The sequence below is a fragment of the Rhopalosiphum padi genome, chromosome 3 (assembly GCF_020882245.1).
Source record: "Rhopalosiphum padi isolate XX-2018 chromosome 3, ASM2088224v1, whole genome shotgun sequence".
Lineage (NCBI taxonomy): Eukaryota > Metazoa > Arthropoda > Insecta > Hemiptera > Aphididae > Rhopalosiphum > Rhopalosiphum padi.
This window is the reverse complement of record NC_083599.1, coordinates 39987010-40131188: the sequence shown is the minus strand read 5'-3', so window position 1 is coordinate 40131188 and position 144179 is coordinate 39987010. Positions and strand designations below refer to the sequence as shown.

Sequence of the window (144179 nt, the reverse complement as noted above, 5' to 3'; positions counted from 1 at the left end):
TTTTCCTTGTTAGCTCAAATTCTGGTTGTCTGTCAGTGGGGTGTGTTATCAGTTTATACACATCGGGGTTTTCCGATATCCAATCTTCTTCCCATCTGTTATTTATATCAAATTTGTCTTGGATGAGCTTCCTTGCGGTATTCCATGGTGGTTTTCGGGACTTAAGCCGTTGAATTGTTTGGTATGGTTCCTTATGTAATGGGAGGTTTGGATTACTGGTGTATTTGTTCCACTAACGTAAGAGATTGTTCTCTCTTCGTAATATTGGGGGAGCAATATTACTGATGATACTATTAGCATATCACATGTATTGTAAGTTTTTTTAGGGTAAGAAAAATTGCCACTATAAAAAAACCGGTGAGAGGAAAAGCGCATTAAAAAAATGTGTACCCGGGGCAGTAAAATCCTAAATACGCCATTGTTAATGTATTAAATGTAAAATTATTACTACAAGTTAAAAATCATCATTCAGAATGAATACTTAAAAATTATCAATATATCATACTAACAAAACAAAAACAAATGAATTACTCTTATTTTAGAATAAAATTGCATAAGATGCCATATTTTAACGTATTACCATTTCTACAGATCCATTCGTATTATATTTTTATAAGTTTCGTCGATAGAGAGCGCCACATAACTTATAATTTCTGACAGAAATAATTAATTTTAACGGGGATTTTATATAACTATTTACAAGTAACTATCAATTAACACTATAGTACGTGTCACGAAAACATGCGCTATGTGGCAATTTCTTGTTAATTGTTCATTAACTGCTTAGAAAATAAAATAAGTAGCGATATTGTAGCAATTATTGGTGGCCCAGTATACAGCAAATCCCTAAGAATCACTGATTTATCGAGAAATTGCCACTTGGCGTGCTATAGTGCAATGTTGGCACGGTCCAGTATCCACAATCTATACATAGAATTATTTTTATTTATATCATATATTCATAAGTCCAAATAATTAATTTTAAGTTCTGATTGGCGTGAAGGCGTTGACTCTAGCTCTGTTAAATCACGTTTCCCATTTCGTATCCTCTGATTTAGGTCCTACCTGTCTACTCTCTACTGTTTGGAAAAAATACCCGATAATTAAACGTCGAGTTACAGCGTAACGTGCAATGATCTATATTTCCGATCGCCACTCTTGACACTGTATCGAATACGTCTAAGTATTATCAACCACATGTCTACACAACTTCAGCTGCGTTGTCTTGATAATTTTAATAGCGTCGTTGTTCACGTTTGTTTTAATGAGTTAACTACCTGTAAATAAATTATTTATAATGGCCGTTTACCAACTGCGCCTAAAATTACTTTTTTATATACCAATTGCGCTCTATACATTTTAGGATCGATACTCGATAGACCAGATACTATATAGATTGCAATCTATAGGTACATTTTATACATTTTAGGGTCGATCGACCGATTGCACTCAAAACATTTGACAATACCTAAGGAAAAATGATTAGTATTATATAGTAATTGATATACTTATCATAAAATAAAAGGAGCGCAATTGGTATACTGACTCCAAACGTAAATTTCATGTTAGGCGACATTGGTCCATGCCTCTTATGGCTTATAACACGTATATAAAATATATAGTCCTGTAGGTTGTAATGTACACTATTACCTACTGTTTAGGCGGATGTGTCACTCTGGCCCTCACTGTATTATTATAAGCCAACGTCGTAAGTTGTTAAAACTGAGAATATTTATCTGATTCAAAAATAATTGGGAATTAGCAGTTTGAGTTTGAAATAATTGATAATACCTAAGTACATATAAATCTTTGGTATCTGTATAGTCGGTACCACTGGTACTAGTGACGTTTCGAAAATATTTTTTTGGGGAAACCGCTCCAAATATTTTGACTGGGTGAATAAATAGTTAGAATGTATTAATATTTTTATACTTAATTATCATTAATAAATATTTAATAAATGTATTCTAATTCAGTTTAATAAATTAGCATTATGCAATATTTATATTTAACTGGTTTACTCTAAGAGTCAGCATATAGGTAACAAAACATATGCTGTATAGTTGTAGTACCTAAAGTACCTATGTATTATAGAAAATAATAATTATATAGGTAATATTATATTGTAAGTATATAATATGTAGGGTATTTATTATTGGAAGTTATATGTTAAGTAAAAAATATTTATTACAATAATACTAATTCATAGTTAATTCATAGTACAAACAAATATCAATATTAATTTTATAATAAAATAATGATATAATGATTAATGGTTCATTAAATGTTCGATCACTTAAACTATCGAGTTATATTTATTAATTAATAATTATAATGAACTATTTATCTTGGTGTCATTTTTTATGTCTCTCAAACGAAGACCAGTACTAAGCTTAGTAGTGATAATTATGTATATAATATTATTAATATTATGTATGTATTTATTCTAAACGTGTGTGCGTGTGCGTGTGTGTGCGTGTGTGTGTGCGTGTGTGCGTTTGTGTGTGTGTGCGAGTGTGCGTACGTGCGTGCATGTGTGTGTGTGTGTGTGTGTGTGTGTGTGTGTGTGTGTGTGTGTGTGTGCGTGTGTGTGTGTGTGTGTGTGTGTGTGTGTGTGTGTGTGTGTGATTATATGATATAAGCGAAACCAGTCACATGATTCTGATCTTACAAGATGACTGAACTATCATATACTTAGTAAAAACCCAGACAGAAAGTCATTGAAAATTGATATTTTTGGGTTTTAGATGTTTGAGCCAACGAAATTTTAAAGAGCTAGTAAAAATGTTGCCTCAGTTCTCCCCTACTGGCAATAAAAATAATTTATCCCAGTTCTATAAGTTCTATAGAATTCTAAATCAATGGTTAACAAAGAATACCCCTGAGAGCCCCGGAATATCATCTGGTTTAAAAATGATTTGTAGACCCAAAATACCCGGTTAGTCAACCCCCGGTGGAATATAATTATGGGCGTGTCGCCGTACCTTATTTAGGTTTAGATTAGGTATTATGCGCTTGTGTGTGGTACCCAGTCACCCAGACAACAAAGAACATTTTTTCTATACGACTGAACGCCACATTACAATCTGATGCAACATTGCCGGATTGTTATTATACATTTATAAATATATTTTTAATGGTAAATAAAATTTTACAATTATTTTTAATGTCATGTGTTTCTAACAAAAATATATCTACGGAGTGGTTATACTTCCTCTTTCCGGATGAATTACATTTTCCGTTTTAGAAAATAAATATAAAAATTAAGATTACAAAAAAAGTTCTTAATGATAAAAGGTTTGCCTAGTATCGGCAATAAAAAGTAGTAGATTATCTACTATAGTAACGTACCGTATACGGGTCTCCAGACTTAAAACTTAATATTAAATTATTCATTGGCACTATGGGATGCTTTTAAAAAAATATTCTCCAGTGCACTAAATCCAAAATAAATAGTCAGGTGAAGCAAAAGCACCATTTGCTGTATTCGTACGCATGCTTATGCGTTTAGTATGACAATATGGCCCAACACAAGTACTATTTAAACATTATCTAAACACAACTGGTTAATAGATATATTATATAATATACCTATAGGCTATAGGCTATAACACAAGTATAACATGTGTATATAAATAAATATAAATATTGGGTATTCCAATTTCAATTACTGCTACCAGATCAAAACGTTACGAGAAAAATCAAACACATTAAAATGTCGAACTCGAAGATAGAAATATTATGAAAAATATAGACAACTGATACAACCAAATTTTCATAGCTGAATCAGTGGTGTATCTATGAAATGTAATTATGAAAACAGATTTATAAAAAATATTATTCATCAATCAACATAACAATTGAACACGAACAAAACACAACAATGGTAATTATTGGTAATCATTCTTTTCTCTACTTTTAATGTTAAAATGTTTAATTCCAGTAAAAAAATTTGTTTTCTAAATGTTATTTAAATCAAATAATATATTAAAATAACTTAATAAGAATGTTAATAAGATTCATATAAATGTTGTAAATAATTTAACTGATATTACTTTTATGTCATTCGATTATCTATTGTAATATTACTAATATTTGTACTCCGTAGTATTGTCTTATAACTACATGAACTATACGTATATATTATGATTTATAAACTAAGTACTATAATGAAATAATATTTCTTGTAAGTTTGGTACCTAAATAATTAAATTTTTTATTCTTTAGGTAGGTATTCTAAACAAAGTGGATATCACAACATTTATAAATTATAGTACATATACTAATATTACTGATATTATTTTTAAAAAAATACGTGGCTGCAATTCATTAGAATTAATTTTTATTACTTATCAAATACTTCAAAAGGTTACGAAATTATTATTTATAGTCATATGAATATTAATATATTGAATAATTTAAAAGATATTTATGATAATATCTAGTATCCACCTACATATTTTTGCTTTATACCATTTTATATATCTTTTGTTGACATGACAATTATATTGGAGTACCTACTTGATATTTTAAAATCATGTAGCTATACACATTATATTTTTAATCATAAAATTTCCAACGTGTCATCGTGCATATTATTAAAATTAATTTCATAGATCATTTTAATCATTTTAGTTTAGTTATAAGTATAAAATAACGATAATATTATTATAGAAAACATAATGAATAATGATACATTATTAAACAATACTAAAATACTTATTATTTTTCTCATGTAAATAATAAATAAATAATAATTATATTTCAGCTGGTGTGATTTCCTACTTGACTGTATTCTAATAGTAATATGATGATATTTTAATTTATAAATATAATAATAATATGAACAAATTCATTAATAGCGCCTATAGGCTAAAGTCTATATTTTTCAAATACAAACTTAAAATTCTGAAAATAAATGTACTTTTTGTTTTGATTAACAATAAACATACATAAATTATATAGAACAAATAGTGAAGTTTTGATCTTAAATTAATAAAATATTATATTAAATATAAAAGTTAACTAAATGTATTAATAAAAAATACCCCGTAGTGTATACGATAATAGTCAATTAATTTTATCTAAAAACAATTTTTATGTTCAGCAGAACCAATTTTGTAGAATAAAAATTAATAACAGAGAAAATTGAAATATTAACAAACTTCAACGTAATGAATATTTTCTGTGTTTTCACGAAGATTTTTACAATATGTTAACTTTTAAACGAGTTAAAGAATTTCTAAATTGTAATATTTAACACACTCATAACTTATTTAAGAATTAAAACATCATAAAAAGTCATGTGCAAGCAAAGATAACATTATTACCTTTAAATTTGAAAATAGATAATTAAAGCTTACTTCACAAAATTAGATTTGCTGAGTATAGATTTGCCATGTTGTACGTTCATAAGACGAAGACAACAGAATTAAAATTATTTCTGAAATAGGTATATAATTTATTTCCTTTCTACATTACTTGTTTTTTATAATAATATAAATATTGATTAATGGTACATTTTAGTTTGTGTAAGTACGTAAAGTAATTTAATTTTAACAAATTAATAATTCCCATAAGTCTGCACGCCTTTTTACGCGAATGATCGTATTAGAATTGAGTTCTGACATCAGTAGTTTTTTAATTTTATAATGGAGGGTATATATAATTAATATTGTGTCATCGTTTAGAAAATGTTCAATACATTTTAATTACAATTTTCAAATATTTTATAAGTACGTCTTAGTCGTCTTACTTACATACAATTTTGTCAAATAATGCATTTAATTTTTTTACCTATCACAATACCTAGATAATTAATATTACATGAATTATGCATATATATATATATATATATATATATATGTGTACGTACATAAATAATAATGTTTTATATTTACTACTATGTTGTCTATGCTTTATTGTACTAGTAAAAAGAAAGTATTAAATATTATGAGCTATATATAAAACGTACCAAATGGAAAATTACGAAAATGTTTAATAGATTGTATATTATAAATTGCAGGGGTAGTTATTCCGGACACTAAGTACAATAATAACTAATATAATCGCGCCCGTGCTTATAACAACATAGCCAGATAGGTAGTAAAAAAAAAAAAACGAGGAAAAACAAAATGTGACATTCCGAGCGTGGTTTATTAAACCCAAAGAACAACCCATAATGAAACGTTAGCACGTTAAAATTGACAAATTTTTTTCGCTTAAAATGTAATGTATGTAAAAGACAATAATATTTGGCGGATTGGCTTTCCGCCAAACTGGCGCAGTGGCAATGCGCTACCGACGTAGATAATCACGTCGAGCGCGGCGACACATTATAATATTTACGATGTAAATGATATTATACCGTTTGCATAGTTCGTACGACCGATGTCGCCGGTGACGACGCATAATAAAACATTGTTCAAACACCACGTTTTGCGTGGCGGCCGGCGGGTGATTTCCCTGTTTCATTGGTGTAGCACCGCGGCAATAACGTTAATAATATTTTGGGGAGACATCGTATTATAAGTCGGAACAATATAATAATAGTCTGTTGATTTTCGTTTCCAAAGGGGAATCGTTATTCTCCGCACCGGCGTCGATTCAAGGTCAGACGTGCCAAGCGGCAACACACCATCGCCGCCTGTGTAATGATCGCGCGTTCTGCGTTCATTGTCGACGCGATCATTGACCGGCGGCGGCGGCGGCGGTGGTAACGGTGTCGGCGGCGATACAAATAAAATATATCCCGTCAACACGCGCGCAACGATTTTGAGAACCACTCGCACCGGATCCCCTCGGTATGTGCACGATATAATAACGGCGGTGCAGCTGGAGCACGGTGAGTGTCTTTCGTTTGTTGCGTTGGCGCGCTTGTCGGGTGTGCTCGTCACGCACAGGGCCCCAGCTGTTGAGCTGCTCCACCGCCGTCCGCCACCATCTGTCGTTGTCTGCGGCGGTCGATAATTTTCGTTTTTTTTTTGCGTTTCCCCTCTCACTCGCACACTCCGCGTAATATAATATTCTCGGCGTTTGTTCGACGAACGATATTTACCACTAATTTCTCTTGACATTTCAAACATTTTTTTTTTCTGTTACGCGTCACTGGCTCCGTCGTTCATTATTTTACTACTAACATTACCTACCTATATTATTATTATTACAACCGAAATATCCTTTCAACGATGAAAATATATTAATATAGTTATGTATTGATATTGTGCATTTGTGTTGATATAATATTATTCTCTTAGACAAACAATATATACAGCCTTATCCAAAACAACGAACAACAGAATTTGTTTAACACCCACCCTTTTAGAATACCAAATTATCGCTTTCGGTTTTAAATAACACGTCACACGGTCCTTCTACCTCATATCCGGCCTCTGTTTTGTTCATTTAAATTCATTTTTGTTTTGTTTTTGTTCAGTCTGAACTGGTAAAAAAACAATTTTTGTAAAAACTTGAAGCCCCCTTTTGTTGTTTAACTTGTACAAGAATAACACTGAACAGTTTTTGAAAATATACCTATTACACAATCATTGACCAAAACAAAACAATTAGCGTTAAGTGTATTATAAATTTATTATTTTGTACTATAGTCCACAATGTACTATAATATTAATATTTATTATGATATAAATTAAAATAAACCTATTATTTTGAACGTAATTACGACGTTCGTTGTCAATTGTTATCGATAAGTTTTACGATTAATTCAGACATTAAATTATTATATATGGGTAATCATTAAAATTTCATTACAGTAATGAATTTAATATTTTTATGTTAAGAAAGAAAAATTCCTGTTCACGACGAAACGTAGTAAAACAAATAACTCGATAAAATACGACACATGTATACACATACACACACACACACACATACTTAATGTAGTATAATAATTAATAGTACTTATATAGCGAAATAACTTACTATGAACGATATTGTGGTTTGATTAATCGTATTTTTTATATCATTATAATATACAAGCGCTGCAAACAGTTGAAATAAGCTGCTAACTATATTGTCTATATCACGTCATTTTTTTTTATAATTTACTAGCGTTATTAATTATTAAATTACAATTTATACGATTGTAATTCCTACATCTTGAATTTTAACTCTATTCAACGCGTAAAATTTATATTTTTAGAATATAGGTATAAATATCTACTTACCGTATATCTACTATATTATATTATAAAGATCGTGTATGACTTAATTTCTTAAGAACTATTCTCACGTGTTCTAGTTTTATACTTTTAGTTTTAATCCTTTAATAGTCTAACTTTAGTAGTAACTATTCCATTATAACTTTATTATTATTCATCACACTTTAAAAAAAACAAAATTTTTAATTTATTTTTTATCATTTCTAGATATAGACAAGCTAGGAACATCTTATTGTAAATAATAAAAAAAATATACGTATGTGTGTGTGTGTATAGTCGAAAATGACATACCTACACATGTAGAATAACTATATTTTTCAAAACATACATTATTTTAGATTTTATGTTTTATGAGAATTACCAAGCAAACAATATTTGTATCGAATGACTTAAAAATGTATAAATCAAATCAAATTTGCTATTAGAATAAATATTGCCGTAAGCAATCGTGAAAATATTTTTGTAAAATGACACATAACTTCATTTAATGTCAGAACATTAAAATAGTCCAGAGATTTCATTGGACTTTTAACTATCAATTTTACAATGCACACACAACAATATATTTTTCCATTGAATCATTAGAAAAAATACAGTCAAATGAATATTAAAATGTTTACCACAAATAAATATATAGATAATTAAAAAAATGAACCACGTAATACAGCAACTAATATATGAGTAATAAGACCAATTTAAAATATATGATAATATATTAAACATATTAAATTGTTTATCAGGGGCAGATTATAGATATCAAGGTTATAAGTCAACATTTTTACTTATATTGTACCTACCTAATATATTTATTATATATTTTTATAATATTTTGATTAACTATACTATTGACTAATTTAATAAATTTAATTATATACGTTCCTACAATATTTCAATTATACTAAATATATAAATTCAAATTAAGCTCTTGCGATTAATATTTATTATCACTTTTCACTTGACGGCTTATTAATAAATTAACTATGTCTATTTAAAAATATGAATTATTAAAAACTGTTATTATGAACATTTATATTTGAATATTAAAAAATATATTATATTTAATAGCACATGGTAGCAACTGTGTGTCTGTGTACTACTGTTTCATACACAATCTCGATGTTTATAAAGAGTCGGTTATAAAAATATATTTATATTATACCAGAGATTTCCAACCAATATGTCGTCGAACCCTAGAGCAGGGGTTTCCAACCTACTGCCCCCGGGCCGGATCCAACTCGCCAGCGTTTTTCAACCGATATGCCAAGCTAATTTATGTTTTGAAAATAATATACTAGTATTCATTGTTTATAATTTATTTAATATTTTAATTAGTCAAATAAAATTAATTTATCAATTCTTTCATTTGGTGTTATTCATAACAACTTATATACTAATACTATAGCTAATAATAGAAAAACTCGTCGATTATACACTTATCTGACTTTCAGTATATCTACCATCTACCACTCGCGCAGTTACGCGTTAGTCAGATAAGACTTATAGAACAACTCCGAAATAACAATAATGCTATGGAACTCGTGATCGACAGGGTTTTCTAACCACGAAAATACACTGTAATAGGTATTATAGGTACTGTAGTATGTATTACTTATAATATTGAATCTTATCTATTCTTCAATTTCATTACTTATTTATTGCTCAAAAAATGTTGACCGCGATGGAAAAAGGTTAGAAATCCCTGCCCTAGAGTACTGCGGTCTGCGAACGAAAATTAGGGGGTTCTATACTGCCGTGAAATTATTTCAAATACAATAAGTAATCATACACATTTTTATTTTATCATTACATATTTACATGATTTTATGAAAGATATAACGTGCGTGTTTGATGCATTAATTAATTAATTTTGTTATAGAATATAAAGGAACCGTATACAACCTATAGGGTGCATTGAAATTATTAATAAATACTTTTGGATGCCAACAAATTTTAGAAACCTCTTTATTGTACCAATGTCCCTATATACAATATTTTAAATATTATAAAATAAAATAAATATTTTCATATGCAAACATACAGAGATACTCAAGTCTGCTGCCAATAAGGATAATCGTACGTATAATTGTATATCACTGAACCCATAAATAGTATATAAGACATATATATTTGTGGGGGGCCTGTCATATAGGGGCAATAATAATAGTTGGGAACTGGGGTGCATATCGATATATAGCGAGACCAGTTAGGTACTTAGGTGTACACGTTTCGGAACACATTTTTTCAAATATCAAAAACGGACACACTGCTGAGTCAGGTTAGATTAGATTTTTTTAATATATATATAAATATTTTTAAATACCATTTTTGGACAACAATTTTTAAACAATTTTTTACAATAATACTTTTAAATTAGTAGCATTAACGAGGAGACACTACCATGAATTTTTTTTTAACGGTTTCTTCTCAAAGAGCATTATGATTGATTGTGGTTTTAAATTGTTAGGGCTATTTTTGTCTGTTATCTTATAATTATGTTCAAAACTGCGGACATTTTTACCTTCGTATTTATTTAGTTTAAAATCACTAAATTTAAAATTAACAATTATAATTTTTACAATGCATTATTTCCCAAAAGGTGTTTAAAGACTTCAAAAATATAAAAATGTAAAATTCGTACTACTTGTAGAAAATTGAATCAAACTGTGAGTGAATTAAGAAATTATATTAATTATATTTCAAAATGTTCTGTTCAATAATAAACATTATTCTAATGTTATAGTTCGTTAAATGTGTATTGTATAATGTGATAAAGAAATGTCAATAGCATAACATCTATTATAATAAGTATATATACGTAAATATATTATTTTATTTTAAAATACTTATTTTTAATTTTATTGTACCCAAATATGTCTTGACAAGTCATCTTGTATATTATGTACACTTAATTCTGTACCTGGGGTTCAAACCCCCTACCCTGAAGTTTTCTTACATAACGCAAACTTAGAAATTTAATATCAGTTTTTTTTTATTTATATAATATAGATTAAACACTTTAATCAGTTTTTGAAAAAGCTGAATTGCTTTAAAATTTAGTTTATAAAAATTCCAAGAACAATTATTATTGCTCGTCGACAAAAACGTGGTAACAAAATGCGTAAATTCGTCAATAAAGACAAGTGGTTTTAATTTGTACTCCGGTTTTTTTGAATTGGATTCACTATATTAACCGCGATAAATCTCGTCAGATAAATCCATACCAGAACGGCCTACCGAAATACTTGAAGCATATATTAACTGTAGCCATAAGTATTTGTATTAAAAGTTTTAATGACTTTTGCCACAAAGCTGGTCGCTGGAAAGTACATTTTTTCTTTAAAAAAAATTAAGAACTTCTATATTTGCGAAATGTTATTGCTGAAGATAGACAGCAGACTAATGACTGGTTTAGCAATACGTAATGTAAGTACACACAAATATTCATGTCGGTTCTTAGGGAGTAATTAACCGCTTTTTTAAAGAAAAAAGAATTTGTGCTGTAAAATTGAATTTTATTTTATATTATATGCTATGCGTATTTAAATAATTATTAACAAATCTTATTAATTTATGTATGTGTACCAGGAGCGGATCTAGACCAAGATAACAGGGGGGGCCGATTTTTAAAGGTCACACATTAATTTTAATAAAGTATTTATTTAGGTACATACAAATGTTACTTTCCACAGTCTCGTACAGAATAAAAAAACAATATTTTTTATAATAATAGTAATAAAAAAATATATCACTATAATTTTGTTATCCTTGAAGCATAATTACGACAGAAACTAAAATCAGGGACTTCAAACTATTCTTTTTTGAGAAAACGGAGGGAGGGCAATCGGGCCCCCTGGATGCTCCACTGATGTGTACTGAAAATATATATGTTGTTTTAAATGCATTTAAAAATTGTTCAATATTTTATATACCATTTACTAAGATTTGTACCCCCTCCCCACGATAAATTTGTTCTGAGTACCTTGTGTGTATTTAAATAGGGTATATTTCTCTAAGACTCTAATAAAGTTCAACATTATGAAATAAATACAGAACTATAGTCTACAACATAGAAAGAGTTGACTATTGTCATACATTTATTAATTAGTGACAGTCAATTTATCGGTAGCAATATTTGCAAATATCCAAATAAGAAAAAGTGAACAATTATATGTATCGCATTAGTGTACAATAGGTGTCGAGTGAGAAACTGTGATGGATCTATTACATTTGAATTCAATGATATATCATTGTATACCTATCCAAAAAACGATTCTGAGTGCACTCAGAAAATAAATAGAACATGAAGACGGTTTATCAGCCAATATCACCAAACATATTATTTCATATAATGTTTTTTGATATTTGGCTATTAGGCCTAGTAATTTATTTTATTATTAGTAATACATAGTATGTTAAATTTGAAAATTTCATCGTATGTACCTACCCAATAAATAAGTTTAAACGTAAAAGTTCCATGTCCCTCCACGAATAATGTTTTTGAATTATAAAATAAAAAATTAATACCATTGTATCCATGGTTCAAGTATATAATATACAACTTTTTCCCAACTTACAATGTCTATGGAAAAAATCATGTTTATATATTTTTTTTGATTTTTGGTTTTAGTATGAGTTACTTATAAGAAACTTTGTAATACATTTTCAAGCCTTACCTATAGGTATCAAAATCGAATTTAAACTGCAAAACAATCTGTAAATATTCGTAATTTTGACGAATGTTGTCACAATTAGAATTTTAAATAAAAAAATTGTATCTATATATTTTAAATATTTTTATGTAGCTATAATAAAAAAACGGATTGTGTGATTTTCTATTAAATGTACAAACTTGTGAAAAAACTTCTATCAATATTTATAGAAATTAAAATTTAATTTTTCAAAAAATCGTTTGGGAAGAAATATTTATTAAACGAGTAAATATCTATTGTCAGAAAAATGTTAACGTAAAAAGTTTATAAAAAATTAATTTGACTTTCTGGTAGACATTTTTTTAATATATGTAAAAAAACTTATGTTAAACCTTTTATTAAATATTCAAATCTTAGATATACAACAAATTGTATACAATCTAAACAAAATTCTAAATTTAACCGCTTATAATTTAATTAACCTTATATCAAAAAATGTCAAAGATTTTTATATCAAGCAAATAATTATTTATTGATACATATTTTTAAAAATAGAATTTTTCAAATGTCTATAAATAACTCAAAAAAATTCAAAATATTATGAAAATTATTTAATATATAGAAAATTATCATATAAATATTTTGTGAAAATTTTAAATATCTATGGTTATTTGTTACCTAATCAAAATTGAAGATCGAAATACTTAATCAATTACTTATCAACTATCGTGTATACTGTATACAGACAAAAAAAACATATCAATACAAAATTCTAAAATTTAATTGCAATGAAATACACGTTTACTTAATTAGTTATTAATAATAATGTTAATTTTTCAGCATTAATTGCTCTAATTATAATTTTTTGATATGTTGCATACTGGTTATATGTGTAAAATAGGATGGAAAATGTTTTATTAAAAAATTTTTTAAGTTAAAATATTATTTTTTGGACAAAATTAGCTGTAAATTTAGGTCAATGGAACTCAACTGTAATAACACAATTGGGCACTAAAAGGTATATATATCTTTGCTAAGAAGTATATGAACTATATAATTTGGCCTATACCTATATTATACTAGGTATTAATAATATTAATGATATTTAAGTATGTGAAAAATGTATATCGTAAAATACTAAAATGTATTAATTAATTAATAAAAGTGACACATTTACGACAAGCGACTGATTATAATGCAAGATACAAAAAAAAACATTAAAAAATAAAATAAAATTGAATGGTTATTATAGATGGATTTACGATATCACATTTTATTATAATCAACTATGATTATGTAAGTATAGTAGTAAGGTACTAGTAAGCCTCCTTTCGCGACCTTGCGCGTATGGGAGTTGCGCGGCGTTTATCGATTTATATTGTGAAAGTTTGTACGCGTTGGCATGACACGCTTACCGCTTACGGCTTCGTTTTCGTTAATACGGCTTTTTAGTTTTAATTCATGTTCAATAATTTATAATAATATGTGATTTCTAACTTTCAACTTATGTATAGGCAACTTATATAGAAAAAAAAATGAATACTTTACGTAAAGAAGTACTAAGTACACAAAATACCTATACACACGACACACTACCTATGTATTTATTATATACCAATTACCATAGAACCCAAAAGCGTGTCATGTTATCAGAAAAAATAGTTCCCAAACATGAAGTATAATCTATAGTAGATTAGTAGTAGTAGTAGTAGCCTATATTAGTTTTAGATTCTGAACGAAGTGATGAATGTATTGATTTTACAATGATGTGTGTTTTTTTTTTTTTTTTTTTTTTTTTTTTGTGTCTGTCATCACGTTTTGGAGTAGTAATAATGCTTCGATTTTTGACTTCAGCCCTTCTTTGAATAGGAAAATTCATCTAGTTGGTACTTTGGGGGTCAAAAGTAAAAATTTCCAGTAGTTTTCAAAAGCGTCGGGAAAAACCATAAAAAAATTACGGAAAAACGGAAACTTTTACGCATAACCACTTTTTGACAAAATCGATTTTTTGATTTTGCTGTAACTCAAAAAAGAATCATTGTAAATACTTGAAATTTTCACCAAATGTTTATATTATGGTTATCTATTTACGATTAAATTTTCAAAATATTTAGAATTTTTTTAAGCTACTTATAGACAATTAAAATTTTTGACTTTTTTAAGTTTTTTTTCTTAAAATGCCGATAAAAAAAATTTGGCTGTCCAAAAAATCTTTAAAATTGAATACAAGGTTTATTATAAGTTGAACTTATCGTAGTAAAATAAAATCAAAAATCGTTGGTCACAATTTTTGTTTATAAGCATTTAAAGTTCAAATATTTACGAAATATATCAAAATCGCGAAAATTTGCAAAGAATCTTGAAGTTGAAAATTCATAAAATTTTTATGATTAAGGTTCAAAAATCCAATACAAGGTTATCCATAAATTGTCCTATAAGTAACTGTAAAAAAAAATTCCAGCGTCAATATAGAAAACATTTTATGAGCGTATGAAATTTAATTTTTTACGAAATCGCGTAAAGTGACGATATATTACAATTTAAATATAAGTAATAATTATATAATACATCCTACTAATTATCATTGACTGCAAATCATCTCTGTTCAGCACCGTTTTTCGCATACAATGATACCCGTCGACCGTCATTGCATTCAAATTTAACACATCCACACGACCAGTGACCTACTCTCCATCTCTACTATACAGCAGAGTGATACCCACTTGCCCACTTTTTTTCTTTAATTATACATTTGTACACGTACAAAATATGGTTATGTAGTCAAAACATATTTTATTTGATGTATCCGAAAACCGAAAGTTTTGTTCATTAGAGTTAAGACTTTAAGAGTATTGTATTTTAAGTCACATCATATATACGAGTATTATGTGTTTAATATTTGTAGATATGGTTAAATAAACATTGAACACCAAATAACGTGTCTTATACAAAGGAATTTGGTATTTTATTAAGATAATTTACGTGTATCATTAGTTCGAAATTCGTCGAGATTAATCGTAAATCGTTTAGACAATCTGTATATTTAACGTAGATATATTTACTATACTTAAATTTATCACAAATATTAAGGCGTCACACTCGTATGTGTTGTCTCTATCTTACAAGTACGTAACATAGTAAATTTACGCTCAGTAGATCACGTTTAGCTCTGCCAGTTTAAAAATTAGAGTGAATCGACCTATTATGAAACTTAATGGTAAGAAAATTATCTGTGTTTGTGTGTTGGTTTTTTACGATAGTTCAATTTTTTAATAAGTTATGCGTATATAACTTAGCGTAAATTAAAAATGCCCATAACTCACTTAAAAACTTAATAATCGTAAAAAAAACCAACATACAAACACAGATAATGTTCTTACCAACAAGTTTCATAATAGCCAATAGGCCGATTCACTCTAATTTTTAAACTAACGGAGCTAAATGTGATCTGCTGAGCATAAATTTGCTATGTTACGTACTTGTAAGACGGAGACAACACATGCGGGTATTGCTGCCTCTTAATAATTAGCATATATTATCGACCAGAGAACATGACACAAAACTAGTTTATAATACCTACATTAACGCCTAACTGGTAAGTGTAAATTAATAAGCACATTTGTTTGTAAATGTTTACATCACTTATTATATGGCTATACATAAATAATATGTTTTACAATGATAATATAGAGTGTCCCATGAGGATTTACCCATTGCAATATCTCCTGAAGTAATGGAGATATCATAATTCTGGTTTTTTTTAATAAAATTCAAGGAATAAATACTATAAATATTTAATGTTTTAATAAAAAAGTTTTAAAAAAAACAAATTTTTTTATTTGATTATTTAAAAAAAAATTGAAAATAGCCATTTTGTAGAGTTCATTTTTTTTAAAAAATATTGACTTTCCAACATTTTAAACATATAATATTTGTAGTTCTTGTCCCTGCGAATCTTATTAAAAAAACCAGAATTATGATATTTCCATTATTTCAGGATATATGTATTGCATTGGGTAAATCCTTACAGGACACCCTGTATATATATATATATATATAATGATACAATTTAATTATGTGTGAAATGATCTCTAATACTACCTAATACAAACAATATAAATACATTAGTATATTAATAATCATTACTTAATTAAAATTTAAAAATCACTAAAAATATAGATTAATAAAAATTAAAATATTAAAAAATTAAAAATTACAATTAAGAGTGTTAACTACTCATTTTTTTTCTTATACGTCTTGTAATTTCTACAGTAATTTTTCTTTTATAATAGGTATTTTATAAAATCAGAATATTGTTGTTTTAGCCAGATATTCTTGTTCATAAATTAAATTTATAAAATAGGTCATTTATAATTGTATGTTTTGGAATAGTTCAAAATTAATATACAGATATATAGATCAAAATTTTAGTTATAAAATCATGTAGTAAAACATAGGTAATATTTTGCTCTTTACAGTATGAAATAAACTTAAAATATTTGATTATTAAAATCCTTATTGACTATGGTGTGTGATTTATAAAAACTATTTATTACCAATAATAATGGAAAACTTTAAATTTGCTAAATACATTTTTTTTATCTCCTTGTCTACCTTGAGGTCCTTGCGTGTTTAAATATGTTGCTAATCTATCATGTACTGTAATTTTCATTGACATATATGTTTATGTTGTAAGCTTAGCATCAAAAAATTTAAAATTGTATACTAAATAAACAACAATTTATTATTATGTTTAATTTAATAGATCATTTATTTACAATTTACTAAAGATTTTAATTTGTGGACACCTGCATCAATTCCTTTCAACTCATCCATAGTTTCTATAGGCATGTTTTAACTAGACCAGATGAAACATCTATAGTCTGTCTAATAGAAACTAAATTGATTAAATTTGTGTTTAAATTCATCAAAATTTCTTGATTTTTTATCACATCAATCTTAATTGAGTATCTTTAATTCTTTTTGAAATGTAGAGATCTTATGTACAACTTCATTAAGAAATGAATATCGTCTTAATATGAAGGTGAATATATAGGTGTAAAATAAGAAAAATGTATACCATCCATCCATAGCAGCATAGTCAATATTATTATTTATTTATCGTTTGTGTCAAATTTATATTTATATTTTTATACTATGGTTGATGCTCAATATTACGGATAATATCTTAAATGCTTTAAAAAAAACATTAATGTATTTCAAACTTCAAACGTTCATCGGCTCATCGCCTGCTAGAGGAAGAATAATTCGTACCATTGTAGTTGTAATTATCTAACAAATCAAACAACGATTAAAACTATTGTACATACCTAATTATAGTGATTATTTATTTATTTATTATATAAAATTATATGTTTTATTATAAAAAACTAAAAGCAAGGTTATAGGCGTCATGAAATACCTACTTAAAAGTGTTTGCTTTCCATTATTTTATTTAAATATTCTTATTGACAATTAAAACATTACTTTATTTTTTATACATGCTAATATACAATATATATATTTATATTAATTGACATGACATAAATTTAAAATAAACAAAATAATGTAATAATTTTAAACCAAATATAAAATTAAAATAACAAATTTAACAACTAGAAAATCAATTTTGTTTTTATAAAATAATTAAAATTACTATTAAAATAACTTATATAAATATAAATATAGATATAAATTTTAATCGTTGACATTTAAAATAGAACCTATTAATTCATTCCATGTATAATATATTATGCATGTATAAATAGTCAATTTCTTAAATACAATTTTAATATTTTGTAGGAGTAGTTTCAAACATTCCTACTTAATTAATCAAATATTTTTAAACATGAGACTTACATAAGTAAATATAACTATTTCCAAACAGTAAACAAATATATTTATAAAATTTATTAAATATTCCAATTATAAAGACAATTTTTAATAAATAATTTGTTACAACAAGCACTAAAAATATATAAAATATAATATGTTGTTTTAATAATAAATATTTTATGTAAGCTAGGATTGGACACTCAAGACTAACTCATAAATTAAGCACCATATTATAACAATTAAACATATTTTTAAAGAATGCAGAGAGTTCAATAAATTCAGAGTGGAACTCTAAATAAGTAAGTCTCAATTTAATGAATTTGAAACTAAATCCAGAAAATGAAAACAATATCATAAAATTCTTCCAGCAAATAAAAGTATTTGATTTACTATAATTAAAGAATTTATAAATTTAATTGTTTTTATATTATCACTTTTACAATTTCATCATGACCTAGTTGTCAAAGTCAAAACTTAGTTTCCATAGCCAATTATATACTATATGTATATATACATATATTACTGAACTAATTAATGTGGTATCTTGAGCAGAGGACAATAAAACAGAACAAAGAGTAAAAAGTAAGAGTGGTTAGGGCTAGTGTAGGAGTGGTACTAATTGTAAACAAAATGTGAGAGGATAGGTCAAGTTGGTTATAATCTAAGCATGTTATGAAGAGAGGTGAATCGGTGGCAGTGAGAGTTGCTACTAGCTATATAAATTAACGTAGAAGGAATGAGAGAGAGGGGAACACTGATTTAGAGATGGATAAACAGAATCAAAAATCTTAATACAAACACATAAATTGCTGGTGTAAGTAAAGAAGAGGGTAGACAGAGCCCTATAGAAGTATAGGACAAAAGTGTTTAACACTATATAAATTAGAGAAAAGGACAAAGGAAAAAAGAACAAGAAGTGAAAAAAAACTTAAAAATAAAACCATTGAAATATTGTGAATTACACTTTTATGTTTAATTTGATTTTTTTTTCTAAATTCCAGTCCATTATGTAGAAAATGTATAGTTTTGTATATTAATACAAAATAAGACTATATGTAAAATAAAATGAAACATAATATTTGATTTTTTAGTTTGTTATTGCTGTTTAAAATATTTTACAATTTTTCAAATACTACTCTATTATTATTCCCTAGTATACATTGAAGTACATAGCCTGAAAATAATCATGAATAAATTACTACAAAAACCTTAATTTCATAAATAATACATTTTTATGTAATCAGAAAAATTAAATTCTACTGCTCTACTACTGATTATACTTAAAATAAATCAACAAAAATTTTAATTTTGTTATGTGAGTATGTGACTTTTATAATACTTTCAGTCTATTATTAATTGATACTACTATATTATTTTATAGTATTTATATTTTTAATTAATAATTTAAGGTAATATAATATAATATATATATAGTTATAATTTTAAAAATATATCCTACTTTGATTTATGTAGTAGCATTTTTCTTTTGAAACAATTGTATCTGGATAAATTTTATTATTTTTACCATTTAATCTACTGATGATACATTTTTGAATAATTTGTTACCTACTGTTTTTTAAAAATTTTAAAAATAATATTCTATATTTTTGTTCGTTATATATAATATAACTTAAAATCTCATCATCACATTTATAATTCTATAATACCTTTTTTTTCCCCTTTAGAAACCGGGAACGGGTGGGAACTGTTTAGCCGGAATTCTATAATACCTATATAGTTTAAGTTTAACACATCCAAGATGGTAACACTAAAAATGATACAGTATTACAATTGTGTTATTGAAAAACTGTATATTAAATTACTGTTTAATAAATTATTGATAATTTTTAATTTATTGTAATAAAACTTGAAAATCTTTAATGTTATGTAATTATATGTTAAATTAACAACTTAATATTATATAAATACATTAATACATACATATGTCATAGGTCATATGGAAAATTATTTTTTTTTCAAAAAGACTAGGCTCTTTGCATTGGGGTAGCCCGTTTGTGAACTACTTATTATTTTTCCAAATAGCCTGCTGTTTTTCAGGATCATTGCATACAGACTATCAGCAGTTAGACCTTTTAAGAACTACAATCATTTTATGATAAAAACCATTTTAATTATTTTATTTTTAGTGTTATTGATAATAACATAGTACAATATATATGTAACATAAATATAAAATGTAACATTATTATTCATTACTTATTAATTTTATACAGTTATTGACTATTGAAATATTGAATTACTAGTTTTATTATATATTACTAACAAAAATAATAATAAGTATTATTATTATTTGGACGGATATTGTGAGAAATGTGTCAAGTCAAAAATGCTGATTTTTTCAGGAGAAGAAAAAAACGTTTCTATTCATTATTTTTTGTTTTTAATTTGTTTAAAAAGGTATTTCTATCTCATAGACATATTAATTTTCAGATTTTCATTGAACTTTAAATCTTAAATCATTTTAATTTTTGTAAGTGACTTGACATTAATGACATAAACAATATCTGACTTGAAACCTTTTGCACATATTACTTAGCTGTAATAACACCCACTAATTTGGTTTTATAAAAGTCAGCGCTATCAGCGACAGCTATCATACTATGTTGATCAATACATACTATTTTTTTAAACTAGTTAGATAGGTACCTAGTATCTACTTGATTTATTAACAATTTTGAAAAGAACAGTTTTATAAAATATTACCTATGCAAGAAAATCAATAAATAAATCTATATTAAATTAAAATCTGTAACTATTTCAATATATTTTAGTAATGGAGGTATTATAATAATAGTATAATACCTCAAAAATTATTATAACTTACTATGTGTAAGGAATACTAAGTCAAGTATTGATGTTTTAAAATTCAAATATGATTATTAATTATGACAGAATTATAATATGCTGCAATATTATACCTACTCCAATAAAAGCGATGATAACAATATAAATCCCTATTAACCCTACTATAAGTATATTAATATTCACTTACTCTTACATAATCTATATTTTAATAATCACATTTTTCATGATTTGAAGTTTTATGAAAGAATGTGTTCAAATTTCTACAACAGGATGGCTTAGTACTTGCTGCGCTAGTAGAGATGACATCTTATAAAAGTTTATACAAAAATATAATTTTATATAATGGTAATTGAATGTAATAACATTTATAATAAATTTTGCACATCAATATAATATGCATAGGCGCAAATAGGGGGGCGCTTAGAGGGTATTGCACCCCCAATTGTAAAAGTAGCACCCTCAAATACTTTTTTTATAATATTACAATTAGTAGTTATTCAACGCTATGCCCGGAAAATGAAGAGCTCAAGCACCCTCAGTTGTTTTATTGAAATTGCGCCTATGATAATATGATAACAATCAAACAACTAGTCAAATAGTCAACAACTGTAGAAAATTAATAAGTAATAAGTAATGAATAATAATGTTACATTTTACAATGTTACATAATACATATTATATTGTACTGTGTTATTATCAATAACCCTAAAAATAAAATAATTAAAATAGTTTTTACCATAAAATGATTGTAATTCTTAAAAGGCCTAACTACTGTTAGTCTGTATGCAATGAGCCTGAAAAACAGCAAGTTGTTTAGAAAAATAATAAGTAGTTCGCAAACGGGCTACCCCATTGCAAAGAGCCTAGTTATTTTGCAAAAAAACTAATTTTCCATATGGCCTACGACACATATATTATATATTATACATACACTTATTAAGAGGGATTCTTAAGCTGTATATATTTTGCTGATAATTAAAGTGTGAATGCAGAAAAACTTAGTTAGGTAATAATAATCATTAATTATATTATTTTACTTTTAATATTATTATACATGACGTTTGATTTGGTAAAATAAAATTATAGTTTAATTAAATGCTTTATTCTCACTATTCAATACAATTGATTAATACTATATGTGTAATTAATTACATTTTAAAAATGAACATGATTATAATAATTTAAAAAGTTTGATTATTACTTCAGAAAAAGTTGTGGACCCGGTAAAAAATACATTAATATAATTTAATTATTTTATTGAATTCCATCATTGATTAAAATATCAAGTTTGAACCTAATTTGAAGATGAAAGTACCTGCAGCTATTAATTTTAGTATAAACATTTTTAATTTTTTAATTGTGCAACTAATATTATATTAAAATACTCTTTATTAAACTTTTAAAAAAAGGTATAATTCTAAATTATATTTAAAAAAATATCTAATTTTTAACTGATTGAAGTTAAATTTTTTCTAATTAACATGTAACTTTTAAAAGTTAAAATAAAGAAAAGTAAATTTTAATTTTAAGCTTAACTTAAATTTTTGAATTTTTCTATATTAACTTAAAGAATTAAAACTTGCTCAGCCTTTAAATTACTTTAATATTAGAATTTATTTTTGAAGATAGTAAACCATGTTGTTGTGACCCATTAAATGATTTCAAATTGCAATAGCAAATGTTCATCTTTGGCTGATGGTTTATTTTATTAATAGTGGCTTACAATTCATATTTTTAATTTATTATATTTGATGAAATATCATTACATTTTGGTAGTTAAAATATGTGTAAATTACAACAAATCATTAAAGCATATATCTGAAACTTAAAAGTATAAATTACAATAATAAGATTTAATTATCTAAGAACATATTGCATTTAACAGTAATTTTTGACAGAAAAGCTCATTGTTACTATGTTTTAAAGTGAGGCTTGCTATTAAAATTTTAAATTTAATAAAATGTATATACTTATAAGTTAGTACTTAGTAAATATAAAAGATAAATGGAAGGAAGCATAAGTTTATAATAAAAAATATTTTTTAAATTAGAATTGAACAAAATTAATTATGAAGTAGGTATTAATAATATACCATATCATTATAAGGCTTCTTAAATTTAATACAATAAGGAAATAAATTAGATTTCATAAGTTTATTACTGCATTCAAGAAATTCTTGGTATTGATTAACGACTTGTTCTAAATGTTTTTGATGTTGACTAATCATTTTCTTTAGGGACTTTATACAATTTTCAAAAGGAAAACAAGATGAATCATCAAAAGGGCCGACTTTTTTGTTGTTGTCATCAATATGATACTTCAATTTCTTTTTAAAAAACTAATTTATGATTTTATTTTTAAATGCAATAATTCATTAAACATAATTGGATAAAAAAATAAATCGTTAGAATATATTGCAATAATTTTTTTTTAAGTTAATTTAAAGTTATACCTAACCTAACCACGGGATATTATTGTATAGCATAAAAAGGGGAAAAAAGGTTACAACATTTTTTATGTGATTCAAATCGGTGTGTCAAGTCGGTTATAATAACATCTAATTATTAAATATAACATCCTTCTTAAAAGAATCCTGTACTATAAATAATTCATTAGGTTAGTCTCTGATCGAACTTCGTCATGAAAAACGTTCATTTTATTCTTTACCCTCCTTCCTTCCTTTGGAATATGTGGTATAATGTTCAAATTATTTACCACTAAAATCATTGCAATTTTAAGCCATTCATTTCATTTTTTAATTCTTTAATTAAATCAATCTAAATTTCAAGAGATGTACCTCTAGATTGAATAATAACTAAATAGGTACTTCGTTAATTTATAAAAAAAAGTAAAAATTAGCCATGCCTATGCATTAAAATAAAGATAATTAATTGTTTAAAACTATTGTTTCACTATAAATTTTACCTGGTACGTTAATTTCAGTTAAACTTTATTTAATGATTATAAAATACCATTAAGATGCTTAACAGTTAACAATGGTATGCCTAAAACACAGCAGCTCCATCGTAATTATAGACCAACATTTTCTATTTCAAAACCTAACAAAGATTGATGTACATTTTTTCACAAACAATAACAAGTAGGTATGATGTGTTTCACTATTTTCATGTATCTAATGGAAGCTTATTATCAGGGCTCGGTACTTATAGCACTTAAAATCATTAAAATAAGCGCTTAAAAGCATCATTATCAGCACTCATATAAGCATTTTAAAAAACTTAAATTTGAGCAAAAATATTTAATCAATTTTAACATGTTAAAGTAGTAACTAGACATAATTTGTAGCTGTGCTAAAAATAATATAATGAAAGATTACAAAAAATATTGAAACAAAATGGTTAGGAAAAGTTTCTAACTAAAAAATCAAAAAAAATCAATAAATCCTTATATTATAAAAAAAATCAAACTTCATTTTCGAGACATTTTGCCTTATTGTTTATAGATTTCTCGAGAGATTTTCTTAAAAAAAAAACTATACGCTAAAGTTAACACTTAAAAAAAAGTTAGTTAAAAAAGTAGTTTTTTATTATTTTTATCAAGGATACCGCAATATTAAAAAAATCAATTGTTTCCCGGTTTTTTTGGTATAACTTCCATAATAAAAAAGCGACGATTTTTTTAAACACATTCAAATTAAGTGCCTTAAAACACACATTTTGAAAAAAAAAAATTGAAAAACGAGCTTGGGTCGTAAATTAGATTTGTTCCGTATTTATTACCTGACTATTTGAAACTGCTGTTTTTCTTTTTCCATTTCTCGGATCCAGATTTTTGCTTATAAAATTATATTTTCGTGTTTTAATTATATTTCAAGTTGACAGACAGAATAACAAATTTCGGAGAGCGAAAATAATTAGGTGTCACGTAAATTATTGATTAGTGGTTGTGTTAAAAACTTAATAGCATGCTATAGTGTAATAAACTAATAACATATTAATATGATCGCAGATTGTTTGGATCATGTTCGTTGATAAAGTAATTATTAGGTATCTTATATATATTAATATGATAAAATTTCAGATATCTGAACGACAAATAACAATTTTGTATTTAACATGGTCATTTTATCAGAATAGGAATACCCACTTGCAAATAAAATATATATAAACTAATAATTATCTCATTTTCGAGCGACAAAAATAGCACCATTAGATATTCAAATTTAATTTCTATGACTACCTACCTAATTGTTCTTATCGTACCGGATTTTTATACTTTTATTAGATGAAATGCTCGCGCATTAGAATGTAACACAAAATGATGTAGTAAGAAATCAAATTATTTGTATAGGTACCAATGTTACGAAGATAATATGGCGATTGGAGTGCAACTATAATTATTATTCCAATTTAAATGAATAATATGCATATATTATTGTTTTATTTTAGGGACCTCCGCTGCCCGCGACTGGTTCTCGTTGACTCCACCACTCCTCTTTGTACTTTGTGGGAGCCCTGAACATCACTCATCATATTATGAGAATTAAAATTATTAATAATAATTGATTATAATCACTAAATAAGGAATATCGACCATTGAGTAATATAGTTGGAAGTCAATAAGTAGCAGTGGCCAAAGGAATAAATATTATAACGATGTTAGTTAAAACCACGACGATTGGTAACGTGTAACGTGTTTGAAAATACTACCACCCCTTATACTTTACCATATACTAATTCTAAAAAATTACTTTTATATTATAAAAGTATAAACTATAATAGGGAGTCTCATAAACAAAATAGAAAAAGGGATTAGAATCTCTGCTTATACGTCAATACATCATATTTCTCATATTCATAGAAAATGTACTGCTGTCTTGATGTTCGTGTATTGCTGGCTGCTGCTACGTGAGATATTTTACCAAGTATTTTCGGCTTGTTATCTTCCGACGGCCGAAACGCCCGAAATCGGCGAAACCGACGATATTATTTTTAGATTACCAACAAATAACATTAAAATATAAATAGTACCATCCACATAATGTAATAATATTATGTAGTTTTACATTATTAAGACTGAATAATTACTTAAATTAAATTTTATTTTGGTCTTTTAAAAATATACCCATATCGTTTTACAACTGTAATGTAACTTGTAAGCAATACTTACACTGCTTATATGAAAGCCCAGCCACTGCTGCAGTTACGGATCCAGGGGGGCCTAGGGGCTTCGCCCCCCCCAAACCTCTTCGGCATTATTTTTACTTACAATAAATATTGTGATAATTTAATAATTATAATTGATTAGGTACATAATATCTATTTTGGAAACCACTGGGAATGTTATTGCCGTTATTATATTGAAAACAAATAAAATTAACATTAAAATAAACAACATAAATATCATTATAATGTATATATGGCTTAGAAGTAATTTTTTTAGGGGCTTCCCCCCAAAAAAAAAAATTCAACTGGATCCGTCACTGAACTGCTGTACGATAATTTTAACAATTCCCAATGCTAATTATTTAAGAAAACTGGAGGGAAATATTGTTAAAAATCACATTTAGTACTAGAATTTTCATTCTTAATTGGTGTGACGTGTGAATAATGTGAATGACTCAATGACCAACTATTTACAGCAATTTCTTTGGCCTGTTTTGTTTAAAAATGACATATTTGATAAATCAATCTTGTTAATTAATTACCTACTTATATCGACTTATCGTTTTGTTCGTTTTGTAATTAGATGCCGTTTAAATCAATTTTTGTATTTAAGTACAGAATGTACTATTGGCCAAGTTATTAATCCTTTATTTTTAATAGACTGCAGTTTAGTTCAAATATAATACAAAAGTTCAAATATGCCATAACAGTTTCTTTAATCTCGACTAACATATTAAGTAGTACTAGTAAGTAGTAGTTAAACGTAGTACTTACCTTCCCTACTTAGTTTTTAATCTAACTAATGATGTGTTATATTTTTTATGAAAATTATTGTACTATTTGTACTATAATCGTTAAAAAATTTAAGATTTTATTGTTAGGTATTTAGAAAGTTGTTAATTTATTTTTCTATCGTCAAGATGTTTGATCGAAATATTTAACAAATAATTAGTATTTAAAATTAATGTTTTGAATATTTAAGTAATTTTTATACTGAACAATTATTCAAGTCCATGAAATATGCATTTTTATGTATGACAAAAAAAATCAAAAAATCACCAATATATTTTGACACCTAAAAATGTTTCTTTTTTAATGTATTGACGAAATTTAAAAATGTTACTTTGTAAATTAATGTACACTAATTATATTATTCATAATATTGTACTCTACTTCACTAAAAAGTATCGTTCTTAAAATAATTGTAAATAAATCTTTTAATTCGTTTTTTTTTTACATAAAGATTTGCATCAAAGTTTCCATCTAAATAAGAGATAAATTAAAAACAAATAAATATAATTAGGTAAAAGCTTAATGTAATAACATATGAATATATGTATAAAAAGGTACTAAAAAAAAATTTGAACATTTTTGGAGCGTGTATGTGCAAAACAACTAGTATTTTTATAAATGGTAACACCTATTATTAGCATATAATTAAAATTGGACTGACAAAAAAAAATACATACCATATTTAAACTATTTTTAATTGATTCTCCAATAATACTAATAATATCAAAATAACAATACAATATAATATATTTAGTTCTTTTAGTTTGATAAGAAAAGCTGTGTAAATGTTACATTACTTAAGAAATGAATTCCACATTCCAATTGTGCTCCAAAAGTAATTACCTAAATGAAAAAAAAGTTCTAATCCTACCTACTATCGTTATTCGTTTTGTACCTAATAACGATAGGTCGACCATCATAATATATTGGTATATTTATATATATATATATATATATTGGTATAGTGGTACTAGTGGTAGAATGGCCACTGTTGGGTAGTATTGCCGTATTGGACAATGGACAAAAGGACGTAACCGAGTTGGATCCGAGATAACATTTATGATAAAGATAAACAACTAATTGGGTCCCATTATAAAAACTGTACCACCAGACTCCTACGTAAGGCGATTGGCCTAGGATGGCAAGCTAAGAAGTATATAATAATAAACTGTCGTACAAGGAGCGGGTGACCAATATTATAATGAATAAACCAATTAATTTATATGCACATTTTAACATTTTTTACTACATATATACCTAATGATGTTTTTTTAAATTTTACACTATACATATACCTACTAATATTAACATTTTAACATTTTTTACTAAACTTAAAAAAAATATACATAGAACCGCAAAAAAATATTTTTAATCATACCTCAGTTCTATTTATAGATCACTGATAGTCTGTAAACATGAGAAGGGAAATGTTTTTTTGCACGAACCCAACTAGTGTAGTACCCTAAAATATCCCGTACCCAATTAGTTTTGTATCTGAAAAACACCGGGACCTAACTAGATTAAATAAGGGTCTCCCGGACCCAACTTGTAAACGCCGGGACAAAGGTAGTAATGTAGGTAACGTAAGTAATGCGTTACGCGATTACGTTAAAATTTTCTCTGCATAATGAAATTGGAGTACTGTTTAAAATAATATAATTTCAGTGGCGTGTTCAGTACAAAGAATTGGGTAGGTCAGTTTTGTTTTGTAGTGTATAAGTGTGTTTATAACTATTAGCGAAGATTTTTCCTATCACATGGAACCAAACAGTCAAATAAAAATTGGGTAGGTCCGGGCCTTGTCGGCCGGGAGTGGTAAACTAAGTCCCAAATAATTGGGTGGATATTGGTGGTAGGTAAATATTGAGTCCAGAAAACTTTAACGTGCTAGGTAAACTAAGTCCCGAGTAATAATATTTTTCGAAAGAATAATTTATAAATAACGACAATGTACCTACTTTAAAATAAAAAGTCTCTTCAATGAGTACTGACAGTACTGTATAGTGAATTATCGATTACCGATTTGCTTACTTAAATACATTCAAATAGATATATATCTTATGTGTATATATATAAATACGTAGCAAAGAGGTAGGTTATTATAATGAAAATAATTACAATAGAAAACAATTTTTTTGAGACAAGAAATGTTGAAATATGAAAATAAAAATATTTCAAGATTTGAATTCGTTAAGAATATCTGAATATATTAAATAAATTTTTACCATGTACCTAAAAAACAATAAATAAAAAGTAATAAATAAAAAAAATAATTTGACTTGAATTTGTATATTCTATATTTAATTAGTTGTGATTTTTATGTACAACGTAGTGAATTAAATTAGATATTTTAAGCAAAAAAAAGCACATTTTTAACCACGTCAGTTATGTTAACAATAGATAGTACCAAGCCTGTAAAAGTGAGAAGGAAAATGTGCTGTTTTGGAAACTAAACCTATTATAACCAGGGACTCAGTTTACTTTATACCTTTTCAAATCCGGGACTCAGTTTACCACAAAAACGGTATTTCGAACTCAATAATTTATCTAGCCCCCTGGTCGGCCTACCCAGTCAACACGCCACTGAATTTATTTTTATGAGGATAAGAATAATAATTATAAATATTGTAGTATATTATAACGCGTTACCATTTCGATTTATTTTGACTATTGTGATTATGAATGTATAATAATAATAATAATAATAGGTACTACAACATAATATGTCTATAATGCGGACATCGGATAAACAAATAAATATACATATTACATATTTATATATAATTTTAACTCGTCATAGTTCAGTAAATAATTAATAGTTCATCCACGTAAATTACAAGAAAACTTAATTAAATAATTTATATTTTCAATAAATTTTACTCGAAATATATACGCTATAACATCTTTCTATAAACAGTTTATGTGGACTGATATTATAACGTGTTATGTTTTTATACATAATTGGACATTTTTTTAATTTTATCTGTATAATTTATAGTATTTCTACTTTTGTTGCTTATCAAATGAACACGTTCAAAGCAAATTTAAAAATAGGTACTTCCATAATATTATTGTTAACTTTTTTTCTTTTATAGTAGTATCCTTGTCTGCATTCCTGAAATGCGACGAAGGGGAGGCAAATGGTCAGTGGTAATTAACCAATAATTCAATCAATATCTATATTATTATTTTTGGGCACGCAACCCACAGCCCATGGGTTGTTCAAATATAAGTGTCCTGATATGTATATGTATTTTATTATCTATAGATTATATATTATATAGTATTCTGATAAACTAGTTTATATTAATTATTATAATTAATAATTAGGTACCTTATTTTATCGATTATTTATTGTACCTATAGGAAGTGATTATTGTTCTTATGCATTACTTGGAGAGATAAACATAGTCCTTAATTTGGGTACCTTTTTGTACTTGTATTCAAAAATAGATTTACTTGTATACTGAGTTTGCCGATACACAATAATTGTCGATCAAAAACCAGTTTTTATTGGTTTTATAAAGATTCCCAATAGGCCACAATATATTTTTAGGCGTAGTGAGAAAGTTTAAAATGTTGGTACAAGATCCAACATTGGTAGTTTTTATTTAAATTTAAAGATATCAACAAAAAATGTGGTCACGATTTTAATTACAAAGCTTTTGTATATCAAATTTAGACAAAATTCGTCAAAATCACGAAATTTTGCAAATTATTTTATAATCAAAATTTTATAAAATGTTCAACTTATATGGCTTACCTAATCTTAAAGGTTTTATGTAAGGTCCTTAATTTAATATAACTTATTGAAAACCGAAAATCTAAAAAAATATGCAACAAAAATTAAATTTTTATATTCATTTGAAGTTATAGTTTGTATAAGATATTTAGATGAAGAATAATGATTTTTACTATATTGTTATAATTGAATAGTTCAAAAATATTATTTAATGAGATCAGAAACTTTTATTTGACTATACATAACAAATTTTAGAAAAAAACCTATTCACTCTGTTTTATAGTAATTATTAATTAGTATTGATTCAAAAGTTAATAACAATTAATTAATATGAGTATATTAGGTAAAATATGTATACTATATAACTATTATAATCTATACTAATATTATAAAGTTGAATAGTTTGTATGTTTGAAAGCGCTTATTTAAGAAACTACTTGACTGATTTAAATGTAAGTTGTATTAATAATTTCGCTATAAGTTGGCATGGCATAGAATGACTTTTAATTTAAACAATTGAAAATTGAAAATCAAAAATCAATATGTTTTGTTTATACATAAAGTTTCCATTGGTTACAGAAATAATATAAAACAAAACATTGGTATAAAGCAGGGGTTGGCAACCTTTTTACCTACATGGGCCATAATTTTTTTCAGTTTTTCATTGAGAGTCGCATTCAAAATTAAAATATTAAAAATATAATTTATTGTTTATATATATGTATTACGATACATCATATACGATTAGATTACGTACTCGCTCATAGCTTATCTCATGAGATGTGCACATTGTTGTATAATAGCCATGATTACATTTAATTTATATCAATTTAAGATATAAAATTTAAATTTGAAATATCCTGAAATATATTTGGAGGGCCACAGAAAAAAGTTCCGAGGGCCGCTGGTTGTCGGTACCGGGTATATAGAGTATAAAATGGCCAAATCATCATGCATTGTTGTAGTATTTTTTTTTTTTAATAAAACCAAATAACATTTAATTGTTCTTGTATTTTTTGTTCATAGATTCAAAAAATACTGAAATTTATTTAATGAAAGTGTCAAAAATTATTCTTAGAGATATCAGAAGAATTTAAAGAATACTTTGAACTATATTAAAAATATACCAATTATTATAACATTTATAACTAATATGCAACAATCAGAAAAGCGTATATAGTATTTTCTTAAGGAAAGAGATATGAAATAATTTTTTATTGCTGTTGTAATCTGTTGACTTTAGTTACTCCATGTAAGGCATTTTATAACAATATAACTGTACCGCTTATACCTGTTTTAAAAAAAGGTGAGGGGGGGATATATTCTCCATATCCCCACTACCCCTTCCACCATAAATACGTCACTGGACACAATCGGATGGCTAATCATAGTCGAATTAGTTCACAAAGCGAGGTGCATATCCATATTAATTTATTTTTCTGTGGTAAAGTCAAGAGATAGCTATAGTAATTAATATTATGATAAATATGAAGTTTTCAGTATACATTTATTCAACCTACTTAATTACTAATATTTTAATAAATAACTATAATAGCAGTATACATATAAAATTAAATATACTAAGTAATATTGGTTGATAGAAGTCTTCGTTCAGAATTGTTTTTTAAAAAGTAATAATTTATCATTCAACACATTCGTTTTAATGTACAGTATCGCAGTCAACACATATAGTTACTGTACAGCAGAAACGTTACCTACTTCTTCATTTTTTATAATTAATATTTTATTCCTTATTTTAATTTAAATTTGAAATTAAATTAGGTGAACACTGATTGTCGGTAATCTGGGTACCAACAAATTGTATGTTAGTGAACATGAAAATTATCCTCGGAGAATTATACAAAAATAAAATATAGTCTGTAAATTATCCGGATAATTTGAATATTATCCGTATCATAAACTTATTATACTTAGGGTACATATCGACACCTCGTATATAGGTCTTAAGCAATGTCTCATGTTTTTTTTTAATCGTTCTTCATTTCACCTCCTATTTACAAACCGTTTAACAGTCATCAAATAAAATATAAATTATGATAGTTTGGAAATGTAATTCTACTTCTTGATTTTTATCATGTTTAGATTTCGCCGTCACTAACTGTGATATACTTGTGTCTAAATTTATTGTCATCACGTTAAATCAAATATATAAAAGATAAAGATTGAAATTAAAAAAAAATGAAACGTAACTTTGTTTTCTTCAAATAATCATGCCTGCTGCTCGGTGTACATTGAAATATAGGGAAGAAATTCATTGGTCTATACCGGCTATTAGACTATTAAAAAAAAAACACACCCTAATATAATGAAACATATTATCAGTGATATGGTGCAAGTCTCTAGGTGTCTTTTTTCTCAGCGGTTTCTGGAAAATAAATTTTTATTGATTAACAAGCAGTGATGCCGATAGGTCCTGATGTTTACCTCCGCGCCGACGAATTATCTTCATCGTATGCATTATCATTTGATATGAACTCCTCGGGTGGTTACCGACGTCCGAGCGGTTAAAACCTTGTACAAAGGCGTTAAACCAACCCCTCGCCGTAAAAAAAACTGAGACGAATGCGCAGACTGTGGTTGTCATGTATACACTAACACAACAACCACTGTGACACAACTTTTCTTTTTGCCGTTCGCATGATGCTAACGATCCGCAAATTTTCACAAACTTTTCCACCCGTTGACTGCACCCATCGATCGTCATGGATTTAGTCTAGAACACCGTCAATTATCACCACCATCGCTTGCCGATCAGCAGTGAAAAATATGGACACCTACGCACGATTAGGTATGTGAGATTATCACATACCTATATATGACTGGACTGTATAATATAGCGTATTAGCGTAGTAATAAATACATTTTGACCACGCTCATTTATATTTTTATAATGATACCGTAATAAGCCAGGTGCCCAGGTATTTAAGTGGGCACCGTTTGGCCATTGCTCAAAATGTCTGTCTGTTATCAACGTTGCCGTCGTCATGTTTGTTTCCAACTACAAGCATCCCGCAGAGGGTTGTGCGATAATTAGATTTTTTCATCCGGCTGGTTCGCGTCTGTGATTACTGGTCAGTGGGTCCCACATCTAATTTTTTCGAATGAGTCTGAACCCAATTTAGTTTAGCGGAATTCGCTGGTTGGGTGTCACTGTGTCAGCCTTTTTCACTCTAACACCAAATTAATATATTCCGTTTCCAATATGGCCGATTGTGAAGTACCTAGGTTTCATTATTGTTCGTCTACAATAATTGATATAAAAACCAATATATATAGGTGTACAGATAACTATTTAAAATGGGTTTATTTTATCATTTTCAGAGTAAATGTGATTCTATAATGATCATCAAAAATATCAGAACACTGAAGGCCAGATGATAGTATATGATGATGTATGATCTTCTGAATAGATGCGTAACCTAACTATTATTTCTGTAGTAGGTACCTGTGTCCGGCTTACTGATTACAATATGTTAAATGAAAGACCTAACTCGGATACACAACCAAACATCAATCTACGTAAGTTTATTTTTATATTTATTTATATCAAAAATCTAAATAAAAACTTAAAACCTATTAAAACTACATTTCATGTTAAATTTTCTACTTTATTATTAGGTACAATGTGATTGGATAGGAGTGTTCGCTTATATTTGATTCCCCACTCTCTATATTATATTAATACAAATTTAGAACGTACTCAATAATAATTCTCATAGGCCAATCTCTATTTTTATGACTTGACATTTACTAATTTCCAAAATCGAATTTATTAGTCTATTACTTTCATCCTGGTTAATTACTTAATTAAATTAATAAATTAGTCTACTTACACATAAATCATGTAAAATAAGTATAGAAACTATATCTTATGTATTAAATTTACTGAACATCACAAATACAACTATGATCAAGCAATATGCAAAATTACATTTTATTATAAACCAAAATATTGTGCCTTGTGCAGCACAATCCATGCATTCACAAATCACAAAATAAATATAAACTTAAAAAATAGAAAGATATAATAAAACATGTAATAATTATTTGCCTGACAATTGTCTATTATACTTTTAAATTTCAACTTATTTAAAGAACACTCTTTGATACCAACTCAAACAAGTAGTTAGTAAAATAAGTATAATATGAACAAACAATATATAAAAAGGAAACGGCTAACATAATTAACTTGCAAACATTATTATATTCTTCTTAAAAGCTACATGTTCATTTATTCCAAAAAATATTATAAAGGATATTTGTACATGCCTACACTAGAACACTAAATATACTGTATCATATAACAAAAATCAATTATCTTAAATATTTTATCATTTAAGTATCATTATACACAAATTTAGTAGATATAGATTTTTCAAATTTTCAAATTTTCAATCAGTACATGTGAAACTAAACGTTTGAGCAATGGAGTGCTAAAAATTGAATTTTTTTGTAACTGGTCATTGGACTTTTCTCTTTTTCCCACCATTATTAGACTATATTATGTAAACACAACTACTATAAAATTATATTATACTAAATATACTATTGAAACTGTTGATGACTTTTCATCATAATTATTTAAAGCAAGTCTCTGTAATATTAAGCACTTTCTTCCATCAGCTCTATTATTTTCTATTTCTTTTTTAATTTTAGCAATAATATCTATGATAACAGTTGATTTTGAAATCTTATGGCTATTATTCTGAGTAATTGATATTAAATATTGAACAGTTTTTTAATGTTTTAATAATTCATCTAAAATAATAAAATTAAAAATACTTATATATTTATATATTATACGTGGTACATTAGTTTTTATTGAATAACTTATTTTATTTTTGTCAACTATGTTATTGTTATGCCTATGATTTATAAACAATATACATATATAAAAATTATTTTTAATTTCTAAAAATAAATATTTAAAAAAAATGTGGGTCTGAGAGAAAACAATTATTACGCTGACGTCCTTTTACTTACAATATTTTTAAAAACGAAGTATAACATTAGGTGTCCAAGATAAAAAGCACATAAAAAGCAATATAATAATATATAATAATTAACATTAGAATATTTTTAATGAACACACTAAGACAGATTCACATACGATCTGTGAATTTCAGAATTTATTTAATATGGTATATCGTATATGTAGTGTGTTGTATCGCCCATAATATGCCAGTTGTTGTTATCGCGACAAAAATATCCGTCTCTCGGGGAAAACCAGATAACGTTACTGATTAAAACAATATATTAATATTGTAGTACAGAAAGTTTAAAATAATATGGACTAAGCGGCGGTGATTTCTTATTTCTAAATTAAACCAAACCCATTCAATTTAATGTAATAATGTCATATTATTATAAAATTGCTATTGTGTTATTGAAATTTCATAAATTATACAGTTTTCATTTTTACAATTTAAATTTTAAAATGATTTTTTTTTTGGTTTATTTTGATTTAAGTGGTTCAAAACGAAAATCCAAAGACAACATATCCTGTAGTATGGATACGGAGTCGATTTTCTTTAAAAAACGTAGAAACAAATCAAACTACTTGATAATTTCTTCACTGCAAGGAAAATTAAAAATATTTTTGGGGTTGTAGGATAAAAAACCAAAATAAAGCCGAAATCGTAATTTGTATATTAAATAAAAAAAGTGTAATGTAATGTAAAGTTAGTTAACATATTATTACTTTATTTATTTGTTAATGCTTGGTTGCCACTGAGCATTGTAACTGTAACTGTAATAATAATATACTACGTGATATTATTGTTAATAAAACAATTAATATAGCTTAATTTAATATCTAATATCAATTAATCGATGTAACTAACTATTACAATCGATATATTACATAATTGCAATATTGTTATAGATTAATTTCAATGCAATTGTATAATGGTCAGATTTTTTTTGTATATTAAACTAATTGACGTACATAATTTATATTTAATATATATTAATAAATATATTATTAACAGTATACGTCTGTGATCCAACGATTTCAGTCCAATAAGATAATATATATATGTTAAAAAAATAATTATAGTAAGCACACATAAAATAGTTTTATCATCGTTTGATTTATGAACTTTCAGATGCATTATAATGGAAAGTTTACAAAACCCGCGATACAAAATGCATCTACGCGCAAACGGATTACCCAGCGTTTATTTAAGCTATACAAATTGTACAACAATCAGTCAAAAATGAGAGGTAATTATTAATTATTATAATTTCCCAAAATGTATTCTTTTAATTTTCTAGTGATTGGACATCGCAGTAACTTGGCGACAGTACTAGTCATCATGGATTAAATTGGTCATTCAATAAGCTAAGGATGTGGTCGTTCACGAAGCAATGAAATAAAATATCATCCAACAATCTACTCCATAACGTTATACAGTTAAAAGGAGCAATGATTAACGGATACGTTTGTCGTACGCTAACAAAAACGATGTCTTCGTTGCTACCGCCATCCGTATGTGTTAGCTGTGGATGAATGTTCGACGACTTATTGTATCGTTCCATAGAAGTGACTGAATAAACTCTACCAACAGCGATGAGAATAAAACGACAGAAGCCATGGGAAATAGAAGTGGGGTTGCGAAGGGTGAACATCCCCCCAACGAGACACCCTCCCAAAAAAAGCCACCACCCTTTCCAAACCCTACATGAAAGACCCACCGAGCAATAGAAATGGCGAACGCTATAATGATACCTAATAATGAATACGACAATATTACGATAGTATAAATAATAACGGCGGCGACAAAGACGATTTTTAATAAAGTGTTATTTTGTTTTAATTATCCTATAAGTCGTGACGTCGTCTGGTCGTTGAACTTAATAATCGATTTCCGTTCATGGAATAGTGACTAACCCTTGAATGAGGATGGGCCCCTGACGGAGTTATGACGACCACAATTGCACCCGCTATCTCGGATGATAATACAAATAATTATTATTATTATAAAGGATTAAGGATTAATACTTCCTTTTGTATGACTACCGTCCTGGTGATAATGCGCAATTTGATAACGGCTGACTGACATGGATGCTATCATAAGCAAACCAGGACACTGCTACAAGTACCAAGGCCATAGTTCTGCCACCACCGAATTCTGACATACAATTACTACAGACCACGGTAGTTGCAGCCCACCACTGGCCTGGTTCGCTTGTGCTGTGTCGTTTTCGTCCGTTCCGCCTCTATCCGGTTGCCGTCAGTTCAACGTTCGTCGCTTGCACAGACGCTCAGTCGTTACTCGTCACTCGTGCGGAATCAACGGTGGTTGTTAACTACTCCGTCACCCCTATCATGACTCCGGTACCTTTAGAAATTATCGAGACCAAGATACTAAAGCCGTTTAAATACCCAAGACTTGTGCACGACGGGTACCTATACCATTTTCACAAAAAATGCAGTCGTCACCTTCGATGGAAATGCAATCGTGTTTATTCGTTAAAGTGCCCGGCGGTGCTCAGGACGAACCTGGATATGCTAAATCCGCAGTGTATCGCCGTCGATCACGAACACGTTCACGGAAACGACTTGGTCGCAGTCGAACAATTAAAATTAAAATTACGCGTACACCAAACTTCGACCTTATTCAAGTAAGATATTATAAAAAAATGCACATATACCTACGCACATCCTAGGATACGTATACGTATATTTTATTTAATAATTGTACCTCCATAGTAGTGTGTTGGGGGTTCCTTAAGACCATTAATTTCCCCATAATCTTGGTTTATAAGTTATCAATTAAAAATATTGATAATAACGTGCTATGTTATAGTAATTTTACGTACTGCTTCCAACATTAAAAGTATTTCACAAAATGCAGTATCTATATAATATTATTATATAATTATCCTTTATTTTTATATTAAATTATTTTTATTCATTTGTATTATTTATTCGATGATTGTTAAATGATTAACTGACAATGACTTTATTTTTACTTCATAAATAATTCATTTCATGATCTCAACTCAACTATTGGTTCTAATTTAGTTGCCTTTGGTTATTGGATTTAATTATTTTCAGTGGTGTATTGGAGGGTATACGGGGGTATACGGCGTATACTTACTTCTCAATTTTTTTGCTTAGCGTATACTCTCTAAATAAACGACGATACGCGGGTATACGGCCGTTAGCCCCGTATACCTGTTAGAATTTTCAAAAATGAATAAAATGCACTAAAAATACTACAAAAATGACCTTAAAGCATAAAATTCCCTAAAAATACAAAATAAAAACTGTACTATTAAATTCTATATTTGATGAATTAAATTTCTGTAAAGATGAGCCTCGAATGTAATGCTTAGAAAAAAAGATGCAAATGCATCAAGTTCCGGGCCCTAGCAATCACGATTAGTGCACAAATCACTAAGTTATTGGTAGTTAGTAACCATTCTAATTTCTTAGATTGTACTATTTTTTTAAAGTTAATCTTTGGTCAAAGTGATAGGTATTGTTAATTAGAATAAAGATTGTTAGTTAATTCGAGCGAAGGGAGAAACAAATTTTTTTGATTCAATGTTATAGGTATATCATTGACACCTAAGATCTAGAAGGTATACCCACGAATATTTTTAGCAATACACCACCATTTATTTTAAAACTAATTGTGTATTATAGTTACATATTGTAAATTATAATAAAATGATATGTTATCATTTTCAACTACAGTTTATATGTGGAATACCTACTCACTATAGTAGAGATGGACGTCACTACAAATTGTATTCATTATTATTTGAACAAGTCAAATATAAAATTGTGTATGATAATCGTTATATTATGTGGGTCTAGTAAGGATTTCCAATTGTTGGTGACTTCAAATAATATTTCACATACCTATTGTATTTTATATTTAAATTTTTAAACAAAGTCCAACTATATTTTTAGTTTGTATGACATCTCTTAAAAGTATTATTTCTTATTTGTTATACACTTTATTAAATTTATTAAACTAATAGGTATTTATTTAATACTGCGTTTTATCTTAATATTTTATTTATGTTATCATGCTTTTATATTATTTTAACATTTCATGTTTGATATTATACTTGCACATTATTTTTAATATTTTATGTATATTATTATTTTAACATATAGTACCCATCATATTAATTGCTTCTAGCTTGTATATTGTTTAGTTGTGCTCAAAACAATTGATAACATAATATTTTCTAAAATATTTGAAAATATATATTACTTTAATACCATTTTTTTTTCTTATAGGAGGTAGTTATATTTTTGCACGGTTTTCTGTTTTAGTTTGATTATTTCTCAATAATGAACTTGAATTTTTGATTTATGTATTATTGTTTAATATTGCTACTGAATTATTATACTAGTGTATTTTACTTTGTTTGTTAGCACAAACCATAATATGTGTAAATGTTATATTTTAATTAATTAATGAAAAGGCATAATAGGAATATGTGCCTTATCATTTATGATTCAGTGACCTATTATTATTTGTAATTGTTTTAGAATCAATTAATTATACAGGAATCAATAAATCATATAATAATATAGCATTATGGTAACACATTTTTAATAAAAATTACTGCAAAAAAAATTGTCATTTGGTAAATTATATGATTTATATTTTACTTAATAAATGCAATTCCTAAACTACTTATACTATCTAGGTATATTAGTATAATACAATATTATCTTCTTCCTTAGATGCAGGATCATTATATTCTTTCATGTTTGCCTAATGTATGCTACCTGTCAATAGATATTACATTATTACATATTGTTATAAATGTTATATTTATGTATTGTTTAAACAATTTAAATAACTTCGTACATTAAATATTATATATTTACATACGTATACCTAGATATACTCTTTAAGAAAATAATTATTTTTATAAAAGTATGAAATATGTTTATATCAAATGTGTTAAAAATGATTTCCTACTAATTTGTTCTGCCCTAGATTTGGAATTGCACGTATTTGTATTATATTTTTATATAATATACTAAACCATATATTAATATTTCATTAATTGGTTCATTGGTTCATTTAATTACAAATAACTGCTATTATTTATTTATATATGATGTTGAATTCTAACATTAACAATTAGGTTATTAAGTATTGAAACATTTAGTATACAACAAAGTTAAAATAATATATAATATTAAATTCAAAACCCTTAGAATCCTGTGGTTATTAAAACTTCACATCAGCAATTACATTCTGGTATGGTTCTGAAGCCCAATTAAATTAATTTTTTCATACCCTATGGCCTATACTCAATATCTGGCACTTTCAGTGAAACTTGTCATTTAAATGCCATGCATTGTATAAAAATAAAAGTATTAATTTTATTTAATCTGATATTTTTTGACATATTATATTAAAAAAATTTACTTATAATCACAATTCTATGCTGAAAACTACTTGAACTGTGATATAAATTAACAAATATATTTTGTATACTAAAAATTGCTATTTAATTTTAAATTGTATAAATTAACCTTATATTTATGAAAATATTTTAAATATTTTTCAATGACTTATAAATTATGCACTAACACTACATTTTAAAATTACTTAATAAATACAAGGATTAATTTAATTAAAAGTGTAAATATAATTCTAATATGCACTGATGAAACATTAAATTATTTTCTTAATAGAAAATTTAGGAAGAATTTAGGAATATTACTTTAACATTTTCTATTAAAAACCAATTAAAAATGCTTAAAAAATCTTTAAACTTAAACATATTCTATATCCACCTTTGTATGATAATAATTATTTAATTATATTTGCATTCTTATTTTGTAATATAATCTATATGGTAACTCGTAGTAGACCATGAATAATGGTTTTATAAAAATGACAAATATTATAAAAATTTAACTAATCATCTATATTATAAATTAATACATAATAACATATTTAGTTTAAAACACTGTTAAACATTATTATTATACTATTTGACTGTAGATACGTAAAATCCAAGTTTATATCATAGCTGACTGTTTACAACAAACGAATACTGAATATTTTGTATAATTGTATTATATTATACAAAATCCAAATTCAAGAAATTATCTAACATGATTATTTTTCAGAAAATCATGCATAATCATGAAGAAGAGTAAATGTTCTCATATCTTCAAAATATGTCCAAGTTTACTAAATAAATTGTTTTTACATATTCAGTTACTACGCTGACAAAATTTTCACCTTGTTTAAAATATTATATTATATTGTTTTTAAATAATTATTAAGGTATACTTAGCCGAATCTCTAACCTTATTATGATGATTAAGAACAAAATTCAATAAAATTAAAATTATGATGCATGTTTTAATAGTCAGAGGCGTGCTAGAAAATTTTTTTTTAGGAGGGGGGAGGGGGTTAATATTTTTACTATATTTCCTAATTTACTTTCCATTAAATGTAAACTACTTATATTTTTAACGCATTAATTTTAACTGCGTTGAATTTTTATATAATAATTTATGTTTTTTGACACAACATATAAAATACAATTCTAAACTTATATCCAATTATAATTACTATTTTATTTATTTGGTAATCTTGTATCAAATTTTTAATCCTTTTTTTTCACATTAAAAATAAAACAGTCAAAAATTTCAATTGTCAATAAATTATATTATTTTATGTAGGAAATGCTGAAGTGAACATTTGATAAAAATTCTATGTATCTACGATTATATGTTTTTGAATCACAATAAAATAATAAAGATCATTTCGCCTAATAGTTATTTTATGGGTGAATAATTTGTAATGTAAACATTTGAACATCTAACACACCTAAAAAATTTATTTGACTTCCTAGCACAATTTTTTTTTTAATGTAGGTTGAAAAACCTTAAAAGATCCATTTATAGACTTTGAACTATAAAAATTATAAAAATGTATGCAATTTTGGCAAAAATAATAACGATAAAAAAATTACTGTAGATTTACTCTTAATTTATTTTTTTATATTTTTTTTGATAATAACTTATGAAGAACCCTGTATTAAATGTTTAATCAAATGAAATATTTTTTTTTATTGGAATTTTGAACAAATTACTTTAAAAAAATGTATTTCATTATTACTTTCATAATTACTTTCTATAAATAGCTCAAAATATTTTAAATATAATAATACAAATAGAAAAAGAAAATTATGTAATAAACACTTGGTTAAAAGTTGTTAGAGTAATTTATTTTTAAGTTAGCTATGAAAAAATAAAGAAATTAATTTTGTAATAAACTAGGTTTTTTACTATTTTTTTTAGATTTTAGTGATTCTGATTGAATTAGATTGTATTGATTTCACAATGATGTTTATGTGTCTGTTTACACAATAAGTAGTCATAAAAATTTTTCAATTTGCATGGTGGTTTTGGATATCAAATAGGATTTATTTTTTGTACATTAGAGAAGTAAAAATCGGGAACAAACGGGAAAAAACAAAACTAAAATCAAGGAAAAATTAGGAATTTGTATGCAAATCCAATTTTCAACTAAATCAATTTGTTTTTTAATTGGAGAATAAATCACTATAGTTACTTGAAATTTTCACCAAATGTCTATATTATTATTTTCTAACGAAATATTTTGACTGTTTCGGACTATTTATAGATATTTTAAATTTTCCATTTCTTTAAAAATCGAAAATAAATTATTTGCTGAATAAAAATGCTTGAAAATGTATTTTAAAGTTTCTCATAAATCGCTTATTTACCTATTAAGAAATATTTAAAATGTATAGTTACAATATTTATTTACAAGTGTTTAAATTTAGAATGTTTACAAAAAAAAAATTTTCTTTTTACATCTAAAATTTGAAAAATTAACACAAGATTCCTCTAACGTTGTTGTGCTTATAAAAATAAATCAGTTTCCCGGAAAGTCATTTAATTTCATTAATAATTTTGAAAAGTAGTGCGAAAATTTGTTTTTGACACTCCCTCAAAGTAGAAACATATTGTTACTGCATCAAACGCTGAAGATAGACTAAAAAAACACACGCACATATTATTGTACAATCAATGTTCAGGATCAAAAAGCAGGAGATAGGAGACCACTTTGCTATGGATGTGTTAATTTTTAATTTATTTCACTAAATAATTTTTATTTTACATTTATATTGCTATTAGATATAGTTAATTTAAAATTGTCATTCAACTAGGTATTATTAGAACCTTTTGTACCACTTACTTAATTGTATACAAAAAATAAAAATACATAAAAGTTGTTATATTATAGTAATTTTTTAATATTAGGTAGTAGGTACCTAATTAGTAGGGTTCGGAATTGCATTTTTTTTTAGAATTTTTTAGACGATACTCTTCTGGCCACAAATGTGTTTTATTAGCATGTGAATCTGAACAACTAATTTTTATTTTGCATTTTTTGGTGTTTATTGCTTTTTAAGTCATTTTTTGACATTTTTAGGTCATTTTTACTGATTTCACATTAGTTCACTTCTTATCATTATGCCGATAACTTACTTAGAACTTTGAAATTACCACGGGCTAAGATTAGTACCTATCCGATTTTTATTAATTTAAAACAAATATTTGTAATTTTTTTAGGACATTTTTTAACGTTTTTAAGGTCATCAATTTCCTAGCCCTACTAATTAGTAATACAATATATTGAATTAATCTCTGAAAACATCTCATTTATTATATTATTAATTATAATAATAATATTTGTTGATATCATATGTTATTAAAAAAACTCATCATTGACATCATTGTAAAACAATACAGAATTAATGTAAATTTAAAACGATAAAGGTCAGAACAATTTATGCAAATCCTATTTTCAATAAGATTTTTGTGTAATTTATTATGTCCCATAAACGCATAACTACAGATAGGTACTTGATATGTTCATCTTAAATTTTTCGACTAAACTATTTACGGGCATGATCAATTTTTTATTTTTTAGTTTTACATTGTAACGCTAATTATCTGGAGTTTATTTACGTACGGATAATGCATTCTATATTGTATTTTCAATTATTATCGCTAATAATGTTTTCATTCTGTCAAAAAAACTTGAAATACCTACTGCAACGTTTCTTACAAGTTTTTATTAGGAAAATTAAAAAAGTTAAGCATATTTTTCAAATGTATACAACAATAGCGTCTGAAATATAAATATTGACCAATTTATTCTTTGAAAAACAAAAAAAAAATTCTAATTTCAATTATTTTTTTACAATAATTTGTAAATTATTTTACAGTTAAAAATTCATAAAATGTTTAATATTTATAACTAAGGTTTAAAAATGTAATACAAGTTTCTTTGTGTTTTCAACCTATAGGTATTAATAAAAATATCTACTGTAAAGTTAAATTTTTGGTGAGCATTTGACGTAATAAATTTTACGAAATTTTTCACGCGTAAAATAAAAACTTCTAATAAAACGATTTTTTTTTTGTGATATAAGATACTTAAAAACGAATAGCCACAGATAGGCATTCGAAATTTTCACAAAACATATTTGTTAGCATTTACTTCACATTATAATCTTTTTGGAACTCAAATTAATTTGTTTCAAATTTTCACGATATTGGCTATTCGACTGTAAAATTAATATTCTTTCTCTAAAGATTCTTGATATTTTGTTGTAAGACAAATTAATTGGATTCTGCTGAAACTACTTTCAAATTTGGACGAAATTACTTAAGTATTTAATCAATAACTAGCAATGTTAATTATTTTGTTATGATTTAAAAAAATTGTTTGCGGTAACTTACAACTTTTACGTATTTTGTAGTACTATACTATACGCAATGACATTTTAATTTATTTTTAGATATTATCTGTTTATATATATATATATATATATATATATGTTGAACTACCAAACCCACCTATTTACGTGCCTGCTACTAATTATCCTAGACTGACAAACAATCTTTGTTCAGAATCGTTTTTCGTATACAATGATACCTGTCATTGTATTCAAATTAAACACATTCATTATAGTGACTTACTCTCCATCTCTATTATACAGCAGAGCGATACCCACTTGCCCACCCTTTTTTCGTAATTATTCGGTATAAAGTGCTAGGAAGTTTTTAATAAAAACAGTAAACATAAAAAGTTGTATTAATTATTAATTACTTTTTTTTTTTAGGAAAAATACCTGTTTTAAATCAAAAGATTTGGACAAATTTGATGAAGAAATTCACTCACCTGATAATATGTTAGATAATAAGCTAGCCAAATTTTGTGCTTCTATGAATAAAGTTTATTTTATTGATCCACTTGATCCCGAACATGAATATGGAAATGCTAAATGTAAAGAAATAATCAAAATTAATAATTCAAAAGATACAAGTTTTAATTTTGAAAATTGTCCATCCACTAGATTACAACAACAAAATAACCAAAAACAAGTAAGATATTTAAATTTAAATTTAATCATTTACTTTTTAAATTGCATGTAATAAATGTATTTTTAATTTTTAAATATGTAAAAATAAATTTTAAAAACTTATTCTTGCATTGTTACTATTACATAAATATATTATTGTTATGTATTGTATGTATCTAAATAATTACATCTATTGTATCTGCTTCTTATATATATATATATAATAAAACGTGAAAAATAGTTCGTTTACTATATAAAGAATGCGCAGTGGTCGCATAGAAAAAAGCTCTATGTCGTAAGGTCTATTGTGTAAGGTGTATTGTGCGCCGTGCGGTCGATTATATTAATTATTAATTATTTCTATTAGCATGATTTTTCGAATATTTTCCACTTTTCACAGGATTTTAAGTAGACTTTTCCAGAGTTTTTCCAATCCGTTTTTTTTTCATATTTGCGTTATGTGTACATGCAGTTTTTTCGCCATTTGCGTTTGTAGTGATCGCGATCGCTGTAACAAGTACGACTGCCGACAACGGTCCTCCGGACGTTTTTCTTCGCTTTTTATTTTCTCACGTAGGATCACAAACGCCGATCGATATACGAGATATTAATTCTATTTCTTTGCTTAAATTTACACATATATTATATTACGTAGAGCAGGGGTGGCCAACCAGTCGATCGCGAGATGATTTTGAGTCGATCGCGACTCCCTTTCGTATTTTCTTGAATTTTTGAATTTTTTTCTGTAAATTTGTTTATCTTTATATCAACGAATATAAAAATTATACTTAGAAAATGTAATAAATAACTATGAAAAACGAGATTATACACAGATATCAAATAAAAGAAGAGAAGTGTAACACGCATGTACATATTATATAATATACATATTTTTTTTTTATTGACAACCTTTTTTTTTTTTTGGTCGATCGCGACGAACTAGAAAATCTCGGATTGCCTATCTGGGAGGTTTAGTTTCGTTTAAATGGATTTTCCCTGATGATATCTGACAACTTAATTTAAGTTTTAATATGTAATTCAACTAACTTTTTCTCCTACAAAACAGCACCAGACTTTCGACATCAGGAGGTATAACAATCCGACTTAGGTGGATTGCCCAGCACAGGTGTTGACTTACATCTGTTAAGGACTGATATCTAGACACTTAATTACCATTTTTAGTATTTATTTATTTATTTTTTTATTCATTAAAAAAAGAACCGGGTATGCGACATAATAAATAATAGAAATACAATTTCATCCGTGCACCTCCCACATCGTCCACGATCTGACGCAGTCAGAGTGCCTACCTGATAGGTTTAGATGCGTGTAAATTTAACTTCCCCGATGGTTATGGATTACTTAATACTCAAACATGGCAATCGACTTTAACACATTTTTAGTGACCAATTTCCACCCGATCACCATTCCCTATCGATTTTTCGGTGAAACGATTTTCACTCAACCACCTCGAAGGGCTTCTATACACCAGAATCGAGTTTCACCAGCTCCTATTTTCATTATAAAAGTGATTAAATTTTAACAATTTCATTAAATTGCTTGTATTTTGAATCAAAGAATTTAACAAATTAATATTTTATTTGTTTCACAACTTTAAATAATATCAGCATAGGACTGCCTACGTGTATGTTAGGAAGTTTTCTATTTTATAATTTTTACACATGATTGTCCAACTTTGCTGAAATTGCATGTAGTTTCTTTTGATATAGATTGTGTAATGCACTATTGGGTGGTTTAGTAGACCTGAAATTAGAACAAGTAAAAAATTACATAATATATAGTAAATCATTATGCCATGGTTTTAAATTCTTTAATTTCTCAAATATTTATTCATTAAAATATCAAAATGTTAATAATATTATGTAATATATTGTTATTGTAAAATAAAAATGTGGCAATCGACATTATTTATTTAAGTATAAAAAGACTCCATTACAAAATTTAGAACTACATAATAACATTGTAATCTATCACTATTGATAAATTTATTAATTTTACCACAAAGTATTCATTTCTCCAAGTAATATATAAAACTGTTACATGCACTGTTATCATTCATGACTTAAATTAACAAATTTAATTTAATTAAGTCATGGTAAAAAAATATTGAACATACTTAATCAAATTAGAGATGCCTTTTACAGTTTTACAAAATATAATTTATTATTAATAATTCACAATTACTTTTATAAAATATAATATGTATTTAAAACTATCAATTTAAATTGTTAAAAAAAAACAATTGATGATATCGGATGGTTTTTTCTTTATTTATGTATATATATTATTGATCTTGACTAGAATTATATATTAAAACTGTTTTTTAGAGTATAATTGAAAATGGTGTTGGCAATCATACAAATGATTCTTTGCCAAAACAATGTATTAAAAGACGTCGGGGAAGACCACCGAAAGTAAAAAATATGATTGTCAGTGAGAAGAAGGAAAATGATATACAAAATAATGAAATTACTTTACTTACAAATACATATACGGAAACAAATAATTTGACTACAGACACACACAAAGAAATAAATAATTTGACTACTAATACTCAAAAAGTCAAAAATTTTTTGATTAGTAAAAGTAGTTTGAGAAATAAAAAAAATAATAATACATATAATTTGACTAAAAATAATCGCAAAGGAAAAAAATGTTTGGTTAGTTGTATAAATAACGAAAAAAATATGTCAACTGCTAACAGTAACACATCCAAAAGATCTTTAACTACAAATACACACACAAAAAAGAATATTATAACTACTCATAAACAAAAAAATAAAAATTCATTAATTACAAATGATAATGGAATAACAATTTCTTCAAAAGTAAAAAAATACACTTCAAAATTTACAAACCAAAATACAAATACAATTAAAAATTCACCTATAAGTACATCTACTATTACAAGTACATATACAACTTTAACATCTCCAATTAAAAGTATACCTAAAATAGAAGGTGTGCCTACAGCTTTAACAACTACAATTATAAGTACTCCTAAAATTGAAAGTACTCCCACAATTGAAAGTACACCTACAGTTACAAGTACTCCTATAATTGAAAGTTTACCTTCAATAAAAATGGCAGATACAATTGAAAGATGTATGAACATCAAGAGTATTAATTATGAGGATGATATAATTGTTATTAGTGACAACGAAGATGATGATTCTAATTTTAATTTTTTTGAAGTTTATGATAATGAAGAGATTAATAATAAAATTAATGAAATTGATTCTAATGATTATGATTTTATGATACATACGGATCTTGAAAAAAATTGGTCTACAATTGAAAGTACACCTAGAATTATAAATACACCTACAGTTGCTCCTACAATTACAAGTACTTCTATATTTACAAGTACTCCTATGATTGAAAGTACACCTTCAATTGAAAGTACTCCTACAATTGAAAATACACCTACAGTTACAAGTACGCCTATAATTGAAAGTTTACCTTCAATAAAAATGGCAGATACAATTGAAAGATGTATGAACATCAAGAGTATTGATTATGAGGATGATATAATTGTTATTAGTGACAACGAAGATGATGATTCTAATTTCAATTTTTTTGAAGTTAATAATAATAAAGAGATTTATAACGAAATTAATAAAATTGGTTTAAAGGATTATGAATTTATGATACTAACAGATCTTAAAAAAAATTGGCCTACAATTTCAAATAAAATGAGTGATCCTTTGACAGGAATTAAGGTAATATAATTTTTACATTTAAAAAATATTTAATTAATACTATTAATTGATTTTGTAGGTATTTGAAAGTATTTTATTTAACAAATTATTATTTCGGATAATTCGAGGAAATGCTAAAACTAAAAAAAAATTAGATTACTTTAAAACATCTATTGATCATTGGAAAACAAAGTTTGAGTGTTTGTCACATCGAATAAAGACATTAGTAAATAGTACAAAAAGTGATAAAAATACAAGACTTATAAATATTCAAGATAAAAATGTAAAGGTAAATTTGAATATTCTTTATTTTAGTGTTTAATAAACAAATAATTATATCTTAACCACCATTATTATTATAGCTCTTCCGCCAGTATATTTTTTCTTTATTATTACATATTATTTTATTTGTTGTATGTGAATCTGCTCTGATCTTATTCTTATTGTTGTAAGTTTTTTATGATGAGAACCATTTACCATGTTTTTATTGTAAAAATGATTTTGTAGTTCTGAATTTTTCACCTGCTTGATCTTTCTCATTCTCACATTAAATTAAAGACAAATTATTATATTCAATTTTTTAATATTTAACCATTTTTTTTTTTTTTAATAAGCCAACCTATATTTTAGATAACAATAATTTTTATTTTATTTTATTATAATAATTTAGTGTACTATTTAAAGTGGATATCAATTATCCATATAATTTTACTAGCTAATTATTCTTTTCAATTTAATGTTATACTTAAAATGTTTTAACTGTGTTTTAGGATACAACATTAAGTTCAAATATTGGAGTTGACAAGCAAGCAAAAAATATTGATATAAAGAAAAGAGGTTAATCAAACTATCTTGCACAAACAATAACTCAAAATTACATAGGGTTAAAAAAAACTAAAAATAAATTAATCTTAATTTTTTGTTTCAGTTTCCATAGAATTAAAAAGTGATATTACACCAGACAATTTGAAAACTTCAAAATTATGCCAACAATCTTTAAAGAGTAAAAACAAATACCTATCTGAATCTGATTCTGATATTATGACAAGGAAATCAGAAAAAATAAAAACGAATATATCTTCTACACCAGTGAAGGCTGATTGGATTAAAGATTTTCCAATCGATTTAACTATTACTGATCAAAATAATTTAACTCAATCTGACTCTGGTATTAAGATTAATCAATCTAAAGTTAATGAATCAAATGAACTTTTTACTCCAGTATCTGATGTTACAAAAGCTTTAGAATTAAGCCCGAAATCGTTAAAAAGAAAAATATCTAATTTGATTCAAAATAACACGAGTATTGAGATAATTAAACCTAAATTTGTAAAATGCAGTGAACCTTCTTCTTTAGAATTTATTGATTCAACTATAGATAATCTACCAGATATGATAGATTCACGACTCAGTCCAAAATTATTAAATAGTCAAATTAAAAATTGTACTCAACATAACACTGCTATTGAGATGACTGAATCCAATATAACTGAGTATTATGAACCTTCTACTTCAGCATTCATTGATTTAACTGTAAACAATCTATCAGCTATAACAAATTCAAGGTTAAACGGCGAAAAAAATATTTTTACTCAGTATAGCGATGATACAGAGATAAATCCTTCTATTTCAATATCCACTGATTTAAGTAGTAATATTCCCACATTTTCAAGTTCATCTATGAGAACAATAACTCCATTGAACGATAATTTATTATTACATAAAACAATTACTCCTCCTTTGTGCACGGATGCTCCATCAAATGTAGAAATACTTAAAAATTCAAAAATTTCAACAATGAAATTAAAAAGAAAGAATTCCGAAGAGTGGACGAGCCCTAGACAAATAACCGTTTACCCAAAAACAGGTCCATCAATTGGTAGATCTGTTATTTTACCATTTGCCGTAAAACGAATAATAAAATCAAATTCACAGTCAGAACCTATAATAATAAATGAGCTATATAATTATAAAACCATAAAATTGGATAAAAAAGATCTATTAAATACACCCATCATTCCTGTAAGTCATATATATTTTTAATAGTAAATACATATTTATTTTGATGTTTATATTTAAAAGGTTCAAATGAAAACTCCATTACCTGATGTTGTATATGAAAGCACTCAAATTATGAATGAAATTAATTGTAAGGAAACTATTCAATCAAATTATTCACATGATCAACATAAATCACCAAACCAGATCAAATCTGAACCTGATTTTTCAAACAAGGTATAAATTATTTGTACTTAACATATGTATTTAAAATATTAGGTAAAATAAAAAAATTTTAGTGTTGATTTTATTTTGTTTTGGTAAATAATTAAAAAATTAATAAATTATTAAATAGCGTTTAATTTATTTCCTGTATTTATTTAATTTTAGAAATACTTCAATGTTAAATTAATTATTAAATGTAAAATGTAAATAGTCCTGTCAGTGATAGCTAATTTTTATAAAAAATATTATAAGAAAATAAGACAAAATGTTTTACTTTAAATTTATTTATTGTATTTATTTAGTCAATAAATAAGATATTTAATTTTAAAAGGATAAACAATACTTTATTATTTATTAATTTGCTGGATAAAGTATTAAGTATTTTTAATTTTCAACTTTTTTTCATGTGGCATCTTGAGACACATGTTACAGATTCACCATTCCTGTACTATGTTTTTAACTTTAATTTATAATACACTGTTCCTATTATTTTAATTATATTTTAATACATATAATATTAGTAAGTAACTACTTACTACCTACTAATAGTATTTGTCGAGCATTAAAAAGTAGGTACTTACCTATAATTTAAATAATATGTATACAAAAGAAGATATTGAAGTTTATTCAAAATAGGTATGAGTCAATATAGTTTGAATTTAATTTTTATTTACTACTGGCTAGTTGTTAGGTACATAAAGAATAGATAAGAACCAATCAAGGCCGTAACTGAAAACAAAATCAACGTAATATAACGTAATATCTGAGCTAAATGTTACTTATAATATAAATTTGTAATAAGAACTTATATAAACTCAATGATGTACTACATAACTTGATGGAATATCTCACATGAAAATATTCTGCATACTATTTCATATATACATAGATTGATTATCTAAGCATGTTCACGCAATTTTTCATGTGATAATGAATTTATTCAAATTATGATTTTTAGAATTTTTAAATAGATATACTAAGTATCATATTTTTGAATAAAATATCTCTATGATTTAAAAAATGTATTATAGTGGTAAAAACTTTAAAAAAAATTTTCAGAAATAAAAAGCAGCATATTTACTGTAGGTAAATTGTGAAGCATTTTTTTTTAGTATAATAATTTTATAGGTCTACTTGTCTAAATCAAAATTCGAACGAGTAGTACAATGATGTATAGTTTTCGAGTTAATTAATTGTATATACTAATACTAAAAAACATATTGTTCTTATAAATTATTTTATAAAAATATAAAATATAATATGTAATATTTAATCTAGTATTTTTATACTCGGGCAGTGTTTATAAATTATAAAAAAGTTGATGATTATTAAATTAATTATGTATATATTATAATTATAATAATATTTTGATCAATTAAATATAGTTAAATATAAATTTAAAAATACAATAACTTATTTAAAAGAAATGTTTATAATTTTTCTACAATGCAGTATGTTTATGTTTTTATGTACTTAAGAACACTTTATGGTGATGATATAAAATCAATGGAATTTTTATTTTAGAATACATTAATAGTTTCTTCAAATTATACGTTATTCCAATGAATTATTTACTTAACATTTTTCCAAAACGTGCTATTATCATAAAATTTAATAAATAGATATTTATTGGTTATTGTCCATTTTAGATTTTAACCCCTCATATATGTATATATATTAATTGTGTATAATTTGCTGTACAAATAAAATCCTACATAGGTAATGCATTAATTTATTTTAATCATTAGACAAAATCTTGTCTTCTTTTATTTTATTTTATGTTACTGTATTATAAATAACGTTTTACTTATTTTGTAATAGTTGTTGTTTGTATATTATAACAAAATGGTAATTTTGTGTGTCAATTATCAAATTATTATTGTATGTATTGTTTTAAACTACACTTTTATAAAAATATTTTTTTTTGATATTAAATATAATAAACAGGGCTCATAAGTTCATGTACAAAGATAACGCTTAAATAAACGTCGGTCTAATATGCTCCTAACATTTCTCAATTATCGACTTAATTTTTATCAATATGCAGTAAAAAACTATCAAGTTAGTTTAAAGTAATAAAAACAAAAAAAAAAAACTTATATAATCATGCCACAAAATAACTACCAAATTACAAGTATATACTAAATAAAATATTATACCTACCTTATTGAATCATGTTACCCTTGTAGCAAATTTCTTCGTTATTTGGCATTTAATGAGACTGGAAAAGATCGTTATTCAATGCATGAATTTATGATCTCTGATACCTATTTAATTGTCAATCGGTAATTTAATATTTGTTTATAACGGATGATGTCTATATAAATAAATGTTTTAATATTATATTATATACCTACTATACCTACCTATTAATTATTATATTCTGTTGTGACAGTTTCTTTAACATATAAGCAAATAAAGTTATTCAGGATTTATTTGCTATAATTTAAGAGTATTTTATTAATTTCAAAAATTGTATAAAATAATCATTTTATATCATGTCAAATTATTGCACTATTGTCTATTGATCGATTATGAAAATATAAATAGGCCACTGTGTAATGGTAAATATATTTATGGATATATATAATATATGCAGTATGCACTAATAAAATATGGATATTAAACATAATTTAATCATCTATTATTCAAAATGTTATTTACTAAATTGAACTTAAAATACATTGAGCGTATACTGTTATCTTCAACAGATAAATAATTTGTTAAAACACCATAAAAATGTTTTCTTAAGAACTAATAAATAAGTTTTATTTGGTTTTCGAGTTATTTTAGGAGCGTTTAGGTATACCCATAAAATTATACTTTATATCAGGTATAAAACGAAAATCAGAAATCTATGACAGGTATGTCATAAGTAAAGGTACTTGCGTATATGTATTCGTAGTACGTATACATATACATCTTTAAAACAGTTATTACATTATTCTTTTTTATTTGAGCCTAGTTATACGTTATACCTTATACCCAGTTAGGTACTAATCATAGGCGGAAATCCATTGAAAAAGTTGGGGGAGCTACGATTTTTCTCATAAACCAAAGCCGTTAGAAATGTATTAATTGTATGCAATATGTATGTATAATGGATTTTATTTTCATTTTCATTTAATGAGATAGATCTCTGAAACCGGAGAACGGATTTTGCTTTTTGGGGTCTTGTTAGATTCTTATTGGCTAGGAGAAGTGCAATGAAGATTTTCAGAAATTTATATTTTATAATTAATTCACTACAGAGCTTCAAAAAAAAATTAAAACACATTTTATTGGGAGTTTTTTTTTATGTTTTTCAGCTTTATAGCTTTGTAGTGAGTTAACGATTGAAGATAAAGTTAGGAGTCGTAATGTATTTTGTTTTTATCATTGAATTCAATGATAAATCATCGCATACGAAAAACTATTCCAAGCGGAGATGGTCTGGGAGCTTTTATTTTACGATATTTTATATTTTAGTACCACCGTATGAACTATAAATAGTAGAAGTGGGTCAAACTCAAAAATATGGTTTAAAATCGAAATTGAGCCAAACTTTTTAATCTCAAGTCGAACCAAAATTCAGTGTTATCGAACTCGAAACGATCATTTCATTTAACATCGAACCTAACCCATTACATTATGTTTGTCATTAAGTTTAAAAAATAATTTAATAATAACGCTTTCGTTCAATAATAGGATTTTAATTTATTTTTTGAAATATTAAAATTAAAAGAAGTAGGAAAGTCACCGACCTACTCGGAAAAAAAGTGTAAACAAAATAACAGAAAGGAAATTAAATAAAATAAAACAAACGGAGGAGGTTTATTATTGTCTGCGGAGAAAGCCAATTAAAATTTACATTAAAGATTAAATACAGGCTGATGAAAACTTGATCAAGCATGGTGAACCTTATAACATGTATTTTATTAATTATACTTTTATATTTAATATAAACATTAATCATGTGAGCCAGTCAGTACTCAAGGTAATTTTTTTTTTATGTGTAAACAGCTTAAACACTATTTTTTGGTGAAAGTAAAACGGGTTATCTATTGCATAATAAAATATTATATTTTATTATATTTTTACAATACTAATAACTCATTGGTAAAATGGTAACTATTGTTTGTTTCCTGTATGGTTATTATGGTAATTATTTGACGAAACCATTTTTTACTATTATAACGTAATTTCATTCGATTGCATGCAATTACTACAACCATACATTTTCTGGGAGGAGCACATACAAAATATACCGATATAGCATTATTTTGCTTGAACTTGTGAGTCCCACTCCACTCGAAGTACAATATAAACGATAGTATATTATGGTAGAGGTACAAGAAAAATAAGAACGCAATTAGTCTATTTTCAATGCATTAAGTAATATATAATCCGAGATGGTCGTTGCGAGTTCGCATTATACACGGTGCAGTGATCGAACATAAATACCTGGTAAGTTGACGATATCAATGTGTAAGTATGGATGAACAAATGAACTAAGCACTATGATATTACGTTATATTACTCCCTCCCATTCTTCACAACAGACTGCTATTTTTGTCAACCTCATTTCAAAATAAATTATAGCAAACACGACACGTTTTGTCGAACTGTTGAAATTTGAAAATATTTGGTCGTAATTCTTGTCAGAATTATAGTTAAGTATCCTTGCATTTTATTTGTAAATAGATCATAGAACACAGACCACATATTATGCATTTTTATGTTAAATATTTTATTTTACAATTTGATCTTCGCAAAGCATAAAAATACGTGCATGTATTTGTCAATCAATAAGCTCAATCGATGAATTCAAACTAACACAAGTTCACCGACATTATATTAAGTTTTTCTTTTCAACATGATAATGCTTTATGGATTGTTGATTTTTGCAGGCCATTGTTCTTAGATGATCAAACAATAAATCGATATAGAGAATATAAGTCGGCCAATCAGTTAATCAGAATAGCACCGACAAACCTAGCACAGTTTCCCCTAGATATAATGTCAGCGCAGGCGTAACTGTTTTCTGCCAAAATGACCCTCGCCCGTTCTCACTATGGCTGTTTTTCGTTAAAGGTTATATTCCCATTTCCGCCAAAAAAAATTAACAAATTATTTAAGATAGTTTTTGAAAATCCTTATTATACAGTTGTATCACGCGTTAATTATTAATTTATTATTTTTATTTAAAAAATCAAACATAAATTACAGATTATCTAAATATTATACGAGTAGTTTGTTGTTTCTTTAGTTTTCTATTAAAATATAAGTACCCAGAAAAGAGTGAAAAATCGTAAAATATACAAGTTAGTTGTAAACATATTAAGGTATTAAATAATAAACAATGTGAATACGTCCACGAGTAAAAATTTGAAAAATCAAAGGTATGTATAGTTACACTAAATTACGCAATATGAACAATACTTTAATTAAGTATAGACAGTAATACACTATACAGTTAAAAAAAATGTATGGGCTTAGTGGCATACGTAGGATTTTTACAATGCACTTCGCCAGGCTTGGAAATAAATAATTATTCAGTTGCCACAGACTTATTGGCTTGAAAAATAAAATGGTTGCTTTTTTTTATTTCTTACTTAAATTAAGCATAAAATAAACAAAAATTTATATGAAAAAACGCTTGCTAAGTCAAAGATTGGCATGTAAATTTTCTTGACTTTCAATTTTTAGAAGTGTATTAATTGTATGCAATATGCATATTATATAATGTATTTCATTTTCATTTTAATTTAGTGAGATAAATCTCTGAAACTGGAGAGCGGATTTTGTTGTTTTGCAGGAGTCTTGTTAGACTCACATTGGCTAGGAGAAGTGCAGTGAAGATTTTCAGAAATTTATATTTTATAATTAATTCACTACAGAGCTTCAAAAAAAATTAAAACACATTTTATTGGGAGTTTATTTTTTTATGTTTTTCAGCTTTATAGCTTTGTAGTGAGTTAACGATTGAAGATAAAGTTCTGAAAATCTTCACAGCACTTCTCCTAGACAATGTGAATTTAACAAGATCTCAAATAACAAAATCCGTTTTCCAGTTTCGGTAATCTACCACGCTAAATGAAAATCTAGCAAAAAATGAATATTTTTTTAACTGTAAATAATTAAATAATTTTTTTTGAAAATTTTCAATCACACATTTTGTATATGCTTGATAATCCCTTTTTAGTGATTGATCAACCAATTTTTCAGTTATAACAGTTTTGGAGAAAAGTTAAAAAATAGAAATTTTTGAGACTGTTCACGCCGACGTTTTTGACGTTTTTCAAATCGTTATACCGCTTGGGTGTGATATCGGATCTCTCTTATTAATATTTTATGTTAAAGTTAGCTTAATTATCTACCTACTCATAACAACTGATAGTTACATTTTTATTATTTTTCTATTTAACACAAATTCTTGAAGTAAAAATCAAGAAAGTAAAATATATTTATATAAGGCTAAATATAAAACAATCGCCACTATCAGAATGTTGGCTAGCTTAACAATGTTTGGATTCTTGGTAACATCAGTTCAGTTGTAATCATAGATTACTAGGATTACCTATACCTATCTATGGACTATGATCGTAATCACAGAGTACACAGACTAATGCTTAACTGGACATTGTAAGAACAGCAATTAACCGGCGAAATTCCGCGTCCGCCGGTAATAAAATTTGTTATTACTTTATCAGCCGGTTAGCCTGGTTAGCGTTAACCGACACTTGACCGCCGACCGGACATTGTAAGAATGGTCCTAAGCTATATAGGTAATATAATAATATCTTAGTCTGTGATTATAATAAATGGGTAAATACCAGTTTTGAGATACTATATTAAACGGTGAGTAGATTTAAAAACAAAAATAATAATACAGGCAATGGGGGGGGGGCTTCAGTTGGTTAGCCCCCCCCCCCTCTGCGTACACTACTGATGAGCTTGAACTGGTTTAATACCGAAAAAACTATAAAGTGCCAAGAACAATATCGAAATCGAAATAAAAAAAAATCAATACCAGTTATAATTGAAAACGAAATTAAAATTGGAAAAAATCGATACTGCAGTTATTATTTGAAGATTTGAATCAAATATTGAAATCGGAAAAAATAAATACTGATAATCGAAATCACCATCTTGTTTTTCCATAAGAAAATTATACGCCACTGGGTTATACTATAATTAGAGGAATGAAAATAATGAAATATAAGCAAATGTGTAGGTAAATTTTTTTAAGTTTGTAACTAGTGTATAATGCGCAATTAGCCTGAGAAATAAATCTAAGACTTATAGGAAATATCTAAGTGGATTACGAATGTAGGTAAAAATGTCATAGGATCAATTGGATCAAATATATATAGTAAAAAATGTTCTGAAAAAATGTCTAGAGTAAAATTAAAATAAACCATGGCAAACTCTTTGTTGAGAATTAAAAATAAGATAAGTATACAAATTAAATATATTATTAAATTATTTAAAAAAAATTAGATTTTACAAATATCTATTCTATTTTACAAATAGAATTTATATAAACATATATTATATCATCTTTTAACTAATTAAAGTTTATAAACATCAATAATAAACATTTAAAAAAAAATGTTCAATACTTCTTTCATTATTGTTAAAATCCTCACATTTTTTTATTTTTCTTACATATTAATATATATCTTTTTTTTTGCTGGAGGTTGTCCAATATCTCTGCCCTCTGCTCAATTTTAATTTCATAGATTCCTAATTCTAATCACATTTTTCTATGAATAACCATATACTTGGGTCTTGGACCCATAGGCGGAGATTGGGGGGGCTTAGCCCAACCCCAAAAGATCGAAAGTCCCCCCTCAAAATTATTGAACATTTTTAAAAGTCATGTGGGCGGCCGGACGTCGGACTTATTTTACAACAATTGCTAAAATCTTGGAACTTTACAAAATATATTTTTTCTCGAAATTTAATCAATATAATAATTATTACAACATATAGGTACCTACTATAGTCGCGATAGTACGGATTGAAAAATTTAATAACTCTTCAATATTATATTATATTGAAAAAAATATCAATATCTGTATTGAGAACGTTATTAATATATTTACTAATCAAAATAGGTTTATTATTCTAAAATAATAAAATATTTATTGTATTATAAATAAATGATTTTAAAGTACATATGTAGTTAGTAATGCGTATTTAGTAGGCTTTCTTTTTAGTTAGTAATTATTAGTTGGTTATTTAGTAGTTAACTCGTATTAGAGGTAATCGCAATTAACATTATTTTGCTATCTGGGATACAGTGAAGCGGTTATAAGACTCACATTGGGACTGGCACAAAGTGAGTCTTAAAATCGAATGAATCTTATAGGCGAAGTGGAAAAAAAAATTGAATTACATATTTATGAATTTTATTTTACTATATATTTTGCTTTAATTTTAATTTACTTTAATCCATATAATATTACATATTGCATATCTAATATTGAATAAATTTTAAAATTCTGATAAAAAAAATTAAATTATAATACATATACAATTTATACATATTATAAAAATTATTATATATTAATAAAAAAATATAATAAAAGATGTATGATGTATTTATTATTTATGAAAAATATTTGTAATTTTGGTTTGTTTTGAGTATTAATATTTCGAAAATATATTTCTCGTAGGTACTCATATTACAATAACGATAATTGCAAAAAATGTGAAATGCGATAAAATTTGATGTAAATACACACATTAAAAAGCATGAATTGAAACCAGAAATAACCCAAAAAATATGTAATTTTTAAAAACCAATTTATTTCTAAATTTTAACCAAAAATGTTTATTTTTTTTATGAAATTTGAGTCTTATAATCGAATTTTTTATAATGTATTTGGATATATCCGGGTCGTTTTAGACGATTTTGAGCCTAAGCCTAATAATCGACTGAACCTTGTATCCGTGAGTCTTAAAACGGCGTCCCCTGTATATATTGATATTAGTGAAGGGGTGTGGGGGCAAAGCCCCCACGGCTTATTTTATAAAGAAAGATTTAAGCCCCACTAAAATTCAATCAAATCTCCGTCTATTGTCTTGGGTGTGAATGATTAGCTAATTTAGAAAATTTGTGATTCTATCATTTAGTTTGGTTGTTAGTGCGCTATCATTTATTATAACTTGCGTACATTCCAAACTGAAGTAGGAAATGCAGCAGGGGTTCTTCTAATAATATTACTTCTAGTATTATTATTTAAAATTCTTCCCCCTCATATGTTACTATGTTAGTTGAATCAAAATATTCTCCATCAACTCATTATTGCTTCTTGTGATATATTAGATTATAAATTAATTAATCTTCTTGGTACGGCAACTTTCAACCTATAACATTCGACAAAATGTACTAAAAAATTTGTTTTCCCTCCAATGCTCAATACTTAAAGATAAGATTTTTCTATTTGTTGACAGTTGACTCAAGGGCGTATTTGAATTGAGACTATGGGGGGGTAAAACTAATTTTTCTTCTATACAAACTAAAAATAATTTAGAGTTGATTACCTAAATAAGCATACAATTCTTATTATATTTAGTATGATATCATTACGATTTACGATCTTAATCAAACGGAAAATTTTTTAAATAAATTATTAATTAATGTATTATATAGAAAAAATATGAGTGATGAGGAGTGAGGAGGCGAATGCCCCTTTCGACCCCCTCAAATACGACATTGTGTTGACTGACGCAAATTATAGAAACATCCTTGGATTTTATTATGGTGTCCTAAAATATTTTTAGCCGCATTAATGACAATTTTTTAAAAATCCATATTTAAAGCACTAAGACATAGACTTAAATTTATGATAACGCATTTTTCTAATATTATATTAAAAACATTTTTTTATATATATTGCCTCCTGTTTTGTAACAAACAAAAAAAAGCTGTAATAAAAATGGTTCGGGCCTTTATACGTGAATTAAATACAATTGTTGGAAAAAATTTTGTTGCTTTATTTTAGTAATAATATTACACTTCGTATTTAATCAATTTAAACAAATAATTATAATAATAATTAAACACATTTTACAAGCATCTAAAATTTTAATGTTTATGAAATCAAAAATGTAGGCGTAAAATAACGATTTAGTATTAAATGATTTTTGATTTTTCGTATTATTAAAAAAATACCTATATTAGCCGTAGAATGTAGACATTTATAACTTTTAAAAAATACTCCGAATAATACTACAATCAAAATATGTAAGTTATCATTTAAAACAGTAAAAACTTTAAAAATAACGTTTAAAAAAAGGGAGGTGGGCAAGTGGGTATCGCTCTGCTGTATAGTAGAGATGGAGAGTAGGTCACTATATAATGGAAGTGTTAAATTTGAATGCAATAACAGGTATCATTGTACACGAAAAACGATTCTGAATGGAGGTGATTTGTTAGTCTATGATAATTATAGTAGGATATATTATATTATTACATATTTAAATTGTAATAAATCGTTATTTTACTCGATTTCGTAAAAAAATAAATTTCTACGCTCATAAAATTTTTCTATATTGACGCTGGAATTTTTTTTACAGTTATTTGAAGAAAAAGTTATGAATTTTCAACTTCAAAATTCCTTGCAAATTTTCGCGATGTTGACATATTTTGTAAACATTTAAACTTTTGATGCTTATAAACAAAAATTGAGACTAGCGATTTTTGATTTTTTTTTACTACAATAAGAAAAACTTATAATAAACCTTCTATTAAATTTTAAAGATTTTTTGGAAAGCAAAATTTTTTTTTTTAAATTTCAATGGTTTATAAATAGTTTAAAAAAATTCTAACCTATTTTGAAAATTTAATCGTAAACAGATAACGTTAATATAAACATTTTGTAAAAATTTCAAGTATTTATAATGATTTGTTTTTGAGTTATTGCAAAATCAAAAAATAAATTTTGTCGAAGTGGTTGTGCGTAAAAAATTCCGTTTACCGTTACTTTTTCAGGGTTTTTCCTGACGCTTTTGAAAACTACAGGACATTTTTTACTTTTGAGTTTTTGGCCCTTCAAAGTACCAACTAGATTTATTTTCCTTTTCAATGAGGAGCTGGAGTTAAAAATCAAAGCACTATTACTACTCCAAAACGTGATGACACACACACACACACACACACACACAAAAATAAATAATAAAAAAAAACACATATCATAGTAAAATCAACATTCATCACTCCTTTCAGAATCTAATACATATTAAAAAATATATAAATATTGATATTGAAACTTTTTTTATTGTTTTATAATGAACCTATATAAAATATCATATTTAAATATTTTACAAGTCTTTTTTGAAGCGAAATCTTTGATAATTTCTTCATAATTAATCTTTTTTTGCAATTTTATTTTCTATAGATATTATAAATAAGTTATTAAATTAATTTTAGTTTACTAAAGCTTTGTTGACAATACAGCATAAGTAACCAGTTGGTTACGTTTAGCTGTTTGGCTTATAGGAAAGTTCAAGTTTCTTGTTTGACCATAACAGGTTTTAGAAATACATTTATTTATCTATTATACCTTGAAATACCCAACCTAATATAGATACTCGTAAAATTCTTAGTATGGATAATATCATTATACCTACATAATATTATAGGTACTCACTACCATATCCATACATTTTACTTCAGAAGTAAACAATTTTAAGTTCATAAAAAAAGTTATCAAACAATTAAAATGTTTTTAAATGATTAGATACCTACCTAAGTAATATAACAATAACATAATAGTAAATAGAAAAATAATAACACCTTACATATATTGGTAAGTATAGTAAGTCATTTATTTATTATTTTAAAATACCTGCACGGTGAGTAGGTGCTAACTGTACTCGAGTATTTTATAATGCTATACAATATACATTGATAAACACATGAATAATGTAACTCTAGATAAGAAAAATTAAATTGAAAATACAATTTTTCTACTTTTTTTTTTTTTAAGAAAACTTTAAAATACAATTCTAAATGAAAAATAGATTTTTTCATTGCGCTCAGTGTATTGAAAAATATTATCCACGGTTTTTTTAGTACTATTGACAGCATTATCTATGCAAGGTATCATTGTATCTATATTAATATTGTATTATGAAATCAACCATTAAAAAATATATATTAGATAGGTAATACAATTAATATTAAATAAAAACATAAAAATTTCTCTTTATCATAATATCATTATGAAAATCATACACTAGAACACTAACATCTGAAGATTGAACTATATAATTATTATAATATAATTCAATCGTTCTACACAATTATATTCACTAATATTATATTTTGCCTTCGACAACTTTACTTACCTACTGTTGTAATGGTTTAATGATTTAAATGTAATGGATATTATGATAGCACCGTGCCAACTCGTGATAGCACAGATATTATGCACGATAGACGTAAAATGTAAACAGTAAATATTAACTTTCTGTGATAACTGATAAAGTGATGACGAGATTCTCGTTACGAGACGGCCGAGACGCGTAGTTAGTACGCGATTGCGTACTTTTTTTTTTTATTTAATATTTATCGCTTAATTGTAACGATGATTTGAATAAACTTTGATCTCCGAGTTTGAAACAAAACGGTAATTACCGGTCGCCGGCATTATCTATCGTCATGTGTATATATATATATTTATGTGTGTGTTCGTAAATATTATTTCAAATGTCCGAGACACGGTATTTCACAGAAATCGTATTCGTACGGGGACTGGATGTGGTTTGAAACAAGTGAAATAATAATTGTCATTCTATTAATCAACTTGCAACAACAATGGCGAAAGCCATAATGAACGACGAATGGAGAACTTTGTATTTGGCTCGAGCACTATATGATGCAGTCGAGGATTGTAATATTCAGTAAGTACTGTTTGTTTAAAAATAATAAAATTCTTTTGAAAAATTTGAATTTGACTAATGTGTGTATGTAATTAAATTGTATTATATCAACGTCTCCATTGTCAAATTGCATAGACCTTTGATTGTGCAACATTTGGTTTATATTAACTTAATAAACTGTTCAACTACAGACTTCTATGTACATATTTGTGGAATGTGGTATTTATCATTTAAATTATTATTATTGTTTAGGCAAGTCAATACTTTGTTATCTCAGAATAAAGCCAATCCTAATATCCTGATTCCGGAAGAAGGGATGACAGCATTTCATTTAGCTGCAGGGCATGAAAACTTGGCATTCGGAAAAGTAGCGACCTCATTATTTTTACATAATGGTGGTGATCCTAATGTACTTTGTGAAGGAAATCGCACAGTTCTTCATATTGCTGTTGCATGGAATCGTTCACAGGTTGTTGGAATTTTGCTCAAAAGTCCTTACATTATACCCAATCCGTACATAAAAGATGAAGACAATCTCAATGTATTTAATTATGCTGTGAAATTTAGTGCATGGGAATCACTTGCAACTCTCCAATCTTATATGAAACGTTCAAACTACACGAGTAAGTACAAAATATGGTTTTTGCATAGCTTATGAGATTAAATAGTTATAAATAATTGAGACCACATTTTATGATGTTTAATATTAATTGTTGTATTAAAAAGTGTCCATTCCTATGTTTTTATACGGAAAAATCATGATTATTTAATTATTATTGAAATCATGTTTTTTCCTTAGGTAATTTAAAGAAACAAATCTTCAATATAATGCAATCAAAACATATTAAAGAAGAATATAATCCTACAAAAGCACAGAATACTGAAACATCGATTGGTGCTGAATCAACAATTGATAAGTCTAATAAACTACATACAAGCAGTGGATATCTTAATAGTGGTGAAAGTCTAAATAGCATTTCCAAATCGACAACATTTGATTCAGTTAGTCAAAAAAATAATAATATCGATGAATGCATATTAACTTCAACAGCTTATTCTTTTGACGATATTTTAAATAAAAATGTTTCATCAGACCATCATTTTACTCGATTACACAAAAATGGCATTCCATCAAAAATGTATTATGACGGATCTATGTTGAGTTCGATCAAATGTGTATCAGATGAATTTGAAAGCATAGAAAACATTAGTTTTCCATCTAGTAATTTACTTAGCGATTCTGAATTATTTGAACTTGGTGATGTTGAATTAGAAGAAAAAAATATTTTTAGCCAGACAGAAAGTTCATCTTTTAGTGACAGCGACTTGATGTCAGATATATCTGGATTATCTAGTTGTTTGAGTTCTGATGATTTTTATACATGTCCAGATACAAATTCTGAACGACTAATTCTTAATAGTGTTACTTGTAATACTGACATTGAATTAGAAGATATTACAAAAAGCTTATCAATGACAAGTGTTTATGATTCAATAAGGTACTATATTTATTATCTGTTATTATTTTTAGAGCTATGAATTTATAGGACACAGCGCACCTTTTTTAAAACTTATTATAAAAATCTGGCTTTTTTAACACAAAGTTTGTATTAGGGACTAACAATTCTAACAGTGTAATAAACATATTGATCTTACAATGATGAGTTACTCAGTTATTAATTAATTCTTATTGAAACCCAAAATATCTAGAAAACATAAGTACAATTTTTTTTATATACATTTATTTTTGAAGTTTATAATTTGACAAAATTTAGTTTAAACAAAGAATAATGGTGCTTGTTATTTTATTGTAATTCAAAAATATTAATAATTGGGGACTTGAAACTTTTATGTAAACATATTCATGTATTAGTATATTATACATTGTATGTTTTTAATTAATTATATTATTTAATCATTTTCTAAGGTTGTGTAATTACATTCATAGCTCTAATTATTATAAATTATTTTAGTGTTTCCATGAATTAATTTAAATAAATCTTTAATGATAATAATTAATATATTTTATTACCTTTATTGTGACTATTTTTAAGAAAATTTATAATAAATTCAATATTTTTTTTGTTTTTATTTTAAAATAATATTTATTTCTATTTTAGAAATTTATTTGTAGTAATGTTTTTTTTATAACACATTTAATATTGTTAATTTTGTATGTTATTAATTAATAATTTTTTTTTTTAGTAACTCAATTTCCAAAACATCAGCTGGATTAAATAATCTAGAAGTTTCAAATATTATTAATTCTTTAGGTATAGTTTATAAATATTGTTTTGACTTTATAATTTTTCGTTATTTTGTTAAAGTCTTATGTTAAATATTATTTTTTGATGATAATTTTATTGTTTTGCCTAGATGAGTGCAGCAGCAGTTTAATTGAAATTTCAGATTGTGATACAGATTATGTCCGTGAAAGTCTTAGGGAGTATGGCTATCCTCCAGGACCAATAGTACCTAGTACAAAACGAGTTTACGTAAGAAAACTTAATCAAATATTACACAGGGAAACAGAACAGAAGCATGATGATAAGCCTATTAATAATTCATCTGGTATATTTTTAATTGTTATTGCTTATTAATACATTTATACATATGTATTACTTATTCTTTTATTTTTTGAAAGGTTCATATAGTATGCAGTTAACTAAAGTTTTAACTCATGATAAGTATGATTCATGGAAAAAAACTATAAAAAGTTGGAGTGTTCTGGAAGATACCATTGTTTGCGCTAAGAGTGGTTCTTCATTTACATATTTATTATTAGATCCACGTATTACAAACAATCTACCTGCTCGAGCTGATCAAATGAATAATCCTATTGAAATATGGCAGACATTTATTAAATCAATATTTTACATTGGTAAAGGCACCAAGTCTAGACCCAACGATCATATGAATGAAGCATTTAAATTTTGGGTCGAAAACCAAAATCAAGATAAAAGCCGCAAAGTATGTAGCATTATAAACATTATTAAAAATTGTTTATTAAATATAATTATTATATATTGAATTTTAAATTAAAATAGACAGAATATATTTTGAGCCTATGGAAGGAAAAATTGGGAGTGGTTTGTGTACAAGCATTCCACCATTTGATGTTAAAAGAAGCACATATTCGAGAGGCAGCTATGATTGATGCTATTGGATTGGAGAAACTTACAAACGAGAAGCGTGGCACATACTATGATAACACAACTCGATGGTTGAATAGTGATCGATGTAAACTAGGTTGTCATCTTTTGTACCGTGCCATGCTTGTGTTTTTAGCTGATGGCGAACGCCAACTGCGACCAGCTGATTTGACTTAATTGTTGACATACTATTTTTACTATAGTATATTTTCAGTTTTTTTTAAAAATAATGACTATGATTTGATATCTAGATTTTTTTTTAAATATTAGTTGTATAGAAATTTGTATTTCTGAATCTTATACTTTTTATTGATGTATTTTTGTACCATAATAATATTATAACAATTATATTTTATACTTTTATTTAATTAACAATTGATATTGTGATAACTTAGTGTCTACAAACACTTATAATTTAATTAAATTATACTTCTGTATTTTTTTTTATTACAATACTGCATTTTTATTATGAAACTTAAGTTTTGTAAAATAAAAACATTTTTACTTGAATACTTTAGTCAGTTGATGTTATCATTACTCATTAGATGTCACTAGTTTATATACTACTATATCAGGTAAGTTCATATGGGCGTAGCTAACTTTAAATCATTAAAACTCAATTTTTTTTTTCAAAGTATTTATTTTTAATATTATTTTTAAATTATAACAATGTCAATTGTCTAGAGTTTTCGGAAAACCTGCTTAGAATTTTCTGTTGCGTTCCAGTGTGTGGTATAAGAAATATTATTTAGTTTGGAGTGCAAGGGAAGAGCTGCTCCACCCTAGCTACGCCCATGGGTAAGTTAATAATATATTGATGTGTGTCAATATGTTAAGACTATGTTAGCAATATTTTTAACAAAAATAATACAAAATTATTGCAACAAATATATTGTTAATTAATCAAGTAACTTTATATATTTTAAATTGTTGGTACAATTATTTCTATTTTTAGTATTACTCATGATCATTTGTCATTTAACTTCTATCCCTTTAATAAATTATATTTTGAATTGGGTGTTACCCGTAATATTTTAATAAAATAAAATAATAAATTGAAAAATTACACTTGATAATAATATTAATAATATAATTTTGATTTTGTGGTCAAGAATTAATTATATTTAATAATAAAAGTAAATAAATTACTATAATAAATAGTCAAAGAATAAAAAATAAAATAGAATGGTTTTTACAGATATATATTGTTTAAGTTTATAAGAATGATTTATTCAAGACACTTAAGTTACAATTGTTGTGTAGAGTTTCCATTGTATGTATTGTTTTCATCATCATCAGAGTTCTTAGTATTCAATGTATGGATATTTGAAACTGATTTGTATTTTGACTTTCTACAAAAAAAACAATTAATTAAAATAATACATTTAATAATATAGTTAGCATTTAATTGGTGTAAGTTGTAACATACTAGTTTTCTTCTTAAATATACAAACTGCCTCTCATATTTGTCATAAACTCATAAACGTAAAGATTAGTATATACTAGTTGCCTCCTAAAAATTCTTATATTACTTAGTAGCTAATAAATAACAAAAATATACCATGTAAAAAGAAAAATTTATTTTTATACATAATATTGTATAGTTTTAAAATTATATAAAATTAAGTTACAATAACATATTATGTTCAATATAATAAAATAAAAAGAAATAACTGAGTAGTATTTAGATATTGGAAGTAATTAAAAGAAAATAAATCATTTATTGATATGATTTACAAAAATTTAAATAATAGATTTAATAAATTGCCTAAAATTGAATTAAATATTCATAAATTTAAAAATTTATTTGATTTTTACATATGTATATTATTTGTTCCATGAGAGTTATAATAATTATTTATTATTATTGATAAATAATTAGCGTTGATCTTTCCATTTTTTTTTTATTTATCAAAACTCATTAAAATGTCATTATTTTCCTATTAAGTATTATAAGTCTAATCATGTGTCATTGTGATCTTAGTAGTTTTAAGTTTTCTGTTATTGGATATAAAATTATAGTTATCATTTCATTGTTTTTATACAAAATATGAATATTAATAACCACGAAAAAGTTTAATTACTGTTAATCTAAGAAAAATGTTACAGAATTGCATAAAAAGTATCAAGAATGTACAAAATCCAGGTTAGTACCATCTCCAATATACTTATGTTCAAAAACTTAAAAAATCATTAATAGAATATGGTTCATTTGATAAAAGATTTAAACCTTACACAAATCTAAATTTCAATGAAATTATTAAAATTCAAATTTTGGTATAAGTTTATCTTTGTCCAAGTTAGTCTGATAAATTTTAGTGTATTGAAAAATTAGTTTTAAGAATTTAAAAAAACAAAACAAATTACAACCTTATAAACCTGACTTTATTCAACATTTACGCATAACAGATCCAGAAATAAGATTACATTTTATTTCATGGTTTATAGTGATGTCAAAGAAAGGTCCATTATTTATTAATCATATTTTATGACAATGAAATATTAAATAAACAGAATAATCATTATTGGTAAAATGAAAAATTTTGTGCTGCATATATTAGGATACAAATACAAATAAGTTGGATATAGAGTTGAATAAGATTGATAAAAAATTATTGTGGTCCTATTTTTGTGACAACTCAATGGAGAAAAAACATCTAGATGGGTAATGATTTGCGATTACTTCTTGATAATTTATTCTTAATTACAAGTAGAAACAGTTATTATCAACAAGATGAAATAACGACTCGTAATGCCTGAATTGTCCAAGAATTTTTAAAAGTAATATTTGGTTCAATATTTTAATATTTAATTGAAAATTTGTGAAAATATATTCTGATTCTATAAATTATTTTTAATTTATTTTTTAAAACTTAGGTATAGGTATATTTTATAGCTTATGTAGTCTATATAACTTTTATATCTATACGACTATATACCATAATGTTTAGAAAATATTTTGGATATATTATTTAAATACTTCAAAACAAATTTTGTAGTATTAACACTTCTTCATCAAAGCTTATGAAAAAGTGATTTATGAGTATTATATTAAAACTATATTATTATAAAACTCTGTTTTTGCGACACATGGTATATATTATATTTAAGGCTGTTGATTGATGTTTTAATAATATAGATCACTAAATATATACATAAAAAAATGTCCAAATTCAAATTTAATAACATTTTTTTTCAACTAGTTATTTGGGGAAATTAATACTAAACTGTTTTCATTTAGGATTTGTTGGGAAACAACTTTTGTATAGTTTAAAGACTATCTGAATAAAAATTATTGATGTTTTTGACTGTTGAAGGCAACTAGTATACACCTGTGTTAATTATGTGAATGGCCAAAACCATATTGTCAATTTAAACCAATTAGTTTAGTATATGTTAATATGAAATATGAATTTATCATGTTTATATAAATTATTGAATCAATTGAATAGATAACTAAACACTTTATGCAGTTAAAGATTTTATAAAGTAGTCTAAACAAATTCATACAATAATTCTTTATCATTCATTATCTTACTTGACAGTTTGCTTTTTATTTTTAAAATGATAATTAATCGTTCTTGGAGCTTCAACAGGTGGTGATGGTCTCACAAAACTCATTAAAAAATGCTGAATAAAATTAAACGGGTTGATAATGGTAAAATGAAGTACATTTCCAAGCCAAGATCGATAATTGAGTATGGAGTACAGCCACTGATTTGATTCTTCCTAAATTAACATCATAAATAATACAACACAAGTTATGCAGAGTTGCATATAAAACTGATTAATTTATGCCTTATGGTTCAATACAATTTAATGTGCAATGAAATCATATTTAAGTAATTATCAGTTGTCTAATGATTCATTAAATATTTAAATGTTGAACAATTCTTTCTGCAATTCAGCATCAAAATAATAAAAAGTTATTAATTTTTATATTTACCTTATCTATATGTACATAAATAGTTGATGATGGACACAAATTTAATGCATCTAATGTTTGGTCAAAATCTTCATCACTAAATTGTCGATGAGCTATAAATTTTATACGTCTGAAAATGAATGTTTTACTATATAAAGTTCAATATCACTTAAAAAAAAAATCAATCAATCGGGAACATTTTCTTACCTTCTTGTGAGATTTACTTTGTTTACTATATAAAATGCGATATCTCTGAATAAAGAATTTGTTTGAAATTCTTTGACTATTGTAGCATCTTTGCATGGAACTTTGAATTTAATTCTTGTAGTACCATTAGATCTATAATAATTGAAACATTTCAATACATTTGCATAAATATAATACACACAAATCACTTTTTCATAAGCTTTAATGAAGAAGTGATAATACTTCAAAATTTGGTTTGAAATATTTAAATAATATATCCAAGATATTTTCTAAACATTATGGCATATAGTCGTATAGATATAAAAGTTATATAAACTACATAAGCTATAAAATATACTTATACCTAAGTTTAAAAGCGTATAGGCAGTTTGTTAAAAAAAAAATTTAAGAATGATTTATAGAATCAGAATATATTTTCACAAATTTTCAAATAAATATTAAAATATTGAGCTTTATTAAATTTTTATTAATATCTACTGCCTATCTATAAATAATAATGTTTAGATAATATAGTAGTATAAATAAAATATAACAATGTTGTAATTGCTATAAGGATAGAAATTACTTTTTAATTTCTTCCGCAACTTTTTTGACACCAGAATTTATATTAGGACTATCAAAGACACGCAACTGAAATACAAAATAAAATTTGAAGCTATTAAAGTTGCATAATCTAAACTAAAACATGAGGAATGCTTGACATGGATAACTTTACTCTGTGACATATTTATAGGAGAAGTGGGCTGGCAACAGTAATAATACAACCACCAGATGATCAAATCAAATTTTTGTCTAATTACTTTATTAAATTATTTAAAATTACATAATAATAAATAAATTTGAATTGTATATAGAAAATGGTACACAATTTTGTATTAGAAATTAGAATAATATCTATCAGATGACTCATAGACCAGTTGTTCTCAACTGAGGTAACATGGATTAACCTTAGAGGTGACGGGATATCTCCCATTTTATATAAATCATTATTATTTTGTATATTTACCAATTTAAAATTTAAAGTGTTAATGTTTATTGAACACAGCAACTTAAATATAGTGTATGCTTATTATTTTTCTGCTGTATTTCTTTTTTATTTTGAATAAAAGAATAATTTAAAAATATACAGTTAAGATTGTTTATTATTTTGATGTTAAAGTTGTTAAGGTTTGATTTTAGTAACTAAAGGTTAGATGAATCAAAAAGGATTGAAAACCCCTATCATAGACAATAAGAAATTTAAATTACAAAAAAAAAAATATTAATATAGTAAATATTTTTTATTAGGTTACCTTGTTAGTAATATCAGTCAAATATTGTAAATATTTCTGTTTACTGTCATCAATATTGATTGTGTCTATAATTCAATGATTAAATCTGTTAATTTGAAATATAATCTAGCAAAATATAAAATAAAATATTACACAAACCAGAAATATCTTTCATAATACATTGAATAGCATTCAACAATTGCCGTTTTAAATCCAGTTGGATATCATTGGGATTCGTTAAAACTTGTTTTTTGTTTATGATATATTGTTGAGAATTATTTTTTTCTAATAAATAAATCGAAGGAACAACAACATTATCGACTGATTGAAGAAATAAGTTAAAGAATAAATTTATTCACAAAATAACAATTATGAAAGTTTAAAATATATACTTATTTAGTAATGTTACATGCAAACATATTATTAGAAATATTAGTTAGAAATTAAATCATTCAAATATTTACATACCCAAGTTTAACTATAAACTAATTTTACCAAGGTGTTTTTAATCAAATTATAAATATTAATGTGGCAAGAATTTAATATTTACACTATTATTGGCACTAATATTCTTATTAGTAATAACTAAACATGAAATATTTTGACTCTTTTTGTACTATTTAAATTCAATATTTGTGTATAAATGTAAATGATTCATGGCCAAAGACTATCGCATACATAGTTTTGAAATTTAGTATACAGGTAATCCTATAGTTGTGAATGTGCACTTTGAATCCAATTTTTTAAATTTCAATGAGGGGCTCACACTTAATACAATCAGCTAGTTTATAACAAACTTACTCACTATAGTCATTACATTTTTTTAAAGTTATTTTACACTATAATGAGTTATTGTATGATTAATAATTATTAATCACTTAAGATCTAACTATTCACACACTCACTAAAAATTGTATGTGTTTCTACAGCAACACACAGATCAAAGAATAGCCATAACTGGTTATTAATATAAAAATGTGCTTACAATTTTAACAGTCTTATATATCAATGTAATTTATTGTAATTTATTAATATTCTGTTCAAAAAAGTTCAGAAAATGTATTAAATAAAAAACTAATTAGTTGAAATGTTCAAAATTTGTTATTTGTATTTACATAAGACTCCAATGTGAGAATAGGTAATAATTTAAAATACAACCACATCATCAATAACTATTTGTTTTGTTTGAATTGAATTTCCAGCAATTAAAAGGACTTTATACCCACATGTGTTGTCTCTGTCTTTTAAATACATATCATACTAGTATTTAAGTTCAGGAGTTCCAGTTTGGGCTATAAAATAAAATTTTAGAGTAAATTGATCCATTGTAAAGTTTAAAGGTAAGAAAATTATCTGTGGTCTTTCGTTAGTTTTATAATATTTTAATTTTTAAGAGAATTATGAGTATATAAAATATTAAAACTTAATAATAATTCTTATGACTCGATTAAAAATTAAAATATTCTAAAAAGCCAATGAGAGAACACAGATAATGTTCTTACCTTTAAGTTTGATAATAGATCAGTTCACTTTAATATTTAAGCTAACAACACAAAACTGTAACTATTGTACTTAAATATTGGTATGTTTTATTCTTAAATTAGAAAGATAGAAACAACACATGGTAGTATGGTGTATTCTTAAGAATAATCCATTTTATTAATTTTTTTTATAGTTAACTTGCTTTGAAATTAAAAAACCAAGGTGCTCTAGATAATTTTACTATAAAATGTGTTAATAGATTAATTTACTTCATTATTAAAAATGGATGTTTCTAACATAAAATTTGTCGTGTTGTATGTAAGTAAAAAGTAAGATAGAGACAACACATGTACCTGTTTATATTCAATGCACGTTAGTACATAATAATAATAAAATACATTTTAAATAATTAAATATATCTATAAAATCTTAAATTAATTAAAAAGTATTTAGAGTTAAAATAATAAAAGGATACAAATAGCTTTAAAATTTTTAAAACTTGAACTCAGTGGATCCATTTTATAACATAAAATGAGTTCATTATTCAGCGATTGAATGATATTTGTATCATCAAAAATCTTTATAAGATCATCATTTCCATTTCCTAAAAATACAAATAATAGATATAATATAATTAAAATAAATAATTGTTTTTTGTTGACATTATTGATAATGCAAGGATAATACTAGAATAAGCTTAGGTTGATATCATATAATGCAGGTATAACATTATTTATAGTATACTTACTTAAAAATATATTTTTTTGTAAATTTATAAAGTTAATTAAATGGATTTTAAAATAATTTTTATTATTAAGAATAAACAAGGGCAATAAAAAGATATTAGCCATTATCTAAGAATAATCTTATTCAAGTAAATAATATAAAATTAAGAACTTTAAATGAATGAATAAAAAAGTAAAATACATAAGTTGTATAAAATCAGTGTAGACGTGTAATACTCATGTACTCGAATCAATGTAAATGAATAATGTTTATAAATACCTATATACATCAAAAGCGCGCAATTTCTGTCCATCATCTGTTGTAGTGCTGCTTTGGAATCACCTTCATACCATTTGAGTAACGACATGATTGTCAACGTTGAAAAAATTGCTTTCTGTCAACTAATTTTGATTTTTAGAATTTTACTTGTTAGGATTAGAAAAAAAAATCAAAAATATTACCGACATCTTAACAATAATTAGTAGTAGTAGTAGTAGTAGTAGTAGGAGTAGTACTAGACATTAGTACATCCGCCACAATAATTAAATATAATATTGAGTTGGATCTGGGTACTCACCAAACGGATTTAAAATTAGTGTCTCTTTTCGGGAACCACCACAGTAGGTAGGTAGGTATATTAGATGCACTCAGCAACACAGTGTCGCGAACATTCCCAACTACGTTTTTTTCGAGCCAAGAGAAGAACGGCAAGAGGTCTTAAAATCGTTTTACGAGATTGTCAAGCACTCTCGACTTCGATCGTCGATTTATACGTTATCTACGGTCGATTCTGATTACCTGTCAGGCAATCGGACTCTCGGCCATATAGTTAGTTGACTAGGGCACTAGCCAACCGTATAGTATTTGGGTGTATGTGTGTGTACTGTGTACGGTTTACGACGAGTGTCGGATGGGAGTGGGCCTGGTGGGAAATCGTCATACTACCAGCAGCTAATCAATCCGACGACTTATCTGTTATCACGGGTAACGGGGGCAACATCATCATTGATCTTCCGCGTAACACTATTTATTGTGTGCACCTACGATTTTAATACATTGTGTAAACGATGATCGGCGGCCGAGTGCCGGCTAAAATGATGCCACCGAATGCAACGCGCGACGACGAAATTTAATAATATAAAATGTATGCTAATATAGTAATATTTACTGTGGCTAATGAAAAATGACTCACAGCAGTTTATCAGTAGGTATTTACATTATTATCACCTCGCCGTTTACCAACGAAGACTTACGTTTTGTTTCTGTACAGTCGTCTGCGTTATAGCAATGATTTCAATCGATGACATCTCCAGTATCTCGACGATTGATGGTAAATCATTCATTGATCGCGAACAAGCGTTTTGAACAAAACTCGAGAGCACCATCATGACCGAAGAGTTTATCAGGAAAGGATTGACCACATCTGTGGCCCAAATATGTTCAAACATTGGTTGGCATTCTATGTCAAATTCGACTTTGCAAATGATGACAGATATCCTGTACGAGTATTTCAGGGATTTAGCTCAGTCAGTCAAAAAATTCTCTGAGATTTGTAAGTATTTATTTATTTACACGGTTCGTTCTGTAACGCTTAATATGGAATACATAATATAACGTAATAGTAATATCTTATACGTGTACATTGAATAATTTTCTGATTTGTTGGGATAATACTTTATTTTGACCAATCTTTGGGGATATTGATATTCCTTATTATTATTGTATTTGATACAGTAATATACAATCACAAGGGACTGCCCCTTGAACTCTTTGGCACAAATATAATCAGGGGAGGACTGTCTTCTTCAGAGCAGTCTGGGAATTTTTTTTTTAAAGTTGCCCAAATCCATTATCTAATCTAATACCTAATTATAGCACTTTTGTTTAAAATACCACACATTTTTTCAGTTAAATATTCAAAATATAAATAATAACAGTAGATACATTACATGTTTTTGAAATATATGGTAATGACTATTTATTGGCTCAATGAATAAATAATTTATGAAATGTATTTTTTTTTTAATTTTAATCTGTAGTGTAGATATTTTGTTCTAAAAGGTTTACAAAATATAACAATAAGGGATTTTTGATGTAATTTTTGTCAGTTTTTATCAACATTTTTATTCTAATAGTTACTATGGAAAACTATTATTATAATGTAAATACCATAATAAGTTACTTATATAACCTAACTAGTCAGCCCCATAATTCAATTTTTCGACCAGCCCATTGGAAAATTTCCCAATGTGTCAGTTCGCTCCTGGCTTTAATGCTGCTAGTAACCAATAACCAATAATTATATCAAGAGATGGGGATAAATAGTTTTTTTATTTATGAGATAAGTTTTTTTAAATTACTTTTATTGACATTTATTTATCAGTCATGCTCAATCTACATGTTTTTTATGCAGCCTAAAAGAGTCTAAAATTAAAAATTATAATTAAACTATTATACTACAAAACCTATTATAAGATGTTATAATTTATAAAGTTCACATCATTCTAGGGGGAGGGTTGGACTGTTATAAAATTTTTGTGAGAGTAATATAAAAATATGTATGTGGCTAGAGTGAAAAAAGGTTGAGAATGGCTGATTTAGATAATAGTATCTGATAGGTACCTACAGTAAGACAAAAATTATTTTCAGTTTCCCCAAATTCCTAAGGTTTTTATGTTCTAATCATTGTTGTGGACTATTTGACTTTGAATTGAACAAAATTCCTGTTTATAAAACCCTATTATGATTAGTAAATACTGGATTTTTATGCACAAATAATTATTAAATATTTAATTTTATAATTGTATCTACCGTTAACATTAATTTAAAGAAATGATTCAAAGGAAACATTAGATTCAAAAAGTTATAATATTTATTGGGCAAAAATGTTATAATAGTGTGTAAATTTTATTATTATTTTTAGAAATTTATAATTTCATTTAGACTTCTGTGAAATTATTTCAGTGACTTATTAGCTTATGCTTAAACTGTGCTCTACATTAATACTTATTATTGGTGCATAAAATTGGCAAATATTTCTGATGAATATTTCAAATGTGTGGGGAATAATAAAATCATTAAATAATCTAATTTTGAATTATTTTTAATCAATTTTTGTCCAGTATTTTTTATTATAAATATCATACATTTCTTTTTAATAGCTAGTTATATTGAATTTTCAACTCTCTCTCTACTATTTACTTATTGTTTCATGTATAAATAAATTTACTAGTTTACATGCTGATCAATTTGGTCAAAGTTACTGTTTTTAATAATATTAACAAAGTCTATATTATTGTTTATAATATTAAAAAATTCACCTTATTTATAGTATGATTCATTCCATTTTGATTTTTCAAACTTTTGGCATTTTAATTTTAAAAAACACATTTTAGTATAAAAATAAATAGGCTTACTTTAGTGCCTAAAAGTTGTATTTGTGGTAAGTTTTTCACATGTATTTGTATTACTAAAAATTTGGAGATAACATGATTGTATATTTTGTGTATCATATTTTCATATACATTGGAAAAAAATAAATAATATAGGTATATTGAGAATGGATGCATACAAACTAAGTCCCAATAAAACTTTTTAGGACAAATTGAGTCTCAGGTTGTTTCAAGGTATATACTAATTGAGTCTATGTTTTAATACTAACCGAGTCCCGTCAAACTTTAAATTTTCCATCCCTTTTTTACAGACTTAGGACTATCTATAACAAAAAATGCTACAGATATGGTTAAAAAATTATTTATTTTAAATATTTTTCAATATAATATAAATATTTTAAATGTTACTTGTGTAGAATTAATGTAAATTTATAAAGGTCATGATAGAATTTAATTTTTTTGTAATGGTAAAAATGTATGATAAACATGGTATGTATTCAAATTATGTTATTTTCTTTGGTTGCAATAGCTGCATTTGTTCTTAGATTTCTTTTTCTTTGTTTTTACATAATTTCTTTTAATAATACTTTGAGTACTTATAATTTTTATAAATGTTCGGATGAACTGAATATAACAGCATTGAATTTTGAATGGAAGGATTCACAACTGTTAGTTGTCGTCGCCAATGAATACATAAATAAAGCCAATAGTTCCTGAGGATATTGTGAGCTTTCGGTAATGTAATTTTCTAAAAAATAATCAATAAAGCATTCTAGTTAATAATCTGTAGATAAAATAGAAATTGAATCATTGGTGAAGCAATCATTGACACTAGCAAGTTTAAAAATGAAAACCTAAAATATGTTTATAAATATTCAACAATTTAGACTTTATATTTATTAACTAGACCCAATGATTGGATTTTTCTAAACGATGCTTATCCCAAATGCATTTTACAACCCCTAAGTTGTGCTAATGACCATGAGAATTTACTGTGCTAATGGCTAAACTATATCTACAATATCATCAATTGCCTTTTCAAAATCAACAAACATAGTTTTAGGATTAAAATAAATTAATTTATTGACATTTTGAAATTATTAATTAAAAAGAAGCCTTATACATTGTTAAAGCTTTTTCTAGAAAGAAACAAAATACTAAAGGTATTATTTTTTTTTTATTTTGTGGACAGTAAACATTGGGTAGCTTTTAAAATCCTTGATATATTGTATTATACGTAATTAAAAATTTTAAATTAATAGCACATGAAAATGTTATATTTGTAGTTTTGTCGTTGATAATAAATTTAAGTAATTCATCTTTGCTTGTTTTTAGGTTAAAATCAAAATTCTGATAATTCTATTAAGTTATATTATGGTTGGTTTTATATTTTACTCAAAATAATCCTTGGACTCAATCAGTATATTTTTCTTTTATACCTGGGACTCAATTAATTAATTTTTTTTTTTATTTTGGGACTCAATTAGTATACAATGTTGAGAACATATCCGTACATTTAATTAAATCAGATAATAATATATAGGTAGGTTACCTGGTATATTCACGTTGTTGATAAGCTAAGGCAATACTGAATAATACTTTTTCTGGCTGTGTACAAGTTGATTCCCGGTCATTATATATTTTTTCAATATTTAGTCAAATATTCAACCTATTAGCGTAATCCAAGAGACACCACGAGGAGGTTGGCTGATAAGTTTCTCAAAAATGTTGTTCTTTTTAGTTTTTTCATAATTTGAAAAATATTCAATTTTTATTTATTAATTATTTATTGTATTATATTATAAATTATTTTTTATTAAAAAAATTTAGATTTTATGTAAAAATTTTAAACACATTATTTTTTAAAGATAATTAGGTTCTATATATCTGGTAATGAGATTATCATTTCTTGGTTTTTCATGAATTTTTTAGTCCCATTGCTCCTGCATTTAATGTATGTTTCTGACTGCACTTCTAACAGCTCAGTCTATTGATATACAACAATGTCAATAGGGAATCAACTCGCACATACCTCTTAATAACCCGGAAATCAACTAACGTGAATCAATTCACTTACTTGCGCTATTTCTATACAAACAAAAAATCAGTTTAAATAAAAAACTTTATTTATTCTTAGTGATTAAATAACATTATATTTATATGCATATACAATATTAAATGTTGTTATTTTGTTAATCAAGTAACGATTTATGATAATTCATTGACTGCACATGATGTAGTACAGTGGTGGCCAACTACGGCCCGCGGGCCAAATCCGGCCCGCCATCATTTAATATCTGGCCCGCGAAAGAAATATAATATTTTACATTTACGTAAAAAAAAAATGTAAGTATACATTCTTCATATTTAATCCCGTATCGCCATATCGTTGCGTTTTTGTTGTTACAATGTCATTTAATAATATAAATAGCATTACCGTATTTTCTCCCATTTTGAATGTTGTGCTACTTTAAAAACAGAAGATTGTGGTATATTTCCAAAACAAAGGTGTATCAAAATTATTAACACACTTATTCGTGAATTTGAAAATCGTTTTAAAGACATTCGAACCAAAGAACCAATTATAAATCTATTTGAAAATCCATTTAATATAAATCCGGAAATTGTCGAAGCTTCTTTACAATTAGAAATTATAGAACTCCAATCTAATAATTCTTTAAGAACAACATTTAATAATTTGACAAGCTCTCAAAATCTTGTTCAGTTTTATTCAAATTTGTCTGAAGAAGATTTTCCAAATGTTCGGAAGTTTGCTGCTAAGATGTCTTGTATATTTGGTTCAACATATATTTGTGAGCAAGTATTTTCAACGATGAAAATTAACAAAAGTAAAACTCGATCTCGCATCACAAATGAACATCTACACGCCGTTCTCCGAGTAAATTCTACCAAATTAGAACCTAATATTAATTTCCTCTGTCAACAGAAACAAGCTCACAGTTCACATTAACAAATTAATACATTTTAAAATATGTTTTGTAAATATAAAACTATATTTTGTATAGTTTATATTTATTTTTATATGTGTTTTAATAATTTATTTAAAAATAATTTTTGAAATTGAAGCTGATTTAATTTTGGCCCGCGGTAAAATTTTTTTTTTTTTATGGCCCGAGTTAAAAAAAGTTTGGCCACCACTGATGTAGCAAATAGTAATATGTATTTTATGAAAAATCTGGTCTATTGATTTTTCTCATTATGATTTTTAGCTTTAAAAATTATTATTTTAACCACATTAAAAATCAGTCAAAGAACAGAAATAATTCAATAGTAAAATTTTCTTTATTAATATTAAACCATACTTTTTAACATAATAAAAATAATCATTTGACTGTATTTATTGTAAGGAACGTTCTTTTAATAATATCCTAAAATGATTATAAAATTAATAGTTTTTACTGTTGGTACTAATTACATATTCAATTTTTGATTATTTCATAGTTTGAGTATATGAATTAAAATTTTAATGTGTATTCTGTTTTCTAAATATATTAATTATGTTTCAGTAATTATTGAGTAATTTAGTACATAAAGGCAATTTATAAAACATATTTACATGTAGTAAAACATAGATTATTGAATTACTGAAGTTTATTTAACTATTATATGCACTATTTATAGCCTAAAAACTAAAATTTAATTATAATGGTTAAATTAAATAAAATATTATTGTTTTTGATCTTTATTGTTTATAACTTTCACTCATAGAACAGTAAAGTATACCTATTTCAAATTTCTGCTTCTATCAATATAATTCATACTTTAAAGCAATTTTTTTTTTATTATTATTTTAAAATGAATATTTACAATCTGTATACATATAATACAATAAGTAAATTTTGAGGGCTTAAAGTAAAATTACAGAACTTGTGGACTTGAGTGAGGCGTCCAGTTGTCCACTTCAAATTAAAGCAATTAAGAATATAAAAATAGAATTGAATTAAATATGAAATATTCATGAGGTCGGTCAAGCCATTTCTTTAAATTTAATTTTAGTTATTTTTTTAAATGTACAATTTTTCAAATTTAATTTTTGAAAATTCAATAAATTTGCCTGACTTATCATGTTACTTATCATGTTGACTTTTTGACAAAATTGTATGTTTTAAAATCTAATAAACTGAAGTTACTTAAAATCAAAATAGTTTATCGAAAGGTAAGATATTTACAGAATAAACCTACTCAATTCCAAAATTGTTATATGAAATTAATTTGAATATTACCACCATTATATACACAATATATATGGTTTTTAATGTTTTAATATTTATTATATTTTCAATATCACAATTTAAAAAAATAATATTTAATATTGTAGATAATATTATGGTACAACTTGTAAATTTCAATCACTAGACACCGTCAAGGGTATAATAAGATGTAATATAATATATAGCTGGTACAATATTTTCAAATTGAACATTAACAATTAATTAATTAATTTAGTAGCAATATTGAACATAAACAGTACCAATATTATTTAATTTGATTTTAGTTTAATGTTATCTATACAAACATATTTATCTAAAAAAATGGTGAAGTAAGTTATATAGCAAGTATTGCACATGAATTCATCACAAAAATATATTATCATTATACAAATCACATCTAAACGTAAAAATATTATTTTTGTTGTTGATAACTTATATAAAATGTTCATCTTGGTTAGTATTTAGTTTGTAGAACATACTTTTATAACTTTAAACACACATTTTTTTATTGACATTTATAAAACTAAAACTAAAAAATTGAATATTAAAAATGTAGGAAAATAATTATAATATTTTGAAAATTTTATTATTTATAGAAAATTATAAAATACAACTTTATGAACATTTCAAATGTCTGTAGTTATTTGTTTTTTATTTATACCAAAATAATAAATTGATATTGATGAAAAATGGTTTAGCATAAAATTTAATTGATTATTTATTTTATTTTTTTGTTTTCCCCAGAAAAGTACTGGGTATCCAAACTACCTTCACTACCCCTTACACATTCTTAAGGTTATGCTAATGAAATTTAATAAAAAGTTTATTCAAAGTGATATATACATAATATTATAATATATGTTTATGATAGATAAACATTATACATAATTGTAAACATTATTTTTTTATTCTTATTTTTTCCCACATAATATTACCTATTATGATTTTTGGGTTTAATCTGTTTTATATTTAAAATATAAATTTTAATATAGTTTGCATAAGTAATATCAGTATAATTAGTTAAATTAAAAATAATAAATCATACATTTATATAATTAAAAAAAAGTTACAGTTTATTTAATAAAATATATGGTTGTAACCTTGTATCATAATATATAATTAACATTTACAAAGTTTAATGTATTTTTAGAAGGAACAACAACCGAGGGCAAATCCTAATTTAATTTTTTACATTAAAATATTATTAGAAATTATATTTATGAAAACTAAAATTTCATTGTACAATATATAATATTTTTTTTTTCAGCTGATACAATAGAACCAGATATTGATGATGTAAAAATGGCATTTCGAGATAAAGATGTCGCTGTACCAGATTTAATAAGATATTTAAAACAAGTTGGGTCTATAGAATTTCCTCATCAAGTGCCTAAGTTCCCCATACCAACAAAATCAAATTTAAATATCATGAAACCAGGAAGCAGAGAAATTGTGACCAGACCTGTTTATGTTCATGAACATCTTCCTACAATGTACCCTGAACAATCTGGTAAACTTTTTATACATTTTTAAAAATCTTTGATTTTAATTTTAACGTTTCATGGATATTCTGATTTTTTCTTTCTATATATTTTTATTCATATCATGTGAAATATTTCTAAATTGTTTGTGCTTACTTATAACATTCTATACATTTTAGAGTCATAAAAATCTGGAATCTAATTATAATTATTTATCACAGATGACAGACCAATGCAAAATGATAGCAGCCAGACACCACACTCAAGCTCTTCATTAGGAATTTTTAATGAGCCATTAAGTTTTCAAGAATCTCAGGTCTCAAAATATGATAGGTAAATATTAAATATTATTCTTTAAGTATAAAATAATTTTTCCTAAAATCATTAAAAAAGTTTTTGCCTTATTAATATTTAATTAAAATATGTTATTTATTTTCAGACCATTAAAAGACAACCTGGTAGTTCATAGGCGTCTTAGAGAGATTTCTAGTGTAGTTATGACAACATCTGGATTTCTTTCTCCGTCTCGAGAAGGCAAATTGCCAGAATCTCGATTAATGCCATTTCCTAATTTTAAAGTCAATTCATCACATGCATCATCTTCTTATCCTACAGTTCCACCAGAAGTCAAAGGTGAACACAACCAACAACGTAGTAAGAAATTATCACAAAAAACATTGAACAGTTTTAAAGAAAAGGGAAAAAATATTGTTGACAGTAATAATAGCAATATTATTAATAATAATAAAAATGAAGATTCTAAAGTAAGAAAACTGACAAATGTGAAAGAAACATCAAAACTTAAAGCATTGAAAACTGGAGCTATCCGGGAGTCTAATCAAGGACCTCGACTTAAAAAACCTCCAAAGATCAAAGATAAATCAAAATTAAGTGTACTAAATACTATATTTGATAAGCCTATTCAAGCATCAGCATCACATTCTAAGTACTCAAAAAGCTTTTTATGCGACAGTGAAAAACTGACAACAGAACCCGATAAACAGAAATTAAATATATTTAAAAAAATATCAAAAGTTAAAGAAGATAAAAATAATGATAGTTCAGTACATTCAAGTTCAAAATTAAATAGCACGATTAATATATCTAGGCCAAATTCTACTATTGTCAGTTCAGATATTTTGGTTAAGCCTGAAGTAAATTTAGAAACTATTGAGGAGAAACAATTTAAGCCAGGTTTCTTTAAACCAACTGTTGAAACAAAAAAACCTGATAGTGTACATAAACCATCTATAAAAGAAACCAAACCAGAATTGAGCTCTAATATTACTAAAAAAAGAAAAAAAAAACAGAAACTACCAAGTGATGATAATTCTAAAAGCTTAGACGTCAAAACCAAAAACATTGGAAATAAAAAATCGAAAAATAAACATGATTCTGACCTATTTTCATCCCCTTTGAAATTTTCATTTTTTGGTCATCTACCACCAGTGCCTGGTCTTTTGCCAACTGTGCCAAGTATTTTACCGCCGTCTCTTGCTTCAAATCCATTGGTTCCAAAATATACTGCTCCTAGCAGTGTTTTACCAATACTAGAAAAACCAAGTACAACTGCTTCTATGATGTATTTGCCTTTACCAGGAGAAGATGATTTTGATAAATCCGAATTTGACGAACTTTCATCCACACTTACTCCAGAAAAAAAAAAAGTTTCTACAGAAAAGATCAAAGTAAAGTATATAATTGTTTTTATTTATTATTGATTCTTTTTAATTTTTAAAATTAAATTTATTATTAATTTTAGCCCAAAAAAGAACATAAGAAAATCAAAAAAGAGAAGATAAAATCTAAAAAGAAAAAAGATAAAAAAGACAAAACTAAACAAAAAGAACGAAGTGAAAGAAAGAAAGAAAAATTATTGAAAAAATTAAAAAACAAAGAAAAAGTTGACTCGGAAGAATCAAAACTGGAGCCTACTATATCTGAGGTTGTTACATATTAAAATTTCAAAACTATTTATTATTTGATTAGTTGATTAGTTATTTTTGATTGTATGTATTTATGCTATTGTTGAAGTTAATACATTTTATGTTTCAGGAAAAAGAACCAGAGCCTGTTATAAAAGAAGAAGACCCATTGGTCCCAAAAATAAAGCTTAAATTACCAGGGTCAAATGGATCGAATTCATCTCCATCTGTACAACGAAAAATGTTAGAATTATAAAATAATAATTAAAGTAAAACCTTGCTAAAATGAAATCGCTAGGATCATCTAATTTTTCTGTCTTCATGAGATTTTTTAAAAAAAAAACCCCATTAGATATTAAATTAAAGATAATACATTTTTAAATATTATTTTTATGCATAATATAGTCTGTATTCATGATACTGATTACTGAACATAGCAAGCACCTGACAGCTCAGATATTAATTGTATTATTTAATATCATTATACAAAGCACCCGTATATCAATCATTGCTTATCTATATATATTTATAATATAACAGTATATTAAATTAAGACGATAGCATTAGTTAACAGTTTGCCAGTTTATTGCTTTAAATTATACCAGCCATAATCTGAATTAAGTTTTTCCATGTTATTATATTCCCTCAGCAAGAGTTTTAAGCTAATTTTTATTTGAAAATATGTCCATTTGTGGTTTAATGAGGTTTCTGTCTTAACAGGGTGAATTTATTATTTATTGAAAATGAGACTAAAGAAATTTTCTGTCTTAGTGAGGTTTTACTGTACCTTTTGTTTCTAAGCTAAATATAAATATATATGTATATATTTTTTGTTACAGTTTAATCAAGCCTATAGTTAAAAACAAATCTCCCTCAGAATGTATTGATGAATCACATAGTTTATCTAAAGAAAAAGAAAAATCACCAGTGGAACGAGTAAAATCTTCTACTACAAAATCTAAAGCACACTCTAAAGAAAAATCATCTACAACTAGCTTACTGTCTATGTCATTAGTACCTAACAAAGAAGAGCAAATTGAAAATGTTACTGAACCTATACCTAAACCATCTAAATCAAAAAAAAATACTGTAGTTCCTCCTAGTGCTGTTGTGGACACTGATATCTCTGTCACAACTTCCGTAAATGCTTCTGTATCTTCTGCTCTTATAAATTCTATTGCATCAAGTAATAAACATAAGGTTAAAACTACCAAGAAATCTAAAAAAGTTGTGACTCAACCACACCCAGCTTTTTACTATGTAAGTACTTATACAAATGAAGCAATACATTGAAACTTAATAACATTGTCTTTTACTACACAGAATATAATTTAATATTCTTATAATTTATTAATAACAACTATGTTTCTTGTATTGTTGATATTGATTCTAATATTATAAATTACCCTTTAAATATTAAGTGGTATTTTTAAAATTTAAACTAAATAAATAGATAATGATATCATACATTTTGTGTTCATATTTGTATAGGATGATGCTGGAAATCAAGTTTGGATATGTCCGACTTGCGGAAAACAAGATGATGGTAGTCCAATGGTTGGTTGTGATGGATGTGACGCATGGTATCATTGGTGAGTATAATTTATGTTTTTACTATAACAAAAAAAAAAACGGTCTTGTTTGAATAAATTACAGGGTTTGTGTGGGAATTCAGTGTCCACCAGATTGTGCTGTATGGTATTGTCCCACTTGTTTGTTGAAACGAGCTGAACGAGGGGTGACTGCTCCAGTCGAAAAAGCTAAAAGAGGAAGACCACTAAAAAAGAAATCAATTTCGTAAGAGCTTAACCTTAAATTGGTGGTTTTTTTTTATCTAATCAAATTAATTTTTCTTTAGACTAAAATTAAGGTTTAATTCATTATATTTTACAAGACTTATAAAATCAGTGGGTTTATTGATTTTGAAAATCATACATGATTTATCTTGATGGTTATACCTTATTTTAAACAGTCTGTCGTTAAATTTTTAGTACAAACATATATCTCTTTCGTTGTATTTCAACTATATCATTGATTCAACACAAGGCTTTATACCAAACAATTAAAATTTTCAATATGTCTGGTGTATAATAAACTGTCAAATTCTTTTTGATTCAGACAATTTTATTTTATTTTTCATAACTTATATAACATCTAAAATACTTTATAATCAACAAAAATTTAGATCAATTTGTTATATATTTTGTTTTTATTCGGAATACCATTATTTATATAACTTGTTAACATTTCCAATAAGACATTTTTCATTATTTATATACTTATATATATATGTTGTTAATTAATTTAAATATTCAATTTTTTTGGTTGGATTTGAGAATGTATTGCAAAATATGTTAAACTTACAATGTTGGATATATTATATAAATAAATTATTGAAACATCAATTAAATTCAATATAACTTAAAAATATAATCACTTAAACGTTTTTTGCAGATATTAATTGTCTATGTGACATAATGAAAAACATTATTGTTTGTTAGATACATTAATTACAACTGTGTTTTATCAGTTTCCTAAAAGAAAACTTGGAATAGAAAACATGGTTAATGATTTATTATGCTACCAAAACAATATATAGTTATTTACTATATAACTAATAAAAATATATCATTCATTAATGTGATAATTAAAAATATATTGTAATGATTGCCGTACGTTACAATATACTAAAAGAAAAAAAAACTTATTTTATAGTTTATACTATTTACCTTATGTTAATTGTATTTTAGACCAGTTCAGTGTATTATAAAAAAGTAAAATAAAAATATGTAATTATGGCATTCTTAGTGTAAGTTTACAATTTACTGTTTATTAAATAATTAAAATATTTAAAAAGCATATATATAAACATTTAGTAGGGGTAGATTGTGTTTTTTTAGAGTAATAGGCATATGCATTATAATGGAAAGGATTAATGTATTTGATATAAATATTAATCAAATAAAAGATTTAAAAATATTCACTGAAATTTATACTAAAAAAAAAAATATTTGTTAAATAATATAACATTTTAATTCTTCAATTAAAATGCTTAGAATAATTTTATTTTTTAGTCTTATCTAAAATTTGTTTTAAAAATAATTCAGCCGATGTTTAGAACAGTTGCATTTTAAAGTTTTGTCACATTATCTTTCAGTAAATTTACTATAATTTAGGTTTTTTACTATTTAAATTATAAATTCTCCACTCGCTAAAATTTATAAGCCACCAGCATATTACTTAAAATTATTTTTTAATTTATTATTGATTATTTCAAAAAAACGCTTGAGTCTATAAACTGTGTTTATTATTATTATCAACATTTATTTTAATGAAGTATCATCATTTAGTTGATCACCAAATATATGTTTGTACTGAAATGAAAAATTATTATCTTAAATTTGTCCTTTTCGTATAAACATAACAACATTTTTATAGTTATATCTTTTCAGTTATTAGTTTATTGATGAATCAACATAATCTATAAATAATGTATTAAATATACAGTTTTTATCAGAGATTTTGTGCACTTCAACTTTTAGACAGTAATTATTTTATTCTTCATGATTTAGAATGTTGTTAAAATTTCATTCTTTCTAATTCACAGAAACTTTTTAGCTTACACAGTAGTTGAATTCAGATTGATTTAAGATATATTGATTTCAGGAATAACTAAATAAATTGCTATGAAATCATGTATTGATAAACATATACTTGTTATTAATTTACTATAATTATCTTGTTTGTTGTATTTGTTTATTTACTACATGGATATTAAGAAAAAAAATGCAAATTGCCAATTTTGTTATTACAACTTAAATTAAATACTGTTATTAGACTTAAGTATTTATAATTACTGAAAAAGTGATCATACTTAATCAATTTTTTTTTTTTTTAATTATTGTAGTTTATAGTTGCATTTGGTTAATGTTTACCTTTTAGTGTTGTGTTTATTAAGAATGGTAGATTTAGAAGAAGAAAAAAAATAATATATTCTAGATTACCAATTTACTAACTAGTAGCTATTTATAATTTATAATTAATTGTTCCAAAGGCTTAGCTGCTATATAAGACTAGAGGACTCCTTAAGCATATATAATTTATACATTTAACTTATAAAATATTTGGATATATTATTTATGTTTACTTTTATTAATTTTGGGTCTCATTAATTTTGTAACAGTCATAGAACAATGAACTCTTGGTTGTGTAGACAATTTAGTTGAGCATGCAGTTGCATAGCTACATAGTACAATTAGTACACATTGCCGTTACCTAACCTATGTTTCCCAATTATATATTTTTATTCTATCTGACAAATCCGCCATACAATTTTTTTTTACTTAGATGTTTGCAATATTAGTATTCTCATGTTATATATACATTATATATTATATAATCATATTCCATATTATTCTCTAGATAGTTATTTAATTATATTAGAGTAGTCAGAGTGCTGTAAAATACGTAGTAAATTTTGTGATAATTATATATCGCCGCCCTCCTAATTGTGTCGCCCTCGAAGGCAGTACTTAAATCACTAATCATCTCATAATATGACGGCCTTCGCGGTGATAGCTCTGGTGTACAACCATACACACCTGCACTATTAATGTTTATTATTATTATTATTATTGTATTTATAGTCTATTATTAATATGTAATATTATCTATGTCTATCTATTATGTACTTGTTGTGTGGATAATATTTTTTTTTCTTGATTTATAGTTACAATGTTTACATTGCTGTTTTATGGAATCTTAGTGTTTATTACTATACATTATTTATATTTTATGTTAGTATGTTACTGTAAATATTTACTGATGGTCATTGGCAATTCATTTATAATTTTCACATTACTACACATTGAATAATATGATAATCATAGCATTCACCGTATACATATACACCGTATATGTTTGTTATATTTAGTTTTTTTTCAATAATTCATTACATACAATTTATAATAATTATTATTATTACTAGTATAGTTATTTATATTGATTTTTTACATTATTGTAATGACATTTATATTATTTATTACAAAAATGTAAACTATTCTGTCATTGAATGTCGACAATCATTATTACTACTACGTCCAGTAGTTAAATTGTATATTTTTAAATTTTGTGATATTCATTGATAATTTTAATGTAATGTCGCAGTTTGTTTGAGAATGCTATCACCAACAGCACATAATTACAGTAACATATATTTTATATATATATGATTTATTATTATTATTTATTTATTTATTTATTTATTTATTTATTTATTTAGATTTATACCAGTTTTGTTTTTAAAATTTAGTATTTACCTATAATTGTTTTAAACTAATAGATTTTTTACTAACAAAAAGCGAAAAAATATTTATTGTTTATCTTATTGAAAATCAACCATATATTATAAATGTAGTGTAATATAAACTCTGTATTCTGTCTCAATATATTAATTCTAATGTTTTATTATAATTTGCATTTAATTTGGACTACCTTATAATTGTAATATCTGATATCCAAAAATCCTTCCACACATTTATTTAATGATCTATTTTTATATAAAAATTATTTGAAAAAGCAACACATAATAACATAATTATTTAAGAAAAGTTTTGAATGATAAAATGTATGCATGTTTACATGTCAAACTTATTATTCACAAGTACAACGTCTGAAACCATACGTAAAATATTATTTAATGTAATATAAATTACTGTGATTCTTTTTAAGTATTAATCATTTTCATCATTTTTTATTTTTATTATTCTCGGTTATCACAATAAGACAATGTTTATGGTATTTTAAAAAAATTGGGAGTTATACTTTTTTTCCTCAATTGATTTTATCCAGTATAATTTTCATATACTTAGCTTGTTCACAACTTGGAAGAGAGGTCATGACATCTCTATGCAAAAGTATATGGTATTTTCTAAACAACTTTGTACTGTATTATGTAAATACAGATTTATATAAGTATACTCATTGACTTAACTACATTCCTCTGGATAGAGAAAAAATTATGTTATTTTTGATTATGAGTTTTTTTAATTTTTTAAAAATAAGGAGATTAAAAATATCTAAATAATTAAATATTATATTTAAAATATAAGTTATTATTTATTAGTATTAAAATTTATTTTTCAATACATTTTTGCCTTGATGGTTAATGAACTTTAGACTTTCATCATAGTCTAAACTCATAAAATTATAAACTAATTTAGCCATCGATACGTTTTTAAAATATGCTAATTTTTTTAAAAATTAATAAATTAATTGTAATTATTAAATGATAAACACATTTGCAACTAGTGTTCAGAGATACTTGATAGTCAATTAGTATTAATATCTTATGATTTGGCCAATAAAATGTTTATTTAATTTTAAATCTCTTAAAAATTTAATACCTTTATAGTGAAATTACACTTCACCTAACCTTTTTGAGGTAACCAAATGACCCATTATCAAAATATAGCTAATAAATTTATTTCTCTGTAGCCTGTTATATCATTAATTGTCCACAAATTATAGGAATTATAGTCATAATATATCATGACTTTTGACCAAGATTTTTTTTATAAACATCTCATAATTTTTAAATATAAAGTTGGTTATATTTTTCTATAATTATTATAATAGGTAGATCTAAAAAACAAGGGGTGCTTAAGACCTCCTAATCGTGCCAATGATTAGGTTATTGTTTTGATTCGATGTATAGTGTTGTATGTTTTACACGTATGTACTATATTATATATATATATTAATAATATATTGAGCCATTTTGATAAATTTAAATAATAATTAGAAAGTATAAGTAATTATCTACCTTCTATTGTATATTAGTATCCACAGTCACGGTTTAATGTTAAATTAATTTATGGAAAGGAAAAGGTTATAAATTATAATAGCCTATAGGATACAATTAGTATTAAAATAATCTTATTATTAAAATATTTAAATTTATAAATTACAATTAATTAATATTTTTGTTTAGAGATTCTTACAGAAATAAAATAGTAATAATAATAACAATAACTTAAAACATTTAAATGTTTAATAAAAAATACCAAACTGAACTTTCTAGATCTTTTTTTTAAATTGTATTTTTAAATATTAAATTTGTATGAATTAAGTAAAATTATATTAAAGTCTATATTATAAATTATTTATTTATTTTAAATAAAATAAATTTGTATATATATAAATAAATATATCTTTTTTATTAAAATGCATAGATATTTAAATTTTTTTACAACTATGTTTCACAAAATAAGTAAAAAAAAATATAAAAAATAAATATAAAATTTTTTTAAAAAAAATCAATAATTTGGGTTGTATAAAATAATTAATTAAATTATATAAGATTATTCGAAATAATTATGGGCTTAAGAGTGGTTTGAAATATGATGATATACTTGTACATGGTTTCTTGAGATTTGAATTTGAAGCTTTTGAATTGTGTTTACGTTTTTTACAAGATTCATTTTTTTTCTTTTTTACTAGTTCGTTTTTGATTATTTTATTATTTAACGGCTGTATAGAGTTAGTATTATTTAAACTTTCATTCAATTCTAATGCCACGTGATGATCTATGTGCTCATCGTATGCATCAATTTCAATCATTTTGTCACACTTTTCGCATAATAATGTAACAGGCGCACAATCAATAGTATCTTCTGTAATAGAAAATTGAATAGTGGGCACTGTCTCTGACTCATCAGTTTTTTGGTGTTTTGAAGGTGATACAATTTCTAGTTTTTTTGAGAAAAAACTATCTGTTGATTTATCTGGTCTGTTATGATTATCATTTGATATTATTTTTGAAGGAGAAATTAAATCAGGGCTTTCCAATGAAAATCCCACTGGGTTTTCTGAAGAGCATTTGTCTTCTACTGTTGTCAATTTCCCATTTACTTGATTTTTAATTGGAGAAATAATCTCCAGTTTTTTTGTGAAAAAACTGTTTATGTCATGTTTATATTGCTGTCTAATTTCTTTTTTAGAAGTCACATTTTGTAATGTCAAAGAAGAATGAGTTAAGGAACTATTAGAATTTTTCATTTGAGCAGCAAACATAGTTTTTAAATTCTTCACATCACTAATACATGTTTCATTATTTTTATGTTTAGTGTTATTTAATAATGGCGGAAGTTTATTAGACAATAGTGCACTAGTGTTAGAACTAAATTTTTGTTCATTAAATAGTGTGGAACTATTACTTTCACTTTTAATTTTAGAACAAGTTGCACTGTTTTCTGGCCTTGGCAATGGAATAATAATAACTTTCTCTTCTTTGGCAGCTCCTTTATTGAAATAATTTTCTATTGATGATTTGGCATTAATTTCTACAAACTTTCCAATAGCAACTCCTAAAAAAGATATTGGATTTTTCCTGCAAATAATAAAAAATAAATATTGAAAAAAATAAAATAATTTATCAGTATCTAAGGTGTTTTTGACTGCTAAAGAACATACTACATTACTACATAGTATATCAAATCTTATTAATTACAAGTACCCTACATGCCATATATTTTGTATATTTTAAGATCATGCAGACAATAGACTTATGGATATACTAATATGTAAGTTATTTCATGTATTTACATGATTTTTATGTATGATTCATAAACATTAGTATAAGCTAAGGAAGACTCCTAAACAAAGACCAGAGCAAAAAAATATAGTCCAATTCATTACTTCTGATAGAATATGCTTAAGTTCAGAGTTTAAACTATAGTAATGTTATTTTTACACATTTATTGTGAATTTATTTAAATTAAAGTTAATGTACATATTTTTGTCTGAGGTTAACTCTCTGTAAAAGATAAATATTATATAAGTTAGTATATAGTTAGATATGTAACTAACATAATTATAAAATACAATTCATTGACACATTATTTTTACACTTATGAAGACAAAATAAAAATAAAGTAACTAAATACTTAATTTTTAGTTAATAAATTTATTTTTGTTTTATTTAATGTCCATATATTGATTTTGTTAATGTCATAATTGCCCATGACTAAATATTATTATAATGCTATTTAGTCATGGACAATTATGACTAAAAAACGGATTCTCGTGCAATTGCAACTTTTTTTCCTTTGCTTTAAAACATATAAAAACAAATTATAAATCCGAATCATGCGAAGTAAATTAATTTAAACGTAGTTTTATTATGCACAAAATTGCATGTTTTGCACTTTTTATTTTAAATTGCACGATTTTTATTTTCGTTACATGAAATTGCATATTCTGCATTTTTAAAATTTCACTTCTGTTGAAGTAAAACAAACATTTTAATTAAAAGACATATTGAGTGATAGAAGGCACAATTTTTCTGCAAACAATTTTGAAATGTATAACATTGTAAATTTTAAATCAATAAAAAAATAAATTTTTTTATGTATATATAAAAGTTAAAATTAAAATTAAATAGCTTAATTCTGTTATGGTTTTTTTTTACAAAATATAATAAATAAAGTATAATTTAAGGGTTTAAATCAATGTATTTTGAATGTTTACAAAATTTTGGTAAGTATTAAGCGATTTTAGACAAAAAATACATTTTTGCACGATTTAGGCACTTAACTGCATGTTTTTGCAACTTTTAAGTTATTAACTGCACATTTTTTTGATTTTTACTGCACGAGAATCTGGTCTTTAATTAAGACAATGCTGTTAATACTGATGTGTAAAAATAAATATTCACATTGCTGTGTTTTTATTTAGAAGTATAAACAATCACTATTATTATTATTATTTTTATTATTATATCATTTAATTTGCCTATTATGATATATAAGGTAACAGCTAGAATCTATTACATTTAAATAAAATTGTATCTCGTAATCTAAAGACTAGAAGTTATAAATTCTTGAAAATATATCTGATAAATCAAGGATAATTTATGCTTAAAACAATAATAAAAAAAAACAATTAACTTCCTAAATATGTATATACAAGATCATTCCGAAACACACTTGTAAATACTTCCAGACCACTTTTATATGCACAGCTTGACATCCTTTTTGTAATATCCATTACATGATTATTTAAAATATCTAGTGTAGTATGTTGAATGTTGTTATAGCTCAACGTATGGGAGAGGGGGATATTTTAGGTAATAATTTAATATTCATAATATAACAAAATACCAATGTAATGATTTTTGATTTTCAGTCATGGTACACAATGATGAATAGGCAGTATCTAATAATTTTTCATGATTATATGTTGTAACTTCAGAACACTGCGATATCGGCAATTTTGTATTTTTATCTAAGTATCTAACACTGACAGTCATCAATGTTGCTTTTCTTTTATTCTAAAAAAAAAAAAAGTTAAAAATAAAATTAGATAAAATAAATTAATATTACATACAGCCTCGTGATCATCATTTAGTTTGTCTACAATATCATTCATTAATGTGTTTAACCACTTTTTTATTTCATCTTTGACTTTTAGCCCTGTAGGAAAAGACTTACAACTGCCAATTGATTTTGGTATAATTCTAGATTCTACAGGTTCATTATCAATACCTTTGGAGATCTGATATAAAAAGTTACTGAAAAAAAATGTAATCACAATTTTATATTAAAAAATGTTATAAAATTAATCATTACCATGTTTTGACATTAAATTTTTGTTGTAAATCATTTAGAGGTATTGCAGCTAAATCTGACATGAATTTGCAGTTAAATTCTTGCCTAATTCTATCTCCTAGTTTACCACCTAAATTTTTTATTTTTTTTATTGGTATAGATTCAAACAAATTGGGTACACTAGAAGGTGGTAACAGTGTTTGTTGATTAGGTTTATGTAAACCACATGCGAGCTTAGATAAAATCTGGAAAAAACATAACACAATAATTATTTATTTAATTTATAATTTAAATAATTTTATGAGAAAAACAAATATCAAGTTTAAACATGTCTATACAGTATATGTTTATATACATTAAAGAAGTACATTTTTGATTAATTATAGATTTATTGTTAAAAATACAATAAAAACTAAAATAATCTATATTAGTTAATTAGTTTATATGATTTAAATCATTTTTATTTACAATATTAGATTGAATTATTTCAAATTTTTTCATCATGGACAATATTTAAATCAACAAACCTTATTATTTGCAATTCCAGCTGAACAACGGTAACCAGTTTGTTCATAAATAGATTTTCTTAATGTTTCAACCATCATAGCTCCGATTGTTAATCGTAACAAATAATCATCTTGTAACTCATTATTATACACATCGTGGAGCCAAGACTTTATACTCACACTTTTATCTTCAGGGTGAACAAAATAAAATCAGTACAATTTAAATATTTATAATAGTAGTTACATATTTTATCATCATAGTAAAACTATCATTAGGTATTATTATTTTTCATCAAGTACTAACAAATACTTAATTATTTTTACCTTTAGAGAAATTCACAAAGTAATAATTTAGGTCATTTTTGAAATACATACTTTAAATTTATTTAATCTCAACATTAAATTACCTTCTGAATTATCTGAATAACCTTCTACAAATGTATTGGATAAGTCATTTTCTGTTATTATATTATGATTACTTGAAATATGATCATTTACCACACTAGTTAAATCAACATAAGCCTCATCAATACTAGCTCTTTGTACACAAGAACTAAATTCACTGAGGACCTCAAAAACTTTTTGACTGGCTGTACGATATCTATAAAGAACAATGCCAATGGTTAAAACATAAAATAAATATAACATTTAAAAGAAAAAAATTGCTATTATCTATACATATTACATTTTAAAATGACAACATATACAATGGAACCTCAATAAATCGAATTAGTTGGGGCGAAAATAAAATTTGAGTTATCAAATATTCAACTTATAAAGGTTCGAGTTATCGAGGTTCCACTGTATTTTAATTTCATAACATGAAAATTGAAATACTTTAAAAAATTTTTTGCTCCAGAATATGAAATTAAAAATGTAAAAAAATAGTACTTAGAAATAAAGTTTTTTCTCAAAAAAATAATATATTTTTAAAAAAGTTTTAATCTAACAAATAATTAATGTGAATCACTTTATACTTAAATCATAACTTTTTGTTTAAATTTCTATCAAAAAAATTATATTTAAAGAAATATCCAAATAATAAGTGTTTATTTAATTTATATTTAAAAATATAATAGTAAGATGCTAGTTCAAATTTACTAATGTATAATAGAATACTGAGATAAAAATATTAATTATTAAAACTTTATAAATGCATGTGAAATAACCATTGTTTTTGGAGATTTTTCAGTCTTCAATAAAAATAACAATTTTTTTAATATTTATGGAACATTATTAGCGAGTATATGAGTTATGATATTTAAATATATATCAACACTAATTGTCACAACAGTTAGACACAACCATATTTAGTACAACATATGTTGCTATAAATATTATAAAATTGTAATTTAAATAATAATTAAAATTAAAACCATGTAGTTACACAAATATTGAAATGTCAATATAATTGCTGATAAATTTTAACAATCACAGTTATGTCTAATTTATAAATTAAGAGTCTATCAAGTACATATCACTTACTTTGATAAATCTGCTTTTCCATGGAGCTCCTTCACACGTACTAAATTTAAATCTGGACACGCCTGTACAGCGTCGTCTCCTCTCATATGTCGGTTTACTCCTTTTGCCCTCGCCTCATAATTCACTGCAATTATGCTGGAATACAACAACAGAATAACTATGATCTAATGGTTTTGACCAACACAGATATTGTTATATAATAATAATACTCACCCACCACCTCTCCAACTGTTGTACTGAACGACTGCGACCGGCTTTCCAATCAATGACTGGTCATGTTGAACCTCTACTTGACAATAAAAACAATCCATGTCGACTAACGCCACTACTCGTTTGGCCCCACAGTCGTTCATAATGATCGAATAGAACTGTTTTCACTTTAATTTCATTACCAACGATTTCCAGGAGGTGACAGACAGGCGCCAAAAATGCCAGCGTTGATAACAGACATGTGCGTCGTTTACAATGGTCTTAATGTCATTGTGCAATTCATTTTCCGACTGTACGGAGATCAAATAACCGCTTTTAAACAATATTGTTCAAGTCGATCGGTCGATGATGTACTCGAGATCTTTTGAAAAGTACACGGTAAACAACCGTCCAACACGGAGTAAGCAGATAGTGGTAATTTTAAAGGCGTCACGTAGAGTAAATCATTTGAGATTTTTAATGAAACGACATAAATCAAAAGTACATAATAAATAATTATGATTAATTATTATTACAAAATTTAGAAAATATATTATATTATTAAATGTGATTCGAAATCATTGACAATAAAGAAATTACATTATCATTATTATCAATAATCGAAACAGTTGAAAAACAGATATTTGTTTATTATCTGTCACGGACTAAGATATACATATATATATCTTAGTCCGTGTTATCTGTAGAGCAATATTTGGAAATTCGGAAGAGATTGGCGGCAAGATGATAAGTACTGAAGCTATTCTATTCGGTGCTAATACTTTCTGACACAGAAATCTATGTTTACCGAACTTATTATTCTATTCAGTGTAATTACTAATTATTATAGGTACCTTCTATACACAGATTTTATGTTTATAATAAAGAAAGGACAAGTGATACATGATTATCACGATAATAGCTATAGGCATGGCTATAGGTACGTAGAAAACATTGACCCATAAATAAGGACATTTACAACAAATCAATTTTTTGACGAGTTTCAGGTGTATACAATTTGTGGACAGAATACTCTATATCTTTTATACCCACTTTAAATCTAATCATGTAAAATGCTAATAAAATATAATATGGTGTAAGATAATAAAATGATCTATAAAATGAATGGTAAAATAAATTTAGTCCAGTTGATTTATAAAGTAATACAAATTTACAAATCATATATAAAAAGTTTGAAAGTATCCATAAATACATTATTAAAGTACTTATCTGTATTTGTACTCAAATACTTTTTTAAAGAATATTCAAATAAATATTTCAGTTCAAAATAAGTACTTAAATATTTTTTAAAAACTAGCTATTATTTTACAATCTACATACTGGTATCTAAAATAATATTACATGATGTGGTCACTTTACCCCTGTTGATTTTGAATAGTAACATTTAGTATAATACTATGTATAATCAACAATAGTAGTTTTATCAGTGATTCACCAAAAATTGTCTGATCACACATTCTTAAAATGCATCACATTATACACAATACATTATTATGTCTTCCTTTTCTTCGCCTTTCTGTCCCAACTATAAAGGCATGGTAAACCTTATTCTACATTTCTATAGGGCTGCCACCCACCTCTTCTTTACTCACGTAAATTATTTTTGTTTCATCCTCTATTCTGTTTAGTCGTTTCTTTTTTTTTTTTTGGTATTCCTCTCAGTTTATTTGTCTACATTATTTTTATTGCCACTCTCGCTGCTTTCAAGATGCCTACTACCTCTCCTAATAACATAACCGAACCATCTTAACCTATTATCCCTCTTTTTTTCTACAATCGGCACTACTGAAATATTAAAATCACTTTATTCATTATTTATTAATACTAATATTTACCAATGAATAGTTCAATTATCTGATATTATTATTGATTCATAATAGTTTGTTTTCACAACAATTATTTACATGGTATTTATTGTTTTGTGTTTATTTATGAAGATAAATAAAGATATTTTTTTTAACTTTTTGAACAACATACATTTTTAATTTCATATCCTGAAGTAAATATTTAGCATTTCAATTACATAATTATAATTACTTTTATGCTTAACTTTACATCAAACATGATTTTATAAATACCTATGAAAATATAAATTATAATGTATTCATATTGATTCTTGAATTGTATTTAATTATTTGTTTAATGTAAAAAAATACAATAAATAAATTATATTGTATTATCAATAATCAAATAAATGATTAGTATTCTAACTTGGTATTTTCTTAACTAGGTATTAAACTGTATAAATGTATACATATTTAACATATATATTATATAAAAGTATGCAAGAACTCAAATAAATGCTTATTAATTATTTTTCATATATTCTACAATACTAAGACATAACAAAAAATTATTTTGCAATTGCTCCCATGCATTATGTTTTGATAACTGCTCAATACTATTGATTGCTTCTGGTCGTTGAGCCAATGCACGTCCATTATATTTTAAAAATACACCCAAATATGATTGTGACAGTTCAAAATCTTTATTATTTGTAGATATCTGTTTTAGAAGCTCTAAAAATTTAACCATTAGTTCATATGTCCCACCAGCTTCAGGAGACAAGCTTCGTACTTCATAGTTCAAAGCCGACGGTCCCATTAATTTTAACTGGTCAAATAAAACTTGATAATCATTTAATGAAGAGGCTTTTAAAAGTTGCTGAGCAAAAACGGTTTGCATTAATGTTTCTGGAATAACTTTGGTATTAGAATCGTTTTTATCAACTCCTTTTAAATCAAATTGAAAGTCCAGAGATTGTATAGTAGGTAGGAAAAATGGAGCAGCAGCTGGAGCTTTCGGTGGTTGTAATGGTTTGTTTCTTTTTTTGACAGCATCCAAATTTAATATACTCTGCCATCTAGCATCATTTAGGCCACTCATAGTTATGGTGTTTTCAATTTGCACTTTAGAGATATATTCATCTGTATCTTCATCAATAGGACATTCCAAAGATTCTTGATTAATTCCAGTCAATGGAAGAGGTTCTGTGATCTGATCTTCTTCAGTGATGGGTCGTAAACTAACATGATTGTATAATGTTTTATTAAACCATAAATATATTCCCAAACGGTCAGCATGCGCTGTAGCCAGATAACTTCCAGTTGGAGAAAATGTCAATGAAACGCAAGGTGTATCAACCTAAAATATTATAATAACAATTAAATAATATTTATTATCCAATGATAATTATGTCAAGTAGCTTACTTTAAGTATATCTATCATTGATGATGATGGAATGTCCCAAGTGCGAATAGTTGAATCCATTGCTGATGTAACTAACCATCTGGAATCTGGACTAAACGTCATATCAGTTAATGGACCTCGATGACCAGTAAACTTCCTTACAATGGTTCGAGTATCAATATCAACAAGACAAATGTCATAATTATCTAAAGCAACTGCTAGAAATGAACTTTCTGTGTGCCAGCTAAACAATGAAACTGTATCTTCCAACTCCAATTTAGACAATAAATCTGCAAAAAATAATTTTTTTAATAAAATGATATTTAACCAAGAATTTTTAATATAAATTTAACATACTTAATTTTTTGAAATTCCAGAATTGTAAAAATGTATCTGAACCACCAGATACCATTATTTGATTAAGTGTGTCTACGTAGACTCCACGTACATATTTATGGGCTATTGGTTGTCCATAGGTTCCTCTGTGTAAACCTGACTGAATGTTGTACTTATCAATGTGACCAGAACTATAACCAATAACTGCAAAATTACCACAATGTGTAAGACATGCACATGTAGCACTGATTCCTTTCTGCCCACTGACATTTTTCTTAAATCTTTCATGACATAATTTATGCTCTCCCATTTTACTCTTGTCAAATGACCATGTAGTTACAGTTGGTATACCTCTATGTACAGCAACAATGCTGTCCCATTCTTTATCTCGAGTAGTTTCTGATGTGAATGTAGATATTGGAGGCATTATAAGAGGATCGGCCCATTTATTTCCCTTTTTTTTGGAAGCTTTACGGTTGTATGACGCACGCCCAAAACTCTTATTTGCAATTTCAGTAATTGTATTGAAGACACGCAATGATGAATCATTGCCAGAACTCAAAATACTAGCACCATCTACTCCGTGAAAACGAATAGAAACGGGAGGTTTGAAATGACCTTCACGTATTTTAAACAGACTGGCCGAACCATCAGACATGTCAAAACGCCACATTTTTAAAGAATTGTCAGAAGATGAAGTTACAAGAAGCGGTTCGTCTGGTAAACACTGAAGACCACAAACTGGTCCATGATGAGCTTTAATGATTAAGCTGTCGACTTTTCCTTCTTCAAGATTCCAAACTACTACAGTGCCTTTTGGGCTACCAGTTATCATTAATTGTCGTTTAATAAGAAAACTTATACGTGTAACAGAGCCCCAATCTTGTGTAAAACTTATGTTGTTTACATCATATTTTAAATTGTGCAAAATAATTTTTCCATTACTCAATCCTATTGCTATCGTATTTTTTGCTGGAGCTGGTTCTAAGCTGGTTACACAACTATTCCAACCCTTAAACTCGTGTATCATGGTTCCTGTTTTTATGTTCCATAGCTGTAGTTTTCCTTCAGCTGAGCCAATTAATAATTTATTAGTGTAAGTTGGTGGATGGCATATAGCTGTTGCAGTAAAGTCTAATTGAATTTCTTTGTAAATACTTTCTGTTTTTACATCCCAAATTTTGAGAGCTCCTGATTCATCAATAGACACTAAATTGGCAGCAAATGGAAACAATAATTTTATTGCTGCTTTGTGACCTGTATATGTGTGTTTCAGTTCTATACCACGTCGCCATGCATATATTTGGTTTCCACAACTAGTATATACCAGGTAACTATCTGCAGCCAAACAAGTGATGTCTGTTTCATGTTGTGGGCTTACAGATAGAAGTTGAAACCTATCAGAACTGTATGTGTGAAAAGCACGTCCAACACATGTGATTATGAGATTTTCTCGTCTGAGGTTTATGTAGCGGGTAACAAGTGGAATCTCATTACTGACATACCCTGAAAAAATTTAAAAACAATTTAATATAAATGACTGAACTATTATAATAAAATAAATATTAATTGGTAATTATTTAGATATACCTAGGCAGTATGTCTCATGATAAATTAAAATTTTTTAAATTGCAATTAATACTCATAAATAGGTACTTAAATACTTGTAAGCTGTTAAGATGGATACTTTCATTTTGTTATTTTAATTCATTTGAAATAAAATATCTTAAAATGTTACAATGCTAGTAAAATGTATACTGAGTATTGACTCTATTATATTTAAATTTGTAACTTAAATATTCAATAACAAAAAAATTGGCATAATACTCAAAACTGCTCAAGGATTTAATTAAAATATAAATTAATTTTTAAACTGAGTATAATACCTATACAAGTTGTATTAGAATAAAATTAATTATATGATATGAGTGAAAAATTAACATGTTCAGGAAATGATAACATTGCCTAAAACTAGTGGCATGACTGAAATTTTTTAGAGGTAAATCTAATATGGCACAACACAAATAATGATAAAATATGAATAAATAATTTAGTCATATTTTTAACTACTTATCATAGTAAATATTAAAATACTAGTTACCCACAACTCAGACAAAATTTCTCAATTACCCTATTAAATATTATAATATATATGGTCCACAATTTAATTTATTAAGTTAATACCATAGACCAGTGGTGCGCAACCTGGGGGTCGCGAAATTTTATTAGGGGGTCGCCAGTAATCACCAAATGAAAAAGTTTTATACTATGTATATTGTATATTATTTTATAGTTTTATACAAAGTAAAATTATTTTGTACCGTTGATGGCTGTGTCAATCGTAATATTATGACATTATATCATATCTTAATGTTGCGATAACAAGTTCTATTGAACCACACAGTATATAGGTTATTTTTAAATTGAATTTAATCAGTAATTTTATTTAATCTTATGGTTATTATGAAATAGTCCGATAGTCATGTACGAGCCGTTGAGTTGATGAAGCACGAATTTTTCTTCTGGAACGTAATAATAAACTTTCGGAACATTTTTTAGACGAGCAATGGCTTACAATTCTGGGTTATCTTGCAAATATATTTGAAAAACTAAATTGTCTAAATTTAAGCCTACATGGGAAAAATACTAATATTTTATTTCTTTCTGATAAAATCAATTCTTTTAAAAAAAAAATTCTTCTGTGGAAAAATTATATCAACGATGACAAATTTGAAATGTTTTCATGTTTATCAGAATTCCTCAGTGATAATGATGTGGATATTAATATGATAAAAGAAATTATAACTACTCATCTAATAAGTTTACAAACAAACTTTAATGCACGGTTTGAAGATTTCCCAGAAGAAAGTCTAGGTTGGATAAGAAATCCATTTCATTTTAATATCAATGAAATAAAATTAGGAAATTTAAAAATAAGCGAAGAACTTATTGACTTGTCATCAGATGAAAATCTACGTATCAGATTTCAAGAAAATGCATGTGATACATTTTGGATTTCCATCAAATCTGAATATCCAGAATTATCAAAACAAGCTATATCAATTTTACTTCCTTTTGCATCAACTTATTTATGTAAAACAGCATTTTCAACACTAACGATAATTAAAAACAAATATCGCTCCAGATTAAATGTTGAAGCTGATTTAAGAGTAGCAGTGTCAAATATCAAACCAAACATAGAATCAATCATGTCTACAATGCAAGCTCAGGTCTCTCATTAAAATAACTAAAAAGTAATTTTATAATTTTAAAAATATTAAACATTTTGATTATCATTATAATGATACATTTTTTAATTTTAGATTTTATAAAACTCTAATTTTGTATTTTTTTTTCATGTTTTTGATTAATTAAATTAAAGAAATATTAAAACTGCTCTAAAATTAACGATTATGAACGTATATGAATAAAATGTGTGTATACATTAAGACTATTAAGTAAATTTAAATTACACACTTACATAATGTTGGTAGGAAGGGGGGTCGTATTAAAAAATAAATTATTTTGTGGGGTTGTGGATCAAAAAAGGTTGCGCACCACTGCCATAGACTATAGAGGCATCATTATCGAATTCTACATTATAATTTTAATATTATTACCAATACAATAACACAAAAAAAGGGCAAGTGTCGTGTAGACTATTTTAATGGATGTCTTCAAATTTAAATTACCTAACATTTTATGTTAATTTTTCAAGCTTCTGAGCCAAACAAATATTACCATATGTATCAACATTTAAAGAAAAAAGATAAAAAATCCCAAATTTTTAATAGCTCAAAAAGCAAATATTTAGAAAACTGTTTCATATTGGAAATACTAACAAAAATATTTTGTGAAAATTTCAAGTATCCACGGTTATTTATTCTAGAGTAAAATTACATTATACAAATTTAATGAGTTTTAAATTTGTTTTATTTTAATAGTTAATTAGAATTTTCACACTACACTAATATAAATATATATATATATATTTTTAAGTTTTAATTGTGTAAGTATGCCATATAATTAAAATTAAATGTAATGAAAATTAAATAATTTTGCATAATATTGTGAATTTTAGAAATTTCCAAGTTTCTTTAGTAATATACATAATATAAACAATAAAATGCCAAAATACGTATCAAACTATTTACAAATTAGTGAAATAATATATAAAATTAAAAAGATTTAAATAGTGAACGCTAGGTGCTTATCATAATTCAAGTGTCATATTCTAATAAAAATATTTATTTACTTATAAATTTATTCCTTATTTATGTGATTCTCAAACTCAGCTCCATCGATCATCATAAACATAAATCATCAACAGAATACTACTGACTGTATTTAATTAGCAAAAATATAGCGCAATTCTAGTATTATGAACCCCACTAACGCCAATTGAAAATAATAAACAAATGCATGTTTGTCTAATTATAAGAGTGCCATAACATCGATCATTGATGTACATCAATTAAACAAAAGAAAAATATATTACGTTACACGCAAAAAAACATTTCAAGATTCAAATGGTGTAAAACAAAGCTACCCAATTTATTTGAAAGCAATAGCTTTAATTCCAATTATATTTAGCTGGTGGGTCATCTTATGAACAAGACTTACTTACACTTATGATTCTTAGATAGTTAATATATAATATATAGGTATTTAAATCAAACAGTTTTAATAATATCAAAAAATCTATAAAAAAGAAAATAATACCGATAAGCTTGCAATAAATAAACACGTACATAATACTAACTGGTTGGTATTAATGTATTATAAAATAAAACACACAACAAAATTTAAAGAAGTAATAACAATTAAAAATACAATAGAACGTTGAAGGGAAAATTCAAACGCGTTGACGGGCCTGGGTTTGGGCAGCCGTGGTGTAGAAGAAGGCTAACGGAGAAAGAGATGTGTATGGAAACTATTCAAATTGAGTGATCTATAAGGTACTTCGTCCGGTGTCTAACACATTCTAACAAGGTCGATTACTTTTTGAACGGAACGAATAACGCTGCAAACGTGACAACGTTGTTGTCGTGTGGGCAGTCGGCCATGTGCAAAAATAAAATAAAAACGGGCAACAGTACTCACCGAGAGCTCGGTTCTGCAAGAATATTTTACTGGACGACATCGCTCGGGACTGCAGTACGTTCGACAGCGTTCCGCCTGCGACTTGTAGTTGCCGACCTTAACACTGCCTGTGATCTTTGCAAATGATGGACGCGAACGACTGAATATAAAGCGGAAACCGGCGACGGTCAAACGCACGTGTACAGAACTCGTACACTATTCAGTATCAACAAACACTGTAGCGGCGGTCGCGCCGACAATCCTTATCATCTAAAATGATTATCATCGTTATCATTGTTAAAAACTTCTTTGCGATAATTTTTTTTTAGGTTAAGTACATATCTTTCGTTACCTACAATCCACTTGTCCGATACGACAACTACTCCGATCACGGTCTTCAACCTTACTGTGGTCCGGCTGGGCCGTTTGAGAGTATAATATCTGTGTGATTGCATCGAAAATAATGTAATAGGTTCTCGTGCGACGGTTGCAATGTTTTACGCGATAAAATTCTGGATGATATCCACGTTGGAAGAATGCTACCGTTAATTTATCGCATATCACGTCTTCCTGTCGGCCAAAATAAAAAATAAAAATCGCGATGCTGCATACACTATTGCCTATTCATATCTTAAAAGGAGTTTTAATCAACTTATTTTTTTAGAAGTAATTATTCAAGAATCAACTATCAAGATGGATAAATAATAATTCATATGATTGACGTATTGTGTATTAAGAGAACGCTACACCCGCATGTGTTGACTCCGTCTTACAAAATATGTAAAACATAGAAAAATCTGTTTTGCGCGAGAAAAAACCGAGAAGGCTAAAGTAGTAGTCATAGCCCATAGGTAACTAAGAAACGAAATTTTCACCACATAAAAAAAGGGACCTTGACTGTGAAATATCGTTTTTATTTTTTCGATATCGGAACTACAAAAAGAGATATTTAAAATAATGGGTTTTGAAACAAAATGAACTTTTTTATATAATAAGTGATATAAAAAAATAAATAAAAACCGATATTTCACAGATAATATTCTCAACTATGTTCGTTATCAATTTGGAGTCACTACAGCAGTACAGCCTGAGTAATTCTATCTCGCACGAAACAATTTTTAGTTTGTTAATTGTTTTACGTGTATGAGATGGAGACAACACATGCGGGTGTAGAGTACTCTTAAAATATATATTATCTATATATATGAAATTTAAAAACAAGTCATTAAAACAATATTTATTTTCTCATTGCAATATTGCATTAACTAAAGTATAATTATTTTAAGTACCTAGTAAGTATTCTTTCATAAATTGTAACATGTCAGCAATAGTAGTAAGAGTACAGTCAATAGAACGTCGTTAAATACTATAAAAAGCTATACTATAAATTATAATACTAAATTAATTAGTTTTTTATTACTATAATTATTATACTTATACATAGTATCTATAGGCACTAGTCAGCAAACATCTATACTCTATAGTATACTTTATGATGAATACCTATTGGCTATTGCTTAAAGAAAAATAAAATTCGTAATAATGTTACCTACTTATCAATCACTAAGAATACGTAATGACGTAATGATAACTTTTTGAATCATTATGCTTATACATATAACTAGTAACTTTAACATTGCCTGCCTTTTTATGTACACATTTTAAATTCCTGTCTTAATAATATTATTTTATTGTATATAAAAACAATCATATTCAACACATGTTTTTTTTGAAACGCCCTAGTACTCATATAATATTTTTTCTATTTTGTATACCAAACTTTTGTAAAAAATATTTTTTACGCATAGGTTATTGGTTAAATAAGTAATTATTTAACATAAACTTTTCAAATATGTAATTATTTTTAAAACATTAAACTAAAATTATTATTTTACTTGCAAGTATATTGTGTAGGTAACATTTTCATATGAATATAATATAGACAAATTAAATGTTTACACTAGGTAAATAAAAGTTGTATATAACAATATTGAAAAAAAGAAATTTTGAAATATGATTGTAGCAAAAATGTATATCAACTCATTCAAATTAATTTTAAGATAATATTATTGATAATAATAGTATGAACCTGTTCAGATTGTTTTACGGTAGGTATTTATAGTAAGGTATATTATTAATTCAATAATTAATAATCATATTAATATCATAAGGTATAAATATTTATCATTGAACTAATTAATTGAGTAGTATTGTTGTAATAATATAATAAATTCTATGTTTTCAGAAAAAATAAATCAACCTACCATAAAGATGATGCGTGTGTAACATGTGTGCAAATTCAAAACTGTAATAGTCACATAACGAGTATATCTACATAAAAATAGTACCGACCCAATTTGTTTATATTCTATTAATAATTAAATTTGTTTTTATGAATTTATTACACTTTTTTTGTTCACACTTCTTTATTTTTAATATATATTTTTCAAAATTTTCAGGCGTATGTAGGTGTTTTTAATGCAAAAATGCATCTATATTCATACATTTTTTAGTGCATAAGCATCCTAACCCTAGTTATAACTAACAACTAAGAAACGAAATTTTCACCACATAAAAAGGAACTTTGGCTGTGAAATATCGTTTTTATTTTTTCGATATTGAGACTACAAAAAATGTTATTAAAATAAAAAATAATGGGTTTTGAAACAATAAGAACTTTTTTATATAAGTGATATCAAAAAAATAAAAACGATATTTCGCAGCCTAAGCTTTTTTTTCATGAAATGAAAATGTCGTTTCTTAATTTCTTATTTATGACTGTAACCTTTTCGGTTTATTCCAGCATAAAACAGTTTTTGCTATGTTTTTTATTAATTGCAACACATGTGGATGTAGCGTTCTCTTAATATCAGAGTCAATTTACCTATCATCAAACTTAAAGGTAAATGGTAATATTATATTCTATAGAGTATGTCATAGGTTTTGATTGATATTTTATCTTTTAAGTGAATTATTATAGTTATGTACAATTTTCTTGAATATTATCATATTCAACATACTCACAAATATGAAAGCTTTCAGGGCCAGTATTACAAGATATGAAAATGGAGAATTTAAATTGATGTAATATATTGTAGATAATGTGCTAGTGTGGAGCTTTTGTAACCCATGCTATTGTATAATTCAAAGTTCAGACATTCATATTCTATTACAAAAAATAAAAGTATTCTCACACAAAATATATATATAACTTTGGCGTTGTCAGGAATTTCTATTGGAGAGTAGATATACAAATTATTTTCACTTTTCAGTTGATCTGAAAAAAAAGGAATAAAACATTACGTCAATATCTATCTGTTATTTAGATGTTATTAGGATCTATCCCCCTCATGAGTACATCCATGATTTGTAACCTTTATTTAAAAATAATTTTATTTAGCTCCCCTCAGTCCCTCACAAAAAAATTCTGGTTACCCTTTCATAGTTATACACAAAATTTATTTATAATCTACACTAGTTATATACGAATAATATTCGTATCATAATATAGTATATATCAGTTAACTGGTACTATACCAGTTATACCTTATACTCTAAATATATTCGTATCCTATTCTAGTTATACACTAATAATATTCGTATTCTATACTAGTTAGTAGTTGAAGGTAAAAAATAATTGGTTATTCTACGATTCTACCATGTTTACACCGGAATTAAACGAAATATTGTTGAATATTTATACTAAATTATACGTTCATACGTCGAATGAATGTAGACATGTAGTGTGTTACGTATAAAACAAGAAGAATATTCGTTAAATAGCTTAATAGATGTATTTAATTTACACTAATATTCAATAATAATAACAAGTTTATTTTCATTTTTAAAAATTTGTTTCATGATTTTAATATGTAATAATTGAGAATATTTTGGTACCTACTAACTATTTTAACATTTACTTTTTACAAATTAATATTTATAGCAACACAAAAGATGTAATGTTTATTATCTTGAAAATGTTTCTAGTTTATCTATTAATTGTTCATATTATAATTTTAAAGAATGATAGACACATGTATAACTAAAATAGTATTCAGATTTTCTGCACACGGTATATTTTAAATCTAAATTAAGGTTGGAATATGAATAACAGAAAAAGTATCAGTTTCTAGAATTTAGTTCAATCATCAATGTATTAATTTGTATTTGCAAACTGTATATTGCTAAAAACCATACATTTTTTTTTTAAATACCATAGGTATTTATCACTGATAAAGTTTGAGAATACCTGGGAAATCATCACAATGAATTTATAAATTATTACATCACTAAAATGTATGAAATACAATTTAAGATAATCATACGATTATAATTTTTCTAAATTATACGTTTATTTCACTTAAATAATTTAAACAAATACTTTTTTTAAACAGTAAAAGTTATAAATTCACTTAATTATCCATGAATATAATAAAACAATGATAAGAAAAGAAAATGTATACCTTAGATGCTTTAAGTATTAATACAATTTATTTATTTTATTCTGAAATATGAATAGTTTAGATGACATTTAATTTATACAATTTGTTCAAAATATTTGACCTATTAGTTTTTTAATATAACAAAGAATTTTGAAAATAACTGAGCATTAAAAGAATAATGATGTACCAAATTGTAATTTTTAATATCTGGTTCATGACATTTTTCTTATCTTACTAACATTTAGACGGTCTTTAATAATCTTGAGCAAATAGCAAACATCATTAAAAAAGTAATTGAACATTATAATTGTAAGTTGTATTTATGTTTAAATTGTTTGTACTTGTATTGCAATAACTAATAAAATTACTTAATTAATTATATAATGTAATTATAAATAAACAAATTAAAAAGTAATAGGAATAAAAGTATAATAAATTATTTAATAAATAATACTTAATCTTAATTATACTTAAGTCATATTTCAAATATTTTCTTATTCTAAATAAAGAATTTATCTTATTTCACTATTTTTAAATTTTAATAAGAAAAATTACTTTACTGCAGATCAAAATGAAAATAAAACAATAGTAAGAATTATCTATAAAAGTAATACTATAATAATAATAATAATAATAATTATAATTATAACACACAATATTACAATAATATTTATAAATTTAAAATATTTTTTAAATTAATAATTTTCTATGAAAAAAATGTGTCATAGACTGGGTTGGGCAAGTTACTTTATTTATTGTAACTGGTTACAAGTTACAGTTATGTAACTAAGTTACATATTTTAAAGTTAAAAGTTACATTGATAAATAAAATATGTTTGTATTTATTCATTAATTATAATGCAATTAACACATTTTAAAAGTTTAATGTATTAAGTATAAGACAGCCTACCTATATAATAAATCACAATAAAAAAAAACATGTTTATATAACAGTCTTTAAAACATTTGTCAATTGTCTAACGTAACAGTCATACAATTAGTAGTTAGTTTTCTTATGAAATAAGATAGGATAGCATAAGTATAGTAATAGTAATATAAAATAGTCATATTTATAGTAATTAAATTATTAACTAAGTCAATGGTTATTATACATGATAGGTAATAAATTTTAAAAACACGAAATTGAATTTAAAATTTAAAAAAAAATAATTGTATTAATTATTTTTTACTAAAATGAATATGATTAAGATAAATTTCTTCTAGTTGCACAATGAATGAACCCAGCAAATGAAAATAACCTTTCAACTGAAGTAGAAAAACAGAGAATTGTATTAAATTTTACAAATAGTTTTTTTATTGTGACATAATTATTTAAAATTGATAATCATATAGTGATAAATATTAAATATATATATTATTATACAATGTAACTTTTAATTGTAACTTTAATTTTAATATAAAGTTATAGGAAGATATGTAACTAGTTACAAGTTACAAAAGTAACCGAGTTACGTAACTATGATATGCCCAACCCAAATTATAGCCATAAGCGCAATTTGATGGGGTGGGGGAGGAGGAGGCTAAGCCCCCCAAATCAATTGTAGCCCCCCCAAAATGATTTTCATATTTCCCCTTCCACTTAATATATCTCAGGGAGCATACACGCAGTAAATACATGCAAATTATAATAGCTCTCCAAATTTAAAACTCTAATTGTGTCTATGGTCATAGCAAGTTTTTTTTGTACTTATATTATATATTTATATTTTTAACTATATTAATTTAATTTTATATTTTTTATCTTTATTTATTTTGTGGAAATAAGTAATTTATTGTTAAAATACTATTTTGATTTGCTGTAAAAACAATTATTACATTTTATATTCATACAGTTTCACATATTTATTTTATTCTGGAATATAAAATGCAATAAGATACAAAATATTTGTACTTGAATGGTAATTTAAGTTAAATTAATTTTTTCATAGTTCTATTTATAAAATGTTAAAAATGGGATTTTTTGACTTTTTATACATACATAAAATAAATCTGTGGATAATTGATAATTAATATAATAAAAAATGTTAATTAGTTTAAACAAAATTATAATTATTAGTATACAACTATGATATTTAGATAGTTTTTAATAATATAGACTTAAACAATTTAGCAAATACATTTTTGGGGAAAATGGGCAATTATAATATTGTTATTTATATCTATGTTTATATATTTATGCATTGTCGTATATAGAAATTAATTTCAGGGGGAGATTAAAAAAAAATTTCCATTCTTAAATTCCAATTAAATATACAATCAAAATCAATGCCCGTACTAACTATACATTCAGAGGGGTTTGAACCCCTAACCCCCCTTATATACGCCACTGCATTTAAGTATTTGTTATATCAAAGTAATCATATGAATTAATTATATTAACATTATATATTATGTTTATTAACACATAGTGTGAAAAAGGTCAAAATTATATTTGATTGACCAAAAATGTTCAATGATACTCTATTTAAATATCTTTTTGTACTAAATAAAAAATATTTTTTACTAAGTACTTTGAATCTGAAATAACAATATTTATAGATGGTACAATAAATTAATAATTAAATATACATTTTCTCAGTAATAAAAAGAAGTCAAAAAAAAAATAATTCGCTACATAATTTTAAAATAACTAAATATATTAAATGTTATAATTATATAATGAATAAAAAAATCCATAAGGATATTAGTTATATAATAATATTAAAACACACCATATCAGGAGTAAATTCCAGAGTATTAAAATCTCTTAAGATAGATTTTAGTATTCATTAGTATATCTTAGTTAAATCTCCAATGAGTCTAGTTACATCTTTAATACCAACTTCTGAACCTTCAAAAATTGTCTGGAATTCACAATTATACGATTCCTAAAAAAGATATCTACATATTAACTATTACACTTTATAACAATTAAAGATAAAATAGGTAAGTACTGGGTAGTAGGTACTGCGAACACAGTTACAGAACTGAGTTCTATCAATACATAAACAAATAGTTCACTTTAAGATAACACATGTACAATACGAGTACTTATGTAATGCAAAATAGTATTTAATTACTTTTATAGTTTTATATACTTTTTAAAATTCAAGTATAGAATAATTATTTACAACAATCAAAAACATTTTTTTTAGAAATTGTATTATTAACTATTTTATAATATAACTTTAGAGTACAGTATAAAATATAATGATTCCAAAGGTAGATAAATAAAAGAACAAAATATTATTTTTGAAAAATTAGGAAACATTAGTTAGTACTTTACTGTAATTTAGAATCACTAAAAATGTATAGTATATAAATCATAGTGGCTCTAAAATGAAGTGGATGTAATTTTGGTTATGGTTTTTTGTTAAGGATGTTTGTTAATATAAAATGGTCGGTTAGGTATGAATCTGGATTTTTTTTAGAATAACATTCATAAAGGTCACTAATTAAGATATATATCATTAAATGTGTTGTAAACAAGTCTGTAAATTACTTATTAAATATTTAATTATTTAGAAACACTTTTTTGAGAAAACTATTAAGAATTCAATAATTGCATAATAAAAAATATTACAATTACCGTTAGTTCTCGGATAACTGACTTCTTGTTTGAAATGGACAATTTCAAAAATTTTTTAAACAAATTTCCATCTAAAAATCCTTTATTAGATTTTGTAAATTGTATTTGATGATGATCGGGCAATTTTTCCAATTTGTTAACAACAGTAGTTAAACTATTTTGAAAATCTGACAGGAAGCCACACAGTTTTGGATCCATATTTGTAATAAATCCTATTATAATGAATAATTACAACTATACAATTTATAAAAATAACTAAGGCAATATCAAATAAATATTTGCCTAATTTTCTACAAAATAAAATAAAAATCATGCCTTGAGAAACCAAAATAGTAAGCTTTAAAATAACATTAAAAATATACTGATTAATTATGAAATCTAAAAATATATATACATTATAAGATTGTAGTGACATCAACAATAACATACAGATTATTGTTCTACAATTGAATAACATATTTATTTAAATTCCAATAATAAACTAGAAAATAGTATCTAAACAGGTGATGATGTGTATGGTGAATACTGATATAATACTAACTTAAAGCAAGAAGGTTAATAATTTAAATGTCAAATTATAAGTTGCATTTAACACCAATAATATTAACCAATTATATTTACTGGCTAGTAGAATAATTAATACATAATATTCAAAATCAATTACAAATAATCACTGATTAATTATAACTCATTACCTACTAGAGGACCCAGATTTCAATGCAATGTGTATTTTTTCGGCTGATCTTATGCAATGTTTATTGCTTTCGAAGCACATAATCCGTTTCATATAACGGGTGCTTCAAAGCTAAAACCTTTACTATGTATTTTTTTGGATATATCTTTCATTTTTAGAGCATTGTTTATCAATTTATCATTATCGGGTCATTTTGTTAGTTATAATTAGAGCGCGGATATCTATGCAATTGCATATTTTTTTCTTTTATTATTTTTGGATTTTTGTCAGTTATCTCTACGAATATCATAATTTGAAACTAATGGTGAAAATTTTTTTTGCATATTTCTGCATATTTAAATGTTATAGCATATTTTGGCAAAATTCAAAATTTATTGCATATTGAAGCAAAAATTTAAAAAAATGTATAAAATAATATTTTGTCAAGTAGAAAAATTAAAACTAAATTTTATAGTCACTAAATAATAATTTATAAGATAAATAATCGATTACGACGTAAACGTAATCGGTATATCACTAGGACCCGGCACTCGATTACATCGTTTGTCGTAGTTCGTATGCCGTTCAGCTCGAAGATTTTTATCAAGACCCGATAATACTAAATTGCTTCAAATATGCCCCAATAACTTCGGTTGACGTCGAATGTTCGTTTTCATTCTTTAAAAATATTTAATAATTTGAAATAAATAAAAAATTCTTGTATATTTTTTTACATATTTTCATGATTTTGACTGCATATTTTTACATATTTTCATGATTCTGACTGCATATTTATTGCATACTTTCATGATTTTTACTGCGCCATATTTCGATACTATTTAGACTTTAGAGCATAAAAATCTGCGCTCTAGTTATAATCCATATTTGTTCAATATACTATACACATTTGGTCTATTAAAAAAATTATCTAAAGAATAAATTGTTTTCTTGATATTTAAGTTGTTTTTATTGAATGGTTTATCGGGTAAATGTATGTTTAGAATTAATAATAGAACCACAAAAGATATACGTGTCAACATCATCACTGCAATAAGTCAATTTCTAAAAAATTTCAGTTATTTTTTTAATAAAATAATAATTATACCTTATTTATCAATTACTAAATTGTTCAAAATAATATTATAGAGCATTTTTGATTATTATTTTTAGAGCATATTTGTGTATTAAGGGCATTTAAATCCGGGCCCTACTCATTACTTATTAAACTATAATGTTTTATACAATTACCTATACAACTAAACAGAATAACAATATAATTAATATGGTACAGATATGTACCAATTATAAGAAAAGTTATACAAGTTTATTATAATAGGTAGCAAATCCTAATAAAATAATTGGGTACCATGTAAAACAAAACATGAAACACTCACATAAATCACAAGACTAAATTCACTGAGACAATACAAAACAACCAACATCGAGCAGATTGCCTGCAAACAATAAAAAACACACCTATACTGCTGGAATTATGACCATCCTGTTTTATGAAAAATAAAATTATAATAATAAAGTTGCATGAACAATGATAGTTTAAAATGGAAAATATACAAATCTAAAAAAAAAATTGAATAAAAATTTCCATTATGGGATTTTCATCTGTATTCACAGATTTCTTACAACAGTCCAACAAGAAAATACTTAAAAAATACATAGAATTAAAATACTTTGAATGTCAGACCATTATTTGTTTTGACATCTAAGAAAGATTATGAAGGAATTAAGCAAAGCAACTTCTAAACCTATTACAAGGTTAGAAAAATAAAATAAAAGATGGACGAAAATAAAAATATAATGGAAAACAGGTAAAAAAGCTGTTTAATTACTAAGTAAACATAATGAATTTGGTAACATTATTTTTTCGTGGAAACACATATTATGAATTTTTTACTAATGAAAACATTTTAAGCAGTGCATGTCTTGATAATAATAATAATAAGGCTAATAGATTGTCTAGGCAAATAGCTGTCAATAGTGGCAATCAACACTAATTAAAGGCATGAAATTAAATCAATTGTGTAACTTCTCTACTTTTCAGTAATTACTAATTAGTATTTGTTGATTGTACTTTATAATTGAGTAGATCACTGTAATAGATGTGTTAAAATTGAATTTGATTATAAATCATTGTATACTAGGAAAAATAACTCTGACTTGAGGCAGTATAACTTTTTGGTAACCATGGTTAGCAAACAATTATTTTAACAATAAATTAAAATTTGAACAAATATTTGGATATACATTTTCCTTATTATTTTAGAAAGTATTAAAAATGTATGCTATCAACCCCCCAAAGTATTTCTAGACTCAATTTTTACTAGAAATTTTTCTCGACATAGATGATTTCTACAGTATAAAGTATTTTCAGAAATAAAAAATACACATATATACATAATTGAAATTTCAAAACATTCATCACTCTTTTCAGTAACTAAAAGTAATAAAAAATATGCTCATTTTATAAATAATTTATTTATTATTTAGAATTATATAAATATACACTGAGATATAATAGTGATTAATACATGTAATATGTTGGCAAATATAAAGTCATAAGCTTTAACTTTATGAAATATTCTTTAATAATGTTTTTGGTATTCTTGATAACCAAACTATTTTTTATTCTTCTACTATTATTGATATTTAGTTTCAATTAAATTCATAATATCATCAGTGCCCCATGTAGTTATTTGATAAATGGCTTATGACAATAGATCTTCAAAGACATTATTTAATAATTACGTAACTTCTTTGAGTCTAAACTATAAATATACTGTTCTAATAAGTTTTTTATATTCTTTGGTTTATAACCAAATTTAATAATAGATTTATTTTAACAAACTTTTAATGGTAATTCAAAGCATACTATTTTTGTTTTATTAAGCGTAGTATTTTTATTATGTATTTATCAGGTTTTAAGTTAAATGATTATTTTAATGTGTATAAAGTATTAAGGTGGAAATAAAATTAAAAATATATATACATAAATTGTATCATAATATTTTTACAAACCAAGAGCTCCACTAACTGTGCCATAAATAATACTTCCTTTAATTGACAACTTAGTTTCATATGTATCTTCAAATTGTTTCATAACTAATGAACCATGTCTAAAGATATTTACCAAATCACCCAAGTGGAATCGACCAATTGCTTGAAAACTTTTAGATTGTAAATTATCAGAATCTAAATTACTAAATAACAAAAAAATTAAAAAAATAATTATTATTTTTTAATACTTTTTATTAACATAAATATATAACCATAATTTAATAGTTTGAAATACCTGGATTTATAAAAAATATATAAGTTTTTATCGTTTTCTGCTCCTATAAATAATTCATCATCAATAATCTCTATGGCAGATGGCCATTTAAGACAATCGTCTGAAACTATCTATACATAGAATAAAAAATAAAATACAATTTTTTATTAATAAACACAAAATAGTTAAAATTACCTTTTCCAAATTGATTTCACCACTTTTGGTAAATAATGCTAATGATTTCATTAAATCACCACAAAGAATATAGTTTCCATTAGTTTTAATATGTTGAGATATACTGTTATTATTTTGTGTGCACTGAAGAACTAATTTTTTTTCAGAAGTCCAGCTATATGAGTTTATCTAAAAGTACAGTATATTTAAATAATCAAGTTAACATATAATGGTCAGTGTTAGATTTTAATCTTGGGGGGACTCTTGTGTAAAGGAAAAAAACATTAAGGTATTTATTTATTTCTATTAAAAAAAAACCAAATAAATAAAATAAAATAAATCTTTAGCTTTCTATATAATTTATTTATATTATATAAATGATTAATACATGAGTTGTTATGTCTCTCTTATAAATGACAGTGTGCAATATAACAGTTGTATGTTGCCATGTTTTAAAATTGCTAATGTTACTGCAAAATAAAGATTTATAGCTATGAGCTTCTCCTAATTTCCCTGTATAAGTTCTCTTCATAAAAAAAACAAAACACAAAATCAGGCTAGTACCTATGTCTAAGCAATATTATCATTAATAATACATTATTATTTATAATCTCGTAAGCAGCGTCTAAATTTTAAATATTTTAAAAATCATATTTTATATAGAAAAAATGCAAACAAACATTTAGTAAATATTTTAAGTATCTATGATTTAATGTTTTTATCAACATTCAAAAAACAAAATCGATTTTTTCAAATACTGGTGGTATGTAAAAATTCCTTTTATTATTACATTTTAAATTTGAGTTGAGCGAACGTATTGATTATAAACTTATGTGTGTTATTTTGTGTATATATGTGTAGTGTACAATGTACATACATGATAAATATATAAAAAAAATGCTGAGATTTTAAATTTTGAGTGATTATTGACAACAAATTAGATCTAATTTATGCTTTTAGGAGATAAAATGAAGAATTTAACTGTATTTTTAAAATATAATTTAGAAAACAAACAAAAACTTAAAGAAAAACATGATTTAACAAATTCGTTTTTTAAGTTTAACTCAAAAACGAATAAATAATAACAGTAGGTACTTGAAATGTTCACTCTAAAAGTGTGTTAGTATTTCTTAAAGATAGTAAAAATTTCAAAATATTATGAATCTTTTAAGGCTATTAATAAACATTTCTAATTTTCTAATTTTTTTTTATAAATGTCAAAAAAAAATTCTTTGTATAAAAATACTTAAACATTTAATACATGATTAATTATATATTGTTCATTTGATATATATTTTTGATATTTTTTAATTGATAAAAAATATCAAAAATATATATTCACAATAATTGACATATGCGTTTTAGGTTAAGGCATACATTTACAAATTATTGTGTAGTTGATGTGTCATAACAATCTCTAAGAATTAAAAATTGAAAATAAGGTTCATTGTTATTTTTTTACTTATAATAAAAAAAAGATTTACTAGAAAGTCGCATTCATTTTTTATGAGCGTTTGAAGTTCATGTATTGACAAATTCATGAAAATTTGCAAGTGATTTTGTAGTTGAAAATTTAAAAATTTATCATGACATTTTGTTGTTAAGGCTTAAAACTTTAGTACCAAGTTCCTCAAAGATAGCTCATATTGAAACCAACAAATAAAAAAAATATGTTGTATAATAATTTTAAAAAAGGCATAGTTTGTTAAGATCCTTGTCACCTTTGTGGTAGGCAACAAAAATTAGAAACACGTACATATATTCATCTACATACAGATACTTATAAGATCCATTATAATTTTAAAATATTACTTAAAATTAAACACATAAAAATAAAATGTCATATAAATTTAAATAGATCTAAGTATATATTATTTAACTTACTGAAGAATTAACTGTAGCTACAAGCATGTCATGAAACGTAACCATACTAAAACATCCTCCATCAACAACTTTTTCAGAAATATGTGTCAGTTCTGATAAAGAAGAATCATAATGGAAAACAATAATTCGTCCCTCTATAGGATCTTGTGATTGCCTTGTCATAAGAGCGGTTCCCAGTATATAATATGTGATTGGATCATCTCCCAATTTAGTTGATAGTATGCTTAGTGCATATTCTTTGGGATATAATTGATATACATGTAAAACTATAATTTTTTAATTTTTTTCAAGTATTATAAAATGAATATAATGTATTTATTTGTTTTATTTTAAAATAAAATCACTTACTTTCAAAAGTATCTTGATGTAATATAATCATATTACTAACTTCTAATTCTGGATTGTAATTGAATTTTCTTCTTTTACATCTGCTTGTCAATAGTTGATCAATTACAATACGATTTCCTATTGCACTAGAAATATTCTGTGTACTAGTACTAGCACTAGGATGAATATAACCATTTCTAATTTCAATTTTATTATATTTTTTGATAGTTATTATGCCAAATGTCTAAAAAAACAAAAATTAAATAAAGATATAAGATTATGAAAATAATTCTGATTAATAATACCTTGCTTGATTCTTGGTATGCGATTCGCCGAGGGGATTCCCCTAGGGGAATAGTACGCACATGATATTTTTTCCCCAAATCAATAATACCAATTATAACAGAGGTATCTGTTGCCAGAATCAAACTTTATTTTAAAACAAATAAATTTAATTAAATAATTTAATGAAATAATTTAATTGTTAGTAACAGTTAAGTTTCTTTACCAATTGGTATAAATAGCCGTATTGATCATACATATATTATTAACTTTTATTGAATTAACTTTAGAAAAAACCAGTTTTTTATTAGAAGAATGAATTGTAACTGGGTAATCCGAACATATAAAAATACTTGATGTAGTTTTACACTTTTTGATTAAAGCTGGTTGATTACCAAGTTCAATCTAGAATAAAAATATTAAAGAGTTTACATTGATCATTAACGTAAAAGATAAATTTATATTATTAATATTTACCTTCCGTTTTTTACATAACATACCAGTTTTAACATTTAAGTCAAAATAAAATAAACTTCCATTTCCCAATGCACAAAATAAGTAGTGCATATTTTCTAATGTTACAAAGGATATTGATCGAGGAACAATTCCTAAAGAATAAAATAATAATTTAAATAAAAATATAGTCCTCGAAAACAACTTTAAAATATAACATCAACCATCATAAGGTATATTATTTTGTGGTTAATTTATAATATTTCTTGTAATTATTTTTATAAAAAATAATATTTTAGATTTTATAAAGATAACACACGTAACATTCTCTCTGTTCTAATATATACTCCGTGCCACGAGAGAGGCGATTGCCACGCGCATCGAAATGATTTAGATCCGACTGTCCGAGGCCAAATTTCCACCACCACGTGGAGTCAGCTTTGTGTATACAGTGGTTCAACCATAAACGAATATAAATTATATAAAAAGGACATAGATACTTGAGAACAGTATTATGATAATTTATGAGTTACATTAAATAACTGAAAAACAAAAGTTTAATGGATATAAATGTCTCATATTAAACTAATTAAAATTTATTAACTTATTTTATTCTTTGGCTATACGATAAAGTAGATTATGTTAAGTTGGCAAATTGAGTTTACCTTTATTATACATTATTATTATTATTATCAATACAATACAGTTTTCCTTATGCCTTTGCTATAACAGCACGTAGCTTTTGGTTTTTCTTTATTGAAACCTTCACAGGTTATGGGCCCAGCCACGTGTTTTTCCATTTACACGAGATAGTTAATAAAGAAAACAATAAGTTCAGTGTGCTGTGAACATGTCGTTAAAAGAAGAGAAGTATGGAATAAGTCAATTTTCGGGAACTGGTTATGATAACTGGAGGTTCCGTATGACAATATTACTTCGAGAAAAACAAGTAAGTCATTGTATTGTACCCACTTACTGACACCACTGGTCTTGCAATGGAAAAAGAAAGACAGTATTTGTTTTTCCTTGATCGTACAGTGTATCGCAGATACTCACTTAGAGTATGTTAAAAAAGGTAAAAATTCTAAAGAAATTTGGGGAAAATTAGCAGCTACGTTTGAGCGTAAAGGTGTCACAAATCGATGATTAGTACTGAAGAGGATCTTAACGATTAAGTACGTTTATGGTGAATCCATGGAAACACATCTTTGCAAGTTTGACGATATGGTGCGTCAAGTAAAATCGACTGGGAGTAAGCTCGAAGATGACCTACTTGCCTGTCTATTTCTGTTTATTTATTAATTGATAAGTTAGACTTTAATATTAAAGAATCCTGATCATGGATGAAATAATTAGTTTAATATTAATATTATACGAATAGTGTTAGTTGTGGGAGAGGTGGTATAAATTATATGCCCGGGGGCACCAAATTATTAAATACGGCCCTGAGCCCAGTGCACTCAAAAATGTCACCGAAGAAGTAAAAACATACAAAATACCTTTTGTAGCTATACAAGAAGTATACTGGAGTGGCAATGGAACTATAAAATCTAATGACACCAATTTATTTTATGGTAACACGCAAAATAACAAATATGAGAAAGAAGTAGATTTTATTGATAAAGAGATATAATGCTATACGTCAAATCTTTTGTAGTAATTAATGAACGGATCAGTCTTACTCAAATAATAGGACGAAAATCTAATATGATTATAATTATAATAATTATATGAGTATAACTGCTATGCATTAACAGAGGAGAAAAATTAAGAGGAAAAATCTGTTTTACGATTATCTAGAAAAACTTTCAACTCTCCGCCAAAGAATTGCATAAGGATAATAGTTGGAGACTTGAATGTGCGAATGGGTAAAAAAGATATCTTTCGAGAAAAAATGAACACGAAAGCTTAGACAACACATCTAATAACTATGGTATGAAATTAAGAGGACGTAGAACTCGCACGTGTTATCTCCGTTTTACACACGTGCGACAAAACAAATTTCCATTCGCCAGTTTTAATATTGTGATGTAGTTAGGTTTGAGTAAACTGACTTATTATAAAATTTAAAGGTAAGATCCAGGACCCCACGTGGCGTTTTATTGATATTGTTATTTTTAAGTAAGTTATGATCATTTTAAAATGTACAGTTTCAAAAAGATCATAACTTACTTAAAAATAATAATATCAAGAAAAGGCTACGTAGTACGTGAGGCCCTGGCTAATAATCTCACTTTTTAAACAGAGCATATATTAAGAATTGTTGACTAGGTGACACTGTACGCCATAAGGAAATAATAATATTTATGTGCTGCGGGACTTGAGGCATGACCGCATGGGCCATGGGATACAAGCCACATTCAATAACCACAAAGTGGCACTAATTTTTCACTAGGTAGCATGAATGCCACTTACTTTGTATGTTAAAATATACTCTGCTTTTAAATTTTATAATAGGCCAGTTCACTCTATCAAAACTAACAGCATAATATTAAAACTGGTGAACGAAAATTTGCTATGTCACACGTATGTAAAACGAAGACAACACGTACGGATACTATGTCCTCTTAATAGACTTTGCGACCAAAAAATCTTATAATCAGTAGCACATACTTCCCCAGAAAAAATATTTATAAACATACCTGGACCTTGCCAGACGATAAAACTAAAATCTTAATTTACCACGTTATCATAGAAAAGACATTTCAAACAAGCATAAAAAAATGTTAGAACATTCAGAGACTCTAACTACTACTTAGTGATTTCAAATTTCGCGTTGACATTATCCATGAAATGGAGGAATAAAAAACAACTGAATAGTATAGCTAAATTAGATAAAGACAAAATTAAAGATTCTCATGAGGTTAAAGCGTATAGGACAGCTTTATTAAAGACACTTAATATAAACAGGTGTCAAAACGATGGTGAGAATATAAGTATGTGGACAAAAATAAAGAAGTCGGTGACAAAAGCAGTAGAAAACTTGAGAATTGTAAAAATAAACAAAAAACCCATGGTTTAATAAACAATGTTAGGGTATAGTTGACAAACAGAGACATATTATGATACAAAATCCGACACAAGTCAATATAGATGATTACACTTAAACAACAGCAATAACTAACAAAATAATCAGACATCAAAAATGTCTCTGAAAAGAAAAGTATTAAAGCAATGGAGATAAATAAGAAGAACTCAAGATTGTTCTTCGAAAAATGTAATTCAATTAAAGATGGCTTCAAAGCACAGTCTTCAATAATATAAGATGACTAAAACAATTTGTTATCTGACCCAGAAAGACAGTCAATAACTTCAAGAACTATTTTAAAAAACTACTAAATAACACAGATTTTATTAAAACAATCACTACTTACCTAACGAAGAAATAAGAAGAGATACTGTTGAACCCGAAGTTAAAGAAACAAAGTTAGAAGAAATTGAGTAAATCATAATTGCATTAAAAAATAATAAAATTCCTGGTGAGGATAATATTAACTCAGAACTTTTAAAGTTAGGAGAGGAAAAAATCTTAAAAAAGATGAAGTGCCTCATTGCAGAAGTGTAGATAAGTGATCAGATCGAGAATAATTGGGAAATGGTCATCATATCTCCAATCTTCAAAAAAGGTGACGAATCAAGAGCAGAAAATTATAAATGAATCAGCCAACTTGACTCTATTTACAAAATACTCACTACTACCATCCTACATAAACTTGAAATATATACTGTAATAAATGTAATTGGTTACTACCAACGCGGATTCACGAAAAGTAAATCGACAAGTGATAAAGTACTACGCTAAATAATGGAAAAATTCTACGAGATCGATAAAAACCCATACATGTTATTTATGGATTTCAAGGAAACATTTGGTAAGTATAAACAGGGAATAACTTTGGACGATATTTAAGAATTTTTAAATCCCCTTAAAACTGGTATAATTAATAAGAAAAATACAAAAAAAGATGAAAATACGATGTGTCAAATCTGTTGTATGAATGTAATGTCCAAAGGCTTTGAAGTTAAAACAGATTTAAGACAAGGAGACACACTGTCCCCAGTATTATTTAACCTGGCGTTAGATCAAGTGGTAAGAGACATGAAAGATAATAGTTTGATGAAACTATTAAGGGAAAAGCCCTATTGGTATATATGTACAATACGTATAGTGATTCTAGGAGAACCCCAAGATCAAATAATCTTAAGTACATTTATACTAATACGGCAAATTACTATTTTTTTATCATAATATTTATAATATTTAATAAATCTGATTCCAACAATGATATGAAGGATCCAATGGGCAATGAACATTTTACATATAAACATTTTGTTAGGAAATATAGTTTTATATAATTTTTATTCAAACATTTTTTTATAACTCTATTTGTCCAACAAATATATTTGAATAACTAAAAATTATCAATTTGGTCAAAAAAATTAAAAATGTTGTTCTTTATTACTTATCATTGAAAATAATAGACTTACAATAAATAATATACTTACATTTTTTATTGAAATTTCTACGTTCTACAATTTAAGTTCTATACATTTTTTCGCTAAGTATCATATTTATTTAGTTAGATCGAAAAAATAACAAAACTATCCTTGTTGGCTATTTTCCAACCCTCCGGGGGCACGGGAAGGGAGTGAGTAGTCAAGACTAAAATTATTTTCTTATGCTAATGAAAAAGTGGGGGGTTCCTAAATAATAAATATTTTTTTCTTACCTCTATAAATAAGGACCACCCTTTAGTAAACTGTCATTCTGTATATAGTTTTACTTTATAGGTTTTTATAAGCTAACACATTTTTATTTTAATATAGTTATCACTCATTTAAATAAAAAACATTGTATATAGTTTTTACTAATTTAATGCAAATTAATCTTCATGTATATTAACGATTGTTATTTATTGCTTACCTTCAAATAAAAGTTCATTAACAAGTTCTATAAAATCTGGAAGTTTAAATATTTTTATTGATACATCTCTCCAGAAGCCAATAGCAAGCAAAGTGATATTTTTTTCAAACTTGTTTTTAAATAAACAAATATCGAGACAGGATACTTCTTGTTTTAATGTAATATGCCTATTAACATGTTACAAGAGAAAATTTATACAAATTATTAAATATCTTTATAAATATTTTATACTTATTTTGAGAGACGTTTCGTGATCCAATATATACGTAATATAGATCCTTTCCTGAAGCACAAATCGCTTGTTGGCCATTACATGATACAGCATTAATATTTTTGAAATCTGGGATTTTCCATTCACTTATTAATTTTTTTGACTCCATACAAATTAATCGAACACTAGCAGATGTTATTTGAACCATCTTATTATTTAATGTTTTACCACAGTAAAATGTTTGTAACTCAGTTTCAAAACCTTCAATACATATTTCTTCAAACTCTTCATTTTTACAGTCTAAAACTTTACTATGCCAAACAAAAGATAATACTAATGTATCGTCTAAATCACTTTTAGTATTAAAACTTAAAGTCCAAATTCCTTTAATTCCAAGCAAATCAATTTCGGCTCTCTGTTGAATCTCTACTCCATTGTCTATAATTCTAAGTGATCCATCTTTATATGCCCCTTTAAATTAATAATATAAAATAAAAAAAATTACTTGTATATCATTCTTTTGAAATAAACAGTACTAAACATACCTGAACAAGTAACAATTTGATCATAACCACGTTGGTTAGTATCAACTAAGCACATGTCAACAATTGGTCCTAAATTAAGAAATCGATCTAATACTGTTATATGCGAACCAGTTTTATTCAATTCATAATGCAATTTAATGAGTTGAGAGTCACCATATTTAGATGCAACAAAAACTACTTTGTTATCCAAATATGTAAGTGATGTAGGTATACTAATTTCTCCTGAAAATACATTTGTTATATTGTTATTCCATAATATTAATATAATTTTTAACCAACCAAAACTACGTATATTTAAATCTGAAACTTTAAGTTTTCCGATTGATGTTTTTTCACACTTTAAAAATAGCATAAGCAAACATCCCGATTGGTCTCCAAGTAAATATCTAGTTCCTTCCAAATCAACTCTAGTATAACATACAATATCAATTTTCTGAAAATATATCACATTTAAAAAATATGTAAATGTATATAATATATTATTTTTAGTTTGGAATAATTTACCTGGTTTAAGGGAAGAAGAGTAATATCATCAGAGCTATCAATATATATAATTGAACTTCCACCAACAATAATAGCACCATTTAGAGGTGCAGGAACAGGAATGACCATTGAAGATTCTTTATCAGTTAATTTAAAAGCCTTTAAACCCTAGAGAATATATACAATTGAACTTTAATAAAAACTTAGAAGAAAATTAAAAAAAATAATTACCTTTACATGTTTCATCGTATCAAAAGAAATATATTCTTTTATTTTAATAAATCGACCCATGGTATTCTCGTGAATAGCAATAAAAGTAGGATTAGTAAAACCATGTATAAAACCAATATCTTGAACATTTGTGTCTTCTGTTCTAAAATTGTAATATAGGACTTAATATATATCATAAACACCAATAAGCTTAATTTCAAGCGTATTTCACTGTTAATATATAGCATTGGTTTTAAAATAACTAACAAATAAGCCTTGATATAAAACATCTGAGTCATATTTCTCCCTTTATCAGATCAATATTTCTCATGAACTCCATGATATTACACCCAAGGCTTGGAACCGAAATTAAAAAGGACATATGTCAATTGCGCCAGAAATCATAGGTAAGGAAGAAAAAAATTATGGGGTTTAAAAAGTTTATACATCAACTGCGCCGGTCGATATTGAGGTCCAAAAATGATTATATATTAATTGCGCCGGCGATACTGAAGTTAAAAAATAATCCTATTACACACTAGCCACTAGGCGATTCGAACGCGCTCGTCTACATTTTTAATAGGTACACACGGACGATTTAAAATCGCGACGTTTTAAACCGTGGACGCGCATTTGTGCATATACGTTATCTATCAACATGCGATAAATTAACTGGTCAAATCGGAATATCGGCCAATAAAAATTAGATAATATAATAATAATATATGAAATTAACAAATTATTTTACTGTTTTCCAAATTATCAGTATCGTGTCGTTGTTCATATAAATTCATTGACGTGAAATAGTCTATAGCAATAGCAATTCCGTATAATATTATAATGAAAGTAATTTTGAGTGAACATGGGAAAGAATTAATTCTTTATAAAAGTTATAAATTTTCATGTAAAGATCTTACTAAAAATGAACGTAAGTAGCTGTGTACAGAAAAAACTTGTAACGCTAAATTGTATGTCGACGAGGTTGAAACTACAATATTAAAAGAAGAAACTGAATACAATCATCTTCCTCCTAAAAACGTTCAACGACAAATTATATCAAATCAAGTTAAAAGAAAAGGTATGGATGATTTAATAGAAAAGCCATTAAAATTAATTAGCAAGCAAATATTTACTCAAAAATCAACAAATGATCTCAAAACTGTAGACATATAAAATATACGACAAAATTTATATAGAAGCAAGACGAAAATCTACACCAAAATTATCAAAGAATTTGCGAGAAACTCGGGAATTAATAATGTGTGTTGCAAATAGAAATGAAAAACTATTATTAATAAATGATTTTGAAAATAATATAACAGCGTTTTCAACGGTAACTAACTTAAAGTTCATCTGTTGTCAAGAAAAAATATTTATGGATGGGACCTTTTCTTACTGCCCTAAATATTTTTACCAACTATTTACGATTCATACAGTAAATAATGAACATTATATGCCATTAGTTTTTTTTTCTTTTACCAAGTAAAGAATCTGTTGCCTATGAAAGAGCTCTAAAAGATTTAATTGATATTTGTGAATCAAAATTATCAATTAAATTCAATCCAAAATTATGTGTTGTAGATTTTGAGAAAAGTTTACATAATACTATAATTATTGTTTGGCTTACTATAATTTTACACGGCTGTCGTTTTCATTGACAAACACTCATTACAAATACCGGTATTAGTATAAGTAATAATTATTGTTATTTAGCGCCTCGGTATCGGTTTGTAAAACCTGTCGTTATGATTATTTCTTAAAGTTATAATAGGTAAATTGACTAATAGCATAATATAATAATAATAGCTAACAACATAAAAATAATTCCACCGAACTCAAATTTGCTATGTTTTACGTTCGTAAAACGGAGACATTACGTGCGGGTATGATGTCCTATGTTATCTTTATGTTTAATTATTCTTATTGTAAGATATCGAATAATAAAGTGCGGATTAAATAACGTTTTTTTCATTATTTATTATTTAACTTCTTAAAACACGATTCAACAAACCTTATATTTTTATATTTGTTTTGACGTTTTTAAAACAAAATAGTTAACATACAACTAACCCATTTAGAAAGCTATAATTTTAGATAATATGTATGTATTATATTAGATAATATGATGTAAGATGTTAACAAACAATTTTTTTCTTTTTAAAAAAAAATATAACTAAATAGTAAATATCGGCATTTACTGGTAAAGAACCGGAACCACAATTACTATTCTTTCTTATTTTTTTTTTTAAAAAACCAAATTAGAACCGAAACCGAAACTGAAAAAATCATAAAGGTTCCAAGCCCTGATTACATCTATTGGAAGATGATGGAAATTTTCAATTACCATTTCATTACCTTATTAGGGACTATCTAATCTGTTTATATTTACCCCTATAATAATAGACTATATATCTAATACAGGCACGTTTACAGGGAGGGGGCCCCCGCGAAATAATTTCAAATAACGAAGAAAAAATTGTTTTATTATGTTGCGGCACAATTTGTATTGCTATATTTTAACCCAATCCCCGAATTTTTTTTTGTATATGTGCCTGATCTAATATGAGTAATTTTTAATCAAGTAGATAAACATTATTAATAAAATAATTAATTTAATGGTATATGCATGCACATTACTTACATATAAGAATATACTTTAAGTTTAAGTTCATCCTCATTATAGTCTAATGGTATGATTTTAAACATTCTTTCAAATAATTTTAGCATGACTATTGTGGCATCAGGATCAACTATGGCCATAAAACCTGTTGAAATCTCAAAATTATCAAATACATTACAATGACCTTTTGTTATTATTTCAATTTTATCAGATGTCTGAATAAATTCCAAAATCATTGCATTATATTGAGCAGTTACTACAAATACAAGATCTGTAAACTGGTTCTGAAAATAAAATAATTATAATAATCATATTAATTTTAATAAAGTAATTTATTTTTAATTAATTAATCATCATACTTTAGGTCTAAAAACTTTCATTATTTCAATTTGTCCATATAATTCCGTTTCTGATAGTAATAAAAGACCATGTTCATTAATTAAGTATATTTCTAAACAATTATATTTTGCAACAATTAGATTGAGTTGTGTTGGTGAGATGAAAAATCCTAAATATATAAATAAAATGTGCTTATTAAATAAAAATATATATACAATTTATTCTTATATATTTAAAAGAAACAAAAATATCAAAATATTAAGGAACTGAAAACTATAACGTATATTTAGTCATATAATATTAACATTAATGGTTTCATATTTATTTTATAATTGAATAAATGTTTTAAATTCTATTTTTTATAGATAGGTTTAATTATGTTATATAAAAAACAGAACGCTAACTATTAAACACTCCTTAAATAACTAAAAACACTTATTTTGTGAAGTATATGTTTATATTTTCTATTATATTCTTTCCATTAATAGGTAGTGATTGTCATTACATTTTACATATTTTAACCATTTTTTCACTAGTTGCTTTATATTTTTCTCAAATTTTAAATATGTGTATAGTGATTTGAAATTGGATTAGGACCACATTTAAAATAAATTATCTTATTTATTTTAGATTCTGAACGGAGTGATGAATGTATTGATATTACAATGATGTGTGTTTTTTTTTATTTTTTTTTTTATTTTTGTGTCTGTCATCACGTTTTGGAGTAGTAATAATGCTTCGATTTTTGACTTCAGCCCCTCTTTGAATAGGAAAATTCATCTAATTGGTACTTTGTGGGGTCAAAAGTAAAAATTTCCAGTAGTTTTCAAAAGCGTCGGGGAAACCTGAAAAAATAACGGAAAAAACGGGAATTTTTACGCATAACCACTTTTTGACAAAATTGATTTTTTGATTTTGCTGTAACTAAAAAACGAATCATTGTAAATACTTGAAATTTTCACCAAATGTTTATATTATGGTTATCTATTTACGATTAAATTTTCAAATATTTAAAAAATTTTTAGGCTACTTATAGACAATTGAAATTTTTGACTTTTTTAAGTTTTTTTTCTTAAAATGCCGATAAAAAAAATTTGGCTATCCAAAAAATCTTTAAAATTTAATACAAGGTTTATTATAAGTTTAACTTATCGTAGTAAAATAAAATCAAAAATCGTTAGTCACAATTTTTATTTATAAGCATTTAAAGTTCAAATATTTACGAAATATATCAAAATCGCGAAAATTTGCAAGGAATTTTGAAGTTGAAAATTCATAAAATTGATATGATTTATACTTAAGGTTCAAAAATCCAATAAAGGTTATCCATAAGTTTTCCTATAAGTAACTGTAAAAAAAAATTCAAGCATCAATATACAAAACATTTTATGAGTGTATGAAATTTAATTTTTTACGAAATCGCGTAAAATAACGATATATTACAATTTAAATATAGGTAATAATATAATATATCCATCTATAATTATCATGACTGACAAATCAACTCCGTTCAGAATTGTTTTTCGTATACAATGATACCCGTCATTGCATTCAAATTTAACACATCCATTATGGTGGTCAGTGACCTACTCTCCATCTCTACTATACCGCAGAGTGGGGTCTAGGACTTTTCGGCGCTGCCGTATCGGCGAAAGTACTTTTATTAAGTACTAACTTTATAAAATTCAAGTTCAACGACATTCATGACTATAAAAATAGTATAATAATAGTATATAGTAATAATTAGAATTGGGATTTTAGTATAAAATAATACACATATAACTTATAGTCAGTTATTTAGATATAAAATAATATAGATTAAAAAACTATATACATTTGTAAAAAAAAAGCGCATCATCAAGATCTGATATAGGAACGAAAGCTAATGCGATAATACTTTTTACGTGTATGCAAAATTCTGGTTCATTTTTATAACGAGATATTAAATGTAGCTCACCTAATTTATTAGATCGAAAGTTTTGACATAAGTGAAAATAACATCCAAATATTTGTACATTTGGGAATGCATCTTTTATAGCTGTAAAAGCAGCAAGTTCGAAATCACAAGAAATTGAGTCTGGATTTAAATCTGGTTCAAGCGTTTTTAACATATTTAATAATTTTTCATAAACACTAGCCTTTTTGCTTGGAAGTAGTGGAAGTAGTAAATTATTGCCGTTATATACCTATTTACTATCCTTTATTATTATTTATATTATTATTACACCATACATACATACATACATACTTATGTACAAGTTATCTTCGATAACAATTTTATCATAGCTAGTAGTAATAGTAGCCAATTAGTACGTCCAGAACTAAACAACTAATAAATACAAAAGTAACAATACTATAAAAATAAAATATAAAATATAAAAATTTTTTTCCAATTTTTTAGTTATTATAATAAATATAATTTAAATGCAATTTTATAGTGCATTTTTTTATTTTTTTATTCTTATACTTTATTTTCATTATAACATGTATTTTGTCATTATCGCCGAAACGGCAGCGTCGAAAATATCTAAATATCTATCGCCGATACGGCAGCGTCGAAACGGCAGCGCCGAAAAGTCCCATTTCCCGCAGAGCGATATCCACTTGCCCCCTTTTTTCTAATTTAATACAATACAAAAAATAATTAAATATATACCAATATAAATATTTTTTTTTATAAATAAAACCAATACCTACCTACAGTATACTCAAAAACAAAAATAAAGTTAATTTCGTTTTTATTAATAAGAATATAATGCGCATAATAGCGGGATGTTGTGTGAGTGTTTTATTTAAGTACTTGAAATTTTCACAATTTTATTTTTTGACTTAAAATCATTGCAATTGAAAACAAAAATTCTACAATAGATAACATTATAATACATATCTGTGACTCTTACATACCAACTAAGGGTTAAAGTTCTCGTTTGTGATATATTTGATAATGTTTTAAACAAAATGTAAAGTAAGTGTGATAGAAACGGCAAACACAATGAATTGTAGGTGTAAATCATTGTTGTAACAACTGATTAAACGTTTAATAGTATCTAGTTCTTTATTCAAATGAAAACTATCGAATAATTATTTCATAGATTTTAGTATTCAGTCTATAAAATTATTATTCGATTGTTCACAGGGATTATTGATTTACATTTGACAATAGATATAATTGGCAGTGCCCATTACTAAATAAGATTCAGAACAAACTGACGTACCCGATTCACTGAAACTGACAGCTGTAGCCTTCTTAATTGTGGTCGTGTAGAATTGGGAATTCATTATGTCCGTCATTTTGGAGTTGGTTCACAATTGTTGCTATGGCAGTACCTGATAATTCAATATGAACTCGTTTTATCTAAAACACAAATACCAATAAAATATTACAATTTACAATCATATTATGAGAACAATGCGCTGCGTATTTATGTATAAGATTATACCAGATGTGATTATCTATGTTATTCGTAATCTGTATCACGAAGTTTGGAGTACGTTCCTTTTTCGGCGGATGATCAGAGTTCGAACACTTATAGATAAAGGACGGACTATGCCATGATATCAAACCAAACGCACATAGCAAGTAAACATGACTTATGCTACTGCGATAGTGCGAGCTGTGTTCAGTGGTTAACAGGCGGTGGCAGTACAGACTACAGATAGGAATGCGGAGTAAATCCGGGACGACCAACCCACCAGTGCTCGCGCATTATCGATCGCCAACAATGTGTTCACTGTCCAACGCGCATGCTTAAATGTCAACACTCGTTTTCCGATCGAATTTGTGAGAATTCCAGTGTTATCAATTATTAACAACGCATATCATAAACATAATATACCCATCTTATATTATATAAAAATAAATTTAATAGGTATTTGTTTAGTTCCTACCGATGTATAAATATTTTTAGTTAATAAAAGATAATAGCACAGAGCGGCTGTAAGGTTCCCTAGTAAAATTTATAATTCCCATTAAAATACCAAGTCCTATGAGGCTATGAACTTCGTTTATTATCATAGAATAAGATACCAAGATTTAGCAATACAGTGGTAATAACTAATAATACATCTGTGGCTTGCAAAATGATGATGTATGATTTCCAGACGTGTAAGGCCTACCGCACACTAGAAAAGCAAAACTGCTTAAAGCAGTTTGTGTAATTTTGCTCCAAGTTGACTTAGTCGTAATAAAACAGCATATATAGCACACCAAAAAAGCAAAAAAGTGAAATCATATTTAGTCACCAACATGTCTTCCGACGAAGAGGGCGTTGTCGTCCCAATTTTATGGTCTTTGTTGTTGGAAACTGAACGTCATGAAAAACCAAAAAGAATGTGGATTCATCCTTTAAATGAAAAACGTACAACAAGTAACTTAATTCAATGTTTTTTACGTGAACTTCGTAATGACGAGCTTAAATTTAAAAATTTTACGCGTGTAAGTTCTGAAACCTTTGATTATATTTTGAAAATAATAACAGAAGAAATTCAAAAACCTGATACCAACTTCAGAATGAGTATTAAACCAGATGAAAAATTATTAGTCACTCTATGGTAAGTAAAATTGAATTAAATAAAGTTAAATTAATTATAAAATAATACCTATATTAGATTGAATATAAGTATATAACTAATAGCCGCTTTTCATTTGCATTTATGTATTTGAAATACGTATTTATCAAATATAATATAGTAGGTATAGTAATATAATATACCTAAAACTTACTTATATAACCAAAATTCTTTTTCAAGTGTTCTGTGCATAATGATTTCTTATTTTAATATATGTATGTAGGAAATAAAGAAATACAATAATTTTTAAATTGATTTTGATGACATTTTTATTGTAAAAGTGATACAATATAACTTTTTATAATAACATTAGTTTTTTTAATCACGTACTTAATTAAATACTTAATTTTATGAGTCATTAAAAAAAATGTATACAGCTGCTAGGTTATATGTAGTTTAATACGTTAAGTATTTACGTGGTTATAGATTTTATTTTTAAAAGTAACTTAACTTGTATTATTGATATGAGCTTGAACTTTCTGAAGAAGAAAATTAGTTTTAATAAACTAGATATTTCTTTCCATAATTTGTCCTGAATATCTCTATTGCTATGTTCTTTATCTCTATAGTTATAAATGGATGATCTTTGTTGGACTAGTGTTATTAATGTTTCCAGATCAAACGGTTCAGCTGTCATATTGTAGCTTTTCAGGTGTCTTAAATTTAAAATAAAATAAGATTTATATAATATATTTTTTACTTTATTACAAATATACATTATACACTATATATACGAGTGTTTTAAAATATGGTTAGAATTAGTTGAAATTAATTTGAATACCTAGTATTCACTAAAATAATAATCGATAAACACACAAAACTTTTTGTTTTGACTAGCCAAAATAGCGCATGTTCTATCTTGTTAAAACATGACTATAAATGACTAAAGGCAAAAATGTTTTTTTTTGACTATGATTATTGTGTATGCGCGTTCCTATTACATTACACTTGTTCTATTTTTCATTAGTCATGATAAAGTTGTTTTAGTCTGCTTTAAGCAGTTTTGCTTTTCTAGTGTGCGGTAGGCCTAATAGTATTATGTTCCAAGGCCACAGTGGCATAAGGGTACCTTACGAAATGTTAATTGCCTACTCCGAAGTCCGATTATTTATACATTAATGATAAGGGGTTGGACTAAGCCACCGGGGCATGCTTCCACTGATGTTATTGGACTGTATTACATTTTGACTATGTCTGAAAGAGTAAGTTATATCTACCGTAGATTAAGTTCAATAATTGATATTATTTTGTTACAATGTTGTATCTTTGGAAATTTGGGAAATTGTTTGTATTGAAAAATACAATCGTACATAATTAATAATTATTTAAAAAATCCAATAACACTGGTGGTGACGATATAATAACTAATAATATAAAAAGTGCGAATTTTGAAGGAAAACCAATTTGACGCACGCCTGTGCTTCCACGACGTACAGTACGATATCTTATTGAGACTGATTGAATTACGGCGGCCGTGCTAAATATTCGCGTTCCAGCCGGCCGACGACGGACGATAAGGCGTCCTTGCATAATATTATATGTTATATAACTCACACGACAATAATAATTAAACATAAATAAAATAATAAACAAATGATGTGTGCGTGTGAGTGTGACCAGCTATTCCATTATACGTTATTAAAGTATATATATATTATATTATTACGTATTTTATATTATATTAAATGCCTTATGGGCTCAAACATTACCTATGCTTGAAAAAATAACGAATTGTGTTATCGGAAAAATCAAAACGCTTAAACACAAATAAAGTTTGTTTCTATTTACTGAAAATATTTGATAGTAAATATTAATACTTCTGTTATCCACGCTACAGTATTCATTCGTCCAAAACACATTTTTAGTTAAATATTAGAAAATACCTAATAAAGGTTTTATAGTAAATTTCAAATGATCAAATCCCTTTAGGAAACTAAACCAATTAGCGACTAGCGGGCACGTTTCGCATGACACCTAAACACGTTTCGTTAGCGCCTGTATACTGATTATTCAGATTAATGTTTAAATTCTATAAGGACACACAAAAGACTAAAGAGTACACGTTTTTAACTAATATAATGGATCAGTTAAGATTAATTTTTATAAACATACATTTTCTAAAACTTTTGTGAACCCTAAATTAACTTAAAATGTAATAAATTATTTATAATTAGAGCAAAAAATGTAAATAATAGTGCTAGACCACTAGGGCCTAAGCCTAATAATAAAAATGACTAGTTTGGCAGTTTGTTGATCTCCAAAAAAAGAGAGAAGAGAAGTTTAAAAAATGTATTATAAGACCTAGATTATAATGTAACTATAATAAATAATATTCTTATAATTTTGAATACCTAGGTAAACAGAAATAACTGTTGAAAAAAATAAAGTATTAAATATACCAAACATTTTAAGGTTTAATCAACACATTGCTTTAATTAAATAAAATTCAAATTTTTAAAAAATTGAAAATTATTTTGTAGAACTTGTTTAATGTTTATTTTTAATTTATATTCAAACCTATGTTTTACACAAATAAATTTAAAATAGCTATAGTCGAATAATTATATAAATTTATATAATTGCTACAATTAGGTATATGCTACGTCATTTTTCTAAAATCTTGTTTAAGATATTTAAACCTAGATTTATAACGTACTTAAAAAAATTAATAATATTAATTAGGTTTTTGATCGATTAAAGGTATTAATACAAATGCTCTTTTTTCAGAACCTAAATTTATACACATATGAGCAATTAGATAACAGCGAAAAAGTTATAGCAATGTTTATATACTTAGACCTTAGACCACAAACAAAAATTAATATTTTACTAGACTTTGGAATAAACAGAGTATATCTCAGTTAGTTTTCTAGCTATCTAATCGATATGATACAAATTGTTTCAATAAATTGTGTTTTGAGTACCGAAAAGAAAATTGGTTTTGACTTACGTTGGACTACAGCAGGGGTCGGCAACCCGCGGTCCATGGTTAGTAGGCCCATGTAGTCGGCTGCATCCGAGTTCCGTCCCATATATAAAAATTGAAATTAAAGTATACTAGTTCAGTCCCAGCTTTTTTTAATGAACATACTAATTCCGTCCCAGGTTTTTCTTAATGGATAATATATTAATTGTGCCTGTATCAAGTCTTTTAGAAATAAAGATGATATTTATTTCAGTTATTGCACTAAATAATCGAATTTAACAATATCCTATTATATAGAAATAAAGATAATATTATTTTCAGTTATCGCACTAAATAATTGAATTTAACAATATCATATCACGTAGAAATAAAGATAATATGTAATAAGATTTTAGTTAACGAAACTAAATAAACTTTTCAGTCGTTATTTGTGCGTTTACGTGTCATTTAATATACCTATTAAATATGGATACTATGTACAGTGAAAAAGGTAAAATGTTAATTATTAAAAATGAATTTAAATTTTGTTTTCATAAAGAATTGAATAATAATATTGAACGCTGGAAGTGTATTCAAAAACAATGTAATGCATATATAAAAATTTGTAAGATAACTAAATTAATAATAATTAAGTTTTTATAATAAGGCATATAGGTACTTAAAATAATTTTTTACATTAGGAAAAAATAAAGAAATTGTCTTCGAAAATTTAAATCACAGCCATGATAGAACTGAAAAAACTAATTTAAATCGTCAAAAGCTTAATAATAAATTAAAAAGAAAAGCTGTTGATGATATTTGTGAAAAACCAGCGAAACTTATTATTCATAAAGAACTTTCTAATCATGATATTAATACAATTACCTCTAATGATATAGACTTAATTAGAAAAAATATCCACCGTGCGAGGTCTTCCATATTATCAATGTTACCCAAATCCATTGAAGACATTCATGAATTATTGAAAAAAACGACGATATATACAAATAATGACTAAAATTTTTTAATTATAAATGATCCAGTTACACATATTATTATGTTTACTTACAATATAAACTTATCTTATTTAAGTAAAATTAGTACTATTTATGTTGATGGAACCTTTAAATGTTGCCCAAAACAATTCACACAATTTTTTACTATTCATGGATTAAAAGATTCAAATAATTATATTCCATTAGTATTTTTTTTACTGCCAGACAAAACTAAAAATACGTATAAACATGCTTTTAAATTTTTAAGAACAGAATGTGATAATCTCCAGTTAAAATTTACACCAAAAACTATTTATGCAGATTTTGAAAAGGCTATACATAATGCCGTATATGCAGTTTGGCTAGAAATAGACTTAAGAGGATGTCGATTTCACTTAGGTCAATCATGGTGGCGTAAAATTCAAGATCTAAAATTGTCCACTTTTTATAGGAATAAAAATTCTGAGATTGGTAGATTTTTAAAATATATATTTGGATTGCCATTTTTAACACCAGATGAAGTAGGTGATTTTTTTGCGTCTGAAATGATGGGAATCAAACCAGTTGATAGAAAAATAGACTTATTTCTAGATTACTTGGTCGATAATTATATTCCACCTCGTATATGGGCTGAATTTTCGCATAGTACTTTCCGTACCACAAATAACTGTGAATCATTTCATTCTAAATTCAATGGAATGTTTTATCATGCCCACCCAAATATTTATCAATTTATAGAAGCTTTAAAATATATTCAACAAGATTCCTATACATCAAATTAAGAAGTACTATAAAACGAAGGAACCCTATATTAGCTAAAGAAGATTTTATTAAAGAAAAAATGTATAAATATAGTTCAGGTCAAATATCACGATTGGAATTTGTAAAAGAAATATCCTTTAAATTCAATCCAATTTAAAATTTTTTAAAATGTATTATATTTTTATTTTTGACTATTTATAAATAGTATATTTATTTTTATATTACAATATGCCTGTTTGACCAACTAACTATTTAATATTTATTGATTTTTATTATTTATATTATTATGATTAATTATAATTAAATTATGAAGATGTACTAATATTATGAATACCTATGTTTTTTGTAAATATTTTATAACAACAATACTATACATATTATATTTTAATTCTTCTTTTTTTTTTAACCGGGACGGAATTGGTATAAAAAAAGGTTCTCGGGACGGAACTCGGATGCAGCCATGTAGTCACTACAGGACAGTGTATTGGGACCAATTTGATTTATCTCATACATTTATTGTTTATGTAACCTAAATGTAGGTGGATTAATAGTTATACGTTTGATGACGAGTGACGACATTTGTATTTTTTTCTCGATTCACGTTAGATTGTTAGAAAACGATACATATACAACAAAAGCTATTTTAACCTAAATATTATACGTATTAATTTTAAACATAAAATCCAATTGTATTGCTTTTTTATGTTCACATTTATTCTTATTAATAATATAAGTACTTATTTGATGCTTTGTATAAATTTATCATGTAGTATGGCTTAATATAGTATGGGGAGGGTTTGCAGAAAATTAAATAGGTAAGACCTTAAATAGTACAACAGAATCTAGCTGTTAGAATATGTTATGTTTATGTAAAAATAAATACAAGAAACAACATCATTAATTTATAAAACTTTAAAAGTTCTGCCAGTTAGAGTTTTTATAATTTATTTACTATTTTCCAATATTTCCAAACAAATAATAATAATTAAACGAGAAAATTAACAGGATTTTACTATTTTAGAGCATATAACAAATTATACGGTAACACAAATAAACAACTTGGATAGAGATTTGTTGATTACATTTTGTACATTAAAATAATTATTAAAATTTGTTTATTAAATTAATTATTGTAAATAAATAAATAAATAGATAATAATAAAAATTGGATTGTAAAAGTACAGATTAGGTATTATAGGTTAACTAAAATATTTATCTACGTATTATATCTAGTTTATTTATTTATTTTTTATTTTTTTTTTTTTAACTCAACTGCTCCAATTCAAGTTATGCTTCTTGAAATTTAAATTATTCAAAATGTATTATTTATAATATGTAATATTGTGTATGCTTATTGTACAATTATTAACATTCTTTAGTATTCGTATTTCGATAGGATCGACTATTCGCAATTACGTATTTTAATTACTATTTATTAAACATAATGAAGTTTTCAAAATATTATTTAGATTAATTTTCATATAATTATGATTTATGACACTTGTGTATTTATTATTTATTTATAACACGAACCTATATACTTACTATTCCATAGTTCCATACTGTATGTCATTATAGCCAATATTATTATAATTATATGAGGCAAAAATTAGTTTAAAGTATATTACTAATAGCAATATAAATATTTATAATTTTATATTATTAGAAATATAGGCTGATGAACGTCACCACTTAAAATTGTTTTTTGTTTAGGTATAATGATTTATCAATGAATACAAATTTAACACAATATAATACATTATTTTAACTTCGCAATGACGAAATACATTCAAAACCTACTATACAGCAAGTGACTTCCACGATTTTTTTTTAAGTTGTTAGAATAATACGATTATGTTGAAAAATTGTTGAACTGTTTAATGTTTTTGTAAAAAGTTATA

At 25.8% G+C, this 144179-nt stretch overlaps 7 protein-coding genes and 1 long non-coding RNA gene across 13 annotated transcripts; 4 read left to right on the top strand and 4 right to left on the bottom strand.

The window, feature by feature from the left end:
• The first annotated feature begins 37798 nt into the window (after positions 1 to 37798).
• Positions 37799 to 54966, top strand: LOC132924448 (myb-like protein U). The gene is made up of 7 exons (XM_060988775.1): positions 37799 to 38797; positions 46337 to 46598; positions 48925 to 50319; positions 50378 to 50587; positions 51069 to 51135; positions 51227 to 52320; positions 52381 to 54966. Exons 1-7 carry the CDS (start codon positions 38502 to 38504, stop codon positions 52537 to 52539), a joined length of 3483 nt encoding a protein of 1160 aa, XP_060844758.1. The 5' UTR covers positions 37799 to 38501; the 3' UTR covers positions 52540 to 54966.
• A 10030-nt stretch (positions 54967 to 64996) lies between these two features.
• LOC132928041 (uncharacterized) lies at positions 64997 to 69059 on the top strand. The gene is made up of 7 exons (XM_060992601.1): positions 64997 to 65418; positions 65650 to 66020; positions 66197 to 66896; positions 67603 to 67670; positions 67774 to 67968; positions 68042 to 68367; positions 68445 to 69059. The coding sequence occupies exons 1-7, from the start codon at positions 65333 to 65335 to the stop codon at positions 68724 to 68726; spliced, it is 2028 nt and encodes a 675-aa protein (XP_060848584.1). The 5' UTR covers positions 64997 to 65332; the 3' UTR covers positions 68727 to 69059.
• Positions 69060 to 69735: 676 nt separating this feature from the next.
• Positions 69736 to 77050, bottom strand: LOC132928042 (UBX domain-containing protein 4-like). Of its 4 annotated transcripts, none has more exons than XM_060992604.1 (10): positions 76626 to 77050; positions 76440 to 76561; positions 75910 to 76038; positions 74112 to 74273; positions 73974 to 74038; positions 73247 to 73311; positions 72682 to 72813; positions 72496 to 72604; positions 72088 to 72278; positions 69736 to 69901 (listed from the first exon to the last, which is right to left on the bottom strand). In XM_060992604.1, the coding sequence occupies exons 2-10, from the start codon at positions 76525 to 76527 to the stop codon at positions 69796 to 69798; spliced, it is 1047 nt and encodes a 348-aa protein (XP_060848587.1). In that variant the 5' UTR covers positions 76528 to 76561; positions 76626 to 77050; the 3' UTR covers positions 69736 to 69795. The 4 variants fall into 4 exon arrangements, with proteins under 4 accessions (XP_060848587.1, XP_060848588.1, XP_060848586.1 ...); XM_060992605.1 differs by having other exon boundaries at positions 76440 to 76585; positions 76738 to 77050; XM_060992603.1 differs by having other exon boundaries at positions 76738 to 77050.
• A 157-nt stretch (positions 77051 to 77207) lies between these two features.
• On the top strand, positions 77208 to 92662 carry LOC132928040 (transcription initiation factor TFIID subunit 3). 2 transcript variants are annotated; one of them, XM_060992599.1, is made up of 10 exons: positions 77208 to 77364; positions 77431 to 77712; positions 85052 to 85294; positions 85487 to 85598; positions 85705 to 86953; positions 87028 to 87210; positions 87321 to 87433; positions 88030 to 88450; positions 88682 to 88782; positions 88847 to 92662. In XM_060992599.1, exons 2-10 carry the CDS (start codon positions 77547 to 77549, stop codon positions 88989 to 88991), a joined length of 2733 nt encoding a protein of 910 aa, XP_060848582.1. In that variant the 5' UTR covers positions 77208 to 77364; positions 77431 to 77546; the 3' UTR covers positions 88992 to 92662. The 2 variants fall into 2 exon arrangements, with proteins under 2 accessions (XP_060848582.1, XP_060848583.1); XM_060992600.1 differs by having other exon boundaries at positions 77214 to 77368.
• Positions 92663 to 94344: 1682 nt separating this feature from the next.
• On the bottom strand, positions 94345 to 100586 carry LOC132926881 (DNA polymerase eta-like). The gene is made up of 8 exons (XM_060991301.1): positions 100002 to 100586; positions 99789 to 99923; positions 98711 to 98904; positions 98325 to 98491; positions 97819 to 98042; positions 97577 to 97760; positions 97351 to 97520; positions 94345 to 95579 (listed from the first exon to the last, which is right to left on the bottom strand). The coding sequence occupies exons 1-8, from the start codon at positions 100139 to 100141 to the stop codon at positions 94565 to 94567; spliced, it is 2229 nt and encodes a 742-aa protein (XP_060847284.1). The 5' UTR covers positions 100142 to 100586; the 3' UTR covers positions 94345 to 94564.
• Positions 100587 to 102295: 1709 nt separating this feature from the next.
• On the bottom strand, positions 102296 to 108858 carry LOC132924602 (WD repeat-containing protein 36). Its single transcript, XM_060989010.1, has 4 exons — positions 108627 to 108858; positions 103545 to 105029; positions 103209 to 103477; positions 102296 to 103142 (listed from the first exon to the last, which is right to left on the bottom strand). Exons 1-4 carry the CDS (start codon positions 108664 to 108666, stop codon positions 102306 to 102308), a joined length of 2631 nt encoding a protein of 876 aa, XP_060844993.1. The 5' UTR covers positions 108667 to 108858; the 3' UTR covers positions 102296 to 102305.
• Positions 108859 to 108965: 107 nt separating this feature from the next.
• Positions 108966 to 111069, top strand: LOC132924603 (uncharacterized). Of its 2 annotated transcripts, none has more exons than XR_009661351.1 (2): positions 108966 to 109271; positions 110851 to 111069. It is a non-coding gene; the product is annotated as an uncharacterized LOC132924603 (long non-coding RNA). The 2 variants fall into 2 exon arrangements; XR_009661352.1 differs by having other exon boundaries at positions 108966 to 109897.
• A 4709-nt stretch (positions 111070 to 115778) lies between these two features.
• LOC132926431 (DNA damage-binding protein 1-like) lies at positions 115779 to 136627 on the bottom strand. Its single transcript, XM_060990786.1, has 20 exons — positions 136488 to 136627; positions 136263 to 136402; positions 133068 to 133216; positions 132730 to 132992; positions 130110 to 130251; positions 129900 to 130046; positions 129675 to 129828; positions 129396 to 129617; positions 128871 to 129321; positions 128640 to 128806; positions 123740 to 123870; positions 123489 to 123667; positions 123286 to 123409; positions 123002 to 123224; positions 122654 to 122919; positions 120791 to 120958; positions 120617 to 120726; positions 120343 to 120524; positions 116637 to 116848; positions 115779 to 115935 (listed from the first exon to the last, which is right to left on the bottom strand). Exons 2-20 carry the CDS (start codon positions 136336 to 136338, stop codon positions 115837 to 115839), a joined length of 3465 nt encoding a protein of 1154 aa, XP_060846769.1. The 5' UTR covers positions 136339 to 136402; positions 136488 to 136627; the 3' UTR covers positions 115779 to 115836.
• Between the last annotated feature and the right edge of the window lie 7552 nt (positions 136628 to 144179).

Bases quoted from the DNA above. Each gene is read 5' to 3' on its own strand.
- LOC132928040 (XM_060992599.1), top strand. From the start codon at position 77,547: ATGACCGAAGAGTTTATCAGGAAAGGATTGACCACATCTGTGGCCCAA. The intron at 77,713-85,051 runs GTAAGTATTTAT...TTTTTTTTTCAG, and splicing joins CAAAAAATTCTCTGAGATTT to CTGATACAATAGAACCAGAT. The intron at 88,451-88,681 runs GTAAGTACTTAT...ATATTTGTATAG, and splicing joins CACACCCAGCTTTTTACTAT to GATGATGCTGGAAATCAAGT.
- LOC132924448 (XM_060988775.1), top strand. From the start codon at position 38,502: ATGACTCCGGTACCTTTAGAAATTATCGAGACCAAGATACTAAAGCCG. The intron at 38,798-46,336 runs GTAAGATATTAT...TTTTTTTTTTAG, and splicing joins CAAACTTCGACCTTATTCAA to GAAAAATACCTGTTTTAAAT. The intron at 51,136-51,226 runs GTTAATCAAACT...TTTTTGTTTCAG, and splicing joins TATTGATATAAAGAAAAGAG to TTTCCATAGAATTAAAAAGT.
- LOC132924602 (XM_060989010.1), bottom strand. From the start codon at position 108,666: ATGTCGTCCAGTAAAATATTCTTGCAGAACCGAGCTCTCG. The intron at 105,030-108,626 runs GTGAGTACTGTT...AAATTTTTTCAG, and splicing joins CTTGCAGAACCGAGCTCTCG to GGTATGTCAGTAATGAGATT. The intron at 103,478-103,544 runs GTATGTTAAATT...TATTTTTTGCAG, and splicing joins CTGGAATTTCAAAAAATTAA to ATTTATTGTCTAAATTGGAG.
- LOC132926881 (XM_060991301.1), bottom strand. From the start codon at position 100,141: ATGAACGACTGTGGGGCCAAACGAGTAGTGGCGTTAGTCGACATGGAT. The intron at 98,492-98,710 runs GTAATTTAATGT...TTCACCCTGAAG, and splicing joins TTATTCAGATAATTCAGAAG to ATAAAAGTGTGAGTATAAAG. The intron at 98,043-98,324 runs GTTTGTTGATTT...TGTTTTTTCCAG, and splicing joins CTGGAATTGCAAATAATAAG to ATTTTATCTAAGCTCGCATG.
- LOC132928042 (XM_060992604.1), bottom strand. From the start codon at position 76,527: ATGTCGTTACTCAAATGGTATGAAGGTGATTCCAAAGCAGCACTACAA. The intron at 73,312-73,973 runs GTAACCTAATAA...TTTGTATTTCAG, and splicing joins TGACTGATATTACTAACAAG to TTGCGTGTCTTTGATAGTCC. The intron at 69,902-72,087 runs GTAAGATAATGA...TTTTTTTTGTAG, and splicing joins AATAAAAAGCAAACTGTCAA to AAAGTCAAAATACAAATCAG.
- LOC132928041 (XM_060992601.1), top strand. From the start codon at position 65,333: ATGGCGAAAGCCATAATGAACGACGAATGGAGAACTTTGTATTTGGCT. The intron at 65,419-65,649 runs GTAAGTACTGTT...ATTATTGTTTAG, and splicing joins GTCGAGGATTGTAATATTCA to GCAAGTCAATACTTTGTTAT. The intron at 66,897-67,602 runs GTACTATATTTA...TTTTTTTTTTAG, and splicing joins AGTGTTTATGATTCAATAAG to TAACTCAATTTCCAAAACAT.
- LOC132926431 (XM_060990786.1), bottom strand. From the start codon at position 136,338: ATGACGGACATAATGAATTCCCAATTCTACACGACCACAATTAAGAAG. The intron at 129,322-129,395 runs GTATGTTTAGTA...ATTAATTTAAAG, and splicing joins TCAAATTGTTACTTGTTCAG to GGGCATATAAAGATGGATCA. The intron at 115,936-116,636 runs GTAATTGTAATA...TATCTTTTTTAG, and splicing joins CAGTTATCCGAGAACTAACG to GAATCGTATAATTGTGAATT.